Source organism: Eschrichtius robustus, chromosome 2, assembly GCF_028021215.1.
Source record: "Eschrichtius robustus isolate mEscRob2 chromosome 2, mEscRob2.pri, whole genome shotgun sequence".
Taxonomy (NCBI): Eukaryota; Metazoa; Chordata; class Mammalia; order Artiodactyla; family Eschrichtiidae; genus Eschrichtius; species Eschrichtius robustus.
Genome location: NC_090825.1, coordinates 35,880,033 through 36,001,928, shown reverse-complemented (window position 1 = coordinate 36,001,928; position 121,896 = coordinate 35,880,033). Strand labels below are relative to the sequence as shown.

Genomic DNA, 121,896 nt, shown 5'->3' with positions numbered 1-121,896 from the left:
GGCCGTGTACCACGACAGTTGGCCTTTAGGATTGCCATATCTTCGACAGAAATATGGATCAGTAAGTCTTTTGTAACAGGGACTATTAGTACAAATCTTTAATGAGCAAGGACACAAAGGTGCCAGTGAATGTTAGTCTTGTGTCTGGTAACAGTGCAAATATTAGTCTGAACCTGGCAGTTGTGTCATCAGCTCAGACCCTCTGTCTATATTGTCAATGCTCTTCAGCCAAAGACTACCAGAACCACACCTGCACCTGAATGTGCTGGGTTTAGTACTTGTTGTCGTGAGGCAGAATATACACCATGGGGAACTGTGGGGTATGTCAGTAAGAGGGTGTTCAAAAGAACTTACAAGATTTGGGCTTTGGTTGGATAATTTGGGAGAGGGTCTAAGAAACTGGAGGTTCACTCTAGCTTGGGTGCTGTCAGCAGGGGCAATTCTATGATTAGGTATTTCATTCAATCTTATCTATAGGGAGGACAGTAGAGCATGGATTAAGTTGTAATTTGTTTAATAAAAAAATCGTCACATTTATAGAGAGAGGATGCTTGGTGTAAAAGAGTAAAAACCTGTCCAGGACGGAAGGACTGAAAATTAGCTCAAACTGAAAAAGAAGGAAGTAGCCCTGCCTATTCATCAGTCTGGGAGGACAGACACAGGTAAAGCCAGCTGCAAATTTAACAGGAAACATTTTTCCCCAAGGTCATGACCACCTTGCGTGACCATTGCTTTGCGTGACCACTGCTCTGTTACCAGTGATGCCTCCAGACGTGCTTTGCCATCCTCACCCATCTTTTACTGGGGATACCCAGTCGCTAAACTGCCCTCACCTCATGATAACAGCCAGTCCCTCAGTTAAACCCTGCTTCTAATCCTGTGCAGAAACAGCATCCAACCAGGAACTGGTCTCTTCCCGTAGAGCTTCCTCAGAATTCTTCAGCAGAAACCCAAACCTTACAATGATGAGGCCCTCCTCCCCCTGTGGAGAGCACCATTTGTGTTTCCTCTGAAGTGTGCTCTCTTGCTTACATGTCAAATATTTTGTCAGACTACAGGCTTGAGCCTGGTGGTCTTTGGCTGACTAGACTTTAGCAGATGTAAATAATTTAAGGTCATGTATGCTACTGGTGTATTGTGTAAGCCTAGCAAAATGCCAGCCCTGGATGAACTGGACACTGCAGCTGCATCCAAGCATCTGGAGGTCATGTTTCTGGTAGGTTTGTACTGCTATAAATTCATAGTCACCACCTTCATTTAGGCTGTCAGTGCTGCCTGTTATCTTACTATTTCTTCGTTCTCTTGTTTAATTCAAACCCTCTCTACTCTGCCTGCCCCTTTATTCCCTAAAGACTTGCTTCGCTGGAAAAAAAAAAAAAAAAGCCACCGGACAAATGTACACAAATGCATCTGCATATACTTCATCCCTCCTCTTCCTGTATAAGAAGTATCCCTCCACCTATTAAAAACCAGTTATTCAACATGTGCTTGAATCCCATGCCCTCTCACTCTCATGAACTCTATTGTTACTTGGTCTGTAATTTTTAAAAAAATCTTTCTCCATTGGCCCTTTGCATGAACTGTTGAACATGCCATTCCTCTCATCAAAAGAAATCTGGCCCTTACATTTCTCTCCAATTACAGTCCTATCTTTGCTTCCTAGTCAGACTTCTCAAGTGTTTTCCCATTTTTTTTCCATTTCCTTACCCATTTGCTCTTCAAACCCACTATAGCTGCTGCCACCACTATACACAACAGATTTCATTAGTCAACAATGACATCCATGTCATTAAGTTGAATAAACACTTCATTCTTTAGCTTGTTCTCTAGGCAATATCTGACACCAAAATTGAATACACCCAGGCATCTAGAATACAATAGCTTGCTTTCTAGCTTTTGTGCTGTTTCTCAGTGTTTGGGGGGATTCTTTTCCCTTACCTAAACTGTAAGAACTGGTGTTCCTCAAAGCTCAGTCCTAAGCATTCTTTTCTCACGTCACAATATCCTTGGGCTATTTCATCTTCTCCTGAAGCTTCAGTTAGCATCTATCACCATTGACCTCCATATTTATTTCTAATCTCCTGATTCTAGACCTTTACTAACTTGTTTCCACTGGGAGGTCTCACAAAATTTGTCATACTATTCCCTAAGTTTACTCTTCTTACATTCCCCTCTCATTGATGGCACTGACACCTACTCACTTTCCCCAACCAGAAACCCCTGGAATTGTTTTTAACTCCTACTCTTAAATCATCCCCAAAACCAAAGAGTTGATCTCCTAAATATTTCTTGGAGCTATACTCTCCATTCTCATTGTCCAGTCTTGAGTCTGAACTGCCGTCATCTCTCCTGTTGCTCTTTCAAAAGCCTTTTACTGGGCTCCACACGTCTGTTCTCGTATCCTACAATCCACTCTCTATTCAGCAGTTCCAGGAATTTTTCTAAAGTACAGAAAGCACCACAAAACCCCTCTGTAGTAGCCAGAATTTATATATAGGAGGTTCTTATACACTGGAGGGGGAAAAGGTGGGAGTTGGATAGGACCTAAGTTAGCACTCTGTAATAAAACTGATGTTACAGATCAATGAAAACATGGCTGTCTGAGGATGCCCTTATTACACTTTACATAAGATTGAGGTCAACTTGCATATCAGACTTTTTAAAATGGAGATGAATTTAAGGAGCTATATTTCAATCCCTTAGTGCTGCCACCTTTTGCTTAAAGCCCTTGTAATAGTTTACCACTGCTATTAAGATAAAGTCCATAATTTATAAATCTGTACTGCCTACCTCTATAGCCCAATTTCAGGCTTCTCTCCCCTAAGAAGAGCCTCTCTCTTCTCTTTAATCATTCTTAAACCAAACTGGCTTTTCCCCCAGCCCTTTTAAGGGGCCAGATCTTGCCTTTGGGCCTCAGAGCCTTAACACAAGGCTGTTACCTCTGCTTGAAACACTTTCCCCCTCTACTTGGCTAACACCTACTTAGCCTTTGGATTTCAGTGAAAATATTTCCTCAGTCTAGGTTAGGTCTGCCCACTATATACTCCCACAGACCTCTGTATTTTTTCTTAGGAACATTTATCACAACTGTGATCAAATTATTGTCCAGTCGTTTCTTTCCAGTTAATCTCTAGCCCCCATCCTCAACCCTGGGTCTCATTCGCTGCTTTATCCCCAGCACGCCCAGCACGTAAAAGACTCTCCATAAATACTTGTTTTAATGGAAATAAATAAATATAGCAGACGCGTCCACTTGCCATTGTAGAAAAAGATTTAAAAGGTGCAGAGAAACTGTTTAAAGACATTTTCTGATACCAAACTAGGAAAAGAAGGTCTCTATCTTTGCCCAATTTTTTTAACGGCTTTATTGACGTATAATTGCTTAGATTATTTAAATAAGCATTACTCCACTAAATTACACCTCTGTAGCTATCTCGGATAGACCATCAGAATGCAAGCCCCAGCCAGCTTTGGAACAACCAGGTCAGACCAGTTCCTTGGGGGGTACCGGAAGTAAAAGCCGGAGAGGGGCGGACCAGCTTCCGGACTGGGAGCCCCGCCTCCCCTACTTCCGGTCCCGCCCCCGATGCGAGCGGGGGGCGCGGTCAGGTCGGGACTTCCGGTCTTCATTTGTAAAGTGGGGCGGCTTTCCTAGGGTGCGGGAAGGTTTGAATCGCAGCTGTTTGCCTTCGCTTCTTCTCCGGGGTCAGAGCTGTCGTTGCTGCTGCCGCTGCTCTTCCGCCACTCGGACTCGACGAAAGACCGCCAAACACTCTCCCTGTGGCCTTACTCCTCTCGGTTATGATTGTTTTCTTTCATCGAGAAACATAACTTGCTGGTAATTTGTTAAACTCAAGACAAATTCCTCGAGAAGCAGTCGTGGGCAGGCGCAGACGTTTCTTACTCCGACCATTTTGGCAAATTAAAAGCACAAGGGCCGTTGATTGTCCTCATTTCCACGACTTTTCAGCTCAGAACTGCTTGCTGTGTGAGTTTAAGACGTTGGTTGTTGTTTTGATGAGGCTTTTTCTGTAACTAGGTAGCGCATTTTAAAAAATGAGGTTCCCGTTTATGTCAAGAACAAACTTGAGGCTTTTTGATCGTTAAATATACTCGGACGTAATGTGCTGGGTGGTGAAAACACAAACAGGAATAAGACAGTAGAGATGAGGCTGGAAATTTAGGTTGGAGCTGGATTATTTTTTTATGATGCCAGGAACTTTAGACATTCTACTGTTTCCTGTGTATGCTTGATTATTTAAATAATCTAAACAACAATTATACCCCAATAAGCTGTTAAAAAAAAAAAAGAAAACTTGGCTAAAGATAAAGACCTTTTTCCAATTGTTATCAGAAAATATGTTTTCCAACTGTGTATCTGCACCTGTTTTTTTCAGAAATAGCAGGTTGATATCATACATATATATGATACGTATAGCTGCAATATAAATATATTTATTGCTATGAATATTTATTGCCGTTTAACAAGTATGTAAACAAGTGATGTAAAGTGGTTGGTATGGTCGGGTTGTGGAAAGTTACTTGTGAGGGCAGTACTGGAAATGGATTAGAGAGGGGAAAAATTGGAAAAAGTTCCCAGACAGTTTACAGGAATGGAGGGGCAAGTTGTCGGCCTGAAACAGAAAAGGAGGAGCCAGATTTATGGGAGAGACTGACAAAATCAACAGGACTTGTTACAAGGATGTAAAAGGAAACACTGAGAAATCAAATATTGCTAACATTGAGATGCCATTAACTCAAATTGCAAATTCAGGAGGAGCAAGAATTTTAAAATTCACTTATATATTCTTATATATTACTTATATATTTATCATTAAAAAAAAATTTATTGCACCCTTATTATTGGCCAAGTATTGTTTTAGATGCCAGGGATAGAACTGTGAATAAGACAGATGAGGACCCTGCTCTGAATGAGTTTATGTGCTAGTGGGAAAAGACTAAAAGCAAGTAAATAAATAGAACAGTTTTGATAGCAATAGATATTTTGAAGAAAAACGATGAAATGGATAAAAAGTGATTGGGAGATGGTTGGGAACAACTTTAACTGGTCAAGTTAGGCCTTTGAGGAAGTTAGATATTTGTATTGAGATATTAATGGTGCCAAAGAACCAGCCATGTGATGAGCCAGGGAAAGGACATGCTAGGCGGAAGGAACAGTGCAAAGGTTCTGACATGCGATACAGCTTCCTTAAAAAAACATTAAAAAGGCCAACGTAGCTAAGTTGTCCTGAACAAGAAGGAGAGAGTTAGGAGATGACATTGGAGAGGTAGATGGGGGCAGGTTGTATGGCTTTTATAAGCTGTGGTTAAGAATTTGAGTTTTGGGCTTCCCTGGTGGTGCAGTGGTTAAGAATCCACCTGCCAATGCAGGGGACACGGGTTCGAGCCCTGGTTCGGGAAGATCCCACATGCCTAGGAGCAACTAAGCCCATGCACCGCAACTACTGAGCCTGCACTCTAGAACCCGCGAGCCGCAATTACTGAGCCGGCGTGCCACAACTACTGAAGCCTGTGCGCCTAGAGCCTGTGCTCCGCAACAAGAGAAGCCACCGCAATGAGAAGCCTGTGCACCACAACGAAGAGTAACCCCCGCTCGCTGCAACTAGAGAAAGCCCCTGCACAACAATGAAGACCCAATAAAGCCAAAAATAAATAAATAAAATAAATTAATATAAAAAAAAAAGAATTTGGGTTTTATCTAAGTGCAAATGTTGGGTTGTAAGTCAAGAAGGGTTAGATCTCATTTTTATTTTAAAAGGTCCCTCTAGCTACTGTTTGTAGACTGGCCTCCAGGGAGTTAAGAGTGAAAGTGAATTAGGGGGTATTACAGAAGTCTGCTTTTGGTGGGAGTGATTAAGTTCCATTTTAGTCATGTGGAGTTTGATGTATCTGTGGAACAGGGACATGAAGAGAGGTCCTGCAGGCAACTGGAAGCTCTGGAGAGAGGTCAGGTAGATTTGGAAGTTCTCTAAAGAAAGAAAATGATTAAAGTGTGAATTTCCTCAGGAGAGATCATTTAATATTGGTTTAATATTTACTTATATCCTGACATATTCTGCAAAAGATTATAGGCTATATCATACGTAGCTAATTACATACATTGAAGAGGGGTAAGTTTTTTTTTTTAATAAATTTATTTATTTTATTTATTTATTTTTGGCTGCGTTGGGTCTTCGTTGCTGCATGTGGGCTTTCTGTAGTTGCGGAGAGTGGGGGCTTCTCTTCGTTGCGGTGCACAGGCTTCTCATTGCGGTGGCTTCTCTTGTTGCGGAGCATGGACTCTAGGCACGTGGGCTTCAGTAGTTGTGGCTCGCAGGCTCTAGAGCGCAGGCTCAGTAGTTGTGGTGCACGGGCTTAGTTGCTCCGCAGCATGTGGGATCTTCCTGGACCAGGGCTTGAACCCGTGTCCCCTGCATTGGCAGGCGGATTCTCAACCACTGCACCACCAGGGAAGCCCGGTAAGATTTTTTTTTAAAAAGCAAGGGTGGGCATAAAAGCAACATGAGTGTATCTAGTAAGAAGAGATGAAATGGGGACTAACTAAGGTCAGGTGTTGATGAATCCTTGATTTGAGAGAATGGTGAAGAAAAGGAATGATTAAAAAGAGCAGTAGATATAGAGGGGGTGGTGGAGGAGGGACCATGGTGCACCCACCCCCCCCCCCTTTTTTTTTAAATAAAAGGCAGAGGAAGAGGAAGTTTGGTGCAAGGGAAGATAGACAACATTGTCACACGTTGACCAGTTTAGCAGGGTGAAGACTGAAGTCATTGGGTATAGGAAGATACTGGTGACCGTTGTGAAACAATTTCAGTAGAGAGGTGGAGGAGAAAGCTGGATTGCAATTCATCGAAGATTGTTGGGAGAGAAAGCTGACACTGAGTGGATACTATACCTGAGAAGTTTATTGGTAGGCAATAGAGGTAAACTGGGGAAAGTGGTATCTATGGAAAGTTTTTTTTTTCTGACAGGTGAAACTTTATCACCTGAGTAACAGAAGGAGATGATGTCCTAGAAGGGGATGGAGTTAGTTTTAGAAAGAATCATAAAATTTACTGAGCTTCTACAAGGCAACATTCACACTACTGGCGCTGTCATACGTGTTGTCTCATTTAATCCTCACAATGATCCTGTTACCCCCATTTTACAAATAAGGAAACAACCAACCCAACCAACCTGTGGTTTATAGCTATGAGCTGGTGGAGTTGGAACCCAGCCCTCCATTCCCCTTCCATCATACCTATATGGAAAGCGTAAGTGAAAATACAGAGACATTTAGAGGTAAAGAAGAGGAAATTGAATTCAGTGAAATAAGGATGAATCTAAGACACTAGGTGGTTACTTAGCTTTCTGAGTCGTGACATGGATCTACTTCCTTAATGCCAGGCTAGGGGCAAGAATCCAGGTGTTCTTTTCCCTTAGGCCTAATAGTTACTTTTGGCCTGCCTTTTACATGTCCTACAAATGATTTGCTGTATTCTTTTTGCAAAGATGGAATTTGCTTGTTATTTGAAATGAGACACTGAGCATACAATTTTCAGAAGTTAAACTTCAGAAGTAAAGCTACTAAAATGATAAGGGCATTTATAACTTGGTGGGCCATCTCCCTCTCAGTTATCTTCCCACACTGAAGTAGAGCCCTTGGGGTTAATGAAGGCATTCAGATCACATAAGCGTGTATAGCAAGATAATCACTTTTCATTCAACAAAAGTAAATGCAATGGCAATTTTGTGTTTTGCTTATGTTCATCCACTTATTTTGATAGAACTTTTGCACATGAAGAGAACTATTTGGAGCTACTGTATTACTTATTTCCTCAGCCTTTGCCTTGGAAGGACATTTTATCCATAGTCACAATAATGGCGGCTGAAGTGCAAATAGTACTTTATGAAGATGACTCAGTGCAAGTACAATATGTTGATGGTTCCAGATTGCAGCTTTCTCCCTGTGGCTCTGAATTTTTATTTGAAAAAGCACCTCCTATTTCAGCACATCCTTTACAACAACCAGAAAGAATTCGCCAAAGGACACACTTTGTTATTAGCACGTACCGAGTAAGTAAAGATGACACAAAAACTACTCTTTTTAATACTAAAATATTGTTGAGGTGGCCAGAATATGGAAAGTAGTTAGTATTCCGGATTACTGTCATTCTAAATTGATTTTCAAATCATTTTTTTAAATTACTTTGTATTTCTTTTTGTAGGAGCAGCTACAGCGAGCCCTAGATTTCCGTAACTCTTTTGCTACTTGCCCTTTTTTATCTGAAAGCATCATACCTTCTGAAAGGAAAAAGGTAATATTTTTTAAACTTCATTTTTAAAACAAATATTTGAGGACAAGTAATTACAAACAGGTAGTTTAATATTTAGTCTTTTTCTTCATGACACTTTGAGCATAGACATGTTGCTATAGAACACATAGACCTATATATTTCCACAGACTAGGGTGTTTTGATATTTTGTACATTGAGACACAGAAGTTATATAGTTTATCTCTCTGCCTTTTTTTTCCTTTAACATCTTTATTGGATTATAATTGCTTTACAATGTTGTGTTAGTTTCTGCTGTATAACAAAGTGAATAAGCTATATGCATACGTATATCCGCATATCCCCTCCCTCTTGCTGTCTCCCTCCCACCCTCCCTATCCCACCCCTCTAGGTGGTCGCAAAGCACCGAGCTGATCTCCCTGTGCTATGCGGCTGCTTCCCACTAGCTATCTATTTTACATTTGGTAGTGTATATATGTCAATGTTACTCTCTCACTTCGTCCCAGCTTACCCTTCCCCCTCCCTGAGTCCTCAAGTCCATTCTCTATGTCTGCGTCTTTATTCCTGTCCTGCCCCTAGGTTCTTCAGAACCATTTATATGTGTTAGCATATATATGTATTAGATTCCATATATATTCCATATATATGTGTTAGCATACGGTATTTGTTTCTCTCTTTCTGACTTACTTCACTTTGTATGACCGACTCTAGGTCCATCCACCCCACTACAAATAACTCAATTTCGTTTCTTTTTATGGCTGACTAATATTCCATTGTATATATGTGCCACATCTTCTTTATCCATTCGTCTGTCGATGGACACTTAGGTTGCTTCCATGTCCTGGCTATTGTAAATAGAGCTGCGGGGCTTCCCTGGTGGCGCAGTGGTTGAGAATCTGCCTGCCAATGCAGGGGACACGGGTTCGAGCCCTGGTCTGGGAAGATCCCACATGCCGCGGAGCAACTGGGCCCGTGGGCCACAACTACTGAGCCTGCGCGTCTGGAGCCTGTGCTCCGCAACAAGAGAGGCCGCGATAGTGAGAGGCCCGCGCACGGGGATGAAGAGTGGCTCGCCACAACTAAAGAAAGCCCTCGCACATAAACGAAGACCCATCACAGCCAAAAATAAATAAATAAATTAATTAATTAATTAAAAAAAAAAAAATAGAGCTGCAATGAACATTGTGGTACATGGCTCTTGTTGAATTATGGTTTTCTCAGGGTATATGCCCAGTAGTGGGATTGCTGGGTCATATGGTAGTTGTATTTTTAGTTTTTTGTGGAACCTCCATACTGTTCTCCATAGTGGCTGCATCAATTTACATTCCCACCAACAGTTCAAGAGGGTTCCCTTTTCTCCACACCCTCTCCAGCATTTATTGTTTGTAGATTTTTTGATGATTCTCTGCCTTTTTTTTTGTAGCAGAGGATTATACTCAGAACTTTACAGATAGGTGACTTTTTGATTCTCAGAGGTGTCAATATTAACAAACTTTGCGACCATTTTAAGTAGCTTATGTGTAGTTATTTGTTAATGTGTAGTAGAGATGTGTAATTACTTATGGGTATACACATTTTATTCTTTTATTCTATTTTGAACTTTTAGGAGTAATAATAACCATCATTTCTTGAGGGTTTACTATGTGCCAAGAACTAGGAATAGTATTAAAAATATTTAATAACACCAGTATGGCATGGGTACCTGCTGATCAAAATGGATGTCCAAACAATCAAAATCAGGTGTATTGGTTACCTACCAAACCCCTTTTTACAGGTGAGGGAGCTAAATCTCAGAGAGTTTACCTAATTTGTCCATGAAAATTTTCTAAGTGGCAAAGTCAGGATCTGAACCCAGTCTATCTGACTCTGAAGACTGTGTCTCTTAATCACTTTCTGCTACAGTCATGATGCTTGCCTGCTTACTGAGTAATTTTCTGTTGTGTTGTCTCATGGCAAAGGAGTCAAGAAAAATTGTAAGCTAATGACTTAGTTTACAAGGCCATTTTTCCATTGTATCTTTTTTTTTTTTTTTTTTTTTTTTTTCCGTCTGCATTGGGTCTTTGTTGCTGCACGCAGGCTTTCTCTAGTTGCGGTGAGCGGGGGCTACTGTTCGTTGTGGTGTGCAGGCTTCTCATTGCGGTGGCTTCTCTTGTTGGGGAGCACGGGCTCTAGGTGCGTGGGCTTCAGTAGTTGCAGCGTGTGGCCTCAGTATTTGCAGTGCATGGTCTCTAAGGCATGCAGGCTTCAGTAGTTGTGGCGCACAGTAGTTGTGGCGCACGGGCTTCAGTAGTTGTGGCGCACGGGCTTAGTTGCTCCATGGCATGTGGGATCTTCCCAGACCAGGGATCAAACCTGTGTCCCCTGCATTGGCAGGTGGATTCTTAACCACTGCACCACCAAGGAAGTCCATCCACTGTATCTTTTGAGTAACTATTCATTGAAACTATGTAACTTGCTGCTGATGCTGCAGTAGGATCCTTAGGTAGTCTAAGTCTAGAAAAAAGAATTGTCTGAACTGACCATCCTTATAAAGCAGCTTTGCCATCAATGAATACTGCCCTTTTTTTAATAATTTTTTTAATTGAAGTATAGTTGATTTACAATGTCATGCCAATCCGCTCTACAGCAAAGTGACTCAGTTATACACATATAGACATTCTTTTTTTTTAATATTCTTTTCCATTATGGTTTATCCCAAGAGACTAGATATAGTTCCCTGTGCTATACAGTAGACCTTGTTGTTTATCCATTTTAAATGTAATAGTTTGCATCTACCAACCCCAAATTCCCAGTCCATCCCTCTCCCTTCCCCCCCCAACCCCCTTGGCAACCACAAGTCTGATCTCTATGTCTGTGAGTCTGTTTCTGTTTTGTAGATAGGTTCATTTGTGCCACATTTTATTTATTTATATTTATTTATTTATTTGTTTTATTTTTGGCTGCGTTGGGTCTTCGTTGCTGCGTGTGGGCTTTCTCTAGTTGCGGTGAGCAGGGGCTACTCTTCGTTGTGGTGCACGGGCTTCTCATTGCGGTGGCTTCTCTTGTTGCGGAGCACGGGCCCTAGGCACGCAGGCTTCAGTAGTTGTGGCGCACGGGCTTGGTTGCTCCGTGGCATGTGGGATCTTTCCAGATCACGGCTCGAACCTGTGTCCCCTGCATTGGCAGGCGGATTCTTAACCACTGCGCCACCTGGGAAGCCCTGTGGCACATTTTAGATTCCACATACATGTGATATCATATGGTATTTGTCTTTCCCTTTCTGACTTACTTCATTTAGTGCAGTAATCTCTAGTTGTATCCATGTTGCTGCAAATGGCATGGATACTGCCCTTAATTTTAGCACACTAACATCTGTACACATAGATAGCACTGTAAATTTACAAGGCTTTCTTGACAGTAGTTTTCGTAAATCTACGATTTTATATAAATGGAAGGTGAAATGTGTAATTTGGCAAGCTTAACTGATTAAAAGACTGTTATGTGACACTTACCGTTTTTATCTTATATGAAAAGATGCAACAGGCACTGTTACCTGTTATGAATCTGTTTGCTGTTGGTCCAGATCAGTTTACCTTTGAGTAATTCGATTTTTTTAAATGTTACCCTTTAAGGCACCCGGAATTTATTTTAGTGTGTGCTATACCTGGTGCTATGTAGGACGAGTACCTTATACATGTTATCCTATTTAGTCCATGTGATAATCCTTTGAGATAGCATTTCCCAAATGCTGTTCAATAATTTCAGTACCATTTACTAAATATGTAATCTCCCTTCCCCCCCTTGTTTTGAAAAACTTATGTTATCATATGTAACATTTTGAGATATGGTTGAGTCTGTTTCTGTGTTCTCTAAGTTGTTCTGTCAGTGATTTTTATGCTGGTTCCATACCATTTAAGTTATGATTGCTTTTCATACAGCAGTGCTGGTCTTCCCTCATTTATATTCTTTTTCAGAATAGACTTTTTGGGAGGGGCTGCAAATCTATTTATCTCTGATTCATTGTACACTTTAAATCAAAATACGTTTAACATTAAATATAACCAAGATGATTTTTCTTTCTCTTCTTTTCTGTCCTTTTTGTCAGAGTGTGTGTGTGTGTGTGTTTTATGTCTACTTTTCTAAGAAATAATGTTAACAATATCAAATGTTCTCTGGAGAACCATATATAGGCTGACATTTTTCATTCTTTCTAGGTAGTAGAACACAAAACTTTAAGAGCTTTCTTACATAATATGTAAGTATCAAATGTATGGAAAAATTGGACTGTTAACAGAAAATACCATCCCTTTTTCTCCCCTCAACTCAGCGTATCTTCACTGACATCTCAGAAGTGAGATGGCCCGGTCTTGATACTGATGATGGCATGATATGTATGCAGAGTGGCACCGTGAAGATATCATCTTTAGATGGTCATGCATACCTTTGCCTGCCCAAATTTCAGAATGAATTTACAGTACATTTTTTGTGTAAAGTAAGCCAGAAGCCAGACTCATCTATAGTACTGTCAGAAAAAAATAATAAAGCCAAAAAGGACAAACTAGTTGAGAAAGCTGGCAAAATCTGTACATATGGAAGTTTATCAGGACAGAGACTGAAGAATAAAGAAAATGAACTTTATTATCAGATCACGAAATCCAAAGAACCTTTAGAGAAGAGTTGTGTAAATGGAACTGAAGGGAGGGAGGCGCTGTCTTCACCTGGGACAAAAGACACGTGTGTATACACGTGGGTAAAGCAGTGCTGGTCTGTGGCCTCCTGTCCGGAGGAATGGAAATATCCTTTGTCTTTAGCACTTCGTTTTCATAATAAAATCAGCAATATGTCTGGAACTGATGCAGATATCACCCAGAAGAGAATTTTAACTTCTGACGTTTCTGAGGAAAGAGGAGAAGAAGTTTCTGTTCTTCCCAGGGCCCTGTTACTAAGCTGTCCTGTCCCACACCTGCACAGGTAATGGAAGAATGACTTATTTGTCCTAATGCTTTTGTCAGAACCAGACCTTACCTAAGGATCATTTTTCTTTCTGAATCATCTGATACCATTCATAAGGGAAGTTCAGTTGATCTAAAACTGCTTGTAACGGATAGTAAATAATGTCCCCGGCTAATGTGTTGCTTATATTTCTTACTTTACATCCATGCCTTGGATGTTGGTGGAAGGCTGACTACACTAGGTACTTTGTTAAGCATGGAGACTGTAGAGATGATTAAGAGTCCCTGCTTTCTAGGAGCTTAGAGTCTAGTAAGGGTCACTATCACTGAAAAGATTACTGAAGTGTGGTAAATGATGGCACAGAGCTCTGTGGGAGCGAGCCCTGGGAAGCATCCGCTGCTGCTCAGTGGAACCTGCTAGTTCTGTTGCTGGAGCATGGACCTGACAAGTGTGTGGTCATGGGTTCTTTCTTTCATACATAGCCTCAGAGGACACCCTTGTCTTTGGTTAACTGACTGTAAATATGTCCATCTTCAAAAGGGCTAAACATGGAGAGGCTTCTGGATGGCTAGGTACAAACCTTTTACCTTCACTAAGAAATGAATAGCCTAATGGTTATAGATTTGTAACATGAACTCTGTATAAGTAGTGTAGTAATAATGATAATAGCTAACACAGAGCACTTTGTGCCAGTCATGGTTATACTTACCTATTTTGTCCTCATAGTAACCCCATGAGGTAAGTACTATTATCAACCCCATTTGGTAGAGGAACTTGAGACGCAGAAATGTTAAATAACCCAAGCACAGTCTCACACCTAGTGCTTGTAGAATTGGGATATGATCCCAGGTAGTCTTCTGAGTACATATTTGTTATTGGAAACAAAAAATGGGAATGATTTTTAGCCTTGTCATGATTATGTAGTTAGAATTGGGAATTCCAGTATTATAAGTACACATCAAAAGAGATTTATGCTTCTAAATTAACAGTTTTTCAATAACTTGCCACTGGCCTTGATTGAAATCCATTATCCTTAGGCATGGCTTAACAGGCCTTCTGTTATCTGGTCTCTTCGTGGGTCTGTAATCCTCACCACTCTTGCCCTTGCTTTCTCTACTCTTGCTAAACTGGACTTCTTGTGGTCCCTAGAATTCTTGCCCAAGCTTTCTTTTACCACGGCACCTACTCTTTCCACGCCAGGAACACTCCCTTTATCTCTCTCAGCTCGATAACTTATGCTCATTTCCAGGTCTTAGCATAAATAAGCCTTTCTTCCTTAGGGTCATTATTCTGAAGTCCCTAGATTGGATTAGGCTCTATACAATCCCATCGCAAACAGTAATTCTCTTTTCTTTATGTTCAGTATCTACTACTTTATGTCCCTGCTAGATAGAATCTCCATTGAGGGCAGGGACCATGTCTGCTTTCATGGGTGTCATATCCATAGTGTGTATTGCACAGTGCCTGGCTCACCATAGATATTTCAGTAAATATTTATTGTTTGAATCCTAAATTTTAAAGGTTAGTGAAACTTAATTTATGTATTTATGCTGAGGTTCAATAATGAGATTATTAAAAATACATGGAAAAATAAGATTACAGTTGACTCTTGGACAACACGGATTTGAACTGTGTGGGTCCACTTATACACAGGTTTTTTTCAATAAATATAGTGCCTGTATTTTTATTTTTCAGATCTTTAAATGAACTAAGTGTGGGGGGAAAGTTTGTGTTTGATTAGAGATCACAATTTGGGGAATCAACAGAACTAGGGTTTGAGTCCTGATTTTATCCAAACTGTTCCAGCTTCCTGCCCTTGGGTGAGTCATTTATAAACTCCTTTGTTTTTGAGGCAGAGATAACAGTACTCGGTTTTCTACTGCACTGGGGTTAGTGCCCCCAACCCCCATGTTGTTCAAGGGTCAACTGTAGTTTTAAATTTCATTAATGCACTTTCATATTAATTTCTACTTTTCTTTGATCTAATACTTAAGCAAGAAATAAATCTTACTACAGTAGCACTGTTATGTTAGGCAACCAGAATTAATAGCTTGTATTTTGTCCTTCACAGGTGGAATTATTGTGATTCACTTTTACAGTTCGGTGAAGAAGAATATTCCTATCCTGAACTAGTGAAAGTGGTTTGGTACAAGGGTATTACCTATAGGTAAGGCACTTGTGTTGCATTTGGAGCTATTTAGCAATGTCACGGAGGGTATAGGACTAGCCTTGTGGATAGACTCCCCCGTGAGGACAGTTTTGCTGCGGCCACCATTCTCCTATGTTTGGCCTTGAGTTTTACAGATCTTTATGTGTACTAATAAAATTTAATTTAAATTAAATTTAATTAAAACTAAATAAAATTTAATTAATAATTTTATTAGTGCACATAGATGTCTTGTGACTAATTCACATTAACCATATTCACAAGATTTTTGTGACAACTCCAAAGCCAATGAGGGATTAGTTTTGCTTGTGAATGAAATATTTTGCCAGTTATTTAGGATACCGCTTCCAAGCAATAGGGGATCTAGTCATCTGAATCAGTCACATCAGAAGGATGCCTGTTGAGCATGGAATTAGAGGAGAAGTTAGCTAGCCTAGGAGAGATTTCAGCCACCATTCATGCCACAGATATTCACTGAATGTCTCCTCTGTGTCTGAACTATTCTATTGAATTATCCCTCTTCTACCACAAAGTACACCTCTCTAGTGACTGGAATAATAGTGTTGGCTAGATTCAGAGTTTCACTTCTGTAAATAATGCTAGAAGAAATTTGTGAAATTTTTGTTCTTTGGGGTCTCCTTTTCCTGCATGAAAACCACCCCTTTCTCTTTTTTGTTGTTTGTTTTTATTTTTTACTTTTATTAAAAAAAATTTTTTATTGAAGTATAGTTGATTTACAATGTTGCGTTAGTTTCAGGTGTACAGCAAAGTGATTCAGTTATACATATGTATGTGTGTGTGTGTATATACATATATTCTTTTTCAGATTCTTTTTCCTTAGAGATTATTACAAAATATTGAGTATAGTTCTCTGTGCTATACAGTAGGTCCCTATTGGTTATCTATTTTATATATAGTAGTGTGTATATGTTAATCCCAAACTCCCAATTTATCCCTCCTGCCCTTTCCCCTTTGGTAACCACAAGTTTGTTTTCTATGTCTGTGGGTCTATTTCTGTTTTACAAATAAGTTCATTTGTATCTTTTTTTTTTTTTTTTAAGATTCCACATGTAAGCGATATCATATGATACTTGTCTTTCTCTGTCTGGCTTACTTCACTTAGTATGATCATCTCTGGGTCCATCCATGTTGCTGCAAATGGCATTATTTCATTCTTTTTTAAGGCCAGGTGGTATTCCATTGTATATTATACCACATCTTCTTTATCCATTCATCTGTCAATGGACATTTAGGTTGCTTCTGTGTCTTGCCTACTGTAAATAGTGCTGCTATGAACATTGGGGTACATGTATCTTTTCGAATTAGAGTTTTCGTCTTTTCTGGATATGTACCCAGTAGTGGGATTGCTGGATCATATGGTAACTCTATTTTTAGTTTTTTAAGGAACCTCCATACTCTTCTCCATAGTGGCTACACCAACCTACATTCCCACCAACAGTGTAGGAGGGTTCCCTTTTCTCCACATCCTCACCAACATTTGTTATTTGTGATCTTTTTGATGATGGCCATTCTGACTGGTGTGAGGTGATACCTCATTGTAGTTTTGATTTGCATTTCTCTAATAATTAGCAATGTTGAGCATTTTTTCATGTGCCTGTTGGCCATCTGTATGCCTTCTTTGGAGAAATGTCTATTTAGATCTTCTGCCCATTTTTTAATTGGGTTGTTTGTTTTTTTGATATTGAGCTGTGTGAGCTGTTTATATATTTTGGAAATTAACCCCTGGTCGGTAGCATCGTTTGCAGATATATTCTCCCAGTCCATAGGTTGCCTTTTCGTTTTGTTTATGGTTTCCTTTGCTGTGCAAAAGCTTTTAAGTTTAATTAGGTTTAGAGAAATTTAGAGAAATTAAAGAAACAATTCCATTTGCCATCACATCAAAAAGAATAAAATACCTAGGAATAAACCTACCTAAGGAGACAAAAGACCTGTACTCCGAAAACTGTAAGACACTGATGAAAGAAATTGAAGACGACACAAACAGATGGAAAGATATACCGTGTTCTTGGACTGGAAACATCAACATTGTTAAAATGACTATACTACCCAAGGCAATCTACAGATTCAGTGCAATCCCTATCAAATTACCAATGGCATTTTTCACAGAACTTGAACAAAAAAATCTTAAAATTTGTATGGAGACACAAAAGACCCAAAATAGCCAAAGTAATCTTGAGAAAGAAAAATGGAGCTGGAAGAATCAGGCTTCCTGACTTCAGACTATACTACAAAGCTACAGTAATTGAAGCAGTATGGTACTGGCACAAAAACAGACATATAGATCATTGGAACAGGATAGAAAGCCCAGAAATAAATCCACGCACCTCTGGTCAATTTATCTATGACAAAGGAGGCAAGACTATACAATGGAGAAAAGACAGTCTCTTCAATAAGTGGTGCTGGGAAAACTGGACAGCTACATGTAAAAGAATGAAATTAGAACATTCTCTAATGCCATATACAAAAATAAACTCAAAATAGATTAAAGACTTAAATGTAAGACTGGAAACCACAAAACTCCTAGAGGAAAATATAGGCAGAACACTCCAAAGAGTGTTCAAAAGATAAGTTGCAGCAATATCTTTTTGGATCTGTCTCCTAGAGTAATGGAAATAAAAACAAAAATAAATGAGACCTAAACCCACCCCCTTCTGACAATATATTCTTCATATATGTTACAATAAAATTGACTTGGCTTAAGATTTTATAAATTATATACCCAATACCTTGATTGTACCTGGCTGCTCCAGGTACAGTCACCTTCTCTTAGGGGTGGCTCCTTTTACACATGGCTAACCTCATCCATCAGGTATTGATTCTACTAGTTTCATTTTTACAGAATAATATTATTTTTAGGTTCTGGAGTTGTCATATTTAACTCCTATGCAGTGGGCATTGCTTTGATGACTATAATGTACCAGCCACTGTGAGTGGCAGTGGGATACCAGGATGATAAGACAAGATGCCTAACTTCTAGAAGTTGAGCTTAGTTGAAATAGATACATTAACCAATTCTGGGTGTTCTCTTTATTTTTTGCAAAAAAAAACTAATTTAGCTGGTTGATGTGCAGAGTATGAAATTATCCATTTTTTTTAGATAGGCAAAAAAACCCCTCATACTACCTTTTTTTTTAATATGATTGCCATCATCTATATGTTAATCTCAATGAGAAAAATATTTTTTTTAGTGATTATTTCTTTTCCTTAGACTTACCCACAAAAATATGAACTCAATAGAGGTTTATCCTGGAGATGGATCTGTTTTCAAATCAGAAGGAGCTTATTTGGGAAACTATTTTATATATTATTCCATTCAAGAAGGATCAGAAGAGGTAAGTTGACAATGAGGTCTCAGCTCAAGAAGATTTTTGGTACATAGCTGTTTCTAAATAATTCTGAATATATATATATATGGGAAATTAGATCTTTTATAAAATTTCTTGCTACTACTTCTTAGTCTAGAGAATTAATATAATCTTACTGCCAGCATTGGCACAGTAATTACTAACCGCCTTATTTTTGCTGTATTCTCATCCAGTATTCTGTCATCCATTTGCCTAAGCAGTTTGTGTTTAAATCAGAAATTAAATTTCTTCTGTCATAGAATTTATCAATAGGAAACACTGAAACCAGCAATATAATTTTGAATCAGTATACTTCTTTGAATTAATATTTGCATATTAAAAAGCACATTCTTTTCTCCCCACATAAAATTGCTTGCATATTTAAAACACCTTTTAACTTAACTCCTAAATCTTCATATACAATTAGAACATTGAACAGGATCGTTCTGTTGTTGAAAACAGTGAAACATAACATGATCTATTTAATATATCAGACCAAAGTGTAATCATGTGGAAATTTTGTTAATAGTCCAAATTTGCTTGTTCCCAGTCTGACACTTGAAATCCACCCTTTTATAGGGATTACTATAGTATCACACAGCTTTGCTTCGCAGGATGGAACATAATACGTTTTCTTTCTCTATTACAGAGTATTTGAGTGATAAGATTATCAGGGTTGCTAGGGAGAAGACTTAAAACTAGAGCAGATTTTTTTTAACTAGGGAAAATTTCAAACATATGCAAAAGCAGAAAGACAAGCGTAACAGACCTTCATGTACCCATTACCCAGCTTGTTCCATCTATACTTCCCACTGCCCCCTCCACTCCCTATTTATTTTTAAGTAAATCCCAAGTATCATTTTATTCATAAATATTTTAGTATATATTAGAGCAGATTCCCTGCTGAAGTCTATTTGTAGGAAAGTATTTATTCAATAAATATTAATTGAACATTCGTAGGCAGGCACTCTATTAAGCACTGGGTAAAGATGAAGTGTTCTTGCAGTCAAGAGTTCACAGTCTAGTAGTCAGTCAGTCAGGCAAACAGGCAAATGAGATGAAAGCATGACCAGTAGTGTGTGTGTGTGTGTGTGTGTATGTGTGTGTGTGTGTGCACACACACATGTGTAGTGCATGAGATGATTCAGTAAACAGGCAAATAGAGTGGGTATGCATATACATCCACACTACTGACTGCTATGTATCGAGAGTTCAAAAAACTACAAGGCAAATACAGAACATCTTCCTGGAGCTTCAGTTTTACTCAAAGGTGTCATGGGGAGGGGGTGATAATTTTTATACTGAAGCAAACATATCACATGTGCTTTGGAGATAAAACAAAACTTCCAGGCAAGTTAGTTGTGCCTTTGTGGTGGACTGCCTTGGGCTTTACACACTCAGACCCCAGTGAGCAACACATTCATTCTCCTCTGTCTACTTGAGTGAAAAGATTTAGAAACAATTGGCTTTCTTTTGGGAGTAAAATTGTTTGCTCCTTACTTTAACCCATACTCCAGAATAAATTCCAGGTGGATTAAAGGGCTAAATGTAAGAAACCAAACTTTATATTTATTAAAAGAAAGTAGAAGGACAGTGTTTATAATCTTGTGATAGGGAAGGCCTTCTTAAGTACAATACAAAAAACTAGAAGGCATAAAGAAAAGTTTGATCAGCTTGAAATTTTTAAATGTATGTTAAATTTTAAATATTTAACTTTTGTTAAATTAGATAAAGTAAAAAAGACAAAGGCCTGGAAGAAAATATTGTACACTATAAATCATTAATAAAAAGACCAAAAAAATACCTAATAGAAAAATGAGCAAAGGATAAGAATGATTATGCCATGTAACCCATAGTATTTGAAAACATGTTCAACTTTACTACTTGCATCAAAGAAATGTAAATTAAAATAACAGTGATATAATATTTTTCACTCATCAAATTGTCAAAAGGTTGATAATATCTACTGCCAGCAAGGGTATGGGGAAAAGGGGTGCTTTCATAGTGTTGATTGGAGTGTAAATTGATTCAGCCTTCATGAAGGCCAACTTGATAATATCAAGTAAAATTGGCTAGAAATTCTGCTTCTAAGGTATCTATCCTAGAAAAATATGAGCACATATATACAAAGAAGCATGGCCAAGGATGTGGACTGTGGTCTTGTTTGTAGTAGCGAAAAACTGGAAGCAATCTAAATGTTCATCAGTAGAAAATGGTGAAATAAGCTATGGTGATCAGGTCGTGGGAATGCTGGAAGCAGTTTAAAAGAATGAGGAAGATGTAGACGCATAGAAAGACAGATATTGAAAGATCTCCAAAATGCTGTTGAGTGAAAAAAAAGTTGCATGAGAAGATGTACAATGATATCTTCTGTGTAAAGAACAAAAAACAAACCCCAAACCCAATTATATTACTGTATATAATACATGTGTAAATGCACAGGGAAAGATCTGGGCAGATAAAAACTAAACTGAAGTGGTTACTTTTGGGGAGGAATCTGGGATTTTGTGAGGGAGGAAGAGTCGGGAGGGACTGAAATCTTATATTTTTGAACTCTTCCCCCACCCCGCCAAAATGTAGTAATGTATCATTGCTTGTATAGTTAAAAATTTAAAGAGGAAAGATTGACAGGGACCGACAGTGTAAGTGCTTCCATAGAGATAAACACTTGGTGCTTTGGGTCCACATAAGGAAGGGTACCTGACCCTGTTTGGGAGGCTCCAGGAAAGCCTTCTGGAGGAAGACATGGCAGGAGGAGTTATGCAAAAGAGGGATGGATGTTAGAGGAGCATATAGCTAAGGGAACACTGTTCTTGCTCAACTCTTTGCATGGCTGGCCTCTTGTCATTAGAATTTCTATTTAAATGTCACCTCCTCAAGGAAGCTTTTCCTGACTGTCCACATTAAAGAAGCTACCCATGACACTCCCTATCAAGATACCCTCTTTTTTTCTTCTTGGCATTTAGTACTTTGTGACATTTTCATATTGATCAATGTTTGTTTACTAACTAACCCACCTAGAGGTAAGCCTTGTCTTGTTCAACACACTATTTTGCTAGTGCATAGAACGGTAGATAAATGTCATCTAACTGGAGGCAAGAGTCTGGGGCCAGTATGGAATGTTGAAGGAAATGAAAATGCTGTGGTAGGCTGTAGTAGACTAAAACAGAGGCAGAATGGTGGGGGAAATGTCCAGAGAAGAGATTAGACCACCAAGTTGAGCCAGTTCATTAATGGAGCATGAGAAACCCTATTGCTTTTGGAGAGCCACTGAAGGATTGAAGTAGGGAAGTGACATCATATTTTTGTTAGGTCTTCTCAGAGGAAGATGAACTGAGATGGGGAAGCAGTGGCACTTCAAGCTGTAGAACCAGTTAGAAGACATGTATAGTAGTGCAGAGAAGTAAGTATGAGGGCCAGGCAGTGGTAATGAGAATGGAAAGATAAGAATGGACCCAAGAAATATTAAGGAGACAGAACTAATGACTGATGGGATATTGGGGATGAGGAAGGAGTTGAAAATGATGCCAAGTTATTGAATTAATCAGTGAGTGGTGGTACCAGGCACTGGATTAAACCAAAAATTTTTTAAACCTGAAGTGTATTGATGATGGCATTTTTTGATCTTACCAAGAGATTTCCATAAAAGATTTAAATTCTATTATAGTTCCATCCCATCTGCCTGATAGTAATTGAAAGAAACTCTTAATTGTAAGATGCATCTTTATTTCAGAGAGGTTAAATTGTGAAAAATAAGCATTTTAGAATTGATGAAATTAGGGCAGTGGAAAAAGACAAGAACCTTCGAGGGACTCAGTATCCAATAGAGAAAGACATAAATAATTAAGGTGCGATATTTTGAGTGCCTACCATGTGACTTAGCCCACTGTGCTAATAAATGCTGAGGATACAGAGGTCAGCAAAACAGATTCAGCCCCTACCTTCACGAAGCTCCATTCTAGCAGAGAAGACCAACATTAAGTATAAAACATTAAATTGAAATTGTAATGGAAACCAAGAAGCAGGAATAGAGGTTTTCTGTGCTTGTAGACATAACTAGGGGATTTCACCTAGCGTATGGGACCTCCTTAATGGCTTCCCTGATGCTGAAGGAAAAGTAGGAGTTAGCCAGACAAAGGGAGGTGATGGAGAGAGGGAGCTGAGTTCTAGGAAGAGGGAATAACATGTAAGGATTGACATATCAGAGGTAAATATGAAGTAGGAGAGAGGGGAAAAAAATGCAGACTTTGAAGGGAAGGTAATTTCATTTTGACATTGTTGAAGTTGAAATGTCTTTGTGATACCCGGTAGAGATTTAGATATTCAAGTCTACAGTCCAGGATAAAAGAGGAGAGACTATTTTTTGAGTACCATACTACAGACTAAATTCTGTCCCAGTTGCTTTATATATGTATTATTTCATTAATCCTCGGGACAATCTGGATGGTAGGTAGTATCCCCATTTCATAGGTTGTAGGCACTGAGACTTAACACAAGTTTGTATAACCTGCCCATCATTATAGTAGGAAGAGGCACACCTGTGATTTGAATCCAGCTCCGACTTTGAAGCTTATCTTCTCTCACTGATGGTAGAGTATGGGCAACACTCTCTTGTGGTTCAGTTCAGACCTCTACTACTACTTAGCCCTCAAGCCTCAGTTTCCTTATCTAAAAAATAGACATTAATAGTTCATATCTCTCAGGATTATTTTGAGGAGTAAATGAGATAATCCTTTGTAAACTACATAGCGTAGCACCTAGCACATAGTATCATCTGTTTAATAAATGTTAGTTGTTGCTGTTGTGATATTTATTATGAACACAGTTTTGGACCCTCCTGGGATTACCCAAGAAGAAACCGGGAAATCAGAAGAGAAGGCTGGAGACAGAGTCCTGGTAAACACTAGCATGAAAGAGTCTGAGAAGGAGGAAATTCAGAGGGAATAACAAAACAACATTTTTTTCTAATTCAAGAAGTTGAGCTTGTAAATAATAATGTTGTCTTACACAAACTAGCAATTGTTCTTCCATTAATAAAATATAACAAAATGATATAGTCATTCAATTAAAATAGTAATTAAAACAGTTTTTTAAGCCTATTTAGCCGCCGCCGCCTTCTTTTTTTTTTTTTCTGTCTAAAGGGAAAAAGGGGCTTATGGTAGGTTTCCTGTTAATGCACAGGGAAATTAGTTTGTTAATTTGAATACAGGCAAGATTTAAATTGAGCAGTAAGTTATAGGCTATTAGAATGTAATTTTTGAGTAGGATAACTTTTGATAGGAGGAATTCTAGACTTTAAAAAAAAAAGGGAAAATGGAAAAGCATCATAAGATACCTTTTAAAGTTACCTTTTATGAGCTGTTGATTAACTTAAAATAACTGCTTGCCTTTTCACTGTATAAATACATATTTTAAGGAAAAAAAATAGCTAAGTAATAATGGCCAAAATTTATTATTGAATCTTTTTTAAAATTTTAAACTAATTTTCAGAGAGAAGAGAAAACTTATTCAGTAAATAACCTTCCTCCAGATAGACCAGGAAGTCCATTTTCTGTTTGTTCTCTAATTAAACAGGCAACCAGGTAAGTGCTTCACGTTCAACTGAATCAAGTGTTATGTGTCTGAGAAACTTGATACATTTTCTAGTGGTTAGGATAAGATTAAGAATTGGTAGGTACAGTGGAAATGTCTTTAGTAAAATCTGTCAACTTTTCTGGTCTCATCATTTATAAAATAAAGTGATCACAATGTCATTATAAGAGTACTTCTTGGCACTTCCCTGGTGGTCCAGTGGCTACCATGCTCCCAATGCAGGGGGTCCCAGGTTCGATCCCCGGTCAGGGAACTAGATCCCACGTGTTGCAACTAAGAGTTCACATGCCACAACTAAAAGATCCTGCATGCCGCAGCTAAAGATCCCACATACCACAACGAAAATCCCGTGTGCCACAACTAAGACCCAGCACAGCCAAATAAATAAATAAAGATTAAAACAACAACAACAGCAACAACAAAAAACCCAATTATTATAAAAAAAAAAAGTACTTCTGGCTTTGAAATTTGAAGTTAAATATGGAGAAACATCCGCATATGGCAAGCAACTGCTGGAAGGAAATAAGTGCCTTTTCTCTAGGTAAGTGTGGCATCATTATTGTTCCTTGGAATCAAATTGAAGACTTGATGATACATTTGAATTTTCATACTTCTTTATTATCCTAGGAGTAATAACGATTTCTGAGAATGAACAGAAGGTGAACTGTAGTTTGGTTCTTTGGTTCCTATGTTTTTTAATTCATTAATCAGTCTGTGGCACCGAGAGGAACGAAAGTGGATTGTTGATTAAATTATTTGTTTTATAAACTTATGTTTAAGCAACTTCTAAAGTAGATTTGAAGGAGCAGAACTGGTTATTTGATTTTCTAGGGACAGTTGATTCACATCCCCACCACTCTTAGACTATGCTAAACCTTTCAGGTGCTGTGAATCTGTCACTTCTTAAAAAGGAGCAAATTCTGAAAATCCTCTCCATTTCATTGCTAAAAATTAGAGGAATAACCTTAACTATGTAAGATTAGCACAAAGGGAAGCAACAGTAGTAGTTCCCTTCTAGGGGCTTAAGGAAGAAAGAGGTCCAAACATATTTTTGTGGAAATGAGTTACTTGCCTAAAATGTTGTATAGCGGTGAGAATGGGTTGCTAGAATTGGAAAATGACATTATTTGCAAATGTTTAAGTAGTATTTTTCTTGTTCACAGAATTCTTCAGCATTGTGCCAAGATGAAGCTTTCTTTAAGCCATAACTATCATATATGCTGCTGGAAAATGGTATCTTAAATTATTTTAAAAGCAAGATATTTTTAATTGCTTTATTATTTGTATACATACGCATAAGTTCAAATTACTTTCATCTAAGCCATGTGAGAAAGTCTTTGTAATATTAATACTGGTTTATTTAAAAAATCCATTTAACAGATAAACACTGCAAAATTGGGCTTTTATGTTATACTTTTACTGTATATAGTTTGTTGTTTCTTTTTTCTTAGAGGGGGAGGGCAGGGGAATTTATTGGATTTGAAGTATGTGAAAACATAGTTATTTTGAAACATATTACAGTATTCATTCTATTTCCATAACTGTAAAAGTAAATTTTTTTTAATGCTGACTTGGAGGAAGTGATTCTCAGACCTTGATTTCTTATCTATACTGCTTTGATTATCAACCTATATGTTGCTGTAGTTCCTAATCTTTGTCTATTTTCTATGTAAAGTTCAGCAGAATGGTGACTTTCCAAAGGTATTAGTACTTAATCTGCTTACAATAGACTCTTTTGGGTAGCCACTTCTGGAAAAGTCAAAACATCCATAAGGATTCTACAATATTCAACTTCTGAATGAGAATCTGAAGTTGCCTCAGTGTTCATTAATCATTCCAATCTTATTAGTGGATAACTCTCTTTCCTGCTATTTTTGTTTTCTGGTTTTAGGTACCTGGGATAAATGATAGCAATATACTGCCTTTGCTTTTGAGAGAATTGTTCATACCCAACGTGGGAAGATTTCTTGCATACTCTGATGACAAAGTACATGCTGTCTTTTTAGATGGCATTACTCTAACCATGAATTGGAATTTCAGCTCTCTTATTGAAAAGAGACAGGTAATTATACTTCAGACTGAAATCTATTTTTTATTTATTTATTTTTAATCTGTGGAAATAGTACAAAGAAAATGAAGTACCACAGTATCTCTATTTTTTAAAGTATAAAATCTGTCAAGAGGCTTTACTGATCTCATTGGATTTCCTAGCAGAAATCAGAAAGGTGTGACAAATCGTCATTTTTATAAAGGTAACTCATTATAGAGAGAGGGACTAGTATTTTTGTTCTTTTGATAATTATCTATATAAGGGTGGTGGTTAAATAATACCCATATCCCATGTAAAATAAAACTTTTAAGTTAGTCAAAATAAAGTTTTAATGATTCATCTACTTCTTTTTTTTTTTTTTTTTTTACTGAAAATTAATTAAAAAGAAGGTTTTGTTTTTCAGTTCTAGAATACTAAAACTTACCTTTCCTCCTTGCTTCTTAAGGTAAATCGAGGTCTCAATTTAGGTTGGTGTAAGTTAACTTTTCCTGATGGACAAAATCAGTTAATTCAGATTCAACACCCTGGACCATATGAAAGGTACTGGAAAGCAGTTAAAAAAATAATTTCATGTTAGTAAACAACTTCCTTTTAGACAGAGAGGAAGCATAAAAACATTATTTAAATGTTGTATATATTTTTAGTTTTTCCATGTGGAAAATGTGCATAAAGTCATTTCAGCGGGTTTCAGTAGCTGCATTGTTTTTGTTTTTGTTTTTTTGGCCACACCACGTGGCTTGTGGGATCTTAGTTCCCGACTGGGGATCGAACTCGCGCCCCCTGTAGTGGAAGCGCGGAGTCTTAACCACTGGACCTCCAGGGAATTCCTCAGCAGGTTTCAGGGTTTACAGTTATATTGGTCTCTAGCATAACTAAATAGATCTGGTCAGCTTTAATCATTTCCATTTGTATTCTAGTGATTTTTCAAAATAAATGTGTTATAACTGGCTTGCTGTGGAGGTTGGACTGTGGTCAGCTGTGTTAACCAGTTAACTAATTAATCCCCTAACCAATTTAAACTAAGGCTTACAGCCACAAATAACTAAACTTATGTATATTTCTGTAAAGTGAAATAAAACAAACTAGCTAATGATTATTCTTAAAATGGAGAAGATTCTTGAAATCAGCTTTTTATGAATATGCTTTTTCTCTTTTGGCTTATGTAATTTGTTATAATAATCATTCTCCTTGTGATGTTCTTGACATGTTAGTGATTTTACTTGAGGATGGTCACAAAACAATTGCTTTTTTTACCTCTTGAATTTATTTTTCTGTTGGGATTTATTGCATTTTGGTTTAAATGCTCCAACATTCATTGCTAGTTTGAATAATTTGCCTCAAAAGATAGTGTCTATTTAGCAAACATTAACTATTTATTTCAGCCAGTCACTCCAAATCATTCATTTTATTGAACTTGATACTTGTTTTGTGTGTTTGATGAGTTATACGTAATTCTGGATGTGTGTGTGTGCATTAATAGGTGTGTTCTGGTTTAAATTTTAGAAAGCAAATGCTCACTTAGTCTTGTGTGTAAAGACATTTTCATGATAAAATTTAATGAAATTCATTTTACTTTGAAAAACTAAAAGGAGAATTTAGACATTTGAACTTTGAATGAAATCCAAGTGTTAACCTATGTTCTGATTCTTATATCTCATCTTTATTAATCATGAATGTGAGTAAATCATTTTATTCCTGATGAGTGAGAAAAACTTGCTTTTCTTTTTCCAATGAAAACGATTTAAAAAATTGCCCTACTTTAGAATTTTTTCTTTATTCTTTTTTCCCAAACCGTCTTAATGATTTTTCCAATTTTTAAATACTTTTATAAATATTCTACAAGTTCGTTTTTCAAATATCTGTCTTAATGTATTCAATCTAGATATGTGACAACAGTAATATCATGGTGCAGAAGACTGACCCAGGCTAGCCAGAAAGAAATGCCTACACATCCTTCATCTTCTGTTCCGGAAGAAAACTGGTATTTGTATTTATTTTAAACTTAATCTGTGTAGAAGAGCCAAGTAATCCTCAAAAATTAAAATGTTAAAAGGTAAACTGACTCTTTTTCCCAAAAAAACTTTCTCTTAGTTAAATATATTTAACTCCTATGATGTTTTGATAGCTTAAATCTTGAAAATAATTTATCTTTAATTGGATATTTCATTTATTACAATTCATCATAGTATATTTCATCTGAAGATTCGAAATCAAAATGGGTGACTCTTTTAGTGTAATAAATTCATCCTGAAAACTTTATGGAAAAATTTAGAGGATATATATTTTTTTATCTTAGTAATATTAAAGGATATAAAATGTTGACTAACATAACAAGCTTTCAGAAAAAGTTGATTTTTAAATAATTTCTATTATATTAATTGCCTCCCCTAAATTAATTGATAAATCAACAAATAAAGCAAGATTTCAGTCCCTCCTGTGTGCCCTTCAGTGTGTCGGGGACTAGAACTGGGCTTCGAAGGAATATTTAGGGAAATTACGACATTTTAGGGAGGAAGCAAGGGCAGAGGTAAAAAAGGGTATTTTGGCTTGTGGAGATAGTAAGAAGTTAGTTTTTTTTTTTTAATAATTTTTTTAAATTTATTTATTTATTAATTTATTTATTTTTTGGCTGCGTTGGGTCTTCGTTGCTGTGCGCGGGCTTTCTATAGTTGCATTGAGCGGGGGCTACTCTTTGTTGCAGTGTGCTGGCTTCTCATTGCAGTGGCTTCTCTTGTGGAGCACAGGCTCTAGGCGTGCGGGCTTCAGTAGTTGTGGCACGTGGGCTCAGTAGTTGTGGCTCGCAGGCTCTAGAGCGCAGGCTCAATAGTTGTGGCACACGGGCTTAGTTGCCCCGCGGCATGTGGGATCTTCCCGGACCAGGGGTCGAACCCGTGTCCCCTGCATTGGCAGGCGGATTCTTAACCACTGCACCACCAGGGAAGTCCAAGAAGTTAGTTTTTATGGAGCAGACACTTATCTGCTTGGGTGTAGTGTGACTTTGATGGACAGGAATAGACCTTGTCATCAATAGAGGAATTCAGACTTCATGGAATTACAAGTTCCTATATGGAAAAATGACAGGAAGAAAGAGTCTTAGGAAGGTTAGTATCACTGCAAGAGTATAATCTGATTATATTGGAAAAGAAGGATATCAGGAACAATTTAGGAAGCTTTAAATTAAAGTAAGTTGTAAGAGGACTTACCTGGTGGTCCAGCTGTTAAGACGCCGAACTCTCAATGCAGGGGGCCCAGATTGGATCCCTGGTCAGGGAACTAGATCCCACATGTCGTAACTAAGAGCCCACATGCTGCAGCTAAAGATCCTGCGTGCTGCAACTAAGACCTGGCACAGCCAAATAAATAAATAAACAGAATAAAGTAAGCTGTAAGGTGTCTTAGTGCATGGTGCATGGTGAAAAAAATACAGAAACAATAAGCTTGATTCTTATCCCCTTTTCCTAAGTTACTTAGAGAAAGAGGTACAATCAAATCAGTAGATGTTATTTGAATATCCAGATATCTTAAGGATTCAGCTTTCCAGGTCCCTCTCTTCAGCTACAGTTTGGGAGCAGAAAAGTTGCCTTAATAGCTAGCAAAAAACATAGTTGGGAAGAAAGGGAAATTGTACATGGCTATAAAACTGGTTACTTCATCATTGCTCAGCTGGCAAAGTTTGTAAAATGCCAGCCTTTTTATATGAGAGCTTAGAAGAGGATAACTGTCAAGACAAACTGAGAAGTGAGGGCGTAAGAGAAGTACAGATTGGTGGAAGCAGCTATGGGTGGAAGCAATGCGGAGCAGAGGGGAGGCAAAGGAATTGAGGAGTGGGGAGGGGAGATACAGCACTTGAACAGCTCCATTCCCCTCCCGAAGCCTAAGACATCTCCACTGTGATTCTTGTTTTCTTGTCAAAGTGGATAGGTTGAAGGGAGAGAAGAGATCACATAATAAACAGCTACCTAAATTGTATTTCAATATTTTATTTCCAACTCACCTTATATTATTAGCTTACTCGTTCAACTTTTTAATAGGGATGCTTGTCAAAAAATAGTACAGGAGCTATTTCATAAGATGTTGGTTTATCATATGAGTGACAGCATTAAAGGTAGTTTGTATGGTTCTGGGTGTACCCAGAAAATGTGTCTCATGTTTAAAAAAGGCGGGGGGAGTGTGTTTTGCAATGACGAAGAGTCAGCGGGTTTTGGAATAAGTCACATCCAGGTTTTTACTACAGATGCTTAAAATGATGAAAGATCTCTTTTATTCTCCGTTCATAGGCTGGAGTACAAGGAAAGAGTGCAGGCTGATGAGGTGCATGTGGTCCATTGCGTGTGGTCCATTGTCTGCCAGTAAAGCAGACAAGTCGTATACCCTATTGTGAGCTGTGAAAAGACTATTCTAGTGACTTGAATAATGAGATGTTTGCATGAATGTCCTCATTAATTTTGCAGAGCTAGTCCAGTTACACTATTTTCTAGTTGTGTGCCACTGCTCATACTTCATCTAGTGATGAGGGAAAACACAAAGAACACACACATAAGAGGTTCTGCTGGATTTGTGTACATTTAGCCTTCTATCCCATACCAGTTGCCCCAATATCTGTTTCTATGGAACATGGTAAGGGCTAATGTTCATATATTAACCCTTCAAGTCAAGAAGAGAATGTTTAGTATACTGTGCTTAAGAAAACAATTAAATGATTAGGTAGTCTATTCCAGAAGAAATTTAATAGAAAATAGTTATTATGTTTTCACACCTAATTCAATCGTATAAAAAGTTGGCCCTGGAGACCATCCATTCCCTAAGAGTTCCATATAAATGAGGTCTTACTATATGTGTAAGATCCCTTCTCCTCCAAAGAAACTATCTAGGTATGAGGATCAGAAAATTAAATAGTTCAAGAGAAAGCATTACAAAGAAGTTTATGATTAATTAACATACTGCTGTAGGAATTCTAAGGAGAGAGTATTTCTTTCATAGAAGTGATGAGATTTTAGTAGGTTTTTAAAGTTTTGTAAACCTTGAGGAGGAAAGTAGAAGATATGCCACGTCAGTACTGAGTTGTAGCAGGAAGGCCCATTACCTTCAAACCTCAATACTTAATTCAAAAGTCCTGGAGGTGGAGGACTTTAATTCACTTGCCTTACTCATGAAAGGCACTCAGTAAGTATCAGTTGAGTCAAGGTGATTTGTTGCTAAATAAAGCCAATATAAAGAGAATTCTTAACCTCTAGGTTCTTATGTCAAAAATTCTAACCTTTATGAAAAAAAAAATTAAGTATGCTTATTTGAAATATTGTGGATATAAAAGAATGAGACAACTAGCATGAGTTTTTTTTTTTGCACAGGTCTGTGGCTTCTGAACTTGAAAAGATACAGAAGTTTAACTGTATCCTTTAAACAGAATGTATTGTCCTGCATAATTTCTCCCTTTCCATTGTAGGCTTAATTCATGACTCTGTACTTTATATTAATCCATACTTATATATTACAGAGCTTTATTGAATAATATTTAAGATTGTAATTTAAGATGTATCTTGTCTGTAGGAGGTACATCATGTTAGCATTTGTACTCTTCATTGGGTTTAACTCAGCAAAGGACAGTGAACTAGGGTTAAGATATCCTATGGAGACTTTCACACTTACATAATTATATTCTAAATTATAACTGGGAACTATCTCTGACTTCTTTCTTTTTTAAAATTTGTAGGATTTTTATATACTATTATTTGTAAAAAATTTCAGCTTTATTGAGGTATAATTGAAAAAATTATAAGATACTTAAATAGTACATCATAGTGACCTGACACACATACACATTGTGAAAGGATCACCCTATCTTGTTAATTAACACATATATCACTTCACATATCTATCTTCCTCCTCTCCTCTATCTCACCACCCCTCCCGGGGGAGGGGGGTGGTGAGAACATCTGATTTCCACCCTCCCAACAAACCTCAGTCATACAACACAGTATTATCAACTACAGTCACCATGTTATACATTAGATCCTCAGACCTTATTCATCTTATAGCTGAAAGTTCATATGCTTTTACCAACCTCTCCTTCTTTCCCCACCCCCAGCCCCTGGCAACCACCAGTCTACATTCTGTTTCCATGAGTTTGACTTTTTAAAAAATTCCACATATGAGTGACACCATGTAGTATTTGTCTTTCTCTGTCCAGCTTAGTTCACTAAGCAAAATGCCCTCAAGGTCCATCCGTGTTGTTGCAAATGGCAGGATTTCCTTCTTTCTCATGGCTGAGTAGTATTCCATTGTGTGTATGTATATGTACCACATCTTCTTATCTGTTCATCCAACAATGGACACTTAGGTTGTCTCCATATCTTGGCTATCGTGAATAATGCTGCAGTGAACATAAGAGTACAACTATCTCTTCAACAGACTGTTTTCATTTCTTTTGAATATATACCCAGAAGTAAGATTGCTGGATCATATGGTAGTTCTATTTGTAATTTTTTGAGGAAACTTCCATACTGTTTTCCACAGTGGCTGTACTAATTTATATTTCTACCGAGGTACACAAGGGTTCTCTTTTCTCCACATCCTTATCAACACTTGTTATGTCTTATCTTTTTGATGATAGCCATTCTAACAGGTGTGAGGTGATATCTCATTGGTTTTGATTTGCATTTCCCATGATGATTAGTGATGTTGAGCACCTTTTCATGTACCTGTTGGCCATCTGTATGTCTTTGGAAAAATACCTATTCAGTTCCTTTGCTCATTTTTTAATCAAATTGTTTTTTGGGTTTTTTTTTTTTGCTATTGAGTTGTATGAGTTGTTTGAATATCTTGGATATTAACCTCTTATCAGATACATAATTTGCAAATATTTTCTTCCATTCCATAGGTTGCCTTTTCATTTTGTTGAAGGTGTTCTTTGCTGTGCAAAAGCTTTTTAGTTTGACAAGTACTGCTTGTTTATTTTTGCTTTTGTTTTCTTTGCTTTTGGTGTCAAAAAGTCATTGCCAAGACTGATGTCGAGGAGTTTATTACACCCTATGTTTTCTTCTAGGGGTTTTATGGTCTCAGGTCTTACATTCAAGTCTTTAATCCATTTTGAGTTGATTTTTGTGTATGGTGTAAGGCAGAGGTCCAGTTTTCCCAACATCATTTATTGAAGAGTCTATCCTTTCTCCATTGTATATTTTTGACTGTTTGTTGTAAATTAATTGACCATTACATACATACGTGACTTTATTTCTGGACTCTTTATTCTGTTCCATTGATCTATATTTCTGGTTTTTGCTAATGTCATACTGCTTTGATTACTATAGTTTGAAATCAGAAAACTTCCAGCGTTGTTTTTCTTTCTCAAGTTTGCTTTGGCTATTTGAGGTCTTCTTTGGTTCCATACAAATTTCAGTACTGTTTGTTCTATTTCTGTGAAAAATGCCATTGGAATTTTGTATTGTTCAATACCTTGAATATTGTATTGAATCTGTAGATTGCTTTGCGTAGTATGGACATTTTAACAATATTAATTCTTCCAATTCATGAGTACAGAATACCTTTCCATTTATTTGTGTCTTCTTCTGTTTCATCTAATGTCTTATAGTTTTCAATGTACAGATCTTTCACCTTTTTGCTTAAATTTATTCCTAGGTATTTTATTCTTTTTGATGTAATTGTAAATGGAATTGTTTTCCTAATTTCTTTTTCTGATAATTCATTATTTATTTATTTTTATAAATTTATTTATTTTATTTATTTATTTTTGGCTGTGTTCGGTCTTTGTTGCTGCGCACGGACTTTCTCTAGTTGCGTCAAGCGGGGGCTGCTCTCTGTTGTGGTGTGTGGGCTTCTTGCTGCAGTGGCTTCTCTTGTTGCAGAGCGTGGGCTCTAGGAGCGCAGGCTTCAGTAGTTGTGGCACGTGTGCTCAGTAGTTGTGGCTCTTGGGCTCTAGAGCGCAGGCTCAGTAGTTGTGGTACATGGGCTTAGTTGCTCCACGGCATGTGGGATCTTCCCAAACCAGGGCTCGAACCCGTGTACCCTGCATTGGCAGGCGGATTCTTAACCACTGTGCCACCAGGGAAGCCCAGATAATTCATTATTAATGTATAGAAATGCAGCTTATTTTTTTATATTGATTTTGTATCCTGCAACTTTACTAAATTTATTAGCTCTACCAGGTTTTTGGTGGAGACTTTAGCAGAGTCTATATATAATATCATATCATCTGCAAATAGAGACAGCTTTACTTCTTCCCTTCTGATTTGTATGCCTTTTATTTCTTCTTTTTTGTCTAATTGCTCTGGCTGGGACTTCCAGTACTATATTGAATAAAAGGGGTTGAGAGTGAGCATTACTGTCTTGTTTCTTATTTTAGGAGAAAAGCTTTCAGCTTTTCACTGTTGAATATGATATTAGCTGTGGGCTAATCATATATGGCCTTTATTATGTTGAGGTATGTTCCCTCTATACCCAGTTTGTTGAGTGTTTTTCTGCATCTATTGACATATGATTTCTATCCTTCATTTTGTTAATGTGGTGTATCACATTAATTTTCATATGTTTAACCATCCTTGTATCCCTGGAATAAATCCCGCTTGATCATGGTGTATGACCATTTTAATATATTGTTGAATTTGGTTTGCTAATGCTTTGTTGAGGACTTTTGCATCTATGTTCATCAGAGATATTGGCCTGTAATTTTCTTTCCTTGTAGTGTCCTTATCTGGTTCTGGTTGTCAGGGTAACCCTGGCCTCGTAAAATTAGTTTTGAAGTATTCTCTCCTCTTCCATTTTTTGGAAGAGTTTGAGAAGGATCGGTATTAATTCTTGTTTAAATATTTAGTAGAATTCACCAATGAAACCATTTGTGTTGGGAGGTATTTGATTACTGATTCAATTTCCTTACTAGTAATCAGTCTGGATTCAGTATGTTTCCAGGAATCTATCCATTTCTTTTAGGTTGTCCAATATGTTGGCCTATAATTGTTCATAGTAGTCTCTTACGATCCTTTGTATTGTGTGGTATTGGTTGTGATTTCTCCTCTTTCATTTCTAATTTTATTTGTTTGAGTTCTCTTTTTTTCTTGATAAGTCTAGCTAAAGGTTTGTCTATTTTATCTTTGTAAAAAAAACCCAGCTCTTTGTTTCATTGATATTTTCTTTTGTGTATAAGCTCCTTCCAGGGAGATAGCAGCAACCTTGAGTAGGCCAGAGAAAGAATGTGGAGATATCACCTGCCAGCCTCCTGAGTCTCCAGGGAGGATCACATTCAGCCCTTAGGCATGTGCTAAATTGGAAGCTTTTAAAGTATGCAAATAGCCCTCTTTGAGGGAAAGACTGGGAGATGGGTGTTTCTGTGTGCTCAGAGCTAGGAGTTTTAGGGGCCTGTCCCACACTTGGAAGTCTTAAAAGTTGGAGCATTAGATCTTGGGTCAAACCCTTTACTCCTCAGGGAGAAGCTGGGAATTGTGAGTTCCCCCCTGTTGTGCTAAGGGTGGGGTTTATAGTGAAAGTGTGTCTCAACCTTTCTTACCCATTTAATTGTGGATGTTTTCTTATTCACTCAGTGTATAAGAGTCACTCGGGTAGTTCCTGGATTTCTGACAGGGAGAATTTCTCCGTGTGTAGCTGCAGATTCAGTGTCACATTTGTGGGAGGAGGTGAGTTCAGGAACCTCCTATATCTCCAGCTTGGACTGGACTCTTACTTCTTTTTCTTATTAAACCTTTTGTTCTGTACATTCCTATCCCACTCATCTAAATTTCTTTTATCCTGTTATTTTTCCATAATCCTATTCAAATAATAAAGTAGCTCTGTAACAGAGGACAGATTCTTTCCACTCTAGATGTTTTAAGTTAAAAATACCCTACACAGATTGTTTATATTCCTCTCACCCCTACTTTGGTTCCCTTTTATTCCCATATCACTTCTTCATTTAAAGAAATGTTACTGAGGTTTTAATTCTTTTATTTCCTCCCTGTCACCAGACTTCCATCCAAATACAGACATACATACTCTCTTTTCCTTTCCCTCTTATAGTCTTAACTAGTTTCTTCATCTATAAGGGATAGACTTGATAAATTCTGAAGTCCCAACTCTATTATGAATCCAAGAGATCTTCCTCCCAATGGAGAAATAATATTTTAATATGAAGGCTAGGCTTTCTGAATTAAAAACAATTATAATGAAAAATATAGGGAAAAAGCTCCTTAACTAAGCAACTTAGTATTATTGGAGAACAGTGGTGTCCTAAGCCAGATTTCTAACAAGAAAAATGAACAGTCTTTGGATCATTGTAAACCAGAATCTTCAGAAACCTTTCTAAAAGAAGTCAATGAAAAGAGTGTATCAGTGGCATTGAAAAAAACCTCTGAAATCCTTCAGGATATTGACTGTCTTCTATCAAACTCTAAAAGGTGAAATATGGAATTATTACAATATATTATTAAACCTTGAGGATGTTATTTCAAGTGACTGCTAAAAAATTACTAGAAAGCCAAGAAATTATATATATGACTTCTGTACAATGATTATATGAGAAATGACATTTAACTTTGGAGGTATTTTACCTAACTTGTAAAATTTAAAATATGTATTTTATTAATAAAGAACTATTTAAAAAATTTGAACAATTTCTTATTTCAGATTTGAGAAAAAATTTTATAAAACTGTAGTTGTTGCTGTTTTGTCTTGTGGAGCATTCACTATTAATCAAGTTTTTTCATTTTACTTAATGCAGAATTGTGTACATTGATCATTTGCTATGTAGTCTCTCTACTCCAAGTATTTTTCAGTAGAACCATGAAAAGAGAATTAGGTCTTAAAAAAACAAAACAAAAAACCTTAATGTGGGCAATATTGCTTCAAGCTAAGAATCGAGCACTTTAGCTAAGACTAAATTTTATCTGGACTATCTCATGTACCAGATATTTTCATTTGTTTTGAACATCTCCAAAGATTTATGCTACAACGTGTATGAAACCAAAAGAGGAATGAGCTCACCAAAAGTGCTATGTATTACACCTGTCTCTTGGGAAAGAACAAAGCCATACATCTAAAAAGACTTCAAGATTATACCAGATATAATCAGAAATGTTCAAATTAACTTATGATTTCTTGAAAAGACCAGTCTCTTCACATAAAAGAGAAGAAGCAATCAGAGGAAACAACGAGAAAAAGAGAGCAAAGCAAGCAGAGTGTAGTAGGTTAGGAGAGGTAATGTAAGCAATTTGAATGGGCACAATGCTCTCTTTAGCTCCTCTCACAATGGGCTCCCTGCCACCTTCAGGTCTCAGCACAAATATCCCTTCCTCAGAGGGGCCTCACCCAGTTACTATTACATCACCATGTTTACTTCCTTTAGAGCACATATTTCAATCATCCAACTTCTTTGTGGTCTATATCCTCCACTAGAACTTGAGCTCCATAAAGTTATTTTATAGTCTTATTACCAAGCATAGTGCCTGGCATATTGAGAGCACTCAGTATGTATTGTGTAATGAACAGTCCCTTTGGGCAGTAGACTGTCCACAGAGAAAATAATGAAGTTCTGTTTTGGCTGCAGGAAACCACCTATGTTGTCCCTAAATAACTCTAGAAAGCCTAGACTATAAGAAATGCACCCATGCTGCCATAAGGGTAATGCCAAACTGTTACTGCATTCAGACAGAAAAAATTTGTTCTCAACATGACTAAAAGCACCCAATATTGTGGTTAATGTGCTCAGTAATATTTTTAATAAGCTTTTAAGCTGTGCAGGTAAAATATGTATAATTTCCTCCCTCAGTTGAGTCTTTCCCGTTGGCTAAGAACCAAGAGTGTGACAAGCAATGAAAAGTTCTGTAACAGAAACTAAGCCACACTTTAAGGTTCCGTGAAAGACCTAGAAGTTTGCTTGAGATTGAAGATTCGGATTTTCTGTGGTCTCCTTCAACTATGTACTTACTATAATCCCATTGCCGGCCCTGCATTACATCCAACACTTGTTTTGAGAAACCAGGTAGGAAGGAGAAAGAAATTTTCCTCTTTGAGCCCCCGCTTTTCGCCCAGTGCTTACTAGAGCCACATGCCAAGCTCGATGTCTCCTTGGTGCTGGCAGAGCAGCCACCACTCCGAGGCAGGGAGTCGGGATGGGAACTGGCCACAGACCCACTAAACAAGCCGCACCTTGTCAGTCCAGTTAGAGTCAAGCTGCCCTTTATGTTGTCTCTTTTCTCGACTCTTGGCCATTCAGTAGTCATGATTAAGCGTTCTAGCCTTCTCACCGCTGTCCACAAGAAAAAGCTGCCCCCAATGCCCACCGCACAGCGGCAAAGAGTAATTATCAAGAGCTCCCCAAGGGGGCGGCGGAGCGCCACAGCGGAGCGTCAGGTCGGCCAAGCCGCCCGGTCTTGCGGAGTGAAAAACTCTCCTACGCCCACCCTAAAGGATCCCGCGCAGGAAGTCGGAAACATCTCTACATCTCCGGGACAGCCGGCGGCACCGCTGGGCAGGCCCACGCGTCCCATATTCGGTGAGGTTAATTCGCGTCCCCAGCTTCCCGCCGCCGGGTGGGTGCGCTGTGGACGGCGCCGGCTAAGCCGAGAATGAATCCTCAGGGTCGAGAGAGGGGAACCAACAAGGCACTTTTCACTTCCCACCCGTCGTCCCAAATGTGTCCTTTTGGGGAGCACGACGGTAGGAGAACTCGAGGTACCCAATCCCTCGGCTTAAGAGCCCTCAAACCGCGTTCCTAGCCGCTCAGAGTGGAACCAGTATCCCGGCGTCCTCTCGGCCGGCGTCGCGGGCTGGAGCCGCTCAGGCCCGCGGCCGGCGTCTCTATGGTACCGACAGAAGAGGGTGTAGAGGGTTGGGGCCGCCGTTCGCGCGGCTGGCTTGCTTCAGCTGGGGGAGCAGACGGTGGGTGCGGCTGATCCTCAGCGAGGGACCGGGCGGGAGGGGGACTGTATGGACGCCGCGAAACTGCGTCCTGAGGTGGCAGGCCGGAGGCAGGGACCACCTGAACCTGAAGTCTAGAAGATCCAGGTTCCCGATGGGGAAGGCGTGGAGGGGCGGCAGTCGCGTGGCACCCGAGAGCAGGCGGGGTGTGCTCGACAGACACTGGCCGGTGTCTCCGGGATCTGCGCGATCCCTGCACGGCCCTCCTGCTTCGTCGCGCTTTATAGATCCCATGGGCGTCAAGCCCTCGCCTAGGCTTCGCGCCCCTGGCGTTTCCCTGGCTCTGGGCGGGGTGCCGGGGATCTTGCCAGAGTTGCCCGTTGCCACCTTACCAGCCACGAGGGCCCTTAAGGCGCCCAGGCTCCCGGGAGGCGTGATTGTGGAGATTGTAACTTGTTCCCTTCCCTGCAGACGCCAGGGCTTTCCACCTATTTTCTTAATCGACATTTTAAAAATTATTGAATCATGCCAACCTTAGGAAAGAATGACTTTGGGAATTTGCTAAGGCTTGAAACATGTTGAAATTCAGAATCGTTATGTATTTGTAATGGTCATAGGAAAGAAACATTTTATATGCAGGTTACGAAAAGTATCCGTGAAAGTGAGCAAGATTTGTGTTTCCTTTCTTTGCAAATTAGCTGAATTAAGATTTGGCATCTGCTTTGAGTACCATAGCATTAAAGAAAGTAAATATATATTAAGTTTCACAGCAACTACAGTTCATTGAAGAGGACTTATTTGTAAAGCATAATAAAGGCAGTTTTCGGATTTTAGACGGTGCTTTTTCCTCAGGTTTTTGTAAATATTTGTGATGGGGTTTGGGGGGGGAGAAGGGGGTGAAGCAGAAAAGGACATTTCTGTTGGGAATTTGCTACCTCTTATTTTTTTGGTAGAAATAACGTCAGAGATTATTAACAAACAATGCACAACAGTGTGTAAAGTAACTGGCTAAGTATGTGTTTGTCGAGTTAAGGAAAGGGAGGATTACTACTAGGTATACTTTGAAGACCCCATAGTTGATGGCATAGTACTCTTATGGGAATGGTGCGTGGCAGAGTTTGGCCATTGCCGAAAATGGCTCCCGCAAGTCATAGAGAGACATTTATGATCTGGGTAACTGGCTGTTATGGCAGAAATCATTCCAAATAATATCTTCAGTTCACAGGCTGAGGATTGCTAACCTGCTTACCCCCTGTATTAGTATAATGAAATATTAAACACCTTGAGCACATTAACTTCATGCATGACAAGTTTAAGAAAATTATAATTACTGCTCTTAATGAACTTGCCCAACAAAAGTGAATATGTAAAATAAAGCTATTTTACAGTTTAAGAGGTTCTGGAGTCCATTCTATTTATGCGGGAGGAGCAGGAAGTGGAAAAAGGAAGCAGAGAGAAGAAAAATGGGACACTTAGGTGTTCTAGTCAGAGACAATAAATAAGAGGAAGTACACCTATTAAATTACTTTCTCATACTCAGAATCTACTCTAAATATCTACACCAGTAGTTGCAGTGGAATAGATGTCGGAACTGTGTGTTTCTGGGACCATAATTATACCTTTCTTGAAAAGAGAAACTACTGTTTTAGCTATCCATGCTGCATAACAAATTACTGTACCCCAAAACTTAGAGGCTTAAAACAGTAAACAGTTATTATCTCACTGTACCTTTGGGCCAGAACTTTTGGAAGAGGCTTAGCTGGATGGTTCTGCTCAGGGTCTCATGAAGCTGTAGTCCAGATGTTGGCAGTGCTGCAGACATCTGCAGGCTTGACTAGGGCTGAAAGGATCTGCTTCTGGGTTCACTCAGGTGAGCTTTTTGTTCCTCTCTCATCAAGCAAGCTGTTTAAACTTTCCATTTAAAATGCATTTTGTGCTGCCCCATTATGTGTATCTGTTCCTATTCATAAACTACTACAGTATATAGACATTTGGAAAACAGTAAGTTTTTCTTTTTCACGTCGCTTTAAATTTGGATCATCATTTAAATACTTTAAGTGATCTTTTCATGTTTCACTTTGCTCATGACACTTCGTTAGCTACTCAGTCCTTTTTGTATCTGAACTCATCGAGTAAAACATAAGGTGAGTACATTTAAATATGTTTAGTGATGACAAAAATTGTTTAGAGAGTAAAAGAAGATGGATGTAATGAAATGGCTTTATAGAGACATCATGCAATTTGCAATTAGGTGGATAATGACCTTTTGTCTGCTTTCTAGGATGAGGCTTGACAATAAATTTGCAATTAAATGCATATAGAAGCATAGTTTGAGCGGCAGAAGAGCTTTTCTGTTAGGCCTCTGTGTATACTGTGTCCAGCCTACGTTCTCCTCACACTCATCCACCTGACTGGCCTTCTTTCTTCTTAGGGCTAATTTACAGGCCACGGCTTACCGAAGGAGGGGGATATTGCTCTGCGGCTGTACCTCTCTGGCTTGGTCATTAATTCAAGCTTTCTGTGTCCCAGTTCCTATCCGCTAAGTGGATAATGACATTATCTTTGGTTCAAAGGAATATTTTATAAACTTTAAAATTATATGCCCTGAGCCTTTAAGCACATTGACTTCTTTATCCATTCACGTGTCAAATGTTTACTTTGCAAAGCAGAGACCTGATTCATGATGTGTGGAACTATAAATCCTAAGGTATATGGAAAGGATTCGTGACCTTGGAGGTTTCTTTTGCATTTTGGTCATATCTCTTGGTTGAAAGTATCTTGAAATCATTATTTCCTAATCCTGGAAGAATCTGTAGACTATAAGTCAATCTTAGTGTTTTAGAAAACAATTTTCATTTTTCCAAATGACTAAGAATTTGAGGATGGTTTTAGATTCCATTGTCATTAACAAAATAGTTGTTCTCTGCAAAGCAAGTATTCTTCACACTAATAAAAAAACTTAAAGGAATCTGCATAAGTTTATTTCATCTGGAGATACAGAAGTCTTTCATACAGGCCTTTCATGTACCAACTAATACATATATGTAAATACATTATTTTTATATTATACTATAAATTTGACTTGTGAGATTTGCATACAATTTTATTAATGTTATATATTCTAATATTTTATTAGTATTTATAATGTTATAAATATTTTTCTACATTTTAAAAAATTATACGTTTAAGAAGCTGAGTTTAGCATCATGGTCTGAGTTATTAATTACTTCTGACTTTTCAAAGGAGCTTTATTGGTTTTGTTTTCATGATAGTAAGACATTAAAAATTTTTATGAAATCAAAGAAAAGGAAAAAAAAGTAATGATCACATGTAAGCCCACCAGTGAGAGACAAGCTAAATGAACAGCCTTACAGATTTTTTATGCATATGTACATATTTTTAACAAAAATGTAATATTTTACATATTATTTTTTAGGCTACCTTTTAAATTTTAATATCTATTGAGCATTTCCTATGTCAACAAATATGGGAGTAAGTATTTTTTTAATGACTTCATAATTGTATGGAATTTATTTCACTAGTCCTGTATTTTGGACACATAGTTTCTAATTTTTCCTTATTATAAACAATGCTGTGCTGAACATCCATGTGTAACTCTTTGTATTTATCTAATTAGTTTCTTAGGATAATTTCCTAGAATTGGAAATGCTGAGTCAAAAGTGTTTGCTCATTTATTAATCATTTTTGATACATATTGTCAAATTGTCTGCTAGAAGAGTTATACCGATTTATACAACTGCTAATACTCTGAGTGATCGTTTCCCCACCACAAACAAATCATTAGCAATCTTTTGTCGATCTTACATTGAAATCTCATTGTTTTAAATTAAATTCAATTGATTACCAATAAAGTTGAAATCTTTTAATAGTTTTCTTTGACCGTTTGTATTTCTTCCTTTTCCAAATTGCCTTTTCATAGACATTGCCATGTTATTATTGGGATACGTATTTTTTCTTCTTGTTAGTTTTAAAAGCCCTTAGTAAAGTAGGGCTTCTAATCTTTCTCCATCATAAATGTTCAAAATTTCCTCCATTTATTAGTCTTTAATTTTGACATGCAGAAGTCTACATTTTTATATAGTCATGTCTATCAGTATTTTTAAAATAATTTTGAGCTCCTCTCTAAAAGTCTAGCTAGCTGGACTATGTAGAAGTATGTTTACAAATTCATATAAATATCCCAAATTTGATAACCAAACTGATTACAAAAACTATCTGACCATGGAAAATTTTCAGGCATCTAGTCAATGAAACTGATTCCCTTTCTTAATCTAACCAGAGAAACGGTCTGCATTACAAAACTAATCCATGGGATTGTGACATTCTGAAATCTAAAATTGTTTGATTTAACAACTCTACCATATAAAACTGAGCATTGCACAGATGATCCAATCTCAGGTTTCTTCTGATGATTGACTCTCCAGTAATACTTAGCAGTTAAACCCTTTTGTAACAGACCGATTACCATTGTGGACTGGTCGTCCTGCTCAGTATAGTATATTTGCGAGATTCCTCATCTAATGCATCTAGAAGGAGAAAGGAGCCCACCTTCTACTATATAGGCTGAAAAGGCCAAATACTATCTTTTCCAACCTCCCTTGCAACTAGGGAACGGGCATGTGGCCTAGGCCCAGCCAATGCCCAACTCCAAATTTTGAGAGCAAAGAAACAAATACGCCAAGAATCTTGTATGACAGCAGCAGATAGGGCAGTACTAGCAGCAATGCCAATGATAATATCTGGTGATGGGTCAGGCAGTGTAAGCTGGGCTCGGGGGCAGAGAGGTCTTCACCACAGGTGTCCGGTGTCATTTTCACTGAGGTGCTTGAGGCAGAGTTTGAAGCCTGGTTCTTGAAACCTGGCAAGTCTGTGATTTCCCAATATCCTTTGAATGGTTTTTGCTTTTACTTAGAGTGCTTTCTGTTCCGTGCACTTAAGGACCCTAACTGACACAGGATCTGAGTGAAATCATTGTTCCTTACCAATTTGGAATTATACATGCATTTCCCCCTTCCCCAAACACACACTTGACCTGTCTCAGACTTTGCATTTACCTTTCAGTATTCATATTACTCTGCTTCTGCAAGTTTATTGGCATTTACTCTTTCGAATGCCAATCTGAAAATGTTTTGTGAAGTTGCTAAAAGAAAATCCCTTTTACGATTTTGATGAGAGTTACATTAAATTTATAGATTAATTTGAGGAGGAGAACACCATCCATGTCGTCTTCTTCCTCAGTAAAATGGTCTGGCTCTTGTATCAGTAAAGTTCCATCAAAGGAGCAGAACTACTTTGCGTGCTAAGGAATAAGAAGTTTAGACCTGCTGTAATCGTGGCGCTCGGAGGGCAGGCGCTGCAGGCCGTTGCCTCTGAGTCTGTTTTTGAACCTGAAGCTGCAGCAAGTCGGGAGGGGAAGGTGGATGTGGATGAGAACAAGGACAGAATGGAACCTGCACTGGCCTCTCACCAACTCCAGTTTTGATGCCGTGGGTGACCTGCAGGAGAGGCTGGCACTCTTGACTCTGGGGCTGCACATGCAGGCCCAGGATCTGGAGAAGCTGAAGGAAGATATGGTGAAGGCTGAAGGAGCTGCAGGCCTAGCTGCTTGCCCTTGCCAGCAAGGTGAGCTGACAGATCAGCAGCAAGACGTGCGAGCTCCACGGCGCGTCCGGCGCCAACCTTTAGAGTTAAAAAATGTGGCTGCTGCTTCACTTCTGCCTTCCGAGTCCCATGTACAGTGTCTCCTGTAGCCAGCACTACAAAGAACTATAAAAGGAAGGGGATTCTGGGAAATGTTCTTCCAACTTAGCTGCGTTAACATAGCACAAAGCCACCAGAGCTCTAAATAGCTGATTGATAAAGTACAGTTTTGTCATTTTCTTCACATGCATTACCTGTTTAGTTTATTCCTTGATATTTGAAATTTTTATTGCTGTTGTGAACGTTCATTTTCCTGTATTTTCCCCTTATGATTATTGCTGGTATATTAATAATTTATCTTGAATTAGCCGCCTTTTGCAACTTAAATTCTAACAATTTTCAATTTATTCTCTTGGATAGGCAGTCATTTCACTTACAAACTAATGTAATTATTTTCTTCCTGATAAAGTAATGATACATTTTCTCTCTCCCTCCCTCTATCCCTTCCTTGCCTCATTACATTGATTAAAACTGCCAGAACAATATTATAATAGCTGTACTGTTTTTGACTTTAAAGATAATGTTTCTTGGTTTTCATTCATTCTGGTTTCTTATAACCTAGCAGTTCTTAATGTTTAGTGAACATAAGAATTACCTGGTATTCGCACTTGCTAAAAATGGAGATTTCCAGGAACACATGCTACATTTTACTAAATGCCGTTTAATCATTTAATAGGCAATACCTGGTGGATAACAGATAGTGTATGATGATTTTTATTTAATTCATTCAATAAATACTTGTTGAGCATCCACTGTGTGCTAAAAGATAGTGGTGAACAAATAGACCAAGTCTGCTCTCTGAGCTTTTGTTTTCTTTCCTGAAATGTCTACAGAGCATAAACACTTGAAAAGTAGGCAAGTCTTCTGGCTCTAACGGAATTACTTGCACCACCGTTTAAGCTTAGTTTCTTTGAGCTAATTAGGTCACTTTATTTTTCTTTTAAGCAGTTTAAAAGTGATGAATTATATATTGCATTGTGGTCAGAGAATTTGGCCTGAACATTTCCACTTTTTAGATTTTGTTGAAGTTTTTCTTGTGGATGAGTAAATGTATAATTAAATTTTATAAATGAGCCAGAGACATTTGGAAATAATGTGTATTCTATGTAATATACACAGTTTTAGACCTGAATATGAAATAAAATTTGTAATTAAAGTATTCAGACTATCTATATCTTTTTTTTTTGCTACTTGACCTAATTCATGTAAGCACGATTTGACATGTAAGCATCTTCTTATATAACTTTACTATGACTTGAATATTTTATCCCTTTTGATCCCACTAAGTCTTTTGCCATAAATTGTGTTTGATGGTAGTATTACCACAGCTGCTTAATTTTGTTTGTGTTTTCTAGATATGTATTTTCTCATCTCTTTATTTTCTATATTGCTGAGACTTTTTGTTTGAGATGTTTTCTTATGAACAGTAACTTGGGAGATGTTTAGTTCTGTTCCAATCTGTCTCTTTATAGAGAAATTTAATACATTCACATATATTATAGTATTTGTGTTTGATGTGTTTGTTTCCTTTTTTATTTTTTTGGTGGGTGGGGGTGGGAGTAAAATTTTCTTCTTCATTTTTTTCCTTTTCTGTTTTGCTATATTGAGCAAGTTTTCTGTATTCCTCTCTTCTTCCCCTAGAAATGTAGAAGTGCTGCTCCTTATTTTTTCCCCAGAAGTCAAATGTAAATGTGTTATAATTTCTAAAGCAAGAATCTTAAAATTTGCAGTTGTCACATAGAGGCCATAATTTAGTTGTTTAGAACCCTATTGTCAGAATCCTGTTCTCCCAGAGCTCTGTAATTGCTGTCCCACAATATTTGGTGTTGGTGTTAATCACATTCTCTTTCTTTTGCAGATAATCATTGTTGTTGATGATGGTGTTGTTTTTGGACTTGGAAACTCTTAAGGATTTTCTCTTTATTTTTTGAATTTGTTTTTTCTTTCAATGCCCAACTCTTTGTCCTTTTTTTCTCCCTCAAGCTTTGGGAAAATTCTTTGAAAGTATTTTTACTCACTAATTGTGTTTTTTGAAGCATTCATTTTACTATGCATTGCTTCTATTGACTTTTTTTTGGGCCATCAGGTTTTTTATCCCCATAATCTCTTTCTTATTTTCAGATTGCTCCTTTTACATGAAAGGCTGCTACTGTTACTGACAATAACATATTTTCCCTAACTTTTTAACATCTTTATTAGAGTATAATTGACATGTAATAAACTGTACATATTTAAAATGTGCGATTTGATATGTTTTGATGTGGGTATGAGACTATGAACCGTGAAACTGTTACCACAATCAAGATAATGAACGTATCTGTCCCTCCAGTGTCCTTAATCCTTCCTGCCCCTCCGGTCTCCATGCAACCACTGATCTGCTTTCTGTCACTTAGATTAGTTTGTATTTTCTAGAATTTTATATAAATGGAATCATACTATGTACTCTTTTAAAAAAATATTTCTGAATGAAAATTTCAAACATAAAAGGAGTATAATGAACTAAAGTATATCCATTACCTAAATTTAACAATTATAACATTTTCACATACTTGCTTCAATTATTTGCTTTTTAAAAATAGACTTTTTTTTTTTAATATAGCAGTTTTAGGTTTATGGAAAAATGAAGCAGAGTAGAGAGTGTTCCCATATATTCCTTCTACCTCTGCATACATTTCTCCCTATTAACTTTTTGCATGAGTGTGGCACATTTGTTACAATTAATGAACCAATATTGATACATTATTATTGACTAAAGTCCAGAGTTTACATTAGGGTTCATTCTTTGTGTTATACAGTTCTATGGGTTTTGACTATGTAATCTTTTTTTTTTCGGTCTGGTTTAGTGTTATTTTAAGGTTCATTCATGTTTTTGTATGATTCACGTTTTGGTTTCTTTTATTTCTTTTTTTCCACATTTTGTTTATCCAGTTGGGTTGTTTCCAGTTTGGAGCTAATGTAAAGAAAGCTGCTATGAGCATTGATGTGCAAGTCTTTGATGTGCAACTCTTTGTGCAGATGTTTGCTCTCATTTCTCATCGGTAAATACCTAGGAATGGAATGACTGAGTCATATGGTAGGAGTATGTTCAACTTTTTCAGAAACTGGAAAGTTGTTGTATCATTTTACATTTCCACCAGCAGTGTATGAGAGTTCTGGTTGCTCCACATCTTGTCAACATTTGGAATGGTCAGTCTTAAATTTTAGGAGGTCTAATAGTTATGTTTGGAATCTCATTGTGGTTTTAGTTTCCATTTCCCTAATAATGAATGATGTTGAATATATTTCATGTGCTTCTTGACCACCTGTATATCATCTTTGTAAAGTACCTTTTCAGATCTTTCACCCATCTTTGTATCAGTCTGTTTTTCTGTTATCATGTTTTGAGAATTCTTTGTTCTGTGTACAAATCCTTTACCAAATATGAGATATGCAAAAATGTTCTCTCAGTCTGTGTCTTGTCTTTTCATTCTCTTAACGTCTTCCAAAGAGCAGAAGTTCTTAACTTTGATGAAGTTCAATATATCAACTTTTTAAAACAGATGGAGCTTTTGATACTGACACTAAGAACTCTTTGTATAACCCAAGGACAAAAATATTCTGTGTTTTCTTCCAGAAGTTTTACAGTTTTGTTTTACTTTTAGGTCTGTGATCCATTTTGAGTTAATTTTTGTATAGGGAGGAAGGTATGGATTGAGGTTCATTACTTTTGCATATGGCTATCCAATTGTTCCAGCACCATTTGTTGAAAGGAATATCTTTTCTCCATTGACTCTCCTCTGCATGTTTGTCAAATAATCAGTTGACCATTATGTGTGGATCTATTTGTGATCCCACTCTCTATTCTGTTGCATTGGTATATTTGTCCATCTTCATAACGATACCACATTCTTCATTACTGTAGCTTTATAATAAGACTTGAAATCAGATGGTGTAAGTCCTTCAACTTAGTTCTTTTTTAAAGGTGTTTTCCTATTCTAGGTCTTTTACATTTCCCTATACATTTTAGAATATATACAATGAGCTATGTATAGTTTTTATTACAGAATGGAGGTTGAATCATTCTCAATAAATCATTTAGTTATTCTTTAAGTCTCAGAACTAAAACAAAACAATACAAAAACTTCAGGTATCACACAATGTTGATAACTTTAACTAGATAAGTGATTTCAATATTCTATGCCAGGTAAGCACTCAGAATTATGATTACCTTTTTATGTCAGTTAAGGTTCTTTGGTTAGAGGTAACAGAAAGGAAAAGGGGACTTATTGGGAAAATCCTGAGGTAGCTCATAGAAGGTGAAAGATGAGCTGCAGGAACCAGGGCAGCTCTGAGAACCTTAGAGATTGGACCTGAGGACTTGAGGTCCTTATGATTCTTTTTTCCTAGGCTGTTCCATGTAGTGGAGTCCATGGTCTGTAAGAAGAAAAAGAACTTTCCCGATCAGCTCCACTAGGAAAAATTCTGGAAAGGAGTCTGATTGGCCCAGCTGGGGTCACGTTCATAAGCAGAGTAATCACTACTAATCACTACTATAAAATTATTACTTATTAGTCATTGCTTGTTAATCACTACTATTAGAAAGGGAGACAGGGAATTCTAATTGGTCAGCTCCAGAGTTTGGGTATTTTTTTTTTTAATAAATTTATTTATTTATTTATTTTAGCTGTGTTGGGTCTTCATTTCTGTGCGAGGGCTTTCTCTAGTTGCGGCAAGCGGGGGTCACTCTTCATTGCGGTGCGCGGGCCTCTCACTATCGCGGCCTCTCCTGTTGCGGAGCACAGGCTCCAGACGCACAGGCTCAGTAGTTGTGGCTCACGGGCCCAGTTGCTCCCCGGCATGTGGGATCTTCCCAGACCAGGGCTCGAACCCGTGTCCCCTGCATTGGCAGGCAGATTCTCAACCACTGCGCCACCAGGGAAGCCCGAGTTTGGGTATTTTGATGAGCAGTTTTCCCAAAGAAGTGGATGCTGTTATCAGAAAAAGTATGGAAAGCAGTTTCTGGGTACACAGACACAATGGATCCCCACTACTGTGTAGTACACATTGCTGAAAGAAAGAACTATTTGATGACCTCAAAGTAGTAGATTAGTCAGTGGGCTTTCTTAAATTTCCCTTGATACATGCTACCATCTAAACTGTTGTTCCTACAAAGCTAATCTGTTCTCTTTGGGCCACATGGCATATTATATATAAATGTAAGAAATACCATTTCTTTTAATACTTGAAAGTTGCTAAGAGAGTATATCGTAAATGTTCTCATCACACTCACACAAAGGTAACCATGTAAAGTCATGACTGTGTTAACTAACCTTATTGTGGTGATCATTTCACAATACATACGTATCTCAAATCATCATGTTGTGTAACATAAACTTACACAGTGCTATGTACCAGTTATATCTCCATAAAGCTGGAAAAAGTAAAATGAAATTACTGATAACAGTTAAAGAAAAAAAGAAATACCAGTTTTTACAACTTGGTTTTATACTTGTAAAATTATTCTCAATATTGTTTTGTTTATATATTATATGCCAGCCCATAATCTTCATTTTCTCTGCTTTCTATTTTAGGGTGACTGGGAATGTAAACAAGAATAAGCTGTTTGTTTCCTGATGGCTTTTAGCATATACTGACATACTGTTTGTGATGGCATCTGAGACTGAGAAGACCCATGCTTTACTCCAGTCTTGTAGCACCGAATCTCTTATTTCCAGCCTTGGTCTGGGCATTTTCTGCCTAGTAGCTGACAGACTTCTTCAGTTTTCCATAATTCAACAAAATGACTGGCTTCGTGCACTCTCAGATAATTCAGTACATTGCGTGATTGGCATGTGGTCATGGGCAATAGTCATTGGAATCAAGAAGAAGACTGACATTGGAGAAATCATTTTAGCTGGATTTTTAGCCTCTGTTATTGATATAGACCACTTTTTTCTAGCTGGATCCCTATCTTTAAAGGTAAGAAACATATATGTTTAATTTTTCTGGTCTTTCATTTTTTTAACATCATTTTATTTATCTTCACAGCATCATTCTACTTAGAGCTAGAGAAGATTAGCCTTATTTTAAAACAGGAAAGCCCATTCTTCCAACTTTTTTGAGCACCGAGTACTTCCCTAGAGCACAGACATGTTGCTGACCACATCATATGGCATCACAAAGTGCCGTGGATGCACCCAGAGCAAGGGCTCACTAATTGTACCTAAGGAGTTCCATTCTGGCTTTACAGAGGATGTGTTTAGCCAAGTCTTTTTTTTTTTTTAATTGAAGTATAGTTAATTTACAATGTTGTGTTAATTTCTGCTGTACAGCAAAGTGGTTCAGTTATATGTATATATACATTCTTTTTTTAAATATTTTTTTCCATTATGGTTTATCATAGGATATTGAATAGAGTTCCCTGTGCTATATAGTAGGATATTGTTGTTTATCCATTACCCAAGTCTTGAAGGAAAGATTAGCTAACTGCTTTAAAGTAATGGGGGTCATTCTCAAGGCCATCCTAGTCCTTTTTGTATCAGGGTTCTTTCTTTAGGACCACACTTAAAATTTTCCCCTATTCTTCATATTTTACAGTTAACATGAAGCTCCTAAGTGCTCCATAACAGCTGAATAGCTTTAAGATGATTCCTAGGCCTGGGGAATGACTGTAATGGATTCATTCATTCCCCAAGGACCTCTTGAGGCCAAGCTGTGCATTTCAGCAGGCTGATGAGGACACAGTCCCTGGTGTAGAAATTGAGGAATTTCATTGAGGCTTTAGGGGTATAGCTTATACAGTGACCTATTAGTATTGAAAATGCACTAAGCCTAAAATGGCAGTTCAGATAATATTTTCTAAGTGTCAACAGATTTACCTACTGTTTGTGTAGTTATGATCTATAAACACTTCAGGAAAGAAATACAAACTTGTAGAGCAAGGACTTAGCTTTGTTCACCACTGGCTAGAACACTGTCTGGCTTACCTAGTAGGTGTTCAGTAAACATGTGTTGAATGAATAAGAAATGATCTTTTGTTCTTCTTAGTATGTGTCAAGTCCCATACCAGGTACTTCTCAGAGGTTGTCTCACTTATTTAGAAATTTAATCAGTAAGGAATCAGTAATTCCTGATTAAAGACAAATTTTAACTATATTTTTTCTTTTTTGCTATAAGTGGAGGCAGCATAACATTGCTGTTTAAAATTGGAATCAGAAGACCAGAGTTTAAATCCTAGCATATGGTCTCATCAGAGCACTTTTCTTCCTTAAGTCTCAATTTTGTCATCTCTAAAATGTGGATCATAACGTTACTTCCCTCATAGGGTTGTTGTGAGGATTAAATGAGTATGTTAAGTGACACACCCTGGCAAATAGTTAACAGTAAATGTTAGTAGAGATGGTAAAAAGTGTGATTTAGGAGAGCTGCCAAGATGGTGGAGTAGAAAGGCCCTGAGCTCACCTCCTCTCACGAGCACACCAAAATCACAACTATCTGCAGAACAACCATCAGTGAAAAAGACTGGAACTTACCAGAAAATATCTTCTACAGCTAAAGACATACAGAAGGAACCACAACGAGATAGGCAGGAGGGGCAGACTCGTGATACAATCAAATCCTATACCCCCTGGGTGGGTGACCCACAAACTGGAGACAGTTATACTGCAGAGGTTCTCCCACAGGAGTAAGAGTTCTGAACCCCACGGCAGGCTTCCCAGCCTGGAGGTCTGGCACCGGGAAGACAAGCCCCCAGAGCATTTGGCTTTGATGCCAGCAGGGTTTAATTGCAGGAGCCTCACAAGACTGGGGGAAAGAGACTTCACGCTTAAAGGGCGCACACAAAATCCCATGTGCGCTGGGACCCAGAGCAAAAACGTTAATTTGATAGGAGCCTGGGCCAGACCTACTTGCTGGTCTTGGAGAGTCCCCTGGAGAGACGGGGCAGCTATGGCTCAACCTGGGGACATAGACATTGGTGGCAGAGATTTTGGGAAATATCCAAATGTGTAAATACTGCTGCTGGGGGCTGCCATCTTAGCTCATTAGTGCCAAAACCTGGCCCCACCCAACAGCCTGTAGGCGCCAATGATGCCTCAGGCCAAACAACTAACTGGGTGGGGAATAGCCCCACCCACTAGCAGAAAGTCTGCCTAAAGACTTCTGAGCCCAGACACACCCCTAGACATGGCCCTTCCCACCAGAGGGCCAAGACCCACCTCTACCCACCAGTGGGCAGGCACCAGCCCTTCCCACCAGGAAGCCTATACTAGTCTCTAGACTAGCCTCACCCACCAGGGGGCAGATGCCAGTAGCAGAAAAATACAGTCCTGCAGCCTGCGGACCAAGCCTGCCAACAGCAAGCCAGACCTGACCCTGGGAAAAGCTGGGCCCTGGCCCTGCCCACTAGCACAACAATGCAATCTTTGGGACAATCCACACACTATACCCAACTGTGTCAGGAACTGCCCCCCAGCCCCCCCCCCCCGCCAGTCAATGATATGAAACGAGCTTTGGGATCCCTGGGCCCTGCAGTCAGACCAGGAATGAGCTCTGCCTGCCAGTAGTCCAGCACTAACCCCAGGATCTAGCTTCACCTGCCAGTGGGTAGGCAATAGCCCCAGAGTCTTCGGGACCCTGACTCTGCTCACCAGTAAGCCAACACTAGCCGTGGGGCCCCACAGAGTTCTGCAACCAGCTGCCTCATGACCAGGCCCCGCTAAACAGGAGCCAGCAGCATCCACACAAGGCAGGGCCTGGCAACAAACTGGACTAAGAGCCAACCAAGCCTACCAGGCCACCCACATAGTCAGCCCAACACAAAAGAAGCACCCACACAGCCCTCTTAGGGGGACCCCTAGACCATATAGCTTGGGTGATGAGAGGGGAGTGCACTGCTGGGATGCATAGGATGTCTCCTACAAAAGGCTACTTCTCCAAAGTTAAGAAATGTAACTAACCTACCACATATACAAAAATACAAATAGCAACCTATGACAGAATGAAGCAGCAGAGGAATATGTTTCAGACGAAGGAACAAGATAAAAACCCAGAAGAACTAAGTGAAGTGGAGTAGGCTATGTACCTGAGAAAGTTCAGAGTAATGATCGTAAAGATGATCAAAGAACTCAGGAGGAGAATGGATGCACAGAGTGAAAAGTACAGTTAGTTAGAAAATATAAAGAAAAACCAAACAGAAATGAAGAATACAATAACTGAAATGAAAAATGCACTAGAAGGGATCAATAGTAGACTAAACGATACAGAAGAATGGATCAGTGAGCTGAAAGACAGAGTAGTGGAAATCACTGCTGCTGAACAGAAAAAAAGAATGAAAAGAAATAAGGACAGTTTAAGAGACCTCTGGGACAACATCAAATGCACTAATATTCACATTGTAGTGGTCCCAGAAGGGGAAGAGAGAGACAAAGGGCCTGAGAAAATACTGAAGAGATAACAGCTGAAAACTTCCCTCATGTGGGAAAAGAAATAGTTACCCAAGTCCAGGAATTGCAGAGTCCCATGCAGGATTAACCCAAAGAGGAAGACACCAAGACACACTGTAATCAAAATGACAAAAGTTAAAGATAAAGAGAGAATATTAAAAGTAGCAAGGGAAAAGCAACAAATAACATATGCGGGAACTCCCATAAGGCTATCAGCTGATTTTTTCAGCAGAAACTCTGCAGGCCAGAAGGGAGTGGCAGGATATATTTAAAGTGATGAAAGGGGAAAACCTACAACCAAGAACACTCCACCCAGCAAGGTTCTTGTTCAGATTTCAGAGGGAAAGCAAAAGCTTATAGACAAGCAAAAGCTAAAAGAATTCAGCACCACCAACCCAGCTTTACAACAAATGTTAAAGGAAATTCTCTAGGCCAAAAGGAAAAGTGTGCAACTAGCAACAAGAAAATTATGAAAGGAAAAACTAATGGTAAAGGCAAACCTGCAGTAAAGGTAGGAAATCATCCAAACAGAAAGCTAGTAGGGACATTAAAAGACAAAAGTAGTAAAAATCATCTGTATCCACAATAAGCGGTTAAGAGATACACAGAACAATTAGATGTAAAATATGACATCAAAAACAGTAATCGTGAGGGCAGGAGAGTACAAATTCAGGGTATCTAAAATGCATTTGAAATTAAGAGATCAACAACTTAAAACAATTATATATATACATGTATATATATATAGAGAGAGAGACACTCTGTTACAAAAACCTCATGGTAATTGCAAACCAAAAATCTCTAATAGATATACACACAAAAAGAAAAAGGAATCCAAACATAACACCAAAGATAGTCATCAAATCACAAGAGAACAAAAGAGGAAAGGGGGGAAAACACATACAAAAAAAATCCAAAACAATTAACAAAATGAGAAAAAGAACATACATATGGATAATTACCTTAAATGTAAATGGACTAAATGCTCCAAACAAAAGACATAGAGTGAAGAAAAAAAAAAAAAAAGACATAGAGTGGCTGAATGGATACAAAAATAAGACCCGTATACATTCTGCCTACAAGTGACTCACTTCAGATCCAGAGACACATACAGACTGAAAGCAAGAGTATAGAAAAGGGTATTCCATGCAAATAGAAATCAAAAGAAAACCAGAATAGCAATACTTATATCAAACAAAATAGACGTTAAAATAAAGACTGTTACCAGAGACGAAGAAGGACACTACACAATGATCAAGGGATAAATCCAAGAAGAAGATATAACAATTGTAAATATATGCACCCAAGTTAGAAGCACCTCAATATACAAGGCAAATATTAACAGCAACAAAAGGAGAAATCAACAATAACACAATAATAGTAGGGGACTTTAACACCCCACTTACATCAATGGACAAATCATTCAGACAGAAATCAATAAGGAAACACAAGCCTTAAATAACACGTTAGACCAAATGAACTTAATTGATATATAGAGAGCATTCCATCCGAAAGCAGCAGAATACACATTCTTTTCAAGTTGGAACATTCTCCAGGACAGATCACATGCTAGGCTACAAAACAAGCCTCGGTAAATTTAAGAAAACTGAAATCATATCAAGCATCTTTTCCAACCACAACACTGTGAGACTAGAAATCAACTACAAGGGAAAAAACTGCAAGAAACACAAACATGTGGAGGCTAAACAGTATGCTACTAAACAACCAATGAACCACTGAAGAAATCAGAGGAAATCAAAAAATACCTAGAAACAAATGATAACAAAAACATGATGAGCCAAAACTTACGGGATGCAGTAAAAGCAGTTCTAAGAGGGATGTTTATAGCGATATAAGCTTACCTTCGGGAACAAGAAAAATCTCAAATAATTAACCTAACTTTACACCTAAAGGAACTAGAGAAAGAAGAAAAAACAAAACCCAAAGTTAGTAGAAGGAAAGAAATAAACATCAGAGCAGAAATCAGTGAAATAGACATGAAGAAAACAATAGAAATGATCAATGAAACCAAAAGCTGGTTCTTTGAAAAGGTAAACAAAATTGATAAACCTTTAGCCAGACTCATCAAGAAAAAAAGAGAGAGGGCCCAAATCAATAAAATTAGAAATGAAAAATGAGAAGTTACAACTGACACCACAGAAATACAAAGCATCATAAAAGACTACTATGGGGAACTATAAGCAAATAAAATGGACAACCTCTAAGAGATGGACAAATTCTTGGAAAGGTACAGTCTCCCAAAACTGAACCAGGAAGAAATAGAAAATACGAACAGACCAATTACCAGTACTGAAACTGAATCAGTAATTAAAAAACTCCCAACAAGGGACTTCCCTGGTGGTCCAGTGCGTAAGTCTCCACACTCCCAATGCAGGGGGCCCAGGTTCGATCCCTAGTTGGGGAACTAGATCCCACATGCATGCCACAACTAAAAGTTCACATGCTGCAACTAAGTCTGCATGCCGCAACTAAGAAGCCCAAGCCTGCATGCCGCAACTAAAAGATCCCACATGCCGCAACTAAAGATCCCGCATGCTGCAGTGAAGATCCCGTGTGCCACAACTATGAGCCGGCGCAGCCAAAATAAATTAATTAAATTTAAAAAAAACTCCCAACAAACAAAAGTCCAGGATTAGTTGGCTTCATAGGTTAATTCTACCAAACAATTTAGAGAAAAGTTAATACCTATCCTTCTGAAACTGTTCCAAAAAATTGCAGAGGAAAGAATACTTCCAAACTCATTCTATGAGGCCACCATCACCCTGATACCAAAACCAGACAAAGATACCACAAAAAAAGAAAATTACAGGCCAGTATCACTGATGAACATAGATGCAAAAATCCTCAACAAAATACTAGCAAACTGACTCCAACAATACATTAGAAGAACCATACACCATGATCAAGTGGATTTATCCTAGGGATGCAATGATTTTTCAATATCCACAAATCAATCAGTGTGACACACCACATTAACAAGCTGAAAAATAAAAACCATATGATCGTCTCAATAGATGCAGAATAAGATTTTGATAAAATTCTATATCTATATATTATAAAAAAATTCTCCAGAAAGTGGGCATAGAGGGAACATACCTCAACATAATAAAGACCATCTAGGACAAACCCACAGCTAACATCATAGTCAATGCTGAAAAGCTGAAAGCATTTCCTTTAAGATCAGGAACAAGACAAGGATGTCCACTCTTGCTACTTTTATTCAACATAGTTTTGGAAATCCTAACCACAGCAATCAGAGAAGAAAAGGAAATTAAAGGAATCCAAATTGGAAAGAAGTAAAACTGTCAGTGTTTGCAGATGACATGATACTATACATAGAAATTCCTAAACATGCCACCAGAAAACTACTAAAGCTCGTCAATGAATTCAGTAAAGTTGCAGGATACAAAATTAATATACAGAAATCTGTTGCATTTCTATACACTAACAATGAAATATAAAAAAGAGAAATAAAAGAAACAATTCCATTTACCATCGCATCAAAAAGAATAAAATACCTAGGAATGAACCTATCTAAAGAGGCAAAAGACCTGTACTCAGAAAATTATAAGACCCTGATGAAATAAATTGAAGATGACACAAACAGATGGAAAAATATGCCATGTTCTTGGATTACAAAATCAATATTGTTAAAATGACCATACTATCCAAGGCAATCTACAGATTCAATGCAATCCCTATAAAATACCAATGGCATTTTTCACATAACTAGAACAAATAATCTTAAAATTTGTCTGGAAACACAAAAGACCCCGATTAGCCAAGACAGTCTTGAGAAAGAAGAACAGAGCTGGAGGCATCAGGCTCCATGACTTTGGCCTATACTACAAAGCTACAGTAATCAAAACAGTATGGTACTGACACAAAAACAGACACATAGATCAATGGAACAGGATAGCAAGCCCAGAAATAAACCCATGCACTTATGGTCAATTAATCTACCACAAAGGAGGTAAGAATATACAATGGAGAAAAGGCAGTCTTTTCAGTAAGTGGTGCTGGGAAAACTTGACAGCTACATGTGAAAGAATGAAATTAGAACATTTTCTAACACCATATATAAAAATAAACCCAAAATGGATTAAAGACCTAAATATAAGACCAAATACTATAAAACTCCTAGAGGAAAACATAGGCAGAACACTCTTTGATATTAAATCACACCAATATTTTTTTGGATCTGTCTCCTAGAGTAGTGGAAATAAAAGCAAAAATAAACAAATTGGACCTAATTAAACTTAAAAACTTTCACACAGCAAAGGAAATTGTAAACAAAACGAAAAAAACAACCTATGGAATAAGAGAAAATATTTGCAAATGATGCAACTGACAAGGGATTAATTTCCAAAGTATACAAATAGCTCATATAGCTCAATATCAAAAAACCAAACAACCCAATCAAAAAATAAGCAGAAGAACTGAATAGACACTTTTCCAAAGAGGAAATGCAGATGGCCAACAGGCACACGAAAATATGCTCAACATTGCTAACCATCAGGGAAATGCAAATCAAAACCACAGTGAGATATCACCTCACACCTGTTAGAATAAATATCATGAAAAAGATTACAAATAACAAATGTTGGCGATGATGTGGAGAAAAGGGAACCCTCATACACTGTTGGTGAGAATGTAAATTGTGTAGCCACTATGGAGAACAGTATGAAGATTCCCTTAAAAACTAAAAAAGAGTTACCACATGATCCTGCAATCCCACTCCTGGGCAGATATCCGGAAAAGATGAAAACTCTAATTTGAAAAGATATATGCACCTCAATGTTCATAGTAGCGGTATTTACAATAGCCAAGACATGGAAGCAACCTGAATGTCCATCGACAGAAGAATGGGTAAAGAAGATGTGGTGTATATATATGTGTGTATATATATATATATATATATATATATATATATATATATATATATATATATATATATATATATATACACACAATGGAATATGTCATTTTCAGCAGCATGGATGGACCTAGAGATTATCATACTAAGTGAAGTCATACAGAGAAAGACAAATATATGACATCACTTATATGTGGAATCTTGAAAAAATGATATGATCTTATTTACAAAACAGAAATAGACTCACAGACATAGAAAACCAACTTATGGTTATCAAAGGGGAAAGGTGGGGGAGGAAGGGATAAATTAGGAGTTTGGGATTAACAGATACACACTACTATATAGAAAATATTGAATAGATAGACAACAAAGACCTACTGTATAGCACAGGGAACTATATTCAATATCTTGTAATAACCTATAATGGAAAATAATCTGAAAATGAATAAATATATGTGTATAACTGAATCACTTTCCTGTATACCTGAAGCTAACACAACATTGTAAATCAACTGTATTTCAATTAGAAACAAAAACAAAAAAGAAAAAGTGTAATTTATAAATGCATTCATCTAGAATTTAAGTATTTCTATTGTAATTCTTAAAAACATTTAGGCTGTATACTGTATTTATTCCCTGATTCATTGATAAGCAGTAGTGTTAAGAATATGAGCCATAGAGTCAGGCAGATCCAGTATTAGATTCCAACTCTGCCCCTTGACAACTGCACACTGTGGGGAAGTTACTTAGTCTCTCTCTTATTCGTTTTGTTGCAGTGGTGAATGGGAGTGTTTCTTTAATTTCTCTTTCAGATTTTTCATCATTAGTGTATAGGAATGAAAGAGATTTCTGTGCATTAATTTTGTATCCTGCTACTTTACTAAATTCACTGATTAGCTCTAGTAGTTTTCTGGTGGCATTTTTAGGATTCTCTATGTATAGTATCATGTCATCTGCAGTGACAGTTTTACTTCTTCTTTTCCAATTTGTATTCCTTTTATTTCTTTTTCTTCTCTGATTGCCACGGCTAGGACTTCCAAAAGTATGTTGAATAATAGTGGCAAGAGTGGACATCCTTGTCTTGTTCCTGATATTAGAGGAAATGCTTTCAGTTTTTCACCATTGAGAATGATGTTTGCTGTGCATTTGTCATATATGGCCTTTATTATGTTGAGGTAGGTTCCCTCTATGCCCACTTTCTGGAGGGTTTTTATCATAAATTGGTATTGAATTTTGTCAGAAGCTTTTTCTGCATCTATTGAGATGATCATATGGTTTTTCTCCTTCAATTTGTTAATATGGTGTATCACATTGATTGATTTGCTTATGTTAAAGAATCCTTGCATTCCTGGGATAAACCCTACGTGGTCATGGTGTATGATCCTTTTAATGTGTTGTTGGATTCTGCTTGCTAGTATTCTGTTGAGGATTTTTGCATCTATATTCATCAGTGATATTGGTCTGTAATTTTCTTTTCTTGTAGTATCTTTGTCTGGTTTTGGTATCAGGGTGATGGTGGCCTCATAGAATGAGTTTGGGAGTGTTCCTTCCTCTGCAATTTTTTGGAAGGTTTGAGAAGGACGGGTGTTAGCTCTTCTCTAACTCTAATAATAGTCCCCCACTATTATTGTGTTACTGTCGATTTCCTCTTTTATAGCTGTTAGTAGTTGCCTTATGTATTGAGGTGCTCCTATGTTGGGTGCATATATATTTATAATTGTTATATCTTCCTCTTGGATTGATCCCTTGATTATTATGTAGTGTACTTCCTTGTCTCTTGTAACATTCTTTATTTTAAAGTCTATTTTATCTGATATGAGTATCGCTACTCCAGCTTTCTTTTGATTTCCATTTGCATGGAATATCTTTTTCCATCCCCTCACTTTCAGTCTGAATGTGTCCCTAGGTCTGAAGTGGGTCTCTTGTAGACAGCATATATATGGGTCTTGTTTTTGTATCCATTCAGCAAACCTGTGTCTTTTGGTTGGAGCATTTAATCCATTTACGTTTAAGGTAATTATTGATATGTATGTTCCTATTACCATGTTCTTAATTGTCATGGGCTTGTTTTTGTAGGTCCTTTTCTTCTCTTGTGTTTCCCACTTAGAGAAGTTCCTTTAGCATTTGTTGTAGAGCTGGTTTGGTGGTGCTGAATTCTCTTAGCTTTTGCTTGTCTGTAAAGCTTTTGATTTCTTTGTCAAATCTGAATGAGATCCTTGCCGGTTAGAGTAATCTTGGTTGTAGGTTCTTCCCTTTCATCACTTTAAATATATTGTGCCACTCCCTTCTGGCTTGTAGAGTTTCTGCTGAGAAATCAGCTGTTAACCTTATGGGAGTTCCCTTGTACGTTATTTGTCGTTTTTCCCTTGTTGCTTTTAATAATTTTTCTTTAATTTTTGTCAATTTGATTACTATGTGTCTCGGCATGTTTCTCCTTGGGTTTATCCTGCCTGGAACTCTCTGCGCTTCCTGGACTTGGGTGGCTATTTCCTTTCCCATGTTAGGGAATTTTCGACAATAATCTCTTCAAATATTTTCTCGGGTCCTTTCTCTCTCTCTTCTCCTTCTGGGACCCCTATATTGTGAATGTTGTTGTGTTTAATGTTGTCCCAGAGGTCTCTTCGCTGTCTTCATTTCTTTTCATTCTTATTTTCTTTATTCTGTTCCACGGCAGTGAATTCCACCATTATGTCTTCCAGGTCACTTATCCATTCTTCTGCCTCAGTTATGCTTCTATTGATTCCTTCTAGTGTATCTTTCACTTCAGTTACTGTATTGTTCATCTCTGTTTGTTCTTTAATTCTTCTAGGTGTTTGTTCTTAAATTCTTCTAGGTCTTTGTTAAACATTTCTTGCATCCTCTCAATCTTTGCCTCCATTCTTTTTCCGAGGTCCTGGATCATCTTCAGTATCATTATTCTGAATTCTTTTTCTGGGAGGTTGCCTATCTCCACATCATTTAGTTGTTTTTCTGCAGTTTCATCTTGTTCCTTCATCTGGTACAAAGTTCTCTGCCTTTTCATTTTGTCTATCTTTCTGTGAATGTGGGTTTCCTTCCACAGTCTGCAGAATTGTAGTTCTTCTTGCTTCTGCTGTCTGCCCTCTGGTGGATGATGCTATCTAAGAGGCTTGTGCAAGCTTCCTGACAGGAGGGACTGGTGGTGTGTAGCTACTTCTATTTTTAAGATATCTGGTTTTACTTGTATAATTTTATGATATGTCTTTGTTTTATTATTTATCTATGAATGAAAAATTTGCATGAATATTTTAGAAATTAGGCAAGCAACAGAAACTTCTTGTTTCTTCCTTAGCAACTATTAATATAAATAGACTTCACAAATGAAAGTGTGAATAGTCAATATCCGTCCACACATCCAGAGCACAACTGCTAATCATCTCAACATGAGGCTATTGCTCTCCTCCAAGTACTGATTACTGTAGCCCATCCCGCCCCCCATCCCACGCTGCTATTGAGGAGCATGATATATTGTGGGTATATAACTTAAAAACAAAGGTGGAGGCTAAAATGGCATAATACAGAAATGTTATGTGTTCTGACAAAGTAAAAGTAAAACAACTAAAAATGTGGAGGAGTAGGGAGAGGGAATTAGGAATGTAGAATAAATAAACTCTTTGATGTTCAGCGGGTAGGTGGGAATTAAAGAATACTGGTTTAAGGAGTGGCTTTACAAGATACCCAGTTTAAGGTTGGTCTGATTTGACAGTGTTGCAAGGTACAGTGTCTTTAATGGGTGACTTTTTTTTTAATGTGGTGGGAAGGTTGTGTCCTCTATTTTTTTAAAAATAGGAACCTGACTTTTTGCCTTTACTACTTCTTTTTTCCCTTTACTATTTCTTTTTTCCCTTTACCAACCAGTCTCCAAAGGCTACCTCTCCCTTCCTTTGTACCATCTTCTCCTGGAAAACTAATGCCTTTCAGAGCCTTGAATCGTGCCCACTTTTAAGTCCTTTCTGTGTAGTTAGTGCTCTTACGTACCAGGACCCCTTTTCAGTATTTTCACACTTGGGTTGAACTTTCTCTTTCTAGTGGTAACTTTAGATCAATCTTAGATTTCCCCTCATCTTTCTTCAATGCAGTTTTTCCTGGCTTGAGGGGGGAGTGTGAGAGAGTGCTCACTGACTTGGTGTTTATTTTAGTACTTTAGAGTAATTGAAGTTTGGGCATTCTCTGACTTCTGGCTATGCCTAGTGGGGCTTGGTATAGTTTTATTTGTCATTGTTCTGTAGTGTTTTTGAAGATGTGTGGAGAGATTCCAAATCAGGCAATCTTCTCTATCTTCAGCTTTATTTTTATTAAAAATTATCTAGTTGGAAATTAGCCTTTAGAATGTGTGAGAATGAAACCTTACTCCTGGATCATTCAGGGGTTAAGCCTGAAATTTTCATTTGTTTAGATATTAATTACATTTTTACAATGGTTTAGAAATACTATTGGTTTATTTAACTCAACTTTCAAATACTTGTTTAAAATAATATACTGCCTCTAAATGTTGTTATAAATAAATTCTGAAAGTATTCAAGGCTAATATAAATGGTTACAACAAAAATACTCAGCTTTTATGCATTTATTAATTGAAGAATGGGGTGGGGGGAGGGACAAGATAGGGGACGGAGATTAAGAGGTACAGACTATTAGGTATAAAATAATTAAGATACAAGGATGTAATGTACAGCACAGGGAATATCACCAGTATTTTATAATAACGTTAAATGGAGTATAATCAATAAAAATATATGTTGTACACCTGAAACTAATATAACATTATAAATCAACTATACTTCAATTTTAAAAAGTTTAATTGAAGAATATTTTATTCAGTTGTGAGACTTTTTCAGTGCTCTTAGAGGTCCCAGACAATTCTTTAAAACTCCAAGTTTACACTAACCATACATTTAGGATATAAATTGTTTGTATTGTGACTTTTCTAAGTAAATAATAGGAAGCTTTTAAAAATTAATCACATGATCCTGAGATCGTGATTTCATTTTTAGTGCAAAGTGTTTTTGGAGGAGGTGGCCTAGAAAATGTTTCCTTTGCATTTCCAATAGCCTGCAGGAAAACAGATGGTTACAATATTAGGAAGCAGCTATAAAATTTTGTTTGCCAAGAAGGAAATGATACTAGCTACCGCTTTCCCTGTGCAGGCTGCTATTACTCTTCCACGAAGACCTTTCCTTCACTGTTCTACTGTGATACCCGCTGTGGTTCTGACCCTGAAGTTTACGATGCACCTTTTCAAACTCAAAGATTCATGGTGCTTTCTTCCCTGGATGTTATTTATATCCTGGACCTCACACCATGTTCGAGATGGAATTCGCCATGGCTTGTGGATATGCCCATTTGGAGAAACTTCTCCTTTGCCATTTTGGCTTTATGTAATAATCACATCATCTTTACCTCACATCTGTTCATTTGTTATGTATTTCACAGGGACCAGCCAAGTGATGTCTTCAAAACATGGAATTCATATTGATGTCTGAGATAACCATATGGCAGTCTTAAAGAACCAATGGTTGAGACAATGACAGCCAACATTAAAGTGAATTTAAAAAACATGTTAGGTACTTATATTAATTATAAGATGTATAATGAATGCTAACATTTCTTTATCTCATATATTTTCATCCTGACTGAAGTTTAATTTGCCAAGTACTTTAGTGAGTTGTGATCACTGGCAGAAACTGCTTTCGTGCACCTATGTTGTAATATTCTTAAAAGACAGTAACATTAGACCTAGGTTATTGTTTCAGAAATAACTTTAGGAAATAATTATTATAATATGTTGACTGTAGTAACATTCTACCAAAGTAGTATTTTTTCATTATCTTTGCCCTCAAATCTCATGTGTTGGAGTTTTAACTGTTTTGAAAAACATAACTAAATTTAACAAAATATTTGTTTAAAATTAACATTAACAAAATATTGATGCTTGACTCATAACCATAAAATTCACAAAAAAAGACCTAACCAATAATGTCATTTCAAATGTAAACTCCTGAATGTGCCATTAAAATTGTTTTAGTTGCTGTCAATTTGTTTACATACTATTCTAAAATATTATACCAGTTAAATCATTTTTTAAAAATTTGCCTGATACTAAGAGACAAAACATTTAAAAAAAAAAAAAATAGTTTTAGGAAATTGGCTTTTTCCTTTGTTCTTTCAGGTTAATATTCTGTTAAAAATAATTAACCTTTATTAGAGAAGGAAAATTGAGTTGCTGTAAGTTTTACATTTGCACAGTTTAATACTTTGATATAACAGTCAGTGCCTCAAAGGCACCTGTTTTTTTTGTAGCATTTGTACCAGCTGCTGTCTTCAGATTTTCTTACACATTTGTGTTTGTAATGCTGGTGATTGTGTGCCTTAATCTCTGGGAAGTGATTAAGCAGTGCCTTATCCAAAGCAGATTTTTCTTATTAAGTTAAACAGAGTTCTGTAAATTGTTATAAAGGGTCAGGCTCTTTACTTTTTGTTGTTAACCAATTGGTCGCGATCTGTTATATTTTATAATGTATTAGCTCTTACAATGTGTTATTGTCTTTTGAGAGCAATTATTGTCAATTTAGTTGGTTTAATAGTAAACATTATATAGTGGGGGTAAATTTGATTAAGGTAGAGATTTTTTAAAAGCATATGATTTTAGAAATCCCTGGAAATAAAGCATATATGTTGTGTAACTCTTTCTGACTAAATCACAAAACTCTCCCTTTTTTTCTTTCTCCGTATTAAACAAATGAATATCATAAAAATATAAGGCCTCATTTAAGAATGTCACATTGACATTTTGGGGGTTGTCCTAACTTTATTAGAATGGGAACTCACTTTGACCATGAGTCCTTGCTTAAACAATAACTGCAAATTTTAAGTGTGGGTTTATCTTTGTTTATCTTTGTTCCTACCTCATCAGAAATGTTCCTTGTCCTCTAAGTGGTCTCTGAAAGCTGTAGGTGTAACCTCTAGAGATATAGTAGCCAACTTCCCATGCCGCCATTTTGTTCCTTTTTTTAGAGAAAGACTTTGCTTCAATACAACTTATGTTGAAAGTTGGATTGTATCTTCTTTGCACGTGTGTGTTTTCTCCATTCTCCAGACGTCCTCCTTTCACTTAGTGTTCTCTCTTGGCTGTTTCACTGATCTGACGTCCCGATCTACTGTTTTCTTGAGCCACGTTCATTATGCTGGCTACTCAGGAGAACTTCCACCACTGAACTATTTTCTACTCATCCCAAGCCTACTTTCTTTTAGTGGTGGGCTAAGAACCCCAGTTGTGTATGGGTTAAAACTCCCATTTATCCTCACCTCCTTTCTTCTTTCTCTCTTCTCCCAGGCAGCCACCCTCTTTCTCCCAATCAAACACATACTTCTTGGCTCCTTTTTCTTTTGGCTGGTGGAACAATTACTTGGTTTTTCCCATTTTTCCCAACTGAAGGGGAGAGGAATAGGGGCTATTCTGGTACTTGCTCACCACCGTCACAGCTAAACCATTTATCCATCACAATTCTGTCTTCTTCCTTTGATATCTCATTATTCGTTCCAAATCCTCCTCACCCTCACATACTACCCTCTAAGACTCAGTTTCACCTTCTTTGATGATATGAGCAACTGGATCACTTTTTTCCTTTTATTCTAACCCTTGATTTTATCCTCAGTCATCAGATGACTCACCTGAAATCTGGACTTCAGTATCCCCTCTTCTTCTGTACCACTAACTCTCATCACCACATCATATCAGCCATCCACCAGCACAGTAGGCCTCTGTACCTCCTTTTTAGGTGACACTGCTCATCTAGGAGAGCTCCAACTTTGTTTCCTTTTTCTAAACCAGTAGTTCTCAAACTGAAATACATCAGAATCACCTCTAAGGCTTGTTAAAACAGGGATTGCTTGAGGCCCACCCCAGAATTTTGACTTGGTACGTCCTGAGAATTTGCATTTCCAACAAGTTCCCAATTGATATTGATGCTGCTCTTCAGGAACCATCCTTTAAGAGCCACTGCTCTAGACCCATCCTGTTTAACTTCATTTTTCTCCCCTCACTTCTCTTCATTGAGCCAACTCTTTGCCTTACTGATATGTTTAATTTTTCTTAACCTTCCTTTGCCGGCAGGTCCACCAGCCCGCTGCTGGGTACATTTAATTCTGTCCTGGCTCCACATATGCAGTGCGTAAGTTACTATGTCAACACCCTAATACCCCAGACTTCCTTGTGTACTATCCAATTAGCCAACCCGGAATAATCCATAGCCTGCTTTCCCCAGTTCTCCTTTAGATCACATGTCTTTAAAGTAGTTATGGATCCATGCTGACTTGGCCTACTACAATTCATACTATCTAACTTCGACTGGGTACTTAATAATACTTTGCTCGCTGCCAAACAATTTTTTCCCAAATATTGTACTAGACAAGCCGAGCCTCAGAATATCTGCCCATGTTAGATCCAGCCACAAGCCGGGAAGCTCACAGCATTCCACTGATCTGAGAAACTCTTGTTAATAATCAATCTCCACAGTTACTTTGCACTTTGCATAAATCCAAAGCATTGCCACATGCGTCCCTTGGCATTTCTTTACTTCTCAGGGATCATGATGATAATCAAAGGGTTTCTGAAGCATATTACCCTTTTGACTGACCTTGCAAGGAGTTATTTGGCTTATATACCCAGCAGCACTAATTACCACTGCTTCAAGGTTTGGGCAGCCTTCCAATTCCATCGGCCCCATGATTGCCTGAACGGGAGGGGACTGTCAGATTAGGGCTCTAACACTCTGATATTCCTCAAATATCTGTGTGAGCTTGCCAAGAAAGCACCCATCTGAATTCACACATCCTTACTCATTCAATATTCATTTGACTTAATTTAAGCACTGTCCAGGTTCTCAGCAATACTGATACCATGCACATAAAGTGGAAGTCAGAGAAAATTTTCCATAAATATCTGGGTGATGTTAAATAAAGTGTAAAAATGTGGTAGAGTGGTTACATAACAGACCGCATACAGGGGTGGCATATCTAAATGACAGCGGTCATACCTCGATACCCTGAGCTATTTCACGCAATCGCAGGGAGTAATTGGAGCTTTTTAAAGTATTCATAAGAGATCCTATCAGGACCACAATGTATGCGGCAGAGGCCCAAAGCTATGTGTAAATACCATACTTCCCTCTTCCTGGAGCTCCGTGGCTGTTTGCCCAGAGTCAATAACAATAGTCTCTCAGTGTTAGGCCTGTTCCATGGCCAGCAAAGACTGTGTCGTTTCTCTAGATTCTAAACTGATTGGCACAAGGCTGCCTTTGGTCAATCTGGACTCACAAAGGGTTGCACGAGCCCCAGGCCAATCTTTCTGGAAAGGGCTCTGCCATTTCTAGGGTGTGAGACCCAGAGCAAATCACTCCGCAAGCCCTCTGCTCCCACCTCGACATATCAACCCAAGTGAGAAGGGATTAGATAACCCCAAGATCTCTAAAGGGTAAGAATACTACAGAAGAGTGAGAAGAAATTATGGACAAGAGATGGGAAGCCTGCCTATTTGGCCTGCTTATGATGTGTGTAGCCTACATTACTCTTCTCTTGATGCTGTAACAAATTACTGTAACTCAGTGGTTTGAAACAAAGGTATTATCTTACTGTTGTGTATGTCAGAAATCCCACACAGGTCTCACTGGGCTAAAATCAAGACATCAGCAGGGATGCCTTCCATCTGGAGGCTCTAGGGGAGGACCAGCTTCCTTGCCTCTTTCAGTTTCTAGTTGCCACCTGCGCTCCTTGGCTCGTGGTGCCCTTATTCCATCTTCAAAGCCGGCAATGGCAGGTCAGCTTCCTTTTCACATTGCATCTCTCTGTTCCTCCATCCATAGTTACGTCTCCCTCTGACCACAGATGGGGAAGATTCTCCGCTCTAAGGGCCCATGTGATTAGATTGGGTCCATCTGAATAACATAGGATAAACTCCTCATCTCAAGGTTCTTAATCACATTTGCAAAGCCTCTTTTGCTGTGTAAGGTAACATTCACGGGTTCCGGGGATTAGGATGTAGAGATCTTTGGGGCCATTATTCTGCTTACCCTTTGATTCTAGCCCTGGTGTCGTTGAACAAGTCATTCGTCTTTTTTTAAGCCTATCAGGAATAAGCCAGGTGCTTTCCAAGACTCCCTTCCTGCTCTTTCTATAACCTTCATCTCCTTGTCCTAGTAATGGGGATCCTCAGTTTCTGGGGAAATGACCTTCAACTTGTCAGAGTTAAGTTTAACCTTGGGATAATAATGTCCTTTTCTCCCCTGCTATTAACACCTTTGGTTGTTATTTCTCTTTATTTTTTCCATGTGGAACTACTGAATCTTCATACATACCCTTTCTCTATTCTCCGTGGGGGGGAAAAAAAAAAGATTTAAATTCATAAAATTCTTAGCCCATAAAACACTCAGCATTCCTTTGGGTGAAAATGAACACAATACCTACCCTCACATAACACTGGTTCAGTCAGCTCTGAAACAAATGTTTAATGTATTCCTGCTGTGTTGCAGGCTTTCAATTAAAAACTAATGTTCTAATGGTGAAAATGACAATCTCTATATTAAAAGAACAGCTAGGAAAAAAAAAAAAAAGAACAGCTAGGCTAGTAGTGGGGACATACAAGAGACAGCACATTTCAGTCCAGCGTGTAAGTGCTGCAATAAGCAAGCGCAGGGCCTCTGAGGTCCCACTAGGGAAGAAAGGGGGGTTCCCTGAAACTAAAAAGCAGGAGAGCTCCAGTGAAGGTGAGAGTGAGGTGATGGGAGGTGGGTGGAAAGATCCCCACAGGCAGCGGGAACAGTGTTTACAAAAGCCTGGAGAGACTCCAGATTGTAGGTAATTCAGCATTGCTGGGGCAGGGTGTTTGAAGTGAGAGAGTGGTGAGGGTTGATGGCAGTCAGCTGACCATGACTAGGGCCTGGAAAACCTTGTTTACTTGTTAAGGAGTTGGGAATTTATGCTGAGGGCAATGTGGAAGCATTGAAAGGTTTAAGCCTGAGGTTGGCATGATCAGTTTTGCCTTTTTTCCTGGAGACTCTAATTGGGGGCTCAATCCAAGAGCTCCTGCGTTTTAACTGCTGTCACGTAATCATGCGGCCTTCCCATGAAGAACTTTGGAGGTTAGAGGCATAACAGCAATAAGAAGCCTATGTTCTCGGTGCCACTTGCCTCTGAATCTGGCTACTCATAATCTAAGAATAAAGCACTAGAAATACTATGTAAGCGAAATCACCCCTACCTTAAGCAAACCAGGGATGTGGTCCCTCTCCCGCTGATTGCAGCTGTTTGGTTCAGGTCTGGCCCCTTTACATGGAGCCCTGGACTCTCTGCGGTGCCTGGAACGAACCGTGCTCCGCAACACCTTTGTGCACATGCTGGAAGGAAGCCATTTCCTTCCCCACTTAGGCGTCAGGGTAGCTCTTACTCTCCCTTCGAGATTCACCACAAGTGTGTCCTGTCAGTAAATCATTTAAATCCTCTCAATTCAGCCTCCAAGGTTGAGCTAGGGCTCCACTTCAGTCAAGTGTTCTGCATCCCTCTGTTTTGTGGTTATCACACTATGATGCAGGCTAAATGCTTTTCTTGTCCTACCCTTATTCAGCTACTCCCCCTCACCACCACGACAAAGTCCAGAGGAGAAGTCTTGTAACTAGAACAGATCTGAATGTGCATCCTTTGTTACCAATGCAGGATGCTTGGCAAGGGGAATGCTATCTTAGTTTAGCAGCCCCAGGGTATTAATTAACAAGAAACCAGTTCAGAGATATGTTAATGAAAGGGTTAGGACTTTCTCATCTCACCAGGGGTTCGCATGGGAATTAATCTTGGGGTGTTGGACCAACCCTAACCCTGCACAACTTCTCCCCCACACTCACCTTTGCTGGGCAGCAGTAACTGGGCAGAGGAGGAAAGGACAGGGCTGCAGAATCTGCAAGTCTCAAGGCACTGGTGAGGACAGAGACGTGATTATTTCCACAGGGAGGTGCCAGCGCCTGTGCAGAGGACCGTGAAACGGCAGAGCGCTGAGGGGAGAAGGCTGCTGGGAGGGAAACGGGGCACTGAGGTGGGAAATGAGGATGCCCTCTGAAGGCCCAGGGAGAAGTCCCTGAAGGAGGCCCAGGTGACAAGCCTTGCCCCTGAGAAGGAACGGCTCAAACAATGTGTTCACTGTGGAGAAAAATATCAGGAAGTATCAGGAAAGTTGACAGATGAGGTACTCGAGGTTCCCAAACTTTCTTGGTTTACAGTTGATGTTCTTAGTGTCTCAGTAATTTTTTTCAGCATACCACTAGGCCAAAAGAAATACCAAATAGTGCCTGTTATTTGGTTGGATCCAAATGACTTAATAGTGGTAGCTGTGCGGCGTCCGACAGTTGTCCTTGTATGTCTCTCAATAATTTAGAATATCCCACAGCACCTCTAAGAGTTCGTTTCAGCACCTGGGTGGGCCTCAGCACACAGTTTGGGAACTACATTACCAATGCAATAGCAGCCTTCTTTTTGAGGACTTGGGTTCTAGGAAGCATCAATCCCAGACAAGACAAAGATTCACCGAAGACCTGTAAGGGTGGTTGTTTTGATTTTGCCCACTTCAGAGTAACCTAGGGCTCACCCTGAGGAACAGAATAGGACAGAACCTATCACAGGAATTAACATTGAAATTTTTGATTTTCTTTCACTCTCCCTCCACCAGCAAGGATTCCTTGAGGGCAAAGACACTGTCTGCACCTCTTACTCTTTCCCTAGAGCTGTGCTCAACACAAGGTGGGGACTCAATACAGGCACACCTCCCTTTACTGCATTCTGCAGATGTGTACTGCATTTTTCACAGATTGAAGATTTGTGGCAACACTGCGTTGAGCACGTCCATTTGGTGCCATTTTCCCACCAGCATTTGCTCACTCTATGTGTCTCTATGTCGCACTTTGGTAATTCTCGCAATATTTCAAACTTTTTCATCATTATTATATGTTATGGTGGCCTGTGATCAGTGATCTTTGTTGTTACTATGACTCCCTGAATGCTCCGATGATGGTTAGCATTTTTTAGCAATAAAGTATTTTAAAATTAAGGTATGTACATTGTTTTTTTAAGACATAATGCTATTGCACACTTAATAGACTACAGTATAGTTTAGACATAACTTTTATATGCACCGGGAAACCAAAGAATTCGCTTGACTCACCTTATTGTTGTATTTGCTCTATTGTGGAGTCTGGAACAGAACCCACAGTGTCTCCAAGGTATGCCTGTACATTTTTGTTGAATGAATGACTGAATGGTTATATCTATTTCACCCTTCCCTATTTTCTTAGAAGATAAGCGCTGACATGTCCTTGACAGTCTTAACTCAGGACTCTTTCCTGAAATGTCAGCCAAAAAAAGGAAAATATAATTATCCAGGTTCAAAGCCAGCAGCAAAGACCTGGTGGGAGGTTAAAATTTCATTTGTTCTCCACCCTAAGGGAAATGCAAGGGGAAGGGTGACCTAGGAGTACAAACACAGGAAAAAGAAAGATAGACATTACTTTGATGTTTTATTATTTAAGATTGTGGGGCCTTTTTTTGATGCTTTTAAAGAATTGCTGAATTATTGGGGTGGTTTGGGTACAAGCTAGCTCTGAGATAGAGGAATACATTAATCACCCTTTTAGAGGCAGTTCACAGCAATATTTCAAGTTCTCATGCTTTTCCAGAACCTTGCCACTTTCCATCGAGAAGTAAAGTCTATTTCTCCTTCCTTTCAACCTGTGTAGAATTTTGTGACTGCCCCAGCTAATCGAATGCAATAGAAATGAACCTGCATAAGTTTCCAAGACAAGTCACAGAAGGCCATATAACTTCCACCTGGCTCACTCTCTCACTCATGGGATACTTGCCTTGGAAGCCAGCCACCAGGCTGTGAGGAAGACAAACTAGTCACATGGAGAGGCCCATGCAGAGACCAACCGAGGTCCCCAGCTGACAGCCAGCATGAACTGCCAGACATGGGAGTGAGCCCTCCAGCTGATTCAGGCTCCCAGCCTTCAAATTACTCCAGGTGATGCTGAGTGGAGCAGATGTGAGTCATCCACTGCCACCAGTGCAGATTCATGAGCAAAATAAACGCTGATTTTTTTTTTTCCACCCCACGTGGCATGTAGGAGATCTTAGTTTCCCGACCAGGGATCGAACCCGTGCCCCCTGCAGTGGAAGCATGGAGTCCTGACCACTGGTCCACCAGGGAATTCCCCAATGTTGTGGTTGTTTAAGCCACAGTGTTGGCATATTTGTTACGCAGCCTCAGTCAAAAAAATTTTTTTACCAATGTGTTTGAAAAATGTATACATAGTGTAGTAAGGAACACAGAACTCTGAACATAGAATGCCTGGGTTCCAATGCTAGCTCCAATACTTACTAGCTTTCAACCTTGGGTAAATCACTTAACCTCATGCCTGTTTCCTTATCTATAAAATGAAGGTAATAATAGTTCCTACTTCATAGGATGGCGCTCATCATTAGGTGACTTAATATGTGCAAAGTGTTTGGAACTGTGCCCACTACGAAATAAGCTCTAAATAAGGATTGGATATTGCTGTGATGGTGATGGTGGTTTTATAGTTGGTAATCTTGGTGTGTTTTATAGTTGGTAATCTTGGCAGAATTCTAAAACCCCAGTGACTCCTGCTTCATGGAATCCTGTCACTTGCTTCTAGTCAATAGATGTAATTAAAGTCCCTAAAACTGACTTGAAGTGAATCAAAAAGGGAGATTATCCTGGGTGGACCTCACCTAATCAGGTAAGCTCTTTAAAAAGAGCTCTTTAAAAGAGGATTTAGAGGTCAGACTCTCTTGCTGGCCTGGAAGAAGCCAGCCACCAGGAGTTCAACAACTGTGAGGAAATGAAAGCTAACTACCACAGGAACTTGGAAAGGACCCCCAGCCTCAGGAGAAACTGCAACCCTGGCTGACACTTTGACTGCAGCTTGTGAGACGCTGAGCAGAGGATCCAAGTAAGAAATCATACTTGACTCCTGACCCGTGGAAACTGTGAGCCAATAAATAAACAGATGTTGTTTTAAGTCACTAAGTTTGTGCTAATGTTATTCAGCAATAAAAACAAATATAATTAGTAAAAATTCAAACCATAAAAAAGTATATACAATGAAAAGTAGATTTTTCTACCACCCTAGACATTCACCCTCCTCAGAGGCAACCACTAGGAAAAACCTGTGCCTCATCATTCCAGAAATTTTCTATGCGTATGAAAACATTTACATGCATCTGTATTTCCTTCATACACACACACACAAGGATATATATATATTGCATATATATATATAAAATATGGATATATATCTTGAAACATGGGCCAAGGGCAGTGAGTGAGTGTGTTATCTCAGAAATCTGTATTCTTTAGAAACAATATAGAACATCTTCCAGCTGAAATGGCTTTTAGGGGAGACAGGATATGTCCTCTTAAGTGCTTAGGTGGTTTCATGATTTACACTCTGTAAATAAATGTGTGATGGGGTTGGGCATTAGTTTGCCAAAGTAGAGAAGAAAGACTATTTTTCCACTGCTTTCCACTTTCTTTTTTCCTTTCACTTACAGAACAGAGATCTTTTCTTACAACACCTTATCTTTACTGCTACAGTAAAGTCCATCGTGTTGTGTGCCATGATTTATTTTTCTAGCACCCTACTGATAGGTATGCAGGTTGTCTTTAATAGTTTGCTATTAAAAAATGCTACAATGAGATTCTTATGCTTACATCTTTGCATACATGTGTCTGTAGTATAAACTCCAATAGTCAAACGCTTACGTCTTCATTTTAAATTGATAGGTATTGCCAAACTAATGTCCTAAGACTGCACCAAATCACACTCCTTCTAACCACTTGTGATAAACAGATACTTGCTAACACACTTTGACCTTTGCCACTCTCATAGGTGAAAAATGTATCTCACTTTGTTTTCTTTTTATTTGTTTACATAGTTTTGAATGTTGAATAATGTTGAATAATGTTTATAAGCCTTATTTTTGTGAACTACATGTTCATATCCATAGCCAAATTTTCCATTAAGTCACTGGCCTCTTCCTTATTGATATACAAGATCTCTTTATACAATAGCCCTTTGTCTGTTGTCTTACCAATGTCACCCCCCTCTACATGCAACTTTATGCCATTTGTCTTCTATAGAGTTTTATTTTTCCATGACAGAATTTCACTTTTCTGTTCAGTCAAATTTTTCATTCTTTTCCTTATGACTTCTGAGTCTTGTTTTATGCTTAAAAAGTTGTTTCCTGCTCTATTTTTTTAAGTTCATATTTCCTTTGGATACCTTTATGTTTTATTTACATTAAATATGTAATACATCTGGAATTCAAAGCTTCAACTTTTTTTCCCCATGGTTAACCAGTTGTTTCAAACAATTCATTGAATAATCCAGTTTTTCCTGATGTAAAATGCTAACTTTACTATGTAGTAAATTCACACATTATATTTTCTGGATTTATGCACTGGTGTCTTGTGTCTACCGTAACTCTTTTAATGAGAGTAGATTTACAATATATTTTAACATCCAGAAAGACTAGTCATCACTCACAGCTCTTCTTTTTCAGATTTTCCTGAGGAGATTCTTTTTGTTTTTATTAGCTTGAGGTACTATTCTGCTTTGATTCCCAATTTATTGACTGATCTTAGGCAAGTCACTATATTTCTGTACCTCACCATCATAAAAAACTGATGATACTGGACTGAATCTGGATGATTTATATATGTGGAAAGCATGAATGCTAAAAAAGAAAAGTTATAAATTTAAGTCTGGAACAGAAACTACAGTGTTAACCAGGAATAAGAAATCCAGTGAGAGGGAAATTCCCTACTGAGGCTCTCAGGTTATACTGTTTCCACTTAGTCCTGCATTCTTTGCTCTGTTTACTTTGGCCTACCTGATACCCAGCCCCATCAAACATTTAGTTAAGAGTATATATCAGAAACTGTGGCACTGAAAGAGACCTAGCATGGCTCTCCTAAAAGCCATCTCAGCTGAAAGATGTTCTAACCCGTTTCTAAAGAATACAAATTTCTGAAATATCACATACTCACTCTCTCACTCACTCAGTCACTCACCCTTGACCCTTGTTTCAAGCCTACAAATTCCCTGGTGATATATATTTTTATAACTAACCGTCCTCCATGCTTTAAGGAAAACTCAATGCATAATTTTTTTGTTTTCTGTGTGGTATAGAAAACAACTCCTTCTGAGAAATGAACATTTGAAATATTATTACCAATTAGACTATAGACATTCAGAAGAGGCCACAAGTACCAACCGTGGACATCTGTGACCACATTGGCAAGATTTTGCCCATATAGTGAAGGCTTGTTTGAATAATCCAATTTCTTGTTCATTCAACACTAAGCCTCTAGTATTTGCTGAGCACTGAGTGAGGCACTGGGGGCATAATGATGAGTAAGATACAGGCCCTGTCCTCACTGAGCCCCACTCTATTGGAGGGCAGAGGCACACACATATATACAACAGTGTGAGATAAGTTGGCAATATACATTAAAAAGTGACTTAAATAGGCATACCCTTTGAGAAGTTCCATTCCTAAGAATTTATTTAAGAAAATTTTGAGATGACTGAACAAAGTGTATAGAACTGATTATCATAGCATTTCCGTAATAGTAATAAATACCAGAAAAGGAAAAAACCAAACTACCTAAATATCCAGCAACTGAGTAGAATCTAGTAAATAAACTATGGCAAAACCATGTGATTGAATACTATTAAACCCTTGCAAGATAAAAAAAACAATACAGATCCATAGGTCTGGCTATGGAGAGCTATTCCTGATTAATATAAAGTCACAAAACAGAGGGGGGAGGGGCAAAATAGGGGTGTGGGATTAATAGATACAAACTACTATGTATAAAATAGATAAGCAACAAGGGTATATTGCATAGCACAGGGAATTATAGCCATTATCTAGTACTAACTTTTAATGGAGAGTAATCTGTAAAAATGCTGAATCAATATACTGTATACCTGAAACTACTATAATATTCTAAATCAACTACACTTCAATTTTTTTAAAAAGTCACAAAACAGGAAGTGTTATGACTATTTTTGTAAGAATAAACTATACTTACAGATAAAAAATCAAAAAGATAAACATCCAAATGTTAAAAGAGTTCACATTTGACTGGCTATTTGGCTATAAATTATTTTTAATTTTCATATAATATACAGTATTCTGATATATATTATTATATTTTATATTCATATAAATATTTTACAAAGAGCATGCGCTTTTTTTTTTTCATTCAGAACACAAGTTTATGAAAACATAAGAGGAGGCATTCTTTCACAAATGTGAGTGAAGCACCTTCTGTGTGTCTGGCCTGGGCTCCACTTGGGGCAGGTAAAGCTAACTAGAGGAGTTTGCTGCTCTCAAGGAGCAGCCTGGAAGGCTGTGGGTGAGGAAGCAAAGGAGGGCAGGGAGATGCAGAGTGACACTGGAGCTAGGCCTTAAAGAGGGAGTAGGAATTTTCTAGATGGCATGGGAACGGTTTGGAAGATGGTCCAGACAAGGGCAACAAGATCAGAGAAGACACAGGAAGACCAGGGCTGCTGTGGACAGTTGCACGGTTTGTGCACTGCAGAAGGCTACTTGTTGAGGAAGGAGTGGGGGCAAAAATGTAGGCTGGGCTTCACTTGCCGAGTCTTACGTACTGGTTGCATCTTCCCAGAGGAAGGGGCATCTCCTCATCCCACTTTTTTAATAGAGAAAAGGGGCCTTTTGTTTCTGTCAGCACCTTCTGCTTGTCAAGCTGTGGGTCCTGAGGCTGTGTCCACCCAGCGAGGGACAGTGTTTTCTATTCACACAAGGTACACTGAGGGCCCCGCACAAGCGAGTCTTTAAACCTGACTTGGCAAATAGATCTTCAGAGGCTGGAAGGGCCCTGCCATGTGCTCTCCAGAGCCATTTTAAAGCATGGGATTTGCTTTATATAATTAGAGTCATCATTGTAGGATGCTAGAGAACTGCAGAGTGTTAAAGATAAAAAATGTGGGTAAATATTTCAGCTGACCAGCCTGAATATATATCAAAAGCCTTTCAAGTAACTATGCCCTTTAACTTTGCAGTTCTGCTTTTCAAGATTTATTGTAAAGAATGAGCATAAAGGTTTGCATTATATGTGATTCACTGCAGAATTATTTATAATAATGAAAAGAAATCCACAATTTAAAAGTTCAGTATTAAGAGGTGGGTTCAATAAAGTACAATACTCCTGTGTTACGAGATACTAAACCAGGCATCAGTTTAAAAGACTGGGTGAAATGCCCCTGCTACGAGTGTCCTAAGCACTGCTCTTCCCTGTCTTGGCACTTAGCGGACTGTACTATTACAGCTTGCTGAATTGTCTGTCCTCCCTGCAGTAGGGGCTATGGCCTCTTTGCTCACCGTTGGTTAACACAACATCTGGCATAGATAAGAGTAGATCCCTAATAAAGGTTTATTCAATGAATGAATATGCACAGAAATAAGACTGGAGGAATATGCACCAAAGGTTAAGAAACTTTATTTCTGGATATTTAAACATTTTCCTTCTTTATATTTTTTTACATATTCCAATTTTTTTACAGTGGACCCAATATAATTTTATAATCAGAAGAGAACAACATACTATATTCAAAAATGGTAACTCAGAGCCTACCATAAAGTATTTGAAGCTCAGTTTTGAAACAGAGACCCCTGTTTGGCCCTTCATATCACAGAGGTTAAAAGGTGATTATTCTCATCAGCAAAAGATTAATGGAGGAGCCCATTAAATTGTAAATTCTTCTAGGACATTTAAAAGTTGACATGGAGACTTCTCTGCCAGTCCAGTGGTTAGAACTCCACGCTTCCACTGCAGGGGACAGGGGTTCGATCCCTGGTCGGGGAACTAAGATCCCGCATGCCGTGTGACGTGGCCAAAAAATAACAATAAAAAATAAAATAAAAATAAAAGTTGACATGATTTTCAAAATATCAATCTATATACTTATTTCAAGACAAATCTTCAAGGGAAATTAATTTTATTTTGTGAAATCTACTGTTTAGAAATCTTCTTCATCCCCCTAACCCAAACTGGCCATTTTACCTAGGGCCAGGATGGCATCAAGTATTTTTATGACAGTCGAGGTTCACACTTTACTTCTCTTTAAAGTGAAAACGATTTGGTTTTTCCGGGTAAAGTAAAATATATGTACGTGTGTATGTGTGTGTGTGTGTGTGAGTGTGTATATATAAATTTTTTCTTTTAGGTTTGCAGTCTGGTATTCTTTGCCAAGGACAATGGAAAACAGAAAACCACACAGTTTTAGACTGTACTCAAACTGTTTCATTCTATTGCTCTCCCCTCCAACTATCTTTCCCCTAGGTCCTAAAGGCATATGTTTCCCAGGCTCCTCCTCATTTGGTTTTGTAGAAGCCCTGAGCCCAGATAACAATATTTAAATAATCAGAGTTGTTCTGATACCACTCTTGAAGCTCCTTCCCAGTTAATTCTGGTCCACATCTGCCTAGTGAACACCCTGTCACACACAGACATACACACCCCATAATTACAGCTTGTACCATGTTCTCTCCAGGCAAAGTCCCATCCCAATTTTGCCCTCACCCCAGTCAAACTGATCTGCTGGTGGATGTCAGGTTTGCTTTTTAACACCAGGCTGACTTAATGCCTTGCCCCAAGGCTGCCATTCTAAAGGTGGTAATTTTACAAGTGCAAGCTTTAATGCTTTTGGTTCCATGAACCACACCAACTGCCTTCAGGTTACCACTACCCAAGCCACCATCTCAGCAGTGACCCCCAGGAAGGAGAGGGAAAGTACTAATAACCAGTGACGACTCAAGGAGGGGCCCCTGTGCTCTCCAAGTCCGGATTCTGTCCCTAGGTCTTTTTCCTGGAAGGCCCATGGTGACATTTCCTAGCAGAGGAGACAGGCACACAGTGAAAGGGAAGCTTTCCTGTTAAATAGAGAAGCAAATAAGAGTTCTTGAAAAAGTACACAGGGTCTGTCTAATCCCAGGTTCATCAGAACTGAGCCCAGCCTTCCTGTTGGATTAAAACCACTCCTATTACCCAATAGTCATCCTTCATTTCATCTGAACAGAGGCTTTTTTCTACTGCACAGAAGCCACCCTCAGGAAGGCCTCTTAGGGCAGGAACTTCAGGCACAGTGGCAGGCTGGTGACTGAATGTTTATGCACCTGTGTTGTTTCTGTAAATCAAAATAATTTCTTAACTGTGGCTGTTTCAGAACATAACTTTTGTGCAGCTTCCCTGACTCACCTTCAGAGCACTTGGTCCTCTGCTAGGTCCAGAGGCTGCGCAGTTGTGGTGGGCGCATGTAGCTTCATGGGCCTTGACAGTCACCTCTGCAGGCTCTATGTGCTCTATTTCCGAGATCTTCGGCAAGAGTCTTAAGACCTTTGGTTAGTGGCAGAGTCTGGAATGGCTGCTCTGCATGACTAGGTCTTCCCATTCTTGGCCTAGCCCGGTGCCCACAAAGCTCCCGTTTCCTATTTTATTATAACTCCAGTTCTTGACAGTGAAATTAGAGCTTGCTTAAGTACCACAACTTGACAGCTGGGGGACAATTCTGACCTCGAGCTCTTGACCTTATAAAGTAGCGCTGCCCAATGCAACTGTAGTGTAAGCTACATAAGTAATTTTCTGAGTAGTCACATTAAAAAAAGTAAAAACGCAGGTGAATAATTTTAATAATATAGCTTATGAAACTCAATATATCCAAATATTATCATTTCAGCACATAATCAATACAAAAATTATTAACGAGATATTTCATATTTCTTTGTACCAAGTCTGGGGCTTTTTTACCAGGCACAGCCCCTCTACCTGTCTTATTACCTTTCTCCTAAATAAACTAACAGCCTCACTGGAAACACTTTGGCTGCAGACCAAGACCAGAATGGGGTTGAATTTTCCCATCTTTCCACCAGATAATGTTTTTTATGACTTGCCACCTTTGTCCCTAGAAACTCAGTTTCAATAAGCTACTAAAAAACTGATTCCTTTATGCAATGGTTCTCAATAGAGGTATCCATCAGAATCACCTACGGAGCTTTTTAAACTTCAAATTACTGGTCCTCTACTCCAAAATTCTGATTTATAACTGTGGAGGAATTCATGTAGGTAGCTATTTTTAATGGTCCCCAAATTCTGATGCACACCTCCAAACTCACAACAATCTCACCAGAGGTCAGATCACCACAGACATCACCTGATCACTCAGGTGGCTGAATACAGGTCTGGTCTTAAGAAAGAGCCTGGTTTCAAGGAAAGAAACATGAGAAAGAGGTACCCTAGCACCTACCAGGGTGGAGCTTTCTGGCTTGCTTTCCTGCACGCTCTTTCTCTGTACCCAAGGGCACTTTTAGCCTCATTTCCTGATCTTAACAGCCTCACCTGCGGTGCTGTCGAGCTGCTGGGGCAGGCAGGAATGCAGCGGACAGGACTCGCTCTCGTGGCCTTGGCTGCCTGGGTGGCTCTTCGCCCCTCGGAAGGTGAGCGGCGGGCTGGCTATCTAAGCCTCCAGGGGAAGGAGGGGGGCTGCCTTCCAAGATGGAGCTGGAAGGAGTGAGGTACTCCAGCAATTAGGGGCCGGAATTTCCAATTATCTACATGAGAGTGGCATAGGTTTAAATTCCTCATCTCCAAGAGGCAATTTCAGGAAGGAACATCATTTGAACTGAAATATCAGTAATTTGCCACCAGTGCAACTTTGAGCAGTGCTTTCTTTTCTGATGATAGTATCTTAAGAGAATCCCTGGGTAGAGGCTGGAGGAAAGCCCCTATTATTCAACTGTCTTCCCCCTTACCCTGACCTGCTAAACTGTCTGAATACAAGTGTGCATATTCCTGGAAGAAAGATAGACTTGACCTCTGGTTTATGTTTTGGTAAGTTGCAAGCTTTCTGATCAAAGTCAGCCCTGTGGTTACTGAAAACCAAAACTTCAGTCTGATCTTTAAAAAGGGACACAGGATAAAGGAGATGATTGAACCATACAATTTATATCAAAGAGAACTTCTATTGTGATTTGCTAGCATATAGGTGGAGATTATAACTGCATCTGGACTGGAGGCAATCTTTTCTACTGTATTTAGGAAACCCTAAATATAGGTATTTAATACTTGACAGATTTGACTCTTTTCCACTGTCTTCTTTTCTGAAACTTTACCCTGAATAGAGTCTCTAAATTCAGAACAGAGGTGAAATGTAAGTTTTGTTTGGTCTGCTTTTTGAAAAATTAAGCCAACACTTTTATTATTTTGTTTTAATTTAAAAAAATTTTATTTATTTATTTTGGCCGCACCGGGCGGCCTGTGGGATCTTAGTTCCCCAACCAGGGATCGAGCGGGTGCCCCCTGCAGTGGAAGCGCGGAGTCTTAACCCCTGGACCACCAGGGAAGTCCCGAGCCAACGTTTTTAAACTGACAGATTTCAAATACACATACTCATATACACACACATACGAATTCGATTTTAGAGCTTCTCTTGAAAAATCAGATCTGGCAACAATGGTTCCACATTCTCCGGCAAGGACGAGCTAGAGCAGACCAGCCTCTGTCCTACTGTGGAGTTGGCTATCATCCTATTAGCTGCCTGGTTCCTGGAGGCATTTGCTTAGGGACTCCCGATATAGTGCCCCAATCTACTGAGCTTTATTACTGAGCACAGTTCTTCATCTCTATCCACTTATCTTAGCAAAACAAAAAGGTTTTCAGTTTATATGTTTCTGTAAATTTTTCAGAAAATTTCGCCATTGAAATTTTAGGACTCACCCCCATTGTTAAACAGAAGTCTACCAGCTAAGGCTTTATTCCTAGTTTTAGCAATGCAATTTTTTTTTTTTTCTCACATAAAGATTTGAAATAAAAGTGTATACAACTCCCGCTTCAGCTTCCGGGCCTGTTTCTAGCTTCCCCCCAGCCGCAGCAGCAGAAGCAGCCCTCCTCCAGGAGAGGAGGGAGGGAGAGGCTGGCGGAGGGGGCAGGGTAATGAGGGAAGCCCTGCCAGACCCAAGGCCAAGGTCTGCATGGGACTGAGCTCTGGCAGAGAGGGCGGGACCACAAAACACAGAGGTGTTTGAAAAGGAACAGTTGGTGATGATAAGAAAGAGCTGAGGAGACCCAACAGTAACTTTCTGGGTTAGTCTTGGGGCTTTTTCCTAAGGCAGTTTGGGTCACAGGAAAATCACATTGTCTGAGAAGCTCCAGCTTTCTGCAATTTAAAAATAAGTGATGTCGGGGTTAAAATACATGAGAGTAGGCCTGAGAACAGTTGTGGAACTGAGGGGCAAGCCCACTGCTTTCCGTGCCAAACGTCCATTCACGCGTCTGTGTGTCTCAGGTGCCCTGTGGGAGGCTGTAATGAATTCAGGCTGGGAGGAAGGTCGGATAGGGAGGGAGGGAAGGAGGAAAGTGAATACTGAGCAGCGCAGGGAAGGAGGTATACGTGGCCCTGGCAATTGTCTCAGGCTGAGGGAGGGGATAGGGAAGTGGCCCGTGCCAGTGTGGGACTTTGGGAAATACATTTTGTTTTTTGAGGCATTAAATGTTCCATTATCTTAATGGTGCCTGAAGTGTCCATCTTGATGTGATGGCTCAGTAACTGGCATCCCCAAAATATTCTGCATAAATCAGGGAGCAGTTGACTTACCCATAATTAGAAGCCCTGGACCCTCCTCAAAGATAGGGCATACTCCACACCTGCTGACATGGCTGCCAGCTCCCAGAACTCAATTCCGACTCCATAAAAATGTCTATCATCCAGTGGCCAAGAGCCGGATTATTTAAAGCCACAATCTAGGGCTTTGTGAGCCTTGCTGTTTTTATTGTGTGTTAAAGACTAAGGGTCCACTTTGTCCAGCAGATACAAGTTGGGGGATTTTGCTTGAGTCCCAAATTGGCTTTCTTCAAATTTCCTGTGACAAGCTACTTTCTCAGTGCAGGATGGCTCCTGATTAGAGACACTTGCTAGGGACTTGCTGCTTGCATCCTGAAAGAAAACTTTATCTTTTGTTTGTTTTAATCATAGAAGACTCACTAAGGAGGGTTGGAAGAATATACATTTGTGCTTGAAAGTTGTTCTGAACAGTTGGGACTCTGTTTCACCAGGAGTGGTTCCTGAGAAGCCAGACAGGACGTGCCCAGTAAATCTGCCCTTCAGTTTCTCTCCAAGTGTGCCCTTTAGTTAAAACAATAGGTCCTGATTTCCCTGAGTTCAATAACATTATTGGATTTAGCATCTCGATTTGGTTTAAAAAAACCCAATCATCATCTTTATAATGTAGTTCAGGTTTGTTTGTTTTTAATGTCCTTTTCTATATCTAGAGAAGCAGAGTGGCTTCTTATAATAGCAATCTTCTCAAATTTCAGTCATATATGGGCCCCTTTAAAGAAAAACATTCTCTTTATTCTCAGTGATGACCTTTAAATTATTTTACTACATCACTTGATGTATAAATATATAACTAGGTATAAACCCCATATATATGTGTATATATATGTATGTTCTGCAATTGTAAAACCAAAATAAATTTAAAATTTAAATAAAAACACAACTACAAAGCCAAGAATATTTAAATGTAACAATATTAATTTAATGTAATAGTTAATGTTTGGCCAAAACGAAAATCGCTATTCCAAACATGAATATAGCACTGATACTCGAGGTGCAGGTTTTGAGTTTCATGTGCATAAACTACCCTGTTCAGAATAAGAAGTGTTTTTTCCCCCACCATCTTTTTCTGTTTGAACCCTGATGGTATAATTTGCCCCTCCCTTAGCATGAACCCATTTTGAAATTCCACTCTGTTTTCTTCTTATTGGCCTGGGACAATTAAGATAGTATCTGACTTGGTAACAACACTAGCATAAACTTAAAGCAAAATTCAAATGTCCTGCAAGTGCTCCTTTAAGACGGTCTTCCAGAAGGTCCGAAACATGTCTATTTAAAGATTATCATTGAGATGAAATATTAAATTTAGGCATTGTCTGGAGAGCTCACGGACCCTGAGAACACATCCCCAGAGGTCTATGAAACCCAGTTTAAGAAATGCTGGCATACTGGGAAGAGGGTGAGCTTTGGACTCCAAAATGCCAGGTCAGAATTCTAACTACATGAACTTGGGGAATTGCTTAACCATTGCTTAACCAAAGCCACACAGATTTTTAAAAACATTAAATAGGACCATGAAAACGTTCCTGTACCCAATTCCAACATGTGTGTAGGTTTCCCCACACCAACAAACAACACCGAATTCCTCTCAATTCTGACACTATTTACCCAAAGATAGAATCAGATTCCACAGGCAAAGGGGTCAGCCCCACAAGGCTGCCCTCCACTTCGGATGCCAATCGCAAGCCCACATTGTTACCTGTGCTTCTGACCAACTGGCTACAAATGGGTGGTTCCAATTATCTCCCTCCTTGGGCTTGATTAATTTGTTAGAGGGCTCATAGAACTTAGGAAAATCTAGTTACTCACGAGATTACTGATTTATTACAAAGGATATCAAAGGATACGAATCAACAGCTGGATGAAGAGATACATAGGGTGAGGTGGCGAACAAAGGAGCTTCTGTCCTTGTGGAGCTTCGGGCCCAGCATGGCGGCACATGGAAGCATTTTGGTTCCCCAACATAGAAGCTCTCCAAACCCCCTCCTTTTTTTGCTTTTATGGAGGCTTTATTACATAGGCATGATTGGTTAACCTATTGGCCATTGGTGATTTTTATTTATTTATTTATTTTTGGCCATGCTGTGCAGCTTGTGGTATCTTAGTTCCTGGACCAGGGATCGAACCCGAGCCCTCAGCAGTGAAAGCGAGGAGTCCTAACCACTGGACCGCCAGGGAATTCCCAGCCATTGGTGATTGATTCAACCTCCAGCCCCTCTCTCCTCCCTGTAAATCTGGGTGGAACTAAAAGTTCCAACCCTAACCAGCCTGCATGCTTAGGTGCTTTGCCAAAGTTACCTTCATTAACATGAACCCAGTTGTGGTGCAAAGGGCTTATTATCAGTAATGACCAGACACTCATTTCACCTTTATGGTTTGAAGCGTTTTCAGGAACTGAGGACAAGAAAACCAAATATTTTAACAACAGATGCTCCCATTGCTCTTATTACAAGGCAATTCCAAGCGTTTTGGGAGCTGTGAGCCAGGAACTTACGTATATTTGAAGATCAGATGTATCTGAGAAATATATTTACGTCATGTGAATGACCTATATTTTGGTTGTCTGAATGTCCAAATATAAATATTTCTTATAAATCACAAAATCACAGAACACAATCTACATACTGCTCTATATTTTTTTCCCACTTAATCAAAGGTAACAGCATATCTGTACAACACTCATAGTCATTTCTTAAAAGTATGCATCATTCATTTTAACAGACAACAAATAAACTTCTTGGAACATTAAACTTTCATTCATTCATTATCAATCAAGAGTCCTATCAAGAGACAGAAACCAGACAATAATTTGTACAGCAAAAGTTTAATACAACAAATTATCAACTATAACAAGAGACAGGCTAGGAGGAGGACACTAAAGCATACAGGAATAGCAGATTTTCCCAGGACAAAATAGAGTACTCAAGAAAGAGATCCTGCACCCCTTCCGTGCCCGGCTGAGACCAAGACCTTGTTGGAGAGGGCACAGCCATGCTCACTGAATGGCAAAAAAAAAATCACCAGGTCTGCTCCCCAGATTGCAGGGGAAAGTTCTTCACAGGGAGGTGTCTCACTGGAGGGAGAGGGGGCCAAGGATGGGGCAGTCTGGCTCCTTAGTTGTGCAGCTGACAATGTTTATTCTGTGGATACCTTTGAAATGGATGCCTTGGCAATCAAAAGCTTAATGTCAGGCACTTACATTACAATCAAAACAGGTGACTTTCAGGCACTTACACTACAAGGGCCCATCTTCATTTCATAGAATAGGCAATTAAGGGTGAATCTGAAGCTAAGGGGCAATACATTGACAATGGACACATTCCACAAACACTCAGACACCTGGATACCTACAATGGAGCTGGCACTGTGTTGTATATTGACCTCCAGATGATGTCTTTTTTGTTTCCATTTATTGTTTACTATTTGTCACTTCTGTTCTAAGCACTTAAATGTATAAACTCATGCAATCCTCACAACCCTATGAGGTAGGTGTATTACCATCTCCATATTGCAGATGAAGAAACTGAGACACAGAGTATTAAGTAACTCACCCAACATCAGCTAGTAAGTGGCAGAGCCAGGACTTGAACCTGGTAGTCTGTCTCCACACACCTAATGACTGTGCAGTAATACCTGTCAGCATGTCTCTACGGCAAAAAATTACCTAACCGCCTTCAAGACTACCCCCTGAGCACTCCAGTGTCCACGATGTAAGAAGTACTGGTGACCAAAGCTGTTCAGATTAACTAAAGAAAAACCCTCATTCACTCTCCATTACACAAACATTATCTCAGGGCTCCAAGAAGTCTCTGGGAGAACTTTATTTGGGCACAGCAGTTTCATGCATCATATCTTCATGACTCCTTCTTGCCTATATGGTGACAGCAGTGGACACCTTTGTCTGTAGGCATCCACAGTGTGGTATGGCTCCATTAAGGTGTGAAGTTCACTGGAAGGGGAAATGTGTCCCCAACCATATTTGGAACATTTATTTAACTACTATCATTCTTTTTTTAATTAAAAAAATTTTTTTTATACTGCAGTGGTAACAGGGACGAAAAGGGGGAGACAAATCTGAGAAATGTCCAGGGAGTAAAATTTACAGGTGTTTGTGACTGGCTGTGGAGTGCAGGAGGATGGAATGACACACGGGTTTCTGGCTTGGGTAACTGTAAACAATGGTTAAATGAGATGAGAAAATGAAAAGGAGTAAGTTTAAAGTGGCAGGAGATAATGTCCTCAGTTGGATACAGAGGAATGACTGCATTAGGGGAATGAGGAATTTAGTGTCTTGAAAATCAGGGATATGGAAAATTTCTAGGAAGGAAAGGGTAAAAATGTCACATGCAGCAAGGAGGTCTTCTAAGATGTAAGGAAATTGTCTGCTGGGGTAGGGGCTCTGAGTTCAGGTACAGTGACTCACTAATTTTTGTATACTTAGTGCCTGGAACAACGACTGACACAAAGTAGGCGCTCAATAAACGCTGCTGAATTGTACTGATGTGGCAATTACCTTCATTAGTAAAATAATACTTAAACGATTCAAACTCAAAAAGATTTGTATGAGATATTGTTGCTCTTCTCCCAGGGAAGGTTTTTCTTGACCTAACGAAGCCTAAGTTTTCATTAAAAAAATTTTTTAAGGAAATGTAGAAAACTTATCAATCCAACCGAAGGGGAAAAAAGCAAAGAAAAAAGATGACTGAAAATACAAAATAAGATGGATAAATAAATTTAACCAAACGTTTAGTGTCACGCTATTAATATCAGAAAAACAGAATTTAAGCAAAAGTCTGTAATAGCACTAGAGGAATCTTAGGGAAGGATAAATACAATCAATCCACCAAGAAGGTTCACCCAAGGCTGAGAATAGGGTGCGGAAGTGATGTGACCGAGGTGAGTCGTGCAAGCGCAGGGTCGAATTTTGTTTTTATTTAAAATTGCAGTATTTCATTCATCATATACGTCTTTGTATTAATTCTTATCTTTAAAAATGCTGCATTAAAATGTGACTTGTCTTCGTTACTGAGTTTTTTGGCGCCCCTTTAAATTTGGCACCCGAGGCTAGTGCTTCTACTCGAATCCCGGCTGCATACCGGAAGGGTACTTGTACGCGTTTGAAAATATAGCCCCAAGCGATGTATTGTAAAAGCAGACAGACTGGCAAGAAAAAAAAAAACCTGACATAATCTCAAGAACAGTGTAAGATTTCTTACCTACGTGCATCAGAAACGGATAGATCAAGCACCCAAAGCACTAACGGAGGTAGGAAAGACGTGCCCAGAGCAACTGACTTTGCCCCACAAGTCCAGGAAGGACAGCCCGCCGTACGCCAGGCTGGCCCTGCGCGCCCCGGCCGGGCTCTCCCGCGCCGCCAGAGCGCGTCCTCAGGAGCCGCCGGGCAGAGGCTGGACTCGCGCTTCCGCTCGGGGAGGTCCGGGCGGCGGGCGCAGGTGCCTGCGGTTCCAGGGTCGCGGCAGGGGAGGCTCGCGCTGGCGGACGTCCGTGGGTGCGTGAGCAACCCGGCCACCACGCTGGTCGCGTGATGTTACCCTCCCGGAGGCGCACTCCTTATACTTGCCCGCTTCTCCGCTCCCGCGCCCTCCCTGCGCCGCACGCACCAAACACCCGCTAAGCGGAAAGCAGGCCCACCTTGCCTGTGGCGCCCAGAAGGTTGCACAGGCGCGGAGACCGGAAAAGCGGCGGGACGTGGCCCAGACAAGCGACGACAAGCACCACCCGCTGCCCGCGGCTGTCGCCCCGCACTCCTCCTCCTCCTCCTCCCCGTCTTTGGGCGGGGGCTTCGGCTTCAGCACCTAGTTTCCCGATCCAAGGCCGCCTTGCCTACAGATAGGGTGTAGCGCGACAGCCGTAAAGCGCCGCAGCGTCGTGCTGGTGTCTTTTTCCTATCTTCGTTTTAGTTTCCTCTGATTTTCCTTTTCTAGGGTCGCGAGTTGAACCCTTTATTTTATCGTGTTTGTGTTTTAAATAAATGCACTTAGGCTAAATTTAGCTGTATCCTACCTGTTATAATAAATAGCACCTCCGCTGTTTTCCAGAATAAATGTTTCGTGATTTCACTTTTAACCAATGAGTTGAATGCATTTTTTAGTTTCTAAGCAAATGGTTTTTGTAAATTTATAAATATATTTTCTTTACTATTTAGACCCAGATTTTTAAACGGTTACTTTGCACAGGAACTGCCTCTTCAAACACTGTATACTAAAAAAGAACTCAACTATAGATACGGTAAGATAGTGCTGTGATTCAGGGAAGGAAAAACAAATTTTTCCTTCTACCCTTCTAGGTTCTGTACCAGAACCCCTGTAACAAAAGACAGATTAACAAGAGAAAAGCATACAAATTTATTTAATGGGTGCCTTTGAGGCAGGAGATAGACGGGCCCCAAGCTAGGCATTTACAACTGGCCTCCCGTTTACATTTCTTGGGGCAGGAAAAAAGTGGGCTTCAGGCGGGACACTTACAACTAGCCTCCTGTTTGCATTTCCTGAGACAGGAGTTAGATGGGCTCCAGGTTAGACATTTAAAATCAGCCTCCTGTTTACTGTCCAAAATGGAAGCTATAACAGGGACAGGGTAAATAGCCAAGATTTGTCTCTCTTGGATGCCTTAAGATAACAGTTATGGCAAGAACAAAGAGGGGCAAAACGTTGTTTGAGTAAAGGATCAAGGGATCTCCGTTCCCCCCCTCCTTGGGGCAAGGGAGACACTAAACATGCACAGAAAGCCTCCTTGGGGGTCAAAAGTCAGGGAACAACGCCAGGCCATGATGAGTCTTGCGTTCCGCCCCCCCCCCCCCATCCTTTGTGTTGAGATCCATCTTAGCTGATAAGTGCGTGCGCACCTACGGGGAGGGTCCTGAGACAAATTAGCCTAGGGGGAGAAAACAAGATGATTGGCCAGAAGGGAGACAAGGACCCAGAAAACTGCCCCCTCATAAAGGATTTAAACTTCCCGAAGGTGCGAGTCTCTCGGAGTTTGCCTGTGCGTCTCTCCGCATGTCCTCTGCTCTTCCAAAACACTTTTTACTTTTCTCTTTACCTTCTGCCTCCTCTCCTGAATTCTTTCCTGACAAGGCAGGCAAGAACTGGGGGTTTAGGCCCTAGCCGCTGGCCTCTGTGGTCTAGCAGTTAGGACTCCCGGTCAGGGAACTAAGATCTTGCTTCCAGCTACTGCTCGCTACTGCTTGCTACAAGCTGCCGCTTACTGCTGCGTGCGTCCGAAATCACCTTCACGAGGAAATGAAGACCCAAAGAAGCTGTCTGAGTTACTGAAATGGAGCAGGACCCTATGGTCCTTCCCCCCACCCTCCGTGTCCTCAGCCTGCCTTTTATCTGTGGAAAAAATTGAGCCAAAGAATACGTTTCATCAGAGAAGTGAGAAAATGCAGAAACAGGAAAACAGTCAAAGGAGACCAAATTATAATAGTTTAGTCATTAAGCAAAGTCAAGGACTTTTAGTTTCTCCTTAAGGGCTGTAGATAATATTCGGAGCCATACCCTGTGAGCTGTACATAAGCTGCCACAGTTCCAAGAATTGGCCTCGAAAGAAATGGGAACCAACCAACCCCGGAACTGAAGATTAACTGTACCTAAAACAATCGATATGACGCTGGTCAGACCACCGATGACTGTCAGAGCTGACTGGATTGTTTCTGCACGTAGCCCCCTCCCTCTGTCTATAAAAGCTCTTGCCCCCTGATTGTCAGAGGGGGAGTCGGCCTTTGGACAGGAGTCTGCCCTCCATACCCTGCCCCCACCCCGGTTGCCGGCGTCCAAAATAAAGCAAACTTTCCTTTCCACCAGCCTGGCCTCTTTGTTGGCTTTTGAGCGGGAGCAGCTGGACCTGGGTTTAGTAACATTACGACTTATAAGTTGGACAAAGAGTGGTAATTGTGAAAACGTGAGAAGACAAAGGAACTTGGGCTAAAGCAGTTAAGCATGGAAAAGTGACTAGGAACATAAGGCTTAGTTTAACAAGGTTCGTTTGTGGTTCGTTTGTGCAGAGTTTCCTTGTCTTCAGCTTCCTGTGGGGTGGAGATACCATCTCACTTCACCCAGAAGGTGGGGTGGTACCACCCTCTGCTGCTAAAAATTTCTTTCTTCCCCAGGTGTTGGGAGAGTACCTTTAACTTGGAAGTTTTCTCTCTTGTTTTTAGGAAAGTCAGAGTACCATTTCTGCATCTGTTGGTTTTTTAAGTGGCTTTAACTTAAAATAATCAACATGCCAGAGTGGCATATTTTGGGGTGGCGTGTTCTGAACTCTTTCGGTGACAAAACATTAGAAATTGTAGATGAAATGTACAATTTCTTAGAAGGCTAAGATATCAAAATTGACTGGAGAAGTTACAGAAAATCTAAATAAACATGTAACTATTAAGGAAGTTAAGTCAGAATTGAACATCTTTTCTTCAGATAGACAGCAGGCCTAGATGGTTTTAGAGGTTTTACCAAACATTGGAGGGACAGATAATCCTTGTCTTACACAAACTTTTTCAAATAATAGAAAAACAGAGAAAGCTACCCAATGCATTGTTGAGATTAATATAATGTTAACACTCAGAACATTCAAGGATGATATCAGGGGATAAAAGTATGGACTAATCTTTTTTATGAACATAGATGCAAAAATATAAAAATGCAAAAATAAAAATATGTTTTTATATTTATATTTATCATCGAAATCAGAGGAAGTTCCTGGTGGTTCTTTAAAAATGGAAATATTCTGATAGGAAGCTGCTCTAGAAAACCTCTAGGGGGCGATGTTATCTAAAAGAATCTTACCTTTGCCGTAGTCCAAACCACGCTGTTAAGATTCTTCATTGCTTAACTCCTTGTGCATGCTTCAGAGGATTCCATCTTTCTCGGCCTTTTACATTTCCAGCTGCCTCACTAGGGCACCAGTCACATCTGTGAACATATGATAAATGCTGGCCTGCCTCTTGCCTGTCGATAGTTAATCTGTCTTAGGTTAAGTGATCTCCAGGTAAGCCCAGCCTACCTTTATATCTGAGAAATATAATTCAGTTTATTAAGTACATATAGGTCCTGAGTGCTTTTCTGGCTTAAAACTGTGCTTTGAATTGATGTCAGCACTCCAATAACTCAAATTCTTAAGCACATAGGTTTGCCTATGATTCTTAATTCCCACAATTCTTCTGAAAGTCCATTTCATATTTTATAGTTGCCTGGGTTACAACTAATAACAGAAGTATGTGTAGTAGTAACTCTTCATCTTTCTACCCCCAGGGTCCAGCATAGTGATTCACTGTAAAAGAACTCATAGACATAGATATAGGTAGTGTTTCATTTATAAGAATTCACATAGTAATTCTTTTTTTTTTTTTTTTTTTAGAATTAATTAATTAATTTATTTATTTTTTGGCTGTGTTGGGTCTTCGTTTCTGTGCGAGGGCTTCCTCTAGTTGCGGCAAGCGGGGGCCACCCTTCATCGCGGTGCGCGGGCCCCTCACTATTGCGGCCTCTCTTGTTGCGGAGCACAGGCTCCAGACGCGCAGGCTCAGTAGTTGTGGCTCACGGGCCCAATTGCTCCGCGGCATGTGGGATCCTCCCAGACCAGGGCTCGAACCCGTGTCCCCTGCATTGGCAGGCAGACTCTCAACCACTGCGCCACCAGGGAAGCCCCACATAGTAATTCTTATATAGTAAGATGGGTGAATGAATGAATGGTTACATGAATAAACCCAAAACCTTGTTTGGGATATTAAAACAGTTTGACTTGGAGAATAGGAAGCACAGCGTAGCTAAAGAAAGAAACAATTAGTTTAAGGAAATCAATGCATTAATAAATGTGAGGACAACCCGTGTCCTTCTCCCATCGTACTTTTTAAAAAATTGAAATAAGGAATTCCCTGGTGGTCCAGTGGTTAGGACTTGGCGCTTTGCTGCTGTGGGCCTGGGTTCGAAGCTCAGCACGCCCCCCCCCCCAAAAAAAGCATATAATTCAGGGAGTTCACTGGTGGCCTAGTGGTTAGGATTCTGGGCTTTCACTGCCGTGGACCGGGTTCAATCCCTGGTCAGGGAACTGAGATCCCGCAAGCTGCGGGATGTGGCTAAAAAAACCCAAAAAACCAAAAACAAACAAAAAAAGGGACACAATTCAGTGATTTTTAGTATATTCACAGAATTGTACAACCACTACCACTATCTAATTTCAGCCTGTTTCATCAACCGAAAAAGAGACCCTGTACCGATTCGCAGTCATTTCCCATTCCCTCCTACTCCTACTCCCACCCCTGGCAACCACTAATCTGCTTTCTGTCTTGATGGATTTGCCTATTCTGAACATTTCATATAAATGGGATCATACAATATGTGGCTTTTTGAATCTGGCTTCTTTCACTTATAATCTCTCCTTGTCCCAAGAGCAGGGACCTCTATGGCTTAGAGCTGACACCACTGAGGGGTTTTACTCATTTCTTTTAACCTCTAATTCAGGGGCTAACTTCTGTCTGTTATTATGAGACTGCCACCTGCAGCCACTGTTGACTATAATTTCTAATTTTTTTTTAAAAAAGTGTATTACCCACTTGGAAGAATGAGGAGCATAGAATACTGTGCATGTGGCATGTAGGAATTTGCAGATACACATTTTAGTAGGAGATTAGGTTTCCTTGCATATTTGTGTTGCCCTTTTCTCCTTATATCTGGGTAACATAAGCTCCTCCTAACCTGACTTCCTGCCCCGGTCACTCCTCACTTATCTTATCCCCACTTGCTCATCACTGCAAGACAAATTTTCCTAAAACCCTTCTCCTTTCTCAAATCTTTAATGGACTCCATTTCATAAAAGATAAGCCTCCTTAGACTGACATTCAATGGGGTGTGACCTCAGTCTATGCTTTGAACATACCTCCCATTACTCAGTTTCCCAGCCACTCAGTTCAGACCAAGTGGTCTATTTTTCTCTATTCTCTAAATGTGCCCTGGGCTTTCCTATCTCAGAACTCTTGACCATGCACTTCCTTTGGCCTGGACAAGTTTTCTCCATTTTTCTCCACCCATCCAAGTCCTTAAAGATTCAGTTAAGAACTTCCCTGGTGGGTCAATTTCAAACCTGCTCCAGGGACCCATGTGGTTGCTGCCTTCTGAGCTCACGGGACACTTTGTCAACTTCACCTCTTTAAGCAAGTACGGTTGCAACCCCAGTAACATCATCTGAAGCTGTTTCTCAACTCTTGCCTTGTTCTGTGTCTTTGCTTGTGCTTAGTTTTATCCCCCCCCCTCCCCAATATAGTGTAAGTTCTGGAAGGTAGAGACGTGTCCTGCCCTGGAGTCTGCATGCACAAAGCCCCCAGTAAGTGTTTGCCTCTTGCTCCAGTGGGTTAACATTCTGTTTCTCTAGAGTCTTCAAGATAAGAGCCAGGCCAGTGTTGGGTAAACAGTAAGAGTTCACATTTCTTTCTTCTCCTCTTTTAGCCATACTTCCCATTGCCTCCAGCTGCTGCACTGAGGTTTCACATCATATTTCCAGAAGGCTTCTGGAAAGAGTGACTACATGTAGCATTCAGAGAGCTGACGGGGATTGTGACTTGGCTGCTGTCATGTGAGTGTTCTTGGGCAGGGAGGTCTAGACCTGCAGAGTGATCATTTCTCGTCTAGTGAACAATAGGTTGGGGAGACTTTGCCTGATACACAGCATACAAATAATTATTTGAACAAGGGAGGGGAGGGTGGCGTGAATGTGCACTCTCTCTGTGTCAGGATGTCCAGAGGCACATGCCAACCCTCCGTTCCCTGCACTGCACTGCTGTGCTGAGAGGGAAATGCCTTTAGTCACCAAAAAGTGTGCACGACTTTCCTCAGCCAAACAAGGGACATTCTGAGTGAAAACAAAAGCAAAAACAAAAATAAAAACAGAAGGTGACTCTATTCAATTTCATGGCTTTAACTATAATTTTTCCCTGCAAGTAATGGGCTGCTATCATTTTTCCTCTCTGAATTCATCAGAAGTGTATGTAAGATTCAAACAGAAGCGTGGAGGTGTCCATACCTGTCACAAGTGCTACATGCAATCAAGTTCAAATGCCCTTCTTTGCTTTTGATTCTGGGCTATTGGCTCTTGGTGAACCCTCTCACCCCTCCTACCTCCACCCATGGCTCAGCTATTCAAAACTCTGGACTTATATATGTACTCAACGTCTCCACAGAGACTTTAGAATCGGAAATGCATTGGTACTTAGCAAATCTGGGTTCTGACAATAATGCTGTGAGGAAGGCATAAATCATATCCATGTCACACAGGAGAACGCTGTCACTGAGCAGATGACAGAGCTCACCTGGTGACAGATAGCTAGTGAACGGCAGAAATGAGATGAGAACCCAGGTCTCTTCGTTCAGAACACTATAGTCCAAGGTCTCTCAAAACAATGGTGGGACTACCCATAAAATGTTCTCCCAAACTCCAAAGCATTTGGCACCTTTAAATCATAACAAGGGCACATTAGGCATCTCCCAGGAGTGCTGGTTTTAATACCACTTGTGGCTCCAGGTGACACAAATAAGCCCTTTGGGCTACAAATAAGCCCAATGCCTGAGTTCCTGAGTCACTGGGGAACCTCTTTATTAATTGAATGAATTCAACAAATATATATTGATTAGCGATTATGTACCAAGTACACTTCTATGTGCAAAGATACAGCAGTAACAAAACAGACTCTGCCCTCCTGCAGTCCCCAGGAGACTCTATCCAACTGGGTCCTGCAGACCATTCTCTGAGATTTAAGATACATTTTCCCCCCTTTCAGAGGAATCCATCCATTACTCATCCTTGAGAAACACTTCTCCAAGAAAAGATTCTCAGAAATTCAGAGGAAGAGTTTGTAAGCTGTCCATGGAGAGACTTTCTTCAGGTCACGGGGCTGTGAATTCCCTGAAACTTGTGGGTATGAATGTGTGAGCATTTTCTTAGGGAGAAGGTCCATAGAATTTATAAGCTCCTCAAAAGGATCTCATATCCAACAAAGTTTAAATATCACACTTGGGGTTAGATGTACGGAGGAAGACAATTCCTGACCCAAACTTTTAATAAGCACGAGTGTCTGTGGGGGAGAAGCGAGAGGACTGGAAATTCTCTCCGTGTCTCCTCAGATCACGCCCCCTCATTGGTGCCCTCAGCTCAGGGGGGTTAGTCGGCGGGAACCAGTGACTCCCATAGCAATCCGGGGAGTACTAACTGACGAGCTCCCTTCTGAGGGGTTGCTTCACGTTCCCAACGGGCTTGAAAAGATCCCATAGTATATGCCTGGCCAAGATCCCATCATTTTTTATTTAATCTGAATAAAGGGTGCTGGTAATAGTTGGAGAGTGAAAATTCATAGGCAGTTCATGGATAGGCAATGCTCTGGAAAATTGGAAACACCTGGGTATTTGTGTCAGCCCTACCTAGCTGAAGTAAATCTGCCTGAGGCTGCTCTCAGAAATGCTAGATTCTCAGCTTTCAATTCCTTCCACCTCACTGGCATATGTCACCTCAGACTAAAAAAGACTTCAGAACTTGTAAGGGCTCCCGTGGGGCTCCCAGAAAGCCACAGAGAAAGAACCAGAGGAGGTGTCTGTGTGTATATGAGTAAGAGATAGATGCTGGGGACTCTCAGGGGACACTATTCTCAGAATTTTCAGAGAAGTTTCTTTGGGTTAAGCAGGTGTGAGATAGAGATCTAAAAGGTATAGGTACAGGGACTTCCCTGGTGGTCCAGTGGGTAAGACTCCACGCTCCCAATGCAGGGGCCCTGGGTTCGATCCCTGATTGGGGAACTACATTCCCCACGCAGGAGCTAAGAAGCCCGCATGCCGCACTAAAAAGTCCACATGCCACAACTAAAGATCCCACATGCTGCAACTAAGACCCAGTGCAGCCAAAATAAATAAATAAATAAATAAAATAATAAATAAATACCAAAAAATAAAAGGTATAGGTACAGAAATATTGCAAGTCCTCACTTCGATAAGGGAAAATATGATCAAAAACATGAGTCTTCATTTTAAAAAGGACTCAATTTTAATTAAAGGGAAACCCTGAAGACAATCACTTGGATCTAAAAATACTTCATCCAAGTACAAGTTTTTAAATTGGCCCCTCTGTGCTAATAAGACAGCTGAAAAATATAGAGTAGTTATGACTTGGTCTCAAATAAGATGAAATTGGACTATGTAGTATTTTGTAATCATAAATTACAGGTCATCTCTGTCGTGTTTTCTGATTCGACATAAATAAATAAATGTTCTCTTGTTTTCAAATTGTTTTACTACAGACCATGTTTTTACTTATCCAAAATGTAGTCCCTTAACCTTGACTGTGTATAAAGACGTTAAGGTTTGAGACAAGTGTTTTAGATGTAGAAACTATTGCAAGCATTGAAAATACAATTCCCAAAAAGCATGTATCAATATTATTAATCACAATTAACTAATATAAATTAACTTACATTGAACTCACTAGATTTATTTCCTTGTCCTTTCTGCCTAGAAATAGGTCCTTTGTTTCACACCCTTTAAACAATCGCTGGAATATTTGATGTCTGAGACAGCAGTTTGTTTAAAATTTCTCTACAGTGACTTCATTAAAGAGCTTCTAACTCTTTCTAAACATAAACACAAGGCAAAGTTGTATATCTTGAGCGAGCACTGCGTTTTTTTGTTTCTGTTTTTGTTTTCATCTTTTGGCCATGCTGTGCAGCATGTGGGATCTTATTTCCCAGACCAGGGATCAAACCCTTGACCCCTGCAGTGGAAGCGCAGAGTCTTAACCACTGGACCGCCAGGGAAGTCCCTGAGTTGTCTTGAATCATATAGACATTATCCGCTGGGAAGAAAATTTAGAGTTATTGAATGATGATATTTGGGAATCTTTAGTACTTTTTCAAAAGCGGTGTTGAAGGGCTGTTGTGCTTAGAGGAATAGGTAAAGAAATAAAGTTTAGAGATTAACCAAGATGGCAGAGTAGAAGGACGTGCTCTCACTCCCTCTTGCGAGAGCACCAGAATCACAACTGGCTGCTGGACAATCATCGACAGGAAGACACTGGAACTCACCAAGGAGGATACCCCACATCCAAGGACAGAGGAGAAGCCACAGTGAGACGGTAGGAGGGGCACAATCAGAGTACAATCAAATCCCATAACTGCTGGGTGGGTGACTCACAGACTGGTGAACACTTATACCACAGAAGTCCACCCACTGGAGTGAAGCTTCTGAGCCCCACGTCAGGCTTCCCAACCTGGGGGTCTGGCAACGGGAGGAGGAATTCCTAGAGAATCAGACTTTGAAGCCTAGTGGGAATTGATTGCAGGACTTTGACAGGACTGGGGGAAACAGAGACCCCACTCTTGGAGGGCACGCACAAAGTAGTGTGTGCATCGGGACCCAGGGGAAGGAGCAGTGACCCTGGGGGAGACTGAACCAGACCTACCTGCTGGTGTTGGGGGGTCTGCTGCAGAGGCGGGAGGTGGCTCTGTTTCACCGTGGGGACAAGGACACTGGCAGCGGAGGTTCTGGGAAGTGCTCCTTGGCATGAGCCCTCCCAGAGTCTGCCATTAACCCCATCAAAGAGCCCAGGTAGGCTCCAGTGTTGAGTTGCCTCAGGCAAAACAACTAACAGGGAGGGAACCCAGCCCCACCCATCAACAGTCAAGTGGATTAAAGTGGATTAGAGCTCTGTCCGCCACAGCAACAGTCAGCTCTACCCACCACCAGAGCCTCCCATCAAGCCTCTTAGATAGCCTCAACCACCAGAGGGCAGACAGCAGAAGCAAGAAAAACTACAATCCAGCAGCCTGTGGACCAAAACCCACAGTTACAGAAAGATAGACAAGATGAAAAGGCAGAGGGCTATATATCAGATGAAGGAACAAGAAAAAACCCCAGAAAAACAACTAAATGAAGTGGAGATAGGCAACCTTCCAGAAAAAGAATTCAGAATAATTATAGTGAAGATGATCCAGGACCTCGGAATAAGAATGGAGGCAAAGATTGAGAAGATGCAAGAAATGATTAACAAAGACCTAGAAGAATTAAAGAACAAACAAACAGAGATGACCAATACAATAACTGAAATGAAAACTACACTAGAAGGAATCAATAGCAGAATAACTGAGGCAGAAGAACGGATAAGTGACCTGGAAGACAGAATGGTGGAATTCACTGCTGCGGAACAGACTAAAGAAAAAAGAATGAAAAGAAATGAAGACATCCTAAGAGACCTCTGGGACAACATTAAACGCAACAACATTCGCATTATAGGGGTCCCAGAAGGAGAAGAGAGAGAGAAAGGGCCAGAGAAAATATTTGAAGAGATTATAGTTGAAAACTTCCCTAACATGGGAAAGGAAGTAGCCATCCAAGTCCAGGAAGTGCAGAGAGTCCCATACAGGATAAACCCAAGGAGAAACACGCCGAGACACACAGTAATCAAAATGGCAAAAATTAAAGACAAAGAAAAATTATTGAAAGCAGCAAGGGAAAAACGACAAATAACATACAAGGGAACTCCCATAAGGTTAACAGCTGATTTCTTAGCAGAAACTCTACAAGCCAGAAGGGAGTGGCATGATATACTTAAAGTGATGAAAGGGAAGAACCTACAACCAAGATTACTCTACCCGGCAAGGATCTCATTTAGATTTGATGGAGAAATCAAAAGCTTTACAGACAAGCAAAAGCTAAGAGAATTCAGCACCACCAAACCAACTCTACAACAACTGCTAAAGGAACTTCTCTAAGTGGGAAACACAAGAGAAGAAAAGGACCTACAAAAACAAACCCAAAACAATTAAGAAAATGGTCATAGGAACATCCATATCGATAATTACCTTAAACGTGAATGGATTAAATGCTCCAACCAAAAGACACAGGCTTGCTGAATGGATACAAAAACAAGACCCATATATATGCTGTCTACAAGAGACCCACTTTAGACCTAGGGACACATACAGACTGAAAGTGAGGGGATGGAAAAAGATATTCCATGCAAATGGAAATCAAAAGAAAGCTGGAGTAGCTACACTCATATCAGATAAAATAGACTTTAAAGTAAAGAATGTTACAAGAGACAAAGAAGGACACTACATAATGATCAAGGGATCAATCCAAGAAGAAGATATAACAATTATAAATATATATGCACCCAACATAGGAGCACCTCAATACATAAGGCAACTGCTAACAGCCATAAAAGAGCAAATCGACAGTAACACAATAATAGTGGGGGACTTTACCACCTCACTTACACCAATGGACAGATCATCCAAAATGAAAATAAATAAGGAAACAGAAGCTTTAAATGACACAATAGACCAGATAGATTTAATTGATATTTATAGGACATTCCATCCAAAAACAGCAGATTACACGTTCTTCTCAAGTGCGCACGGAACATTCTCCAGGATAGATCACATCTTGGGTCACAAATCAAGCCTCAGTAAATTTAAGAAAATTTAAATCATATCAAGCGTCTTTTCTGACCACAATGCTATGAGATTAGAAATGAATTACGGGAAAAAAACGTAAAAAAGACAAACACATGGAGACTAAACAATACGTTACTAAATAACCAAGAGATCACTGAAGAAATCAAAGAAGAAATCAAAAAGTACCTAGAGACAAATGACAATGAAAACACGACAACCCAAAACCTATGGGATGCAGCAAAAGCAGTTCTAAGAGGGAAGTTTATAGCTATACAAGCCTACCTAAGGAAACAAGAAAAATCTCAAGTAAACAATCTAACCTTACACCTAAAGAAACTAGAGAAAGAAGAACAAACAAAACCCAAAGTTAGCAGAAGGAAAGAAATCATAAAGATCAGAGCAGAAATAAATGAAATAGAAACAAAGAAAACAATAGCAAAGATCAATAAAACTAAAAGCTGGTTCTTTGAGAAGATAAACAAAATCGATAAGCCATTAGCCAGACTCATCAAGAAAAAGAGGGAGAGGACTCAAATCAATAAAGTCAGAAATGAAAAAGGAGAAGTTACAACAGACACTGCAGAAATACAAAGCATCCTAAGAGACTACTACAAGCAACTTTATGCCAATAAAATGGACAACCTGGAAGAAATGGACAAATTCTTAGAAAGGTATAACCTTCCAAGACTGACCCAGGAAGAAACAGAAAATATGAACAGACCAATCACAAGCAATGAAATTGAAACTGTGATTAAAAATCTTCCAACAAACAAAAGTCCAGGACCAGATGGCTTCACAGGTGAATTCTATCAAACATTTAGAGAAGAGCTAACACCTATCCTTCTCAAACTCTTCCAAAAAATTGCAGAGGAAGGAACACTCCCAAACTCATTCTATGAGGCCACCATCACCCTGATACCAAAACCAGACAAAGACACTACAAAGAAAGAAAATAACAGACCGATATCACTGATGAATATAGATGCAAAAATCCTCAACAAAATACTGGCAAACAGAATCCAACAACACATTAAAAGGATCATACACCACGATCAAGTGGGATTTATCCCAGGGATGCAAGGATTCTTCAATATACGCAAATCAATCAATGTGATACACCATATTAACAAACTGAAGAAGAAAAACCATATGATCATCTCAATCGATGCAGAAAAAGCTTTTGACAAAATTCAACACCCATTTATGATAAAAACTCTCCAGAAAGTGGGCATAGAGGGAACCTACCTCAACATAATCAAGGCCATATATGACAAACACACAGCAAACATCGTTCTCAATGGTGAAAAACTGAAAACATTTCCTCTAAGATCAGGAACGAGACAAGGATGTCCACTCTCACCACTATTATTCAACATAGTTCTGGAAGTCTTAGCCATGGCAATCAGAGAAGAAAAAGAAATAAAAAGAATACAAATTGGAAAAGAAGAAGTAAAACTGTCACTGTTTGCGGATGACATGATATTATACATAGAGAATCCTAAAACTGCCACCAGAAAACTGCTAGAGCTAATTAATGAATATGGTAAAGTTGCAGGATACAAAATTAATGCACAGAAATCTCTTGCATTCCTATACACTAATGATGAAAAATCTGAAAGAGAAATTATGGAAACACTCCCATTTACCATTGCAACAAAAAGAATAAAATACCTAGGAATAAACCTACCTAGGGAGACAAAAGACCTGTATGCAGAAAACTATAAGACACTGATGAAAGAAATTAAAGATGATACCAACAGATGGAGAGATATACCATGTTCTTGGATTGGAAGAATCAACATTGTGAAAATGACTATACTACCCAAAGCAATCTACAGATTCAATGCAATCCCTATCAAATTACCAATGGCATTTTTTACGGAACTAGAACAAATCATCTTAAAATTTGTATGGAGACACAAAAGACCCCGAAGAGCCAAAGCAGTCTTGAGGGAAAAAAACAGAGCTGGAGGAATCAGACTCCCTGACTTCAGACTATACTACAAAGCTACAGTAATCAAGACAATATGGTACTGGCACAAAAACAGAAACATAGATCAATGGAACAAGATAGAAAGCCCAGAGATAAACCCACGCACCTATGGTCAACTAATCTATGACAAAGGAGGCAAGGATATACAATGGAGAAAAGACAGTCTCTTCAATAAGTGGTGCTGGGAAAACTGGACAGCTACATGTAAAAGAATGAAATTAGAATACTCCCTAACACCATACACAAAAATAAACTCAAAATGGATTCGAGACCTAAATATAAGACTGGACACTATAAAACTCTTAGAGGAAAACATAGGAAGAACACTCTTTGACATAAATCACAGCATGATCTTTTTTGATCCACCTCCTAGAGTAATGGAAATAAAAACAAAAATAAACAAATGGGACCTAATGAAACTTCAAAGCTTTTGCACAGCAAAGGAAACCATAAACAAGACGAAAAGGCAACCCTCAGAATGGGAGAAAATATTTGCAAACGAATCAACGGACAAAGGATTAATCTCCAAAATATATAAACAGCTCATTCAGCTCAATATTAAAGAAACAAACACCCCAATCCAAAAATGGGCAGAAGACCTAAATAGACATTTCTCCAAAGAAGACATACAGACGGCCACGAAGCACATGAAAAGATGCTCAACATCACTAATTATTAGAGAAATGCAAATCAAAACTACAATGAGGTATCACCTCACTCCTGTTAGAATGGGCATCATCAGAAAATCTACAAACAACAAATGCTGGAGAGGGTGTGGAGAAAAGGGAACCCTCTTGCACTGTTGGTGGGAATGTAAATTGATACAGCCACTATGGAGAACAATATGGAGGTTCCTTAAAAAACTAAACATAGAATTACCATATGACCCAGCAATCCCACTACTGGGCATATACCCAGAGAAAACCGTAATTCAAAAAGACACATGCACCCAAATGTTCATTGCAGCACAATTTACAATAGCCAGGTCATGGAAGCAACCTAAATGCCCATCAACAGACGAATGGATAAAGAAGTTGTGGTACATATATACAATGGAATATTACTCAGCCATAAAAAGGAACGAAATTGAGTCATTTGTTGAGACGTGGATGGATCTAGAGACTGTCATACAGAGTGAAGTAAGTCAGAAAGAGAAAAACAAATATCGTATATTAACGCATGTATGTGGAACCTAGAAAAATGGTACAGATGAGCCAGTTTGCAGGGCAGAGGCTGAGACACAGATGTAGAGAACGGACATATGGACACCAAGGGGGGAAAACTGCGGTGGGGTGGGGATGGTGTTGTGCTGAATTGGGCGATTGGGATTGACATGTATACACTGCTGTGTATAAAATTGATGCCTAATAAGAACCTGCAGTATAAAAAAACAAACAAACAAACAAACAAACAAACAAAAAAAAGAAATAAAGTTTAGGGATCAATTATAGGTATAATCTATGGCAGGGCCACCCCTTTAAATCCGCTGGACTGTCGCTAGCTACTCTCTTATGGGTAAAGAAAAAAAATCAAGGGATCAGCCTAATGGTTTCTTAGAGTCAAACCTCTTCACCTAGAAGTTCACAACCGGGTGGGTCAGTGCCACCAGAATATTGTGGAGTTGGGGGGAGGGGAGGGAGTCTGAAATAGGCTACCTCCTTGCCTGACATTACCTCGTCTCTTTTTATCCTGATGGAGACACATGGGATACAAGTGGAAGTTTAAGCAGTCTTTAAATTTTAGGATTTTAAAACATCAGAGCATCTTGGATTTGGGAGCTGTGTTCTGGCAGCTGATTGTTCCCTTTGTATTACACTAAGAGGTCGAGGCCCCAATGGGTAGGCCTTTGAAAAGGGTCCCACGTGGCAGGTGTTGCCTGTTTTCCTGTGGCTTTCTTCCGCCCTGGATCCTCTGTCTGTATTCCCCCATCCAGGTCTCTCCTGCAGCCCCAGAGCCAGTGCCCCTCCCTGAGGCTCCTCACTCCCCCAGGAACAGTGGCATTGAGTCCTAGTTCTCTCCTGTGTAACCAAAGGGCTTATCTGGGTGTCGGTGGAGTGGTTCTTGCTGACACCACCGGGAGAGGAGAGAATTTAGTCCTTTGGAAAGGGTAGGAGCTTTAGCTCTTTCTTGTTTGTTGTTTTTTCCTCCACATTAATGCTATAGCCACGTTTTCTCCTATAATAGCTTAAGGCAAACCAACTGGCCATAGTGAGAAGTAGCTTCTCTTTTGAAGACCTCTCAATCTACTACACTTAGAGAATGTGTTGTCTTCCTATTAAGATGCCTCACTTCTTTCAAATTAATAATCCCACATGCTGGCTTTATTATGCTCAAGTGCATTCAAGCCTTTCCCAACTTTTCCTCCCATTTTAGGAGTCCCCACATTAGCTGATGATTCCTCTTGGGTCATCTGGAGAGATGGCAGCCTACTCTCTATCACGGTTTTTTCCCCCAAAGAAAAGGGTAGGGGGTTTCAATTTATCCAGATACAGAAATATTGTATATGTAGAGCCAGCAGGATCTGCAACATTTAATAAAAAGCTGGATGGCATCTGATGGGGTATTAAAACGTCACAATACTTTTGTAACAAGAAATTGTGAATGGTGCTCTAGGAGTCTCCCTCCCCAATATCAACATTTCATATAAAAAAATGAAAACGAAACAAATTCTGAGACATGGTATAGATCTATATTATATTAAAATGTTAATAAATGTCTAGAACATTTTAGTTGATTGTTTTGTTGAAACAAAACCAGATTGTCCTTATTTTGAACAATTTTCACTTCATATCTACAACTAATTACTGGATTCCTGCTCTGAACAAGGCCTTTTCAAGACACTTCCAGACTATTCCTCCTTCGAGGCTCCACAGAAAAAGGAGAGAGTCTGAGACAAGTACTCAGATAAAAGGTGGAGTGAACTAAGTGCCAGAAGAGAGGTAACAAGCGCCACGGAGATTCAAAGGAAAAAAGAGGGCATTTAGCTGAGAGGATCTAGAGAAACCTTAAGGAGGAGGATGTGTTTAAGATGGGCAGTGAGGAAGGAATTGGTTTTGTTGGGTGCTTGGGGTCAGGAAAGAGAATTGTTTTCACATGGTTTCTCTCCTTCCCTCCCCCTCCTCCTCCCCCTCCCCTCCCCCTCCTCCTCCCCCTCCCCTCCTCCTCCCCTCCCCCTCCCCTCCCCCTCCCCTCCCCCTCCAATTCCTTCTCCTTCTCCTTTTAGTATTTTCTGCAGGTGCCTGAGGAACCACAGGCAGCACCATAGTAAAGATTCATCCTTGTGGTCCTCAGCTTTAGGATTCAGTCTATGTCCAAAGATACACTGTCCCAAAGTGGGAACTGCCTATAAGTTCACTAAGTTTTTACTGACTTGTACTTTCTATCAGTGATTTTTTTTCTTCCCTTCTTGGCAGCCTTCACGTCAAGCGCAGAAGAATCTGTGTCAGCCTGCACAATCACGTTATTAAGCAGTGGATGAAAGAACAAGCAGTCAAGAAAGATGCTAAAGGCAACATTTGCCATAAGAAGAAACACCACGGCAGGAGGAACAGTAAAGGAGCACATCAGCGGAGGCATGAAACACATGGCCATAAAACTCCTTATTAGAGAGAGTACAGATGAAGGTACACAGATGAGTCCTGAGTGAACTTGGCCATGGCTGGCTATAAATATATCATGTGAATGTTCCAACAGGGAACAGGGCAAAGCAAAATATATATTTTTTAAAGGAACAATTATACAGATGCAAATGTAGCCAATAATATAATCAACTGAAAAATGAAATGAAGAGAGAATACTTATCTTCACATAATATTTTAAGTGCAGCATACAAATCGAATTTCTCCAGCTTTTTTATTATGTTGTTTTCCAAACCTACAGAGAAGTGGAAAGAATGGTACCGCGAACATCTGTATGCCTTTACCTAGATTAATCCTTGGTAATATTCTGCCACATTTGTTTTGTTCTCTATCTTCTCTCCCTTCTCTCCTTGTACATGTATATATAAAACATTATATACATAAAGATATAATTTTTTTTGCTGAACCATTAACCATTTGAAAATAAGTTAGAAACATCATGACACTTCATTCCTAAACTTTTTTTAGTGTTAAAACTTGGCATCCCTCAAGAATAAAGACATTCTCTATATAATCGCATAATCAGCTTTATACCGAGCAACAATTTCATCATATATATGATATAATATATATGTTCATATTCCACATTCAAATTTCCCCAACTATCTCCAGAGCATAGATTTTTTTCAACCAATTAATCAAGGTTCACATACTGCAATTGTTATATTTCTTTTTTTTGGAATTTTGGAATTTTATTTTTTTATACAGCAGGTTCTTATTAGTTATCCATTTTATACATATTAGTGTGTATATGTCAATCCCAATCTCCCAATTCATCACAGCACCACCACCCCAGCAGCTTTCCCCTCTTGGTGTCCATATGTTTGTTCTCTACATCTGTGTCTCAATTTCTGCCCTGCAAATCGGTTCATCTGTACCATTTTTCTAGGTTCCACATATATGCGTTAATATATGATATTTGTTTTTCTCTTTCTGACTTCACCCTGTATGACAGTCTCTAGATCCACCCACGTCTCTATATATTTCTTTAGTATCTTTTCATCTAAGAAAGTCCCTCTGCTTTTTTTCTTTCTTTCTTCCCATGGCATGAACTTTAAAAAAAAAAAGATTGTAGGCCAGAACCTGTTCTACATTCTGGGTTTGTCTGTTTCCTCAGGATCATGTTCAGATTTAACATTTTTTGGTAAGAATGCTTCCTATGTGAATTAGTATATTTCTTATTGCACCATTTAGAGTTCGTGAGCAGTGGAGTTCATTTTCTACATAGGAAACTTTTAGCTGAATATCACCTTAAAACATGTACTAGTTTGTGTATCTGCTGTTGTTTGGATTGACAGATTTGGATGCTGAAAAAAAATGCCTGCTTTGCTCTGGGGGCCATCTGCCTCCCAGAGTCAGTTCTTGGCGCTTGTAAGTGGTCCAGAGTTGGGTCCTGTGTGGGATGATTTTAGGGTTTCCTAAACAAGGAGCCTACATTCTTTCATTCCTAACCCACCTTTCCCACGCCCTGTGGGTTGGTCCCCAAGGCTCTGCTGCTCTTTTGGCCTCCTTGCTCAGAGGCTTCGGGATGTAGGGTAAGAGGTAGTTTTCATAAACAGCCACCAGATGGCAGGAGCACAGGGTCCACTCAGCCAGGCATCAGGCGTCTGAGTCGCTGCGGGCCGCTCTCTGGCACTGGTGTTCCCAGCATGACTTCGAGGTGTTCATGAAGCACACGGAGGTGCTGAACCTAATGTAGGTTAAAATATCACCAAATGACCGTTTGTCTAATACTCCTCATTGACACTAATTTAGCATGTGATTTATTTATTCTTACCATCAATCCTGTGAGTTTTGTATTGATGTTTCTACTTTATGGATGAGGAAACCAGAAGCTCATGGGGTAAAATGACTTGCCCAAGGGCACACAGTAAGTGGCAGAGACAGCCTTGTACCCAGGTCTCCAGACGCCTCCTGTTCTCCCATCAGCCCCAGCAGTCGAGCCTAGAAGGTGTGGACATGGAAGTGGGGCAGAAGAGGAGGAATTCAGGTAAAGATCTGGGCATCAGGTGCTCCACAAAGGGCCAGGGATGCCTGCTGACAGTTTTGCTTGGGTCTAGAATTAAGACATGTTGCTACTGGCATTGGTGCTAATACTGGCAAAAAACGTCTTCATAGATTAGAACAGGCCCCAACATGATTTTATTGAGTTTTGCACTCTTAGGCAGTGAAGGAAATTGCACACTATTTATGGCCTTTGTTCTGCAAAATCTCCCTCACCAGCTGCTTCTTTTCAACTTAAAGACAGATTTTGTCAGAAAATGAGGCATGCTTCCACTCAACTCCATCATGCTTTTTAATATGATAATATGATAAAGCACGTAATCCTGAGGAAAACAATTCCTAAATGTCTTAGTCCGTTCCAGCTGCAATAACAAAATCTAATACCGCAGATTGGGTGACTTATAAACAAACCTTTATTTCTCACAGTTCTGGAGGCTGGGAAGTCCAGGATCACAGTGTTGGCAGATTCGGTGTCTGGTGAGGGCTCTCTTCTGGGTTGGAGACTGCTGACTTCTCTCTGTGTCCTCACAAGGTGGAAAGGATTAGGGAGCTCTCTGGAACCTCTGTCACAGGGCACTAGTCCCATTCATGAGGGTTCTATGCTCATGACAAAAGCACCTCCCAAAGACCCCGTCTACTGATACCATCAGCTTTGGGGGTTAAGATATCAACATATGAGTTTTAGGGGGACACAAACATTCAGACCATAGCGCTAAATATTCCCTTTTGATCTTGTAGTCCTATCATCCAGTGTCATCAAATTGCAGGTTCTAAAAGCTGAAGAAAGTGACATTAAATTAAAAATAATTAATAAAATAAGGTAATAATATGGGAGTAACTTAAAGTCAATCACAAGTTTTAAAATTAATTAATCATAACAGACAACATTAATGAAAAATTAAAATAAAAACATTGGTCTCTAATCCTCTCAACCAACAGCTTGAATTATTTTCAATTTTGTCTCCCTTCCAGTCCAGATCCAGAATTCTGCACAATTTTTTGTAGCTATAAGGACAGTAAGTTTTATGTGATATTTTAAAATATTGATTTTACTGCAATGCAAATAAATGAAGCTTTGTATAAGGACCACATGCCTGGGAGAACAGCTTCTTAAAGAAATTCCATTTTACAGGCCATCACATGTGCTTATTAAAACATTACTGTGGGGCTTCCCTGGTGGCGCAGTGGTTGAGAATCTGCCTGCCAATGCAGGGGACATGGGTTCGAGCCCTGGTCTGGGAAGATCCCACATGCCGCGGAGCAGCTAGGCCCGTGAGCCACAATTACTGAGCCCGCGCGTCTGGAGCCTGTGCTCCGCAACGAGAGGCCGCGACAGTGAGAGGCCCGCGCGCCGCGATGAGGAGTGGCCCCCGCTTGCCGCAACTAGAGAAAGCCCTCGCACAGAAACGAAGACCCAGCACAGCTATATATAAATAAATAAATAAAAATAAATAATTTAAAAAAAAAAAAAAAAAAACATTACTGTGTCACCAATACTGCACTATGAATATATCACCCAGGTTAACCCTCTAAGTTTTTTTTTTAGATTACATTTTTTTTTTAAATAATGCAAGTGTGTAGTAAAAAATAAAAGAAAAAGAAAAAGTGCAGCAGAATTTAGCATGAAAAACAACATCCTCTCACTCTGTCCTCCCTCTTCCCAGACCTGCTTCTTTGAGGCACCCTCTTAAGTTTTTTAAAAGTTTTCGTTCTTCTGGAGGTGTAGGGGAGGAAAAAGTTTTTCTCCACCTTCTTATTGTCGCTGGCTGGGTCTGCAAACTAAACTGACAAAGACAGATTAACAAGAGAAAACATACACATTTATTTAATATACATTTTTTGTGACATGGGAGACTTCAAAGGGAAATGAAGACCCAAAGAAACAGACCTGAGTATTTTTATGCCGAGTTTGATGGTGAGTGGATAGTCATAGAGGAATGTGATAGGTCAAAGAATATGAAGGCAGTGTAGTCAACTGGGAGAAACTTAGCAAGACCTGTTTGTTGGGATTCCTTTGTCCTCAGAAATAAGACTGCTCCTCTCCTCCATGTATAGGGAGAACACCTGTCACCTGAGGGGTTTATGACCTGTTTCAGGGAGGAAGGGTGGGGGAAGGTCAGAGTGACCTTCCTGCTTCTGCTGTTTTCTCAAACTCCTTCAGCTTAAAATATTCAATATTCAAGGTGCCGTATTTTGGGGTAGTGTGTGCAGAACCCCATCAGTGGTTACCTCCATAATTTCAAGTGAAATGCTTAAAATATTATTTATTTTTTAATCAATTTTAGGCAATCTCTGTTGTCTCCTCATTACATCCTATTTCCCTTCCCTTCTCCCTCCTCATCTTGATAGTTTTATCACTACTGTTTTTCCTTATCTTTATAACTTATAATATACCCACCTTCCATTCATTAGTCTGTTAATCCTAGAATTTCAATCTCCTCTTTATGTAAGATGTAGATAATACCCCATTCTCCTTTTCTTTTCCTCCTATCCTTCCATCTTGCATCTTGTGTCATATCAGCTATATTTCTACATTTATGTAACTATAATTCTGTACTATAATAATAATCATCTTTCATGCTTTAAGCCAGGGCCTCTCAACTCTAGCACTACTGACATCTTGGGCTGGGTAATTCTTTACTGTGGGGACTCTCCTATACATTATAGGTGGATTAGCAGTATCTCTGCCCCCTACCTACTACGTGACATTCAAAAATGTCTCCAGATATTGCCAAATATCTCCTAGGAGAGAGGAGTAAAATTACTCCCAACCCTAGTTGGGAATCACTAGTCTAGAATCTGAGGTAGGTTCTAAAATTGAAAACTATATTGCTGGAAATTTTCTAAAATGATCCCCAAACTTCCCTGCCCTGACACAAACCTTCTCCCAAATACTAATCTAGGTATTGCAGCAAAAGTTTTTAAGGTCACAAATCAGTTGACCTTAAGATAGGGAGGGACTTCCCTGGGGGTCCAGTGGTTAAGACTCCATGCTCCCAGTGCAGAGAGCCCGGGTTCGATCCCTGGTCAGGGAACTAGATCCCATGTGCTGTAACTAAGACCCAGCACAGCCAAATAAATAAATATTAAAAACAAAAAAAAGATAGGGAGATTATCTGGGTGGGAATGACTTAATCACAGGAGCCCTGTAAGTCTGGGTCTAGAGGTCAAAAGGGTAGTCAGAGAGTTTCAAAACATGAGAAGAATTCAACATGCCATACCTGGCTTTGAAAACAGAAGGGCCAAGTCCCAAGGAATGTAGATGGCCTATAGTTGCTGAGAGAGGCCCCAGGCTGACAGATAGCAAAGAAACAGGCACCTCAGTCCCACAACTACAAGGAACCTCATTCAGCCAGGAACAAGAATCAGCCTGCAGCAGATTCTCCTGCGGAGCCTCCAGAGGGAATGTAGTCCAGCCAATATCTTGATTTCAGCCTTCTGAAACCCTAAGCAGAGAACCCAGTCACACCACATCTGGACTTCTGGTGTACAGACAGTGAGCTAATAAATGGGTGTGGGTTTAAGTGGTTAAATTCATGGTACTTTGTTATGCAGCAATAGGAAATTAACACAACCAATAAATGGCACTTTTATTTACCATCCTGACTATGTAAGTATTGTTCGCTGCCGGGCCAAGTAGTGTGCTAGAGTTTAATATCCTTCTCTAACAATGAACTGTGTATAATTCACTATTCAGGCAACTTGAGCCTAATGAAACATGACTACTTTCTACATTATTTGCGTGTTTTAGATATTTTACTTTTTTCTCAGGAGTAGCCAGGTCTCCCTGTGAGCTCTGGATTTTTGTATTATCCATGAACAAATGGAAATCTGACGTGTTTCACAATTTATATAACCAATTTGATGCTCTTTTGACAATTGTAGCAATTTTCATCTTATTATTTTATTTTTATAAAATCATGCTTTCCCTGTGGTAAATATAAGAGAACTCCAAGTTCATCCCATCCTACCCCCAATGCTGTGATTATGCTCTTCCTTATAATTCACTGACAGATAATTTGATCAATTGGTATATTGTAGTCTCTCCATCTTGTTGCCATTCTACCACTGCAGAAACTACTGAAAAAGTAAACATCTCCTTCTTTCATTCAGGGTTTAGCACATAGTAGGCACTCAAATATTTACTGAGAAAACATTTGTAGGCAACTGACCTCTTGCTTGGCCAATTCCAATGAAAATAAGACACCACAGAAGAGTCCTGCATTCCTGTAATGAACAGCCTCTACTGAAGAGTGAGAGGGATACTAAGGGTTAAATTCTGCAAGGTCCTGGCCTGGGAGAGTACACCAACTAAACCCAGTATGACTGGGTTCCATTGTTTTCAAGCTTTTCTTAATCTCAGAAGTTTTACGTTTTTTACCTCTTCCCTACATCTCTGACTCCAGCCTGTGCATAACACGGACTTTATCTTCATTACTGATTATCTTTCTCCCAGGGCACAATCATCTGTATCAGGGAATTACAGAACTTTCTTTGCAGAGGAGGTAGGGCAGAAGAAACAGCTTCTGGCAGATTGACTTTGCTAAACCCAGATCACAGTGAAGGCAAATTGTACAATCTGCGAGAAAACCTAGGTTTAGGAAGAAGTGGGGTGATAGGGGTCTTGGGGATTATAAAAGGGTGAAGAAAAGAGGTGACTCCCTATTTGATTCTCAGCTTTCAGAGTTACCCTGGACCCACCAAAATGGCTAAAATTAAAAAGACGGAGAGGGCTTCCCTGGTAGCACAGTGATTAAGAATCCGCCTGCCAACGCAGGAGACACGGGTTCGAGCCCTGCTCCAGGAAGATCCCACATGCCGTGGAGCAACTAAGCCCGTGCGCAATGACTACTGAGCCTGTGCTCTAGAGCCCGCGAGCCACAACTACTGAGCCTGTGTGCCACAACTACTGAGGCCCACACACCTAGAGCCTGTGCTCTGCAACAGGAGAAGCCACCACAATGAGAAGCCTGCGCACCGCAACCAAGAGTAGCCCCCGCTCTCTGCAACTAGGGAAAGCCAGCACGCAGCAACAAAGACCCAATGCAGCCGAAAAAAAAAAAAAGGAGAAGATACCAAATGTTGGTGAGGATATGGGGTAATTGGGACCCTTATGTGTGCTGGTGGGGATGTAAACTAATAAAAATCACTTTGGAAAACTGTTCAGTAGTATCTACTAAAGCCAGATACCTACCTTATGACCCAGAAATTCCACACTTAAGCAATATCTGGTTAAGTAAATATGTTCACCAAAACACATGCATAAGAATGTTCAAAGCACCCCCCAAAATACAACTACCTAAGTGCCCATCAGCAGTAGAATGGATAGATTTTAAATGTTACACTCATTACTGGAGAGGGTATGGAGAAAATGGAACCCTCCTACACTGTTTGTGAGAATGTAAATTGGTGCAGCCACTATGGAAAACAGTATGGACTTTTCTTTAAAAAACTGAAAATAGAGTTACCGTATGATCTAGCAATCCCACTCCTGGGCATATATCCAGACAAAACTCTAACTCGAAAAGACACATGCACCTCAATGTTCACTGCAGCACTATTTACAATAGCCAAGACACGGAAGCAACCTAAATGTCCATTGACAGATGAATGGATAAAGAAGATGTGAGTGGAATGGAATACTACTCAGCCATAAAAAAGCATGAAATAATGCCATCTGCAGCAATATGGATGGACCTAGAAATTATCATACTAAGTGAAGTAAGTCGGAAAGAGAAAGACAAATATCATATGATAGCACTTATATGTGGGAACTAAAAAATGATACAAATGAACTTATTTACAAAAGAGAAACAGACTCATAGACACAGAAAACAAACTTATGATGACCAAAAGGGAAGTGCTGGGGAGGGATAAATTAGGAGTCTGGGATTAGCAGATATGAACTACTGTATATAAAACAGATAAACAACAAGGTCCTACTGTATATAGCACAGGGAACTATATTCAATATCTTGTAATAAACTATAATGGAAAATTATCTGAAAAAGGTCTGAGTCACTTTGTTGTACATCAGAAACTAACACAATATTGTAAATCAACTATACTTCAGTAAAAAAAAAAAAAGTTACATTCATAAAATGAAACAGCATCCATCAATGAGAAATGACAATCTATAACTCATGCACCAACATGGATGTATCTCACACGTATATTGATCAGACACAAAGGAGCCAGTATTATTTATCTGTTGATATGTAACAAATTAATCCAAAACTTAATGCTTAAAGTGGCTTAGCTGGATGATTCTGGCTCAGGGTCTCTCATGAGGTTGCAGTCAAAAAGTTGGCAGGGGCTGCAGGCATCTGACGGCTTGACTGGGGCAGGAGGACCCTCTTCTAAGGTGACCTGCTCACTTGGCTGTTGGCAGGAGTCCTCGGTTCCTTGCTTATCTGAGTGTTGGTAGAATGATTTGTGATCCTCCTCTTGCTGGCACTCTCTCTTCTGTTCTTGGCTTACTTGCTCTATTATTTTCCTAGAGCTGCCTTAACAAAGTACCACAAACTGGGTGCCTTAAACAATAGAAATTTACTGTTTCACAGCTCTGGAGTCTAGAAATCAAGGTGTAGGAAGGGTTGGTTCCTTCTGAGGGCTGTGAGGAAGAATCTGTTCCATGCCTTTCCCCCAGTGGTTTGCTGGCAATCGGCATTCCTTGACTTGTCTAAACAGGAGACTGATCCCTTCATCTTTGCAGGGTGTTCCTTCTGTGTGCATATATCTATATTCAGATTTCCCCCTTTTATAGAGACATCAGTCCATATTAGATCGAGGCCTACCTTAACGACTTCATGTTAACTGATTACATCTGTGATGATCCTATTTAGAAATAAGGTCACATTCTGACACACAGGGGGTTGGGACTTCAACATATGAATTTGTGGCACACAATTAAAACCTTAACACTTGTCTTAATGAAGCAAGTTGCCATGTGAGAAAGGCCCACTTGGCAAGGAACTGAGGGTGACCTCTAGCCAATAGCCATTGAGTATCAGAGTCCAGTGGCCTGTGAAGAACTGAATACAGCCAACAACCATGTGCGTGAGCTTGGAAGTGGATCCTTCCCCAGTTGAGGCTTGAGATGACTACAGCCCTGACCAACACCTTGATGACAGCTTGTGAGAGGCCCTGGGCTGACATCTTGATTGAGCCTTTTTTTTGGGGGGGGGGTGAAGTAGAAAAGAATAGCTTTATTGCTTTGCCAGGCAAAGGGGGCCACAGCGGGCTAATGCCCTCAAAACTGTGTGTCCCAACCTGGAGGGAGTAGTGAGAAGTTTTAGAGTAGTGGTTCAAAGAGGGTGTGATCAACTCGTGGACACTCTTCTGATTGGTTGGTGGTGAGGTAAGTGGGAGTCAGCATCATCCACCTTCTAATTCCAACTGGTCTGGGGTCTACGTGCTGGTGGGCAGCGTACCGTTAACTTCTCCCAGCTGGTGGGGGTTTCAGTGTACTGTGTTTCCGAGCCTCTAGTACATCTCATTTTAGGGTGGTCCAGGAAACACATCTGTATGGGTGTGGATATGCACATTTGGAGGCTCTGGGCCAAACATTAAATTGCCCTGGTCTCAGGACTTAATGAAGCTCAGGTTCTTGATGTCTCATTGCAGAAAGAATTCAGTGACAGACAAAGTGATGAAGTGGATTTATTTAGAGAGATACGCATTCCATGGACAGAATGCAGTCCGTCTCAAGAGGCTAGAGCAGCCCCAGCGCATGGGGTTGTCTCGGAAAGTGAGAGCGGCCAAAGGGGAAACTAACTCCTCAGAGCATGGGTCATCTCAGGAGGCAAGAGGCCCTTGATGGAGCCTTTTGAGAGAGTCTGAAGCAAAGCACCAAGCTAAGCTGTACCTGGATTACTGACGCACAAATACTGTAAGATGATAAAGGTGTGTTGTTTTAAGCCATAAATTTTGAGGCAATTGGTTATGCAGCAATAGATAATGAATATAAAGAGATAGTGTAGTCAAAGAAAAGCAAAAATGGCAACAAATTCTACAATTAAAGAACACACACACACACACTGAGGACTGGGAAACAGATGAGGTAGCTTCTTTTTTCTTATTGTACTTTTAAAAATATTTATTTATTTATTTACTTATTTATTTTGGCTGCACTGGGTCTCAGTTGCGGCATGAGGACTCAGTTGTGGCAGGCATGTGGGATCTAGTTCTCTTACCAGGGATCGAGTCTGGGCCCCCCTGCATTGGGAGCATGGAGTCTTAACCATTGGACCAGCAGGGAAGTTCTGAGTTAGCTTCTTTTAAATATATTAATAGAAAATATGGCTGACAGTGAGAGCTATAGATATAAAAGGCAAAGAGAAGCTGAGGAAAAAGGAAGAGCTTAACTTCAAACACAGATATTCGAAGGCTGGCAGTAACCTGAGTGACAGGATATCTGAAGCCAAACGGAGTGAGAATGAGAGGAATGTTTGGGTTTGAAAGACTGATATTATCATGATATGTCAGAAAAGACACTGAGGAATAAGAGGAATTGTTTCTTATTTAATAATTTGAGAAGATCCCATTTCTGACTATATAAAAGCCAAATACTAGAATCAAATATCTTTCATTGTCATTGACACGGTGCCATACATCTGAATTTTTTTAAAATTAATTAATTAATTTATTTTTGGCTTCATTTGGTCTTTGCTGCTGTGTGCGGGCTTTCTCTAGTTGTGGCAAGCGGGGGCTACTCTTTGTTGGGGTGCTTGGGCTTCTCGTTGCAGTGGCTTCTCTTGTTGCGGAGCACGGGCTCTAGGGTGCGCGGGCTTCAGTAGTTGTGGCACACAGACTTCAGTATATGTGGCTCACAGGCTCTAGAGTGCAGGCTCGGTAGTTGTGGCACACGGGCTTATTTGTTCCGTGGCATGTGAGATCTTCCCGGACCAGGGCTCGAACCCGTGTCCCCTGCATTGGCAGGCGGATTCTTAACCACTGTGCCACCGTGGAAGTCCCATACATCTGAATTTCTAAAAATCCTGATAATTATCTGATTCTGTTTTCAGTCAGACTCAGCCTAAAATCCGCTGATCAAAGAAGCCTTGTTCACTGCAGTTCCCCAGGAAGTTCAAAGCCCAAACCAGAGGGCAAAATGTTAAAAAACAATACACTTACAAGGAAGTAAATGCTCTAATGGGGAGGAGGATAATCATTAGTAGATGCAATAATAATAGTAATTAGTATAGGAACTAATTTGAGGAGCAAGAGAACCAGTTTTCTGAAGAAAACTAGACAAGATCATTTTTTTCAACCACATAATGCCCTGAGAACAGTTCACTGAATTTTGACCTTGTGCCTTTGAATGGTTGTATTTCATTCACAGGAGTGAGTGTGCCCATTTTCTCCCTTCCTCCAACCCCAAATTATAAATATCTTCCACCCAAAATAGAACATTCTACTTAGCTAAGAATTACACTGAATGCTGCCTCAGACAGCCTCCTCTGGTAAACAGGCTGTTTATTAATCATCGTTTGTTTTAGTTAGGACTCTGGTCCAGATTCTGAAACAAAAAGTAGTCCAAACCAGACACAAGTTTATTTCTCTCTCCTCACACAGCACTCCAAGCGTAAACAGTCCAGGGCTGAAATGGTGGCTCCGTGCTGCCTTTTGCCTTGTTTCTCTGCTGTCCTCTCGTCCACATGATCAAACACAGCTCACCACCATGTGTGCTGGGGCCACCCCAGGCTGCAGTAAGAGCGCCTTAGTCTGCTAGGGCTGTCATAACAAAGTACTATAAACGGGATGACATAAAAAACAGGAATTTATTTTCGCAATGTTCTGGAGGCTAGAAGGCTGAAATCAAGGTGTTGGTGGTCTTGGGTCTTTCTGAGTCTGTGAGGGAAGGAGCAGCTCCCGGCAGCCTCCTTGGCTTGTCCATGGTCGTCTTCTCCCTGTGTCTCTCCCCATCATCTTTTCTCTACAGGTGCCTATTTCTGTGCCCAAATTTCCCCCTTGTATAAGGACACCAGTTATACTGCATTAGGGCCCACCCTAATGACCTCATCTTAACTAATTACATCTACAACAACCCTATTTCTAAACAAGTCACATCCTGGGGTACTGGGGGACTAGGACTTCAATGTAAGAATTTGGGGGGGGGGAGCACAATTCAACCCAGAAGAGGGAGGATGAGTGAGGTGGGAATGAGGGAGGAAATGCTCTTTTCTTTTAAGTGCATGACCCAGAGGTTGTATATAACACTCCCTCGAATCCTTCGGCCAGGAATTAGCCACATGAACACCCAACTGCAAAAGAAAAAGGAAATATAGTTTCTTGCTGGTGGTCACATGCTCAGCTAAAACTATTATTAGAGGAAGAATGTGAGGATGGATATCAGGGCAACAAGTAGCTTTAGACACATTACAGTTTGCAAAAATCTTAGGAAGCAGAGAGCTAACATCTTCCTCCAAAGTGCACTGATAATTACTCTTTGAGTACTACCTACCATACCAGAAATGTTATATTTAGTTCTCACAATAACTCTGAAAAGTTGATATTTTTTCCCCACGTATTTCAAAAAAGGAAACCCAGGCTCAGAGAGATTAAGCAACTTGCCCAAAGCTGAACCTATTAAAAGCTGGAGGCTGGAATCCAGCTGAGGATTTTGTCTGGTGCTGAAGCCTGATGAATTTCACCACACCCACCGCATCCTGAACACTGGCCAGCAGCTCTCAGCATGCCTGCCTTACTGGTAACTGCTCAATTTCAGCTCACTTCAGCCCCGGTTCTGGTTGGTGACTTGAAGATTTGTATGGGAGACATCAGAAATGCCCATTTCTAGACTTCATGGGTTAGCAAAGTGATAGGCAACCAAAATTTCATATACAGACACACAATGGCATAAATATATAAAAGATTAAATACATCTAACACCCTACATAATACACATGCAAGCATAGGTGCACACACATGTACCAAACACACACACACATTTTGCTTTTGTGGAAAACTACTATTGAGACAGGAAGGGGGCAGGGCACAACCTTTAAAAGAATGACAGCTGCTGAGGACATGACATAAACTGGTTAGAACCAACTAGGTCCAAAATGGCGGATAACTCAACTTCCACTAGACTTTGAGCCTCAGTATACGCTCATTGTGACACATCAGCACGCTAAATGACACATCCACAGGTGCCATGACAGTTCCAAGTTCAACCATAAAGGTCAAAAAGTGGGCGGTGGCCCAATTCCTGGAAATTCCCACCCCTTCCCCAAAATAGCTGGAATACTCCTCCCACTCATTAGCCTGTGAAATTACCCAGCCCTATAAAAACTGACAACCCCATACCCTGGTGTCTCTCGCCTTCGAGATGGCCCACACTCTGTCTATGGAGTGTGTATCTATCTCCCTGAATAAACCTTCTTTCACTTTACTATGGCTCGCTCTTGAATTCTTTCCTGTGCAAAGCCAAGATCCCACACTTGGCCGTCCCAGGGACTCGCCTGAGATCTGGGACGTGAGCATCTTCTCATGTCCCACTTTCTTTCCTGCAACACTATCCTTTCTTTCTTGCCTCCCCACCTCCACCCCCCAAGGCATCACTTTGCTCTGTGTTGCTCTAGTTAAAAAATAATCAAATATGATCTCTCGTATGTGAAAACTAAAAAAAACCCCAAATTCGTAGAAACGGAGAACAAATTGGTGGTTGCCAGAGGCGGGGTTGAGGCAGTGGGCAAAATGGGTGAAGGTGATCAAAAGGTACAAGCTTCCAATAATAAGATAAATAAGTCCTGAGGAAGTAATATATAGCACGGTGACTACAGTGAACAATACTTCATCGTATATTTGAAATTTGCTGAGAAAGTATATCCTGAAAGTTCTCGTCACAAGAAAAAAACTGTAACTGTGTGTGATGATGCATGTTAACTGTGTTGTGGTGATCGTTTTGCAATATATATGTAGGTCAAATCATCATCTTTGTACACCTAAAACTAATATAATATTTTATGTCGATTAGATCTCAGTTAAAAAAAAAACCCACAATGTTTATTAGAAAATGAAGTCTATAAATAAGAATTCTCTGGAGTTAAGCAGAGAAACTTTCATCCCTCTCCCTCTCCCCAAAGACGGAGACAGGTAAAGCAGTACTGTTATGGTTTCAATGGTCTTAGTCTCTTTCTTTCTAGGCAGACAGAAAGTCACCTTGGGATGGTGATTTGCTAGTCTCAGTTTTTCTGTGGTGGGTTTCCTGAGTGGCTTCCTTTTGCTGCATAAATGTAAGGTCAGTGGACGTAGGCAAATGTCACGGTAAGACCTCCCTCTCCCCTTTATGGTTTAGGAGCAGTGTCTTCTAAAATTCTGGGGAATGAGTGTACAATTTGAACAAGGAGACCAGAGCATCTGGGAAAAGGGACCAACAGTCTAACTTTAACTGCTGAGATGGGAGTTAATGTCATGGTAATTTCCCAAGGTCTGCTGGCAGGCAAAGCACCAGCTGCCACTAAGGCAACCTCACCTGAATGGAAGTATTCTTCTCAGCTGATGACTCAGGCTTGACACCAGGGGCTCGGTGTTTGCGCACAAACGTATATTCTTTTTACCTCGGTGTGTGGTTGACAGTCAAAGCTCTCAGAACCTGGCCACTTGGTATATTGTCTGAGCCTGTGTGTGACCCAGGAGAGCTGCAACTGTGGAACTAAGCATGGGGCGTCTCCCTAAGCTGGTCCATGTGTCTGGTCCAGTTAGGGCATCATCCTCTGGACCATGGTGTTGGGAAAG

General features: G+C 39.6%; 3 protein-coding genes across 9 annotated transcripts; all 3 read left to right on the top strand.

Moving 5' to 3' along the window:
• The first annotated feature begins 3,667 nt into the window (after positions 1–3,667).
• On the top strand, positions 3,668–36,895 carry C2H5orf34 (chromosome 2 C5orf34 homolog). Of its 3 annotated transcripts, none has more exons than XM_068532627.1 (13): positions 3,668–3,838; positions 7,785–8,073; positions 8,226–8,315; positions 12,598–13,241; positions 15,295–15,390; positions 18,620–18,743; positions 24,246–24,337; positions 25,511–25,580; positions 26,239–26,409; positions 26,843–26,937; positions 28,280–28,378; positions 31,746–31,786; positions 36,605–36,895. In XM_068532627.1, the coding sequence occupies exons 2-13, from the start codon at positions 7,879–7,881 to the stop codon at positions 36,796–36,798; spliced, it is 1,911 nt and encodes a 636-aa protein (XP_068388728.1). In that variant the 5' UTR covers positions 3,668–3,838; positions 7,785–7,878; the 3' UTR covers positions 36,799–36,895. The 3 variants fall into 3 exon arrangements, with proteins under 3 accessions (XP_068388728.1, XP_068388722.1, XP_068388718.1); XM_068532621.1 differs by having other exon boundaries at positions 3,668–3,988; positions 7,840–8,073; XM_068532617.1 differs by having other exon boundaries at positions 3,668–3,988.
• A 1,825-nt stretch (positions 36,896–38,720) lies between these two features.
• On the top strand, positions 38,721–65,317 carry TMEM267 (transmembrane protein 267). 5 transcript variants are annotated; one of them, XM_068532603.1, is made up of 4 exons: positions 40,705–41,125; positions 47,905–48,014; positions 50,547–50,934; positions 64,461–65,317. In XM_068532603.1, exons 3-4 carry the CDS (start codon positions 50,623–50,625, stop codon positions 64,794–64,796), a joined length of 648 nt encoding a protein of 215 aa, XP_068388704.1. In that variant the 5' UTR covers positions 40,705–41,125; positions 47,905–48,014; positions 50,547–50,622; the 3' UTR covers positions 64,797–65,317. The 5 variants fall into 5 exon arrangements, with proteins under 5 accessions (XP_068388700.1, XP_068388714.1, XP_068388702.1 ...); XM_068532599.1 differs by lacking the exons at positions 40,705–41,125; positions 47,905–48,014 and adding an exon at positions 38,721–38,890; XM_068532613.1 differs by lacking the exons at positions 40,705–41,125; positions 47,905–48,014 and adding an exon at positions 38,908–39,054.
• Positions 65,318–81,805: 16,488 nt separating this feature from the next.
• On the top strand, positions 81,806–107,210 carry CCL28 (C-C motif chemokine ligand 28). The gene is made up of 3 exons (XM_068532595.1): positions 81,806–81,897; positions 95,534–95,660; positions 106,927–107,210. The coding sequence occupies exons 1-3, from the start codon at positions 81,834–81,836 to the stop codon at positions 107,117–107,119; spliced, it is 384 nt and encodes a 127-aa protein (XP_068388696.1). The 5' UTR covers positions 81,806–81,833; the 3' UTR covers positions 107,120–107,210.
• Positions 107,211–121,896: the final 14,686 nt, after the last annotated feature.

Coding starts and splice junctions, on each gene's coding strand:
- TMEM267 (XM_068532599.1), top strand. CDS start 50,623: ATGGCATCTGAGACTGAGAAGACCCATGCTTTACTCCAGTCTTGTAGC. Junction 50,935..64,460: donor CTGGATCCCTATCTTTAAAG/GTAAGAAACATA, acceptor TTCCCTGTGCAG/GCTGCTATTACTCTTCCACG.
- CCL28 (XM_068532595.1), top strand. CDS start 81,834: ATGCAGCGGACAGGACTCGCTCTCGTGGCCTTGGCTGCCTGGGTGGCT. Junction 81,898..95,533: donor GGCTCTTCGCCCCTCGGAAG/GTGAGCGGCGGG, acceptor CTCCTCTTTTAG/CCATACTTCCCATTGCCTCC. Junction 95,661..106,926: donor TGTGACTTGGCTGCTGTCAT/GTGAGTGTTCTT, acceptor CCTTCTTGGCAG/CCTTCACGTCAAGCGCAGAA.
- C2H5orf34 (XM_068532627.1), top strand. CDS start 7,879: ATGGCGGCTGAAGTGCAAATAGTACTTTATGAAGATGACTCAGTGCAA. Junction 26,938..28,279: donor CACCCTGGACCATATGAAAG/GTACTGGAAAGC, acceptor TATTCAATCTAG/ATATGTGACAACAGTAATAT. Junction 28,379..31,745: donor TCTGTTCCGGAAGAAAACTG/GTATTTGTATTT, acceptor TTTTTTGCACAG/GTCTGTGGCTTCTGAACTTG.